Genomic DNA, 144179 nt, shown 5'->3' with positions numbered 1-144179 from the left:
CTGCTTTCGGCAGGGGGTTGGACCAGATGGCCCAGGAGGTCCCTTCCATCTCTACCATTCCATTATTCTATGAGAATACCTTCAGGATTTGCTTAAAATACATTTTTTAAGAGTTTTTTGGAACCTCATCCTCTAAACTAGGCATTATCCAATTAAAAGGCTACAAAAAAAGTATAAGGAAACCTTTTAAATTCGTTTAATAAGGAAAGCCTTTAAAGAGTTGCCAGAACTCCACATTCACCCAACAGGTTATTACTGGAGGAGCCGGTGTTTTCTTCAGAATCATTTGAGTTTATTCTACGGTTTGGTTTGGGGTCTGAATTAATGTAGGGTTCAGGTTTGTTGCCTGGCTTTTTTAGGTCTGGTCTGGGGTTTAAATTATTTTGTTGCTCCAGAGCAGGGGTCCCCAACCTGTAGCTCAAGAGTCACATGTGGCTCACTGGCCCGTGATGTGGGGCTGGCAGCTTTCTGCCAGCTTGATGCATTAGCACCAGGGGTAGCAAACAGCTATTGAGAGTAGATCACTAGATGGTGACTTGTGTGTAGTCCCCTGCACAGAAGAGCAGATCTGAATGGGAGTAAGATAGGAAACTCTGGAGCTTGACATACTGCCTCAGTGTGATTTCAGTGTTAAAGCTTTGGCTGTCATTATACCTGTAGTAGGGTGTTGTGAACTCATTTTCAGATTTTCCTCTGGCTTCTGGTGAGGGTATGGAGCTGGCTGTGCTGACAGAGTAGTCGTGAGTTCTCTATCTGGACTCCCTCTGTTGGTGACAAGAGGTAATGAAACTGATATAAATGGCAATGAACTGCCACCTGCGGAGGAGGACCGATTGGACATCAGGAGTCTCTGACTGGATTTAAGGCAGCCGACTCCCTATTTTCTTGCTGGTGATTTTCTCCTGCCTTGGGCTTCTGGTTTCCAGTTTGATTCCTGCCTTTCTGAAGCTAAGATTTGCTCTGCTATTGTTCATATAAGTTTTGGTCTGTTTACTTAGTTTTTTGTGTTCAGCCAGCCCCGGCTGGGGCTGTGCTGGATTCAATTTCTGTCTCTGATTATTTCAGTTCGTTTTTATCCCTGACAAGCTGATCTTTTTTTGCTCTGTCTTCAGAATATACTTGAGTGCTGATATAGGGTTTTGAAGTCTAGCGACTTCAGGGTTTTTTCTATCGGTCGTGTTGGACATATTTTTGGTAGGGCTTTTGCGTGATTGCAGACAGCATCTTTCCTTTCCTGTCCTTTCTGGTTGGTGTGGGCCCCATCATTTGCTCAGCCTATCTTTCTATCTGTGTTTGTGTTTTCATCTTGTTTTACCGACAGTACATGTTGGGGGCTGTCTATTGCTTTGGGGTCTGCTCTGGGGCAGTTTAGATTTCCCCTTTTCTTTCTTTAGGCTTATTTAGTTCTCCGGCTGTGACGTGGCATCTAGGATCATCGTAGGTATGCTCCACGGCTACTGTTGTTGTGGATAGGATCAGTGGTCTGCAATCCGCTAGTTACCAACCTCTCCGGTTTTCTGGGCTTAGCTTGCTTTTTGTTTTTCCTCCTCGGTGACTCAATCATAACAGTAGGGGCTCTGGGCAGGGCCGCACCTATAATGAGGCGATTTGCACCAGCTGCTGAAGCGGCAGTCAGCAGGGAGCGGCATTATGCGCTCCTCTACCCGCAGCACCTACAATTTAGCCTCTGCACGCTTATGCTGCGGTCATGCAAGAGGCTGTAATTGATGCGGTCACAGGAGGGAAGGTGTCAGGGCCCCCTGATCATGTGATCCATGACTCCTCCCCTCCTGTGACCTCATCACAGGTCCTGTGCGCATCATTCCTTGGTTTATGCAGGACTGCTGTGTATCATCGTGAGTGAGCTGCTTGTGTGTGTGTGAGCTGTGATACATGCGTGTGTGTGTTGTGTGATACATGCGTGTATGAGCTGTGTGTGAGTTGTGTGATACATGCGTGTGTGAGCTGTGTGTGAGTTGTGTGATACATGTGCGTGTGTGAGCTGTGTGTGAGTTGTGTGATACGTGTGTGTGTGAGCTGTGTGTGAGTTGTGTGATACATGTGTGTGTGATACGTGTGAGCTGTGTGTGAGCGTGAGCTGTGTGATACGTGTGTGTAAGTTACTTGTGTGAGCTGTGAGCTGCTTGTGTGTGAGCTGTGATACAGAGTGTGTGATACGTGTGAGCTGTGTGTGTGTGATACATGTGAGCTGTGTGTGTGTGTTACATGTGAGCTGTGTGTGATACGTGTGAGCTGTGTGTGATACGTGTGAGCTGTGTGTGATACGTGTGAGCTGTGTGTGATACGTATGAGCTGTGTGAGATACGTGTGAGCTGTGTGTGTGTGATACGTATGAGCTGTGGGTGTGTGATACGTGTGAGCTGTGGGTGTGTGATACGTGTGAGCTGTGGGTGTGTGATACGTGTGAGCTGTGGGTGTGTGATACGTGTGAGCTGGGTGTGTGATACGTGTGAGCTGTGTGTGTGTGATACAGTGAGCTGTGTGTGTGATACGTGTGAGCTGTGTGTGATACGTGTGAGCTGTGTGTGTGATACATGTGAGCTGTGTGTGTGTGATACGTGTGAGCTGTGTGTGTGATACGTGTGAGCTGTGTGTGTGATACGTGTGAGCTGGGTGTGATTCGTGAGAGCTGTGTGTGTGAGACACGTGTGAGCTGGGTGTGATTCGTGAGAGCTGTGTGTGTGTGATACGTGTGAGCTGGGTGTGTGATACGTGTGAGCTGTGTGTGTGTGATACGTATGAGATGTGTGTGCGATACGTGTGAGCTGTGTGTGTGATACAAGGGAGCTGTGTGTGTGTGATACGTGTGAGCTGTGTGTGTGTGATACGTGTGAGCTGTGTGTGTGTGATACGTGTGAGCTGTGTGTGTGTGATACGTGTGAGCTGGGTGTGATTCGTGAGAGCTGTGTGTGTGAGATACGTGTGAGCTGGGTGTGTGATACGTGTGAGCTGTGTGTGTGTGATACGTGTGAGCTGTGTGTGTGATACGTGTGAGCTGTGTGTGTGATACGTGTGAGCTGTGTGTGTGTGTGATACGTGTGAGCTGGGTGTGATACGTGTGAGCTGTGTATGTGTGTGATACGTGAAAGCTGGGTGTGTGATATGTGTGAGCTGGGTGTGTGATACGTGTGAGCTGGGTGTGTGAAATGTGTGAGCTGTGTGTGTGTGATACGTGTCAGCTGGGTGTGTGTGATACGTGTCAGCTGGGTGTGTGTGATACGTGTCAGCTGGATGTGTGTGATACGTGTGAGCTGTGTGTGTGCGATACGTGTGAGCTGTGTGTGTGATACGAGTGAGCTGTGTGTGTTGTGAGTTCATTTTCCCCTTCGTCACTGGGGTCTGGTGAACTCCCTATTCTGGTAAAGGAAGGTAATGAGCCTGATTATCAGGCACCTGAGTCTAATGAGGATGACTGGTTGAGTGGAGTCACGGACTGGATATAAGGCTGCCGACGCCCTTCTGCCCTGCGGGTGATTTCTCTGTGGACTTCTAGGACACCAGTCTGATTCCTGCTCCTCTAAAGCTAAGTTTTCTGTTTTGCCTGTTAGCTTTTTTGTTTTCCTTGCTTTTCAGTATTCTGCCTTTCCCTGCTGGGGTGAGCTGAATCTCCTTTTGCCTGTAGCTCTGTCTTCAGTATATTCCTGAGTACTGACATAGCTTTTTTGAAGCCTAGCGTCTTCAGGGCCTTTTTCACTGTCAGTCTGTTGGCTCTTATTTTCATAGGGTTTTTCACGGATTGCAGACAGCAACCTTCGTGTCCTTTTCTATCTAGTTAGCTTGGGCTCCTCTTTGCTCAGTCTATCTTTCTGTCTGTGTTAGTATTTTCATCTTGCTTCACCGTCATTATATGTTGGGGGCTGCCTATTGCTTTGGGGTCTGCTCTGGGGCAGTTTAGATTTCCCCTTTCTTTCTTTAGGCCTATTTAATTCTCCGGCTGTGATCGAGGGGTCTAGGGCATCGTAGGAACCCCCCACGGCTACTGCTAGTTGTGTTGATAGGTTCAGGGGTCTGCAATCCGATAGCTGCCAACTTCTCTGGTTTTCTGGACTTAGCTAGCATTTCTGTTTTTGCCTCCTACGGTGACTCAATCATAACAGAATCACCCGCCATACCGCAGATCCTAGGGTACTCAATAGCAGGAAAGAATTGTGTTTTAAAAAAAAAAAAAGGTGTGTGTGTGTGTATTTCCTCTATATCTCTGAGGCCGTAGGGGGAATTTTTTTTTTTTCTCTCTCAATGGAGATAAAGCAATTGTCTGATCGTGTGGAGCAGCTCGCTGCGGAAGTGCGGGGAATTTCCGCCTACCTTGCTTGTTCGCATGCTGTTGAACCAAAGATCCCTACACCTGATGTATTTTTTGGGGATCGATCTAAATTTTTGAGTTTCAAAAATAATTGTAAATTATATTTTGCCTTGAAGCCTAACTCGTCAGGGAGCTCCGCGCAGCAGGTTAAAATTGTCATCTCTTTGCTGCGTGGCGATCCCCAGGATTGGGCGTTTTCTTTGAAACCAGATGATCCTATTCTGACTAATGTGAACGCATTCTTTCAAGCTTTGGGGTTGTTGTATGACGAACCTAATGCTATTGATCAGGCTGAAAAGACCCTGTTGGCATTGAACCAGGGTCGAGATTCTGCAGAGTTGTACTGTCAAAAGTTCCGAAAGTGGGCGGTCCTTACTACCTGGAATGATAATGCCTTGGCTGCTCTCTTTCGGAGGGGTTTGTCAGAAGCCGTAAAAGATACTATGGTGGGATTTCCTGTTCCCTCTGGTCTGGACGATTCTATGTCATTAGCCATTCAGGTTGATCGGCGTTTACGTGAACGCAGGATTGCACGAGAGGTGTTGCCACCAGTTGAACAGACGTCTGAACCTATGCAATGTGATAGAGTTTTGTCTAAGGCGCAACGTCAGGAGTTCAGAAGGCGTAATAAGCTGTGTTTTTTCTGTGGAGATGCCTCGCATATTATTTCTGTCTGTCCTAAACGAGAGAAACGCTTTGCACACACGTTTTCTGTTGGTGGTGTTCAACCTAAGTTTCTTCTGGCAATTACTCTGATCTGCTCCCTGTCCACATTTTCCGCCAAGGCTTTTGTGGATTCGGGAGCAGCGCTAAACCTAATGGACTTGGATTTTGCTAAACGTTGTGGATTTCCGATGACACCTCTGCAGACACCTATCCCTTTGAGGGGGATTGATGCTACTCCTTTGGCTAAAAATAAACCTTTTGGACCCAGGTGGTCATGCGGGTCGCCCCAGACCATCAAGAAAATTGCAGATTTTTGGTATTGCATGGTCTGCATGATGCCGTTGTTGTGGGGTTTCCCTGGTTGCAAATTCATAATCCAGTTTTGGATTGGAAATCTGTGTCTGTGGTGAGTTGGGGTTGTCGGTGTGCCTTTAGTGAGGCTCCGTTTTTTTCCACCTCTCCTCAGTCGCATGATGTTCCTGACTATTTGGCGGACCTTTATGATGTATTTAGTGAGAATGAGTCTGCGTCCTTGCCTCCTCATAGGAGTTATGACTGTGCAATTGAACTAAGCCCGGGGTGTAAATTTCCCAAGGGTCGGCTCTTCAATTTATCTGTACCCGAGCACGAGGCTATGAGGTCCTATATTAAGGAGGCGTTGGAGAAGGGTCATATTAGACCATCCTCTTCACCCTTAGGTGCCGGTTTTTTTTTTGTGGCCAAAAAGGATGGTTCTTTAAGGCCTTGTATTGATTATCGTGCCCTCAATAAAATTACTATTAAATATCAGTATCCGTTACCCCTGATTTCGGATCTATTCTCTAGAGTTAGAGGTGCTTGCTGGTTTACCAAGCTTGACCTCAGGGGGGCGTATAATCTTATCCGCATTAAGCAGGGGGATGAATGGAAGACGGCGTTTAATACTCCGGAGGGACATTTTGAGTACCTGGTGATGCCTTTTGGGCTCACTAATGCCCCTTCTGTCTTCCAGTGCTTCATGAACGATATTTTCCGAGACTTTGTCGATAAATTTTTGATTATCTATCTGGATGATATTTTGATCTTCTCCAAGGATTGGGATTCTCATGTGGAACATATTCGGACTGTGTTCCGGATCTTGAGGGAGAATTCCCTGTATGTCAGGGGATCGAAATGCCTTTTTGGAGTACAGAGGATTTCATTTTTGGGATTTATTTTGTCTCCGTCAACTATTGAAATGGACCCGGCCAAGGTACAGGCCATTTATGATTGGGTTCAGCCCACTTCTTTGAAGGCCCTCCAGAAGTTTTTGGGTTTTGCTAATTTTTATCGGAAATTTATAGCAAAATTTTCTAGTATTGCCAAGCCATTGACTGATCTGACTAAGAAGGGTGCTGATGTGTTGAATTGGTCTCCGGAGGCTGTTGCTTCCTTTCAGGAGCTGAAGCGAAGATTTACCTCCGCCCCGGTTTTCCGGCAACCAGATGTCTCATTCCCGTTCCAGGTAGAGGTGGATGCTTCTGAGATTGGTGCAGGAGCTGTTTTGTCCCAAAAGGATCCTGTAACATCTAAAATGAATCCCTGTGCTTTCTTTTCCCGAAAGTTCTCTCCATCCGAACGTAACTATGATGTGGGGAATCGGGAACTGTTGGCCATGAAATGGGCATTTGAGGAGTGGAGACATTGGTTGGAGGGAGCTAAACATCAAGTTGTGGTCCTCACTGACCACAAGAATTTGATTTACCTGGAGTCGGCTAAACGCTTGAACCCTAGACAGGCTAGGTGGGCCTTGTTTTTTACACGTTTTGATTTTGTGGTCTCTTTTCTTCCTGGAACTAAGAATGTCAAGGCAGACGCCCTCTCTAGGAGTTTCTTTGCTGATTCTCCTGTGGTGACCAAGCCTGCTACCATCTTAGGCAAAGGGGTAGTTCTTTCTGCCATCTCGCCCGATTTGAGACTTGCTCTGCAAGAGTTCCAGGAGGACAAACCTGAGCGTTGTCCCAGTGGAAAGTTGTATGTTCCTGACCAGTGGAAGAAGAGAGTGATGTCTGAAGTTCATTGCTCTGCATTGGCTGGTCATCCAGGTAGTTTTGGTACTAGAGATCTGGTGAGTCGCTTTTTTTGGTGGCCCACCTTGTCTCATGATGTCAGGAATTTTGTGCAGTCCTGTGGGACTTGCTCCCGGTCTAAATCTTGTTCTCGCTCTAGTGGGTTGTTGATGCCTTTGCCGGTCCCCAGGAGGCCATGGACCCATATTTCAATGGATTTCATCTCTGATATGCCGGTCTCTCAAAGAATGACTGTTATTTGGGTGATTTGTGATAGGTTCTCTAAGATGGTTCATCTTGTACCACTCCCTAAGTTGCCATCTTCCTCTGAGTTGGTGCCCCTGTTTTTGCAACAGGTGGTTCGCTTACACGGGATTCCTGAGAACATTGTATCTGACAGAGGAGTTCAGTTGGTGTCTAGATTTTGGAGGACTTTCTGTTCCAAGCTGGGAATTCAGTTGTCCTTCTCCTCTGCTTTTCACCCTCAGACCAATGGGCAGACAGAGAGAACAAACCAGACCTTGGAGTCGTATTTGAGATGTTTTATTTCCGCTGATCAGGATGATTGGGTTTCATTTTTGCCCTTGGCCGAATTTGCTTTAAATAATAGAGCTAGTTCTGCCACTTTGATGTCACCTTTTTTTTGTAACTTTGGGTTTCATCCTCGATTTTCTTCAGGGCAGGTGGAGCCTTCTGCCTGCCCAGGTGTTGACACTGTGGTGGAGAGAATGCACCAGATCTGGGACCAAGTGGTGGATAAGTTATCTCTCTCCCAGGAAAAGGCCCAGCGGTTTTCCAATCGACATAGGACCATTGGTCCCCAGTTTAAGATTGGTGATATGGTGTGGTTATCATCAAAAAATATTGCTACGAAGGTGGCTTCTCCTAAGTTTAAGCCTAGATTTATTGGACCTTACAAGATTTTGGAGATTATTAATCCGGTCTCTTTTCGTTTGGCTCTTCCTGTCACATTTAAAATCCATAATGTGTTCCATAAGTCCTTGTTGAAGAGGTTTGTAGAACCAGTTGTTCCTGGGGTGGCACCTCCAGACCCTGTGTTGGTTGAAGGTAACATGGAATATGAGGTAGAGAAAATACTGGATTCCCGTCTGGCTAGACGGAGACTCCAGTATTTGGTTAAGGTGAAGAGTTATGGTCAGGAGGATAATTCCTGGGTTTCTGCCTCTGATATTCATGCCAAAAGATTGGTGCGTGCATTTCATCGGGCTCACCCTGATCACCCTGGTGGCATGGTTGAGGGTTCGGTGACCCCTCAAGGGGGAGGTACTGTTGTGAGTTCATTTTCCCCTTCGTCACTGGGGTCTGGTAAAGGAAGGTAATGAGCCTGATTATCAGGCACCTGAGTCTAATGAGGATGACTGGCTGAGTGGAGTCACGGACTGGATATAAGGCTGCCGACGCCCTTCTGCCCTGCGGGTGATTTCTCTGTGGACTTCTAGGACACCAGTCTGATTCCTGCTCCTCTAAAGCTAAGTTTTCTGTTTTGCTTGTTAGCTTTTTTGTTTTCCTTGCTTTTCAGTATTCTGCCTTTCCCTGCTGGGGTGAGCTGAATCTCCTTTTGCCTGTAGCTCTGTCTTCAGTATATTCCTGAGTACTGACATAGCTTTTTTGAAGCCTAGCGTCTTCAGGGCCTTTTTCACTGTCAGTCTGTTGGCTCTTATTTTCATAGGGTTTTTCACGGATTGCAGACAGCAGCCTTCCTGTCCTTTTCTATCTAGTTAGCTTGGGCTCCTCTTTGCTCAGTCTATCTTTCTGTCTGTGTTAGTATTTTCATCTTGCTTCACCGTCATTATATGTTGGGGGCTGCCTATTGCTTTGGGGTCTGCTCTGGGGCAGTTTAGATTTCCCCTTTCTTTCTTTAGGCCTATTTAATTCTCCGGCTGTGATCGAGGGGTCTAGGGCATCGTAGGAACCCCCCACGGCTACTGCTAGTTGTGTTGATAGGTTCAGGGGTCTGCAATCCGATAGCTGCCAACTTCTCTGGTTTTCTGGACTTAGCTAGCATTTCTGTTTTTGCCTCCTACGGTGACTCAGTCATAACATGAGTGTGTGTATGATACGTGTGATGTGAGCTCATTTTCTTGTTCACCTTTGATGTCCGATGAACTCCCTCTACTGGTAAAAGGAGGTGGTGAAACTGATTTGGATGGGAGAAACCTGTTACCTGAAAAGGTGGATTGCGATTGGACATCCGAAATCTCTGAGTGATATAAGGCAGCCGATGCCCTGTAGGGTTGCTGGTGATTTCTCTGCTCTGAGCTCTGGCCTCCAGTTCAGTTCCTGTCTTCTAAAGCTAAGTTTTGCTCTGTTATTGTTCCATGAGATTTTGTCTGATTTGCTTAGTTTTGTGTTCTGCCAGCCCCGGCTGGGGCTCTGCTGAATTTCCATTTTTGTCCCTGATCGGTTAAATCTCTTTTGCTCTGTCTTCAGAATATATCGGAGTGCTGATATAGGGATTTTGAAGTCTAGTGACTTCAGGGCTGTTTTTCCTATCAGACGTGTTGGGACATTTTTGGTAGGGTTTTTGCAGATTGCAGCCAGCATCTTTTCTGTCCTTTCCTATCTAGTTAGTTGGGCCCCATCGTTTGCTCTGCCTGTCTTTCTGTCTGTGTTTGTGTTTTCATCTGTTTTCACAGACAATACATGTTGGGGGATGTCTATTGCTTTGGGGTCTGCTCTGGGGCAGTTTAGATTTCCCCTTTCTTTCTTTAGGCTTATTTAGTTCTCCGGCTGTGAAGAGGCGTCTAGGACCACTGTAGAAACTCTCCACGGCTACTGTTAGTTGTTGTGAATAGGATCAGGGGTCTGCAATCCGCTAGCTACCAACCTCTCTGGTTTTCTGGACTTAGCTTGCATTTTTGTTTTTTCCTCCTCCGGTGACTCATTCATAACAGAGTGAGCTGTGTGTGTGATACGTGTGAGCTGTGTGTGTGAGCTGTCTGTGATACGTGTGAGCTGGGTTGCGATACGTGTGAGCTGTGTGTGTGCGATACGTGTGAGCTGTGTGTGTGATACGTGTGAGCTGTGTGTGTGCGATGCGTGTGAGCTGTGTGTGATACGTGAGCTGTGTGTGTGATACGTGTGAGCTGTGTGCGATACGTGTGAGCTGTGTGTATGATACGTGTGAGCTGTGTGTGTATGCGATACGTGTGAGGTGTGAGCTGTTTGTGATACGTGTGAGCTGTGTGTGATACGTGTGAGCGGTGTGTGTGCGATACGTGTGAGCTGTGTGTGATACGTGTGAGCTGTGTGTGAGCTACTTGTGTGAGCTGTGTGGTACGTGTGTGTGTGTGTGTGTGTGTGTGTGTGAGCTAAAGCAAAAGTTGGCACAACCTGCCAATGTTGTACGATTTGGGTGAGGACATTCATTGTATGTGGGCTGGTGAATTTTTTTTGTGTCAGTACTGCTTTTTGGTCTCAGCCCGGCCCTGTGTATGGAGCAGAGTCGCGTGTGTACGAGGTGTACAGAGCAGAGCCATGTGTGTGTGAGGTGTAAGGAGCAGAGCCGCATGTGTACGAGGTGTACGGAGCAGAGCCGTGCGTGTGTACGAGGTGCACGGAGCAGAGCTGTGCGTGTGTACGATGTGCACGGAGCAGAGCCGTGCGTGTGTACGAGGTGCACGGAGCGGAGCCGTGCGTGTGTACGAGGTGCACGGAGCGGAGCCGTGCGTGTGTACGAGGTGCACGGAGCGGAGCCGTGCGTGTGTACGAGGTGCACGGAGCGGAGCCGTGCGTGTGTACGAGGTGCACGGAGCGGAGCCGTGCGTGTGTACGAGGTGCACGGAGCGGAGCCGTGCGTGTGTACGAGGTGCACGGTGCGGAGCCGTACGGGTCAGAGATGTGTACGGAGCTGAGCAGCGAGTGTGCGAGGTGTAAGGAGCAGAGTCGCACATGTGTGAGGTGTACGGAGCTGCGTGTGTGCAAGGTGTATGGAGCAAAGCCGCATGTGAACAAGGTTTACGGAGTGGAGCCATTTGTGTACAAGGTTTACAGAGCGTGGCCACGTGTGTACAAGGTGTACGGAGCAGAGGCATAAAAAGCGGAACCGTGTGTTTATGATGTGTGCAGAGGCATACGTGTACAAGGTGTATGGTGTGGAGCATTCATACTTCCCAGCGGGACAGTCCCGATTTTGAGAGAGATTCTGTCCCACTGCCCCGGCTGGGAGCTTACTTTTCCCGCGGACACAGGAGTACATGGTGGACCCCCGCGGAGTACTTTAAAATTTGCACGTGACGTTCTACCGGAAGTGATGTGCTAGAAGCTGAACGAAAATTAGGTAATTTCGGGAGGAGATTGTGACGGAACCATGGAGGTACTTCAGGGAATGTTTCAGATCCAACACTGTGTCCTCCTCCAACAGCGCGGACAGCAGGATCACCTTGGACTCGGGGTTGCCGGCCATGTAAGCGGATTATGATATGTCCTGCATCGGGAGGCTCAGGTGGGCACTACAGTGGGAGCCAGGCTGCTATAGTATCTTTATAGAATCTTTCTCTCTGTTTCTTTATCTCTCTAATCTTTCTTTTTTTTCTCTCTCTTGGTTCTTTCTTTCTCTCTGTTTCTTTCCTTCTTTCTTCTTTCTTTCCCCTCTTTCTTTCTTTCCCCTATTTCTTTCTCTCTTTGTTCTTTCTTTCTTTCTCACTCTGTTTTTTTCTCTCTGTTCTTTCTTTCTTTTCCTCAGTACCAGTCAGTGTGCCCACAGTGCCAGTAGAATAAGAGGGGTAGGAAACTAGGTGGCACTGGTCATATTGAGCCTCTCATACTTTTTACTGGTGTATAATCATATGCCCTCAGCACCCCCATAAAGTGGGCCAGCGCCAGACAACAGATTACAAACAAATCACTATTACTATCAGTCCAAGTGGACAATTATATACGTAAAGTTAATGATGTCCCTGTGCCAAGCAGTGCGGAGGATCAGAATACACTGAGGAGACCAGAGCAGCGGGTTTGGGGAGAATTATATGGAGCCCATTATACTGTATGAAGTAATATATGGTGCCCATTATGCTTTATGAAGTTATATATGGTGCCCATTATACTGTATGAAGTAATATATGGTGCCCATTATGCTGTATGAAGTTATATATGGGGACCATTATACTGTATGAAGTAATATATGGGGACCATTATACTGTATGAAGTAATATATGGTGCACATTATACTGTATGCAGTAATATATGGTGCCCATTATACTGTATGAAGTAATATATGGGGCCCATTATACTGTATGAAGTAATATATGGTGCCCATTATACTGTATGCAGTAATATATGGGGCCCATTATACTGTATGCAGTAATATATGGGGCCCATTATACTGTATGAAGTAATATATGGGGCCCATTATACAGTATGGAGCATTATATGGGGCCCATTGTACTGTACGAAGTAATATATGGGGAACAATACTGTTTGGAGCATTATGTGGTGATAGGGGATGACTTTCTGTTTGTTCTGGATCTGACCGCTGGGACCCCCATGATCCTGGGAAACATAGCTTTGAAGAGCACCATGTAAATGGAGCTGTGGTCAGTCATACGCACTGTGGTGCCATTCACATGTGGCTCTTCAAATAACTCCTTAAAGAGAGTGATGAGGGGACAACAAAGTATAGCAAAAATTCACTGATTGGGGTGAGGAGTGTTATAGTTTGTGGGCTGGTGGGATTTGTGTGGCAGGGCTGCATTTTTGTCCCAGTCCGGCCCTGTGCCAGGACTACCATTGCCATTAATGACCCTTCTTCTGGATACTTCTGTGTTGTTCTTCTATGTGCGTGTGATGCCGCTGACATCCTTGTGTTTGGACACCTTTTTTTTTCTATTTATCTAAATCAAAATGTCCACTACTATACTCAGTTTTACAGGATAGATATGAGAATTTACTTTGTGTGGGGGGGGGCGTCATTTTGCTGTTCGCCTCAGGCAGCAGAGAGGCTAGGTTCACCCCTGGCTCTGGGTGTCACTACTGTGAGTGGGGCAGGAGCTGGATGTGACTCAGGACCTTCTGTCAGCTGAATGTGGCTCACAAGGTCATAAAGGTTAGGGACCTCTGCTCTAGGTGTTGGGGATGGATGCAGATGCAAGGGGCCAAAGATGTTTTTTCAGCAAATTCTGCAGTCAACAGGAAAAGTTGTCATTGGTGGTCTGGGAAAGATAGAGAAGAAAAAATAGAACATCCTCATTCAGAGAAGACATGACCAAGTCAGACACTGGCATGGTATAGTATGTTATAGTAAATCCTATTAAATCTTTGTATTTCACAAAAAGTCTCTGTGCAGAGCAAGTCTATTTCCCCCCCGATACCATTTGCGATGATTAATTACCGTTTGACAAAGGTAATGGTGGCTGGAAGGTGATGGGGAAGACTAGACCGAGTTTAGGGAACAACTCATGTTCTTACCCATTTAACCCCTTATCACTGCCACCATCCCCTCCGAAATGATTGCAGTGTGCCAATCATTTGCTTTGGCAGTCAGGTACTGTATCTGTTGAAAGCTTCAATACTTACCATAACTATACTTCTGTAAAGAAGACCAGACTGTGGATGGCATACATAGGAGACTATGATTTTTACTATATAGTGTGATCCTGGGGCAGGGCAGTGTAGAGGACAGATGGTCAAACAATCGCAGGTTCAAGTTCCCTTACAGAACTACACTTCTCTCATACCCCAAGATTAGACAATAGAGCAGGTGGAGGCGTTGGTCTGCTCCTATAATCAAAATGTACCTTTCAGGTTATCCCTCAAGTACCCTCACTTGTCTTCCCTTCTTTTGAGGTCCATGCCGTCAGACTCTACACCCCCTTCTCCATGCGAGTGGCGGTGGTATATCGTCCTCCTGGCCCCTCCCATCAGTTCCTGGATCATTTTGCCACTTGGCTTCCACATTTTCTCTCCTGTGACATCCCTACCCTCATCATGGGCAATTTCAACATACCCATTGCTCTTCCCCTCTCCCTAACTGCTACTCACCTTTTATTTCTAACCTCCTCATTTGCCTTTTGCAGCTTACTAATTCTCCAACGCATGAAGACGGAAACTCCCTCGACTTGGTCTTCTCTCGGCTTTGTGCAGTGGATGATTTTGCAAACTCCTCTCTCCCGCTCTCTGACCACAACCTTCTTTCATTCTCTATCAAGAACTGCCAGGCTGCTCAGGTCACCCCCACTGTCTATATTTATAGAAACATACAGGCCATTAACACCCATAAACTTATGAAGAACTTGCAGTCTTCATTGGCCCCTATCTCCTCCCTCTCATGTCCTGATTCTGCATTGAAGCATTACAATGAAACACTTCAAAGTGCCCTGGATGAATTTGCTCCTCCTATACATAGAACACCACAACACAGACTGCGACAACTCTGGCACACGGTGCAAACACGTTTCCTGCAGCGGTGCTCCAGCTGCGCCGAACGTCTGTGGAGAAAATCCAACCTACCCGAAGATTTCATCCATTATAAGTTTATGCTTCGAACATACAACACAGCCCTTCACCTCTCAAAACAAACCTATTTCAACACCGTCATCACTTCACTGTCCAATAACCCTAAACGTCTTTTTGACACTTTTCATTCTCTACTCAACCCAAGAGTACAGGCCCTAACCACGGAGCTTCGAGCTGACGATCTGGCCAACTACTTCAAAGAAAAAATTGCCCAGATCCGACAGGAAATTATCTCCCAATCCCCTCATACCATGCACTGTCCTCCCTCCCCCACTGCATTTAGCTCACTCTCTGATTTTTGAACCAGTCACAGAAGAAGTAAGCAGGCTCCTTGCATCTTCTCACCCAACCACTTGCACCAGTGACCCATTTCCGTCAAATTTACTCCAGCCCCTTTCCCCTGCTGTCACCCCTCACCTAACTAAAATATTTAACCTCTCTCTCTTTTCTGGTATCTTTCCCTCCTCATTTAAGCATGCCGTCATGCATCCACTACTTAAAAAACCATCCCTTGACCAAAACTGTGCCGCTAACTATAGACCTGTCTCTAATCTTTCCTTCATCTCTAAACTCCTAGAACGCCTGGTCCACTCCTGTCTTATCCGCTATCTCTTTGATAACTCTCTTCTCGACCCTCTCCAATCCGGTTTCCACTCTTTACACTCTGCTGAAACTGCCCTCACTAAAGTCTCTAATGATCTACTAACAGCTAAATCAATTGGTCATTACTCTATGCTAATTCTCTTGGTTCTCTCTGCGGCATTCGACACTGTGGATAATCAGCTCCTCCTCACTATGCTCCATTCCATTGGCACCGTTCTCTCCTGGTTCTCCTATCTCTCTGACCGCTCCTTTACTGTATCTTTTGCTGGCTCCTCCTCCTCTCACCTTCCCTTTACTGTTGTGGTTCCTCAAGGATCAGTCCTAGGCCCCCTCCTCTTCTCTTTGTATACTGCCCCTATTGGTCAAACAATCAGTAGATTTAGTTTCCAGTACCATCTCTATGCTGACGACACCCAATTATGCGCTTCTTCTCCTGACATCACGCCAGCCTTTCTAGAAAACATCGTCTATTGTCTAAGCGCTGTGTCTAACATCATGTCCTCACTATATCTGAAACTGAACCTGTCAAAGACTGAACTCCTTGTGTTTCCTCCCGCTACTAATGTATTTATACCCGACATTGCCATTTCCGTGTGTGGTTCCACTATTACTCCCCAGCAACATGCCCGCTGTCTTGGGGTCATACTTGACTCTGAGCTTTCCTTTGTCCTCCACATACGATCACTGGCTCGCTCTTGTTATCTGCACCTCAAAAACATTTATAGAATTCGACCTTTTCTTACTTTTGACTCTGCAAAAACTCTGACTGTTTCTCTTATTCATTCTCGTCTCGACTGTTGTAACTCCCTTCTAATCGGTCTCCCTCTTACCAAACTCTCCCCCCTCCAATCTGTCTTGAATGCTGCTGCCAGGATCATATTCCTCGCCATTCGTTACACCGATGCCTCTACCTTGTGCCAGTCATTACACTGGCTACCCATCCACTCCTGAATCCAGTACAAACTTATTACCCTCACCCACAAAGCTCTTCATGGCTCAGCACCACCCTACATCTCCTCCCTTGTTTCAGTATACCATCCTACCCGCGCTCTCCGTTCTGCTGATGACCTGAGGTTAGCATCCTCAATAATCAGAACCTCCCACTCCCGTCTCCAAGACTATACATGTGCTGCGCCAATTCTTTGGAATGCACTTCCCAGGTCAATACGAGTAGTCCCCAATCCCCACAATTTTAAGCGTGCCCTGAAAATGCATTTGTTCAGACTGGCCTATCACCTCAACACATTAACCTAATCTATCCCTAGGTGGCACAGCCAAAAGTTTTACCATAACCAGGTTCCTCACATCATGTTCCCACATGCTTTATGCATCCATTAGCCCTCTGTGTCTGTACTGTTACACACATAACATTATGGCTGGTCCATACAATCAGGGCAACTGTTACCACCCACCTTTCCGTGTCTCCCCTTTTTTCCTCATAGATTGTAAGCTTGCGAGCAAGGTCCTCATTCCTCTTGGTATTTGTTATAATCTATGTGATTATTGTTATGCTGTAATGTCTATTGTCTGTACAAGTCCCCTCTGAAATGTAAAGTGCTGCGGAATATGTCGGCGCTATGCAAATAAAATGTATTATTATTATTATTATTATTATTATTATTATTAACTAAAGACAAAAAAGTAAAAAAAAAAAAACACTTTTAAAAAAACTTCAAATTGACCCAAATAAGTAAAAGAATAAACATATTTAGTATTGTCGAGCCCATAATGGTTTGTTCTAAGAAAATATAAAATAACCCGATCAGTAAATGCAGCCAGAATAAAAATTGAAATGCCAGAATTGCATTATTTCAGTCACTGCAAATCGGCTAAAAAATGCAATAAGATCTACCCAAAAATGGTGTCAATAAAATCGTCATATTGCCACTCAAAATACAAGTCCCTAAATTGCATGTAAAAGAAAAACATTATGCGTCTCTGAAAATGCGAATTTTTTTTACAAATGTCTTTTTTTTTTTTACTTAAATAGAAAAAATACTAGACAAAGTTAGCATCTCTGTAATCATACAGACCAATGAATACCATAACAACAAGATCCAAAAAAAAAAAATTATGAAATTCCAGGTTTTTTTTTCACAATTTCACTGCGCTTGGAAATCTGTTCCCATTTTCCAGCACATTAAATGGTAAAATGAAAGGTGTCATTCAAAATTACAACTCATCAAGCAAAAAAAAACCATGCGAAGTATCAATGGAAAAATAAAAAAGTGATGGCTCTTGAGAGAACGGGAAGAAAAAATGAAAATGTAAAATCGCCACGTCAGTAAGAGATTAATAGATGAATTGCTCTACTGCTTCTGTATTAAGCGTCAAAAAGTGATTGAGACCATCATAGATAAAGGGTAGATGATAGGGTGCTCCGTGCAGTACACATTTTGTACGATAATCCAGTGTAAACTTGCGATATTGATAGAAAACACACATGTTCTTCTTTGAAGCACCACACCAGCCCTTTTTTTTATTGCAGCGCTAGAGTGGTTCTTCTAATCTAAGGTCCATGCCCCACCGTCGACTACATCTTCTGTCGCATCCGGTACCGTAGGTCTCCAGCAGTTTGTGATCTGCTTGACTGCTCCAGCGAGTCGGAGGTCAAAACTGAATACAAGTCTACGGGATCCTCGTTCTGACTCTGATAGACTTAAAGCCCCGTCACACACAGCGAGATCGCTAGCGAGATCGCTGATTTTGTGACGCATCAGCGATATCGCTGTGTGTGACATGCATCAGCGACCGGCCCCCCCACCGGGTATCGCTGATCGTGCAGGAGTGTCCTGGGCCATTTTTTGATCGTTGGTCTCCTGCTGGCCAGCACGCATCGTGTGGCAGCGGGAGACCAACGATCAGCAAGCTCCCAGGGCTGTAAGCAGACGCTGGAAGCTGGTATCCAAGATAAATATCGGGTAGCTAAGTGCACGCGTCGCTTAGTTACCCGCTGTGTACCTTGGATACCTGCGTGCTCGCGCTGGGAGCTGGTATCCAAGGCACACAGCGGGTAACTAAGTGACGCGTGCGCTTAGTTACCCGATATTTACCTTGATTACCAGCGTCCTCACTGGTCCTGATTGCTGGTGAGTCTGCCTGTTTGACAGCTCACCAGCGATCATGTAGCGAGGCACCAGCGATCCTGACAAGGTCGTATTGTTGTCGGGAATGCTGGTGCATCGTTTAGTGTGACGGCACCCTTACACAGAGTTTGTGACCGTTACCTCTGACTTCCGGTCAGCCAGAAGTTGCAATCAGAAGATAGCGCCACGAAACCGGAGTTCTAAAGACAAAAGGTGAAGACGGCTGCTTGTTAGTATAAGACCGGGGGGGGAGGGGAGCTAACCTAGATTAGAAGCACCGCTCCCGTGCTGGAAAAAAAATCTGGAGTGGTGCTTTATACGTTTTTGTTCTTCTAGAAGTTGCGGGCTACATCAGTCTTTGTCCCCAAAAAAACGGCATCTTGTAAAATCGTACATTCATTTTAAAGTTTGGTGGAAATGTTCTGATGAGTTCACCACAGAACACTGACATCTAATCATGGTCGTTGGGAAAATTTAGAACAAGGGACGTCAGAACAATTTGTTGTCATAGAAATCAAATTATGTTTTTATCAAATGAGAACTTTGTGACCGGAGAGACATATTATTTAACTTGTGTTTTAATGTTCCTTTTTTGGTTAGACATAAAAATTGCTGTATTATTTACCAGAACAGACATAAATATAAATATAAATATATATATATATATATATATATATATATATATATATATATATATATATACATAATAAGGCAACTCACCTAATTTGCTGGGTCCTTGGAATAGAGGAACTTACGATAGATTGGCAACAATAAAACTTTTCTATAGTACAAAGCATTTCAGGACTTGAATCCCTCCCGACATGTTGGGTGCCGGTATGAAGGGGCGCAGGAGCTCAGCTCCATGTCCATTGCCATGGCAGCCGGGGGGCCTGCTGACGTTCCCCATGTTGTCATGGTGGTAGTCTTGTAAAGCCCATCCCCAGGTTGATGTCGATAGGGGACAATTATTTTACCTGTACACTGCAATACTGTACTATTGCAGTATATAGAACAAATGGTCAAAGAATCACAGGTTCAATTATGTTAAGTGGACTGAAAAAGGACCTGATACTTGCTCCAAAAATGTAGATAACCCCTTAACAACAGCCAATATACATTAAAACAGTGGCCATTGAGAGGCCTTACTCAGGAATAAGTGAATAGTGCCTCCCGTAGGCGCAATTCCCATGCAGCTAACACCCTGTGATATCAGCCCACGTCGGTTTTGGAGTCGATCGGGGTCAAATAATCCCTTAAATATCAGCGGTATCTAAGTTGTTAAAAGGGTTTTAAAGGAAACCTATGGCAGGATTGACCCCATGCAATCATTTTCATGGTACCCTGAGGGCATCTGATGACCCCAGGGTACAGTGACCTGTGAGATGCAGCTATAATCCGGGTGTAACAGGCTCTGTCAGTGACTCAACGATCAGAGTAAAAAATATTGATGTCCCTCAGTAGGATTAAGTGAAAAAGTTAAAAAAAATCATAAAATCGTAAAAAATACAACACAAAAGAGCACAAAAATCACAAAAAAAGTCACTAAAAATGCAGCATTCAAACAAATTTAAACAAAAACATATAATTTTATTGCCGCATCCGGAACTAATAGATCTACTGTATAAAACTGGCATGTTATTTATTCCATTCACCGCTCCAATCATGTCGCTTTTTCATCATGCGGACACGCAAAAAATTAAATAAATAGTGATCAAAAAGTCATATGTAAACAGAAATTGTATAAATAAAAAGGCCAAACTGTCCAGCAAAAGTAAGCCCTATTATGGCCCATTCGAAAACAAAATTAAAACGTTACAGCTCTAAACAATTTTGGTTTTAGTGTGTAAAAGTAGCAAAGCATAAATACAATATAAATCTGATATCGTACTGATCTGACAAACATCAGTCTTATCATTTTTTCCGCGTGATGAACTGTATCTAAAAAATCTGAATAAAAAGTGATCAAAAAAATTATTATCCCAAAAATGGACAAAAACATACTCCAACTCATCACGCAAAAAATGAGCCCTCAGAAAGTTACAGCTCTCAGAATATAATAATTACTGTGTGATAGCAGCAAAATATAACAAACCCGATATAAATCTGGTATCGCTGTAATCGGACTGACTCTAGGTTTTATCACTTACGGTATATCACATGGTGAACCGCACAAAAAAAAATTAAGAACTATTCTTGTTCTGTCTATTTGTTCATTCTGCCTCCCAAAAATCAGAATAAGAGAATAAGGATCGGGTCACATTTATCCCGTGCTCACCACTGAGCGCTTACGTCGGGGTTTCCATGTAGATCCTTAAAACCACGATTCGGACAAAACTCCCAACGGAACCACTTATTATAATTAAGGGCGATGGAGTCGCTTTGGACTTTGTCTGGTCTCTGTTCCAGTGGTGTCCCATCATTTTAGGTGTCCTTTTAGCACATAAATGTGAATGACCACTGTTCTGTGAATGCCTAAAAAGGTGGATACATCCAGAACCGGACTGAAAACAGAGTCCAAAGTGTCTCCATCTCCCTCATTATGGTGAGTGGTTACATTGTGGGTTTTGTCAGGTGTGGGCAGTTTGAAAAGAACACCTGAAGCCCGATTAAAGGGGAGATGTTGACTCAATTTTTGCATTGTGTCTATATGTACCACACTACTAAGCATGGAGAACAAAAAGAGGAGGGGAAAACTGTCTGAGGACTAGAGAACCAAAATTGATGAAAAATATTAACAATCTCAAGGTTACAAGTTCATCTCCAGAGATCTTGATGATCCATTGTCCGCGGTGCGCCACATATTCAAGAAGTTTACAACCCATGGCACTGTAGCTAATCTCCCTGGATGTTGATGGTGGAAAAAAAATTGAAAGGTTGCAACGCAGGATAGTCCAGATGGTGGATAAGCAGCCCCAATTAAGTTCCAAAGAAATTCAACCTGTCCTGCATGCTCAGGGTGCATCAGTGTCAACGCAAACTAACCGTCAATATTTGAATGAAATTAAATGCTATGACAGGAGACCAAGGAGGATCCCACTGCTGACACAATCATAAAATAGCTAGACACTAGTTTGCCAAAATTTACGTGAGTGAACCAAAAGCCTTCTGAGCGTCTTGTGCTCAGATAAGACAAAAATAGAGCTTTTTTGATAAAGCATATAATTGTACATTTTACTGAAAATGGAATGAGGCCTACAAAGAAAAGAACACAGTATCTTCAGTCAAAAATGATGGACGGGTTCTGTTGTTTCTGGCACAGGGTGCCTTGACTGTGTGCACGTCATCATGAAATCTGAAGATTGCCAAAGGATTTTGGGTCACAATGCAGTGCCCAGTGTCAGAAAGCTGGGTTTGTGTCCTAGGTCATGGGTCCTCCAGCAGAACAGTGACCCCAAACATACTTCAAGAAGCACCCAGAAATCGATGGAAACAAAGTGCTGGAGAGTTCTGAAGTGGCCAGGATCTACGTTCCATTGAACACTTGTGGAGAGATCTTAAAATTGGGAGAAGGCGCCTACAAATATGAGAGATCTGGAGCAGTTTACAAAAGAAGAGTGGTCCAAAATTCCAGTTGAGAGGTGTAAGAAGCTTGTTGATGGTTAATGGAAGCCATTGATTGCAGTTATTTATTCCAAAGGGTGTGCAACCAAATATTACGTTGAGGGTTCCAACAATTTTGTCCTGCACGTTTTTGGGGTTTTGTGTGAAATTATGTTCAATTTACCTTTCCTTTCCATTTTTTTTTGTTATTTCAATACACTTAAAGAAACAAATCCAAAGTGGAAAAAAGAGCTGGGCTGAATAAACCGCGCTGACCAGAAAAAAAATGCATCTTCGGCAGTCCATATAATAAAAAACTTCTTTAATAAGCCTACGTGTTTCATTATGCCCTGATGAAGTGGCTGGTTTTGCCACGAAACGCGTAGGCTTATTAAAGAAGTTTTTTATTATATGGACTGCCGAAGGTGCGTTTTTTTCTGGTCAGCGCGGTTTATTCAGCCCGGCTCGTTTTTCCACTTTGGATTTGTTTCATTTACTACCAGCGGGATACCAGCGACGACCGGACCTTTTATGAGTGATTCCCAGTTTGTTGTGACTCACACAACTTCAGCAGGTGAGTCTAACTGATTGGGCTTGCTTGCTATTGTGGTTCTTCTAGACGATACACCCTATGTGCGCTTTCCATCTTTGTTTTTTCAATACACTTAAAGGAAATAAACATTTGTATAACAAAACATGTATAATTTTAATAATTTTCTGGAAGAAATACTTCATTTTCTGGAACAATCTCAAGGGTGCCAACACTTTCAGCCATAACTGTAAATGCTCCACGTAGAATACAAGAATGTGATCCCAGCCTTATTCTGGAAGTGATAAATGTTATGTAACCCAAAATGTTGCCAATAAAAACCCTAATTTATCCCGGACAAAACCAGCCCTCACTCAGGTCCATCATCTGTCAGTGGAAATATACGGGCTCCCACCCCCCAAACAGAATCCAGTGACATCTAGGCTCCAAATTTCAAATGCTCCCTTTCTTCTGAGCCTCTCTGTGCCTAAATTGCAGTAAGTGACCACATGTTTGGCATTATCGTAGCAGGGAGAGTGCACTTAACAATTTATGGGGTGTATGTCTCCAGAAGCACAAACTGGGCACATTGTATGGGATCACTAGAATATATGAGGCTCAACACTGTATGAGGGTGTGGCGCCCCTGAGGCTCAGTCGCCACAGAGGTACTGCACCTCCTCCTGAGGTGTGGTACCCCACCATCCAGGTAAGGTGGAGTCTCCCAACCACACTCCCAACACCTGCACCCCACACCACAAAGTAGTGTAGCAAAGCACCTTTGGCGGCTCCCTGCTTGGAGTATAGCAAAGCACCCATTAGTGGCTCCCTGCTTGGAAAACGAAACGTGCTGGGAGGTGGGTGGAGTTAGTTTATATTACAGAGAGCGGGAAGAGTTGAGGATGGAGAAGTCAGTTGGTTAGAGAGTTGGAGAGAAGAAGATCCCCAGAGAGAGGGATAGATGGATGGAAGTGCTGCAGCAGATCCCAGTGACCTGGGTCTGCTGGCACGGGAAAGGAAGAGAGAGAGCAACATAGACTGAAAGCCTGATTCTTCATGGAAAGAAAGATTAGTACGAAACGTGAGGAGTAAAAGAGAACTGAGGACGTGGGTTAGAGGAGAACCCTTCCTGGAAGTTCTAAGCGCAAGGCCGGGGCCCGGTCCCCGAGGTTGGATGGATACTAATGATCCTGCAGCAGACACCAGAGGAGTAGAAGTTAACAATACTTTATTCCCACATCAGACTTGGGTGCACAACAGCATCAGAGAAGTGAGCCGGGACTAGGAAGCAAGGAGTCCCCGAAGCAGGCTACAGCTGTCTGCCGTACAAGGAAAGTTCATAGGAACATTGAACAGGGGGAACTCCAGTGTAACTCAGTACTAGGAGTACTTCATATATAGGCGCTATAAGAGGAGACGTTCAGAAAGGCATATGTTGGCGGAGTGTTGGAGAGGAGTATTCCATCTGGCCTGGAGGTTGACTGAGTCCCTGACCCGGAGGACACGGCACGGAGGCAGCCACCTGCTGGCACAACAGACTGAGTAAAACTTTGGAACTACATGCTCTGGTGTCCTCCACTTATTCCTGCGCCAACACACCCGGCACTGCTACACCTTGGTGCCTGACATTGCCTCCCCGACGCCTTCCCTTTGCCTCTATATCTACACTGCCCTGGGTCTACAGCTCCACCTGTGGGGAGCTATAACATCTTTGCTGCGCCATACCATCAGTCCCAGAGGATCTGCATGCAGCGTCGGCTTAACACCTTCCTTGCCGAACACCACAGGTGGCGTCACAAACTATTCATTTAATCAACTACATTCCACCATTCAATCCCACTTTTTACATTGGGCGCCCAGGGCCACGGACCGGGTCACCGCTACTGTGACATTCCCATCTGAGAGACCGGCCCGGTACCGAGTACCCCACAGCCCTGGGAGGGCGACCCAGGGGCACAATGTATGGGCACTAAACTGGCATATTTGCAATTCTCCAGAAAAAAGCGGATGTTATGAAATAGTCACTGCAGCTGTAGATAAAATCACTGGGATGTGCAACTTGTACAATAAGGTCACTTTTGGGGGTTCACTGCTTTTCTGGTGGCTTCGAGGCTCCGTAAATGTCGCCCACAATCTATTCTAGCAAAATCTGTGCTCCAAAAGCCAAATAGCACTACTTCCTTCTCAGCCATGTTGTGTGGCCTAATAGTAATTTCTGACAACACATGGGGCAGCACGGCGTTCTGAAGAAATTGCTCAAGAAATTGCGGGGTCTAATTTCAACTATTAACCCTTGTGTACCTGACAAATTTGCAGCCAATATACACTCACTGGCCACTTTATTAGGTACACCTGTCCAACTGTGTGTTAAGACTTAATTTCTAATCAGCCAATCACATGGCAGCAACTCAGTGCATTTAGGCATGTAGACATGGTCAAGACAATCTCCTGCAGTTCAAACCGAGCATCAGTATGGGGAAGAAAGGTGATTTGAGTGCCTTTGAACGTGGCATGATTGTTGGTGCCAGAAGGGCTGGTCTGAGAATTTCAGAAACTGCTGATCTACTGGGATTTTCACGCACAACCATCTCTAGGGTTTACAGAGAATGGTCCGAAAAAGAAAAAAAATCCAGTGAGAGGCAGTTCTGTGGCCGGAAATGCCATGTTGATGCCAGAGGTCAGAGGAGAATGGGCAGACTGGTTCGAGCTGATAGAAAGGCAACAGTGACTCAAATTGCCACCCGTTACAACCAAGGTAGGCAGAAGAGCATCTCTGAACGCACAGTGCGTCGAACTTTGAGGCAGATGGGCTACAGCAGCAGAAGACCACACTGGGTACCACTCCTCTCAGCTAAGAACAGGAAACTGAGGCTACAATTTGCACAAGCTCATCGAAATTGGACAGTAGAAGATTGGAAAAACGTTGCCTGGTCTGATGAGTCTCGATTTCTGCTGCGACATTCGGATGGTAGGGTCAGAATTTGGCGTAAACAACATGAAAGCATGGATCCATCCTGCCTTGTATCAACGGTTCAGGCTGGTGGTGGTGGTGTCATGGTGTGGGGAATTTTTTCTGGGCACTCTTTGGGCCCCTTGGTACCAATTGAGCATCGTTGCAACGCCACAGCCTACCTGAGTATTGTTGCTGACCATGTCCATCCCTTTATGACCACAATGTACCCAACATCTGATGGCTACTTTCAGCAGGATAATGCGCCATGTCATAAAGCTCGAATCATCTCAGATTGGTTTCTTGAACATGACAATGAGTTTACTGTACTCAAATGGCCTCCTCAGTCACCAGATCTCAATCCAATAGAGCATCTTTGGGATGTGGTGGAACGGGAGATTCGCATCAGGGATGTGCAGCCGACAAATCTGCGCCAGCTGTGTGATGCCATCATGTCAATATGGTCCAAAATCTCTGAGGAATGCTTCCAGCACCTTGTTGAATCTCTGCCACGAAGAATTGAGGCAGTTCTGAAGGCAAAAGGGGGTCCAACCCCTTACTAGCATGGTGTACCTAATAAAGTGGCCAGTGAGTGTATACCGTAATTCCATTTTTTACCACTAAAATATATTTACATGTCTCAATGTCATAACATTCTGTGAGGCACCTATGGGTTCAAAATACTCACTAATCCCCTAGATGAATTCCTTGAAGGGTCTAGTTTCCAAAATGAGATCATTTGGGGGAGTTTCCACTGCTTAGACACATTAGGTGCATCATTATCAGAAAGACGCTCCATAGGCTGCAGTATAGAATCGGCGGGAATACCATGGATTACGTTGGAGCTGCGGTGATAATTTTTTAATAGTAAATTGATGAATGAGGAACTGTTTCTTGTTTTTATTCCTTTACCTCTCTTTCAGGTTCCCATCTGTGGACTACTTTAGATTCGATAGACTACGTTCGGGACCCCTGGACAGGATGTTTTTTTTTTTAATAAATTGGTGAAACGGCTAGAGATAGGGAGTTTTTTTTGTGGTTTTTTTATTCAAATATTTGTGTGTATGTTTTTTCTTTTAACTTACTGAGTTAGTAATGGGGTTGTCTGATAGACCAGGGCTTGATGCCAGCTTACATCAACCCCATAAACCATCTAATGTGAAGCACCAATTCTGGTGCGGTTGTGGGCTTGTATTTTTAGTCTGGGAAGGGCTCAATAACTAGGGACCTTCTCAGCCTGATAATATAGGCCTCAACTGTCTGCTTTACTTTGGCTGGTTATCAAAATTAGTGGGGACCTTGCGTCATTTAAAAAAAACTAATATGCTAAATAAGACTAAACACCATTTAGTGCCACATGAAAGGCACTAAAGGGTACTAGTTAATTATATGTAGGGGGCTTGTGAAATGAATTATCTACAGGACAGCTATCTATTCTATATATCTATTCCATTTACCTATTGTATCTATTCCATTGTGACAGTTCGGGCTGTGGATTTACTGTACTTGGCTGATGAGATGTCAGGTTTCCTTTGAGATATGTGAGTAAAAATCGGGCAGCACCCACATGGTCTTTGTGCTGTGCAATTTTTTTCTTGCACCCATTGAACTGATTCTCGCATCCACTTGCAGCTTGCTGTGATTTTTTTTTCCTGAGTCCGATTAGAGCTGAGGAAAACTCGCAGATGAGCACTGACTCATTTACTAACATTGGTCAGAGTGCATTGTGATGTTTTCTCACATTGCACTCGTCCGATAAATACATTTGTGTGAGCAGGCCCTTACATACTAGAAAAGGTACTGACTGCCTTTTCATCATCTAGTATTTTATGTTTTATACTAGATATGTTTGCTCACTGATGTGCTTTCAGAACAATTACAGAACTATATGTGACTGTAAGGAAATAAAGCTGATAATTTCTCCTTGTACACATATTAGTAAATATTATAAAGTTTCATTTATTTGCATGTACTGCTCATTTATGAAAAATTATATGACATATGCATTAAAAAAGCACTCCCAGCAAAACGTTATATTAAAATATTTACCGGTCACTTTCACGATTTCAGCGCCTCCTTTCCCATTTTCACACAAGGATTTATGTGGGAACTGGAAGTTGCTTTTACAATAAGGGTATATGCACACGTCGAGTATTTTGTGTGCATAAATTTCTGCATCTCTTGGCAAGAAAACGCAGCCTCAAAAGTGTCATGCTACAGACTATTTTCTGTACCAAATCTGCAAGTCAAAAATGCTCAAGGTGCGCATAACACTTTAGGTATCTCATTCACTGTGCTGGCATCAGGTTTTGCCACAAATCCGCGCAGAAAAAAAATGCACCAAAAACACACCAAGTCTGAAGAGGACTGGGGAGGTGCTGGAAATTGGAGGGTGAACGGTGAGTATTTTAATATACCTTTACATATTTAGAATAGTTTACAGGAAGAAACAGATATTTTATCACTAGAGATGAGCGAACATTGTCGGCTTCCTCCTTATTCAGCAAGCTACAGCACTTACTGAAGAAGCTGCAGCGGGAACCCGGATACCTAGAGAACTCTGATAATTAGGTGTCCGGCTCTCCATGCATGTGTTGTGACTGTCACACAGCCCCGACACATGCAGCTGCGGCACCAAACAGCTGATCATTGGGAGCTCTCCAGGTATCCGGGTTCCCACTGCGGCTTCTTCAGTAAGCACTATAGCTTGTTCCTTTCCTGTGTTGCCCCCCCCCCCATACAAAATGAAAAAAATTGACCACTGAGTGTTGCTAATTGCAAGTGTTGACAGTGTCAGACCTGAAGTGACGCACTCTTTCCACAAGAGGAATGCTAACGCAAAGGTATTGATTTATTCCAATTTTCCAAGAACAATAACTGAGGAATTCCAGCACAGAGTTCCAAGAAACCATGCATCAGAATTGTCATTTTGTGGGAGACAGAAGTATTTACTAAAACCAACACATCAGGAGAGCTAATATGTCCTCTTTGTCAGTTAGGAATGAGAGATTTCAGTTCTGCCTTCTGCTTAATTAGCAATACAATTTTAGATTGGAAAACACATTGTAAGTAAAGATCAGAGCGAGATAAGTAATGCAAGAGATTTGCCAAGATACTCAACTTGTTACTTAGAATATACCTATATGAACACTGCAGAATGCTTTTATTAGTGTGTACCTATAGCTCCAATTGAAGTATGAGGCTTAGTGATGAGCAATTACCTTTCTGTGCTATTTAATTATAATGAAAATTGAATAGCATCTGTCTGAGTTCTCAGAAAAAATATGTAAGGATCATTCTGTTCTATGTCTGGCAGCAATAATGGAGGTTTAACAAACTGTTCTGTTCCACTTTATGCCTCCGCACCTCACTCAAGGCCAGAAGTCACCTTCATCATTGTAACTTTCCTTGAAAAATACAAAAGAGTTTTTCATTTAGATAGCAGCAAGACAATCAAAAAACCATAAACTAATGTCTTTTGGCAATGTTCCCGGAGCAATCCTTCAGTTTTGTGTCAAAATTCGGAGCAAGAGCTTTGTTACTCAGATGCTGTGTATTTCCCACTAAGTCTGGAGGAAGAAGAAAATGCAAAGAAAGCTGATAGCATCTCTTGATCTGTCCTTAATCTAACTAGACATTTGCAAATGTTCTAAACTGTCTGGATGAAATGCATTGTGTATGGTAACTGAGTTATAGAATATCGCTGCATCAGATACTAATGATGCTAGTGCAATCTATAGGGATTGGCCAGTAAGATACTTTCCATATGATGCCAGGGCCACTTCATCCTTTTCCGCCACAGTCCATAGTCATTGCAACTTATGCCAACATGGTTTCTGACAACTGCTTGGTATCAATATAGGGACAGCAGTATTCTGAGGAAATGTAGTTGGGCATCTTTTTTTGTCTGTCTGCTTTATCCTAAACACTGGAGCCAAAAGAATGAAGAGGAGTGTAGAAGTAAATACTGATTGTTTTATACCTCACTGTATCTCAAAGGGGTTGTCCGATATGTTAACATTCATGGCCTATCCTTAGACTGGGTAATCAATGTCAATGCAGCATCCATCACCACCGCCAATCAGATTTTCAAGTGTCGGCAGTGTCCAGAACTGCTCCATGACAGAGCTGCAAAGTACAGCTCTGTCACCGGATTAATGACTGTGGCCTGGTAGTGTACATCCGGCCTCTACTGATTTGAATAGGGGTGCAGATATACAATATCCAATTTTGACCACTATACAGGTGTCACGATCCCCGCTGGTACTTACCAGTGCGGTCCCGTGCCCGAGCGTGCCCCTGCCCTTCTGCGCGCTTCCCAGCGCTCTCCTGCCCTCCAGCACGTCCCCGCTGCTGGCATCCTGAATTCCCGGCAAGTCTGTACCTCATGCACGCACACTGGTGTTTCCTCCAGCGCACGGGTCCCTGGGAGCTCTGACCCAGTGGCGCCGCTCCCAACATGGCGCCCACCAAGTATTTCTGTGCGGTGTTGGTGCAGGTAAGACGCCTGATCTTCGTATGCGGTGGCGCTGGCATCTGTTGCTAGTAGAGTTGAACGAAACAGGTCAGCCAGATTCATAAGTCGACTTATGGCAAAGTTGGGTTTCGCCGACCAAAACCCGACCACAGCGTGAAGTCGGCCATGCGGTCGGCTAAACGAGTGCCAAAGTCGGATTTCCCAGAATGCTTGCACATGACTTTTTTCAGCCACTGAACAAGGACGTACACTGTGGGCAACGATATGACATGTGAAGCGTCCGGGGAGAGAGAGAGATTTTGCGCACTTTAAAAAGGCGGTCCGGCATGTAGGTGTGTTTACTGTTCTCCACTCCCTGCTGACTTTGCTTCCCCATTGACTTGCATTGGGTTTCATGTTTCAGTCGGACCTTCGACTTTTCCCGATAGTCGGCCGATTCGACCCTAAAAAAGGCAAAGTTGCTCTTCTGTAGTTGCAAGCGTTTCTCCTGCCCTCAGGCCCCAGTGTCTTTATCTTGTAGTTGTCATGATCCCAGTGCAGGTTTTTGAGCTGCACGTCAGGGGTTAATGTCTGGAGCTCAGTGCAGGTTTTAACCTGCACACATGGGGTTAATGATGGTGGCCTCTTTCTGGTTCTGGGAGAGCTTCTTAAACCCCTGGGAAGCTTCAATCCCTGCCAGTTATATTTTTGCCTTGGGCCTAGTGTTCTGACCCCTGTGTGCCTGTTTGATGTTATAGCTTGTTTATATGGTTCTGACCCGGTTCTGTTTCCCGTTGTGAGTTTGCCTGTTGATTCTGTACTGCGTTATTATTCTCTGTGCATGACTCATTGCCTGTGACCTGACTACTCTCTGCTCGCCCCTCTTGTACCTTGCAGCTATCTCTGTGTGTGACTCATTGGCTACGTCCTGACTATTCTCCCTGTCTGTGCCCCTTGGTAACTTTGTCTCGCAGTTACCCTGCTAGGAGTTCTCTTGCAGCTCCTAGCTCTCTGGAGTTTAGGCCCCTAGCAGTCGCGTGCTTCTGGTCCTGCGGCTCTGAAGTACGCATCTACTCGGCTGCTGTCCGCTCCACAGGTATCATTGAGCACAGTTCGTTTTACTCAGGACATGCGCACTGGCTCAGTAAGCAAGTTCAGTGCGGTGTTCCTGACATAACTGGCCTGCAATTTTTTTTTCTCACTTCTGCAGCATGGATCCAATGTGTGCTTTATCTGAGCAGGTGAAATGCTTTACTCAGTCACTGCATAAGCTTAGTTTGGAACACCAAGCTCTGTCCCAGTCTCAATGGTGGGTTGAGGACTCAGTTCAGGGGGTACTTTCCGCAGGCTTCCAGCAGGTGGGGAATAGAGATGTCATTTTGTTCCCACCCGAATCCCCGGTTAAATTGCCAGATACGTTTTCTGGTAACAAAGATGATTTCAGGGCATTTAAGGAGGGCTGTAAGCTCTTTTTCTCTTTGAGACCCAGCTCCTCTGGGGATGAGAAACAGAGGGTGGGGGTAGTTATGTCCCTGCTTAGGGGGTCCCCACAAGCCTGGGCATTTTCGCTTTCCTCTTCTGCCCCTGAGAGAATGTCTGTGGATGCATTTTTTGAAGCCTTAGGGCTTATTTATGATGAGCCTGATAGAGTGCGGTTGGCTGAGGACAAGGTGATGAGTGTCTGTCAGGGGGAGCACTCGGCCGAATGGTTCTGTACTGAATTCAGATGTTGGGCAGCCGAGATTTCCTGGAGTGATGCCGCCCTTCGGGGGCTGTTCCACAGAGGCCTGTGTGAACGTCTGAAGGATGCTTCGGCACTCCATCCTCCGCCTGACTCCCTGGAGGATGCCATGACCCAAGTGGTTTGCATGGATCGCAGACTGCGGGCTAGAGGCGTTATGCAACGGGAAACACCATTATTCTTCAGTGGAGATGAGACCTGGACTCTTCCTGTGGCTATGGAGGTGAGCGCTGCCACCTGTGAGGAAAAAGAAAGATGCCGCCGGGAGAAGCAGTTGTGCTTCTATTGTGGGGAATCCGGACACTGGAAGAAGGACTGCCCCTCCTGTCCGTCATCCTCCAAGATGGCGGGAAACGACTAGGTCTGGGTAGTAGTCGAGGAGGCTACCCAGACCTTCAGGTACAATTTTCCTCACGTGCAAAAATGGTGCTGCAGGTGGAACTGGAACTTGGTTATGGTCCTGTTCAGACTACTGCTTTTGTTGACTGTGGTTCTGCTGTGAATCTGATTGATACCAAAGTTATGACTCTCAATAAGATAGGGACAGTCAGGCTTCAGGATCCTGTTAAACTTGAGGCAATTGACTCGTCTCCTCTTACCCAGGGCGGTATCTGTTGCAGGTCTGAACTTTTTTCTCTAAAAGTGGGTTCCACTCATGTGGAAAAACTAAGTTGTCTTGTGCTAGATAACTTGCCTGCAGGACTGGTACTGGGGATGCCTTGGCTTCAACCCATAATCCTACCATTGATTGGGTTACAGGGGAAATCACTCAATGGGGATGCAATGATAAATGTGGTAACCTGGGACATCTTGATAACACTGTTAAATCCATGTCTGTGTCGTCTGTCGGTCTGAAAGGTATTCCGGAGTACCTGAAGGATTTCGAAGACGTTTTTTCCGAAAGTGAGGCTGAGGCGCTGCCAACACATAGACCCTATGATTGTGCCATTGATTTAGTACCCGGAGCCAAGTTACCTAAGGCTCGATTGTTCAATTTGTCTGGGCCTGAGCGCCAAGCCATGAAGGAGTACATAGCTGAGAGTCTCTGCAAAGGGCATATCAGGCCTTCTGTGGCAGCAGGATTCTTCTTTGTGAAGAAGAAAGATGGTGGTTTGCGGCCGTGCCTCGACTTTCGAGAACTTAACAAGATAACGGTTAGGAACACTTACCCGCTTCCCCTCATCCCAGACTTATGTAACCAGTTAGCGGGGGCCCAATGGTTCTCCAAGTTAGATCTGGGGGGGGTCTACAATCTGATAAGGGTTCGGGAAGGGGACAAGTGGAAAACTGCATTCCTCACATTAGAAGGACTCTTTGAGAACCTGGTTATGCCTTTTGGGTTAACTAATGCACCCGCTATTTTCCAGAATTTCATCAATGTTGTGTTTTCTGACCTGATAGGCCGTTTTGTTATTATTTATTTGGATGACATTTTGGTGTATTCCCCGGACAGTCAATCTCACTTGCAACATCTAAGGACAGTTCTCCAGAGACTCAGGGAGAACCAATTGTTCGCTAAATTGGAAAAATGTTCGTTTTTTGTACAGGAACTGTCTTTTTTAGGGTTGATTGTGTCCTGTGAGGGGTTTCGTATGGATCCTAAGAAGGTACTGGTGATCGCTGACTGGGTTCAGCCTCGAAATCTCAAGGGGCTCCAGTGCTTAGGATTTGCGAACTATTATCGAAGATTCATTATAGGTTTCTCACAAGTGGTTAAACCACTCACGGATCTTACCCAGAAGGGCACTGATGTAAAAAATTGGTCTGTACTCGCTAAGAAGTCCTCAGCTATTAAGAAATGTTTCATGTCTGCCCCGGTGTTGGTACAACCAGACCCGTCCAAACCATTCATTATGGAGGTGGATGCTTCTGAAGAGGGGGTGGGGACTGTGCTGTCCCAGGGTCCGGCCACCCTTACCAATCTCAAACCCTGCGCCTTCTCCAAGAAGTTCTCTTCAGCTGAGAAAAACTATGATGTAGGCAATAAAGGACTTCTTGCGGTCAAGCTGGCGTTTGAGGAATGGAGGCACTTTTTGGGAGGGGCGGCTCACCCTATCACGGTTGTCACGGATCACAAAAATTTGGCATACCTTGAATCTGCTAAGAGGCTTACTCCTAGACAAGCCCGTTGGTCACTTTTTTTTTTTCACAATTTCAGTTCTCCATTACTTTTCGACCGGGGTCCAAAAATGATAAAGCGGATGCCTTGTCCAGAAGTTTCGATCCAGTGTCTCCCCTGAGCCGCCGTCCTCCATTCTTCCCCCAGGGGTGGTAGTAGCGGGGGTCTCAACTGAGTTGGAGCAAGAAATTCTAAGGACTCAGGCCCTAGCTCCGGCAACCAGGCCAGGGGATAAACTGTTTGTTCCAGATTCTTTGCGGCCTAGACTTCTGCAGGAGTTTCATGAGTCTAGGCTGAGTGCTCATCCAGGTATCACGGCCACTAGAGAGGCAGTAGCCAGAGGTTTTTGGTGGCCTTCACTAAGGTCCAATGTCAAGGATTTTGTTTCTGCTTGTGGCATGTGTGCCCGTTCCAAAAGCTCGCATAACCGACCGGCTGGGGAACTCATACCTTTACCGGTTCCTGATAGGCCATGGACTCACCTTTCCATGGATTTTATTACTGGCCTTCCACCTTTCAGGGGTAATACCGTGATCTGGGTGGTGCTAGATAGGTTTTCTTAACAGGCCCATTTCATTCCCTTGGCAGCATTACCCTCAGCAGAAACATTGTCAAGGTTGTTTGTGCAGCATGGGGTACCCTTGAATGTTGTGTCTGACAGAGGTGTGCAGTTTGTGGCCAAATTTTGGAGGGCATTCTGTATGAAATTGGGCATCTAACTCTCCTTCTCGTCGGCATATTACCCAGAGAATAATGGTCAGACAGAACGCACCAATCAATCTCTGGAACAAATTCTCAGGTGTCTGACCTCCGCCAGACAGGAGGATTGGTGTGATGCGTTACTGTTGGCGGAATTCGCTTTTAACAATCGTGTGAGTCAGTCCACCAACATGTCCCCATTCCTGATTAACTATGGGTTTAGTCCGCATTTTGGGGAGTTTTCACTGGTGGATTCCGGTTGTCCAGGGGCAGAGGGGTCCGTTCAATGGTTAAATAACCTCTGGGCTGAAGTCCGGTGTAATATCTCTCGGGCCCAGGGTGTTATGTGTTACAGAACCACTCAACACCCAGAATATGTTGTGCAGTTATTTGTATGTATAATAGGTTCCATGTGAGATGCATGTCCCTAATGCATCAGTTCACAGGCTGCGCCCCTGGGCAGAGGGGACACGATATTCTCCTTTTGTCCGCCCTCCCCCCACCTTTGTAATTCCCACAGTAACCATCGGCAGGCTCCGGCCACCTGCGGCTTTTCTATTGGCCGGCCCTCTGTATCTGTGTGATATATTCTGTGTCCTGTGAGTAAAGTGTTATCAGACTGGAAATACATGGAGAAGCAGTGATCTTTTATATGCACCCATGTAACCAAGGAATTCCAGCCAGCGTCATTCATTCAGACTCCAGCCAACGCAGAGCGGACCTCCGAAAACACAGGGTGGTACTGAAAGAGGTACCCCAGCTTGGTAGACCCTGTTACACTGGTGGCAGCGGAGGGATATGATACCCCTTCTACAGGAGGAAAGGAATGAATGGAAAACAACTACCAGAAGTTAAAGAGGACTACATTAAAAGATCTGGTGGAAGCCTGAGGGTTGATCGCCAACAACAAAACAAAAGCGGATTTGATAGCAGCCATCATGGAACTCAGTGCAGCGCCCCCCAATGTGAACGTGGAGGAGACGAATTCCAGAGGGAGGTAAAGAACAGATTGGCGTTCTATGGCCCAAACCCTGCGATAGAGATCATACGAGAGGTGATGGCTGATGTGCGTACTGATCTGAAGGAAAAGATGGCCGAGCGGACCAGGATAGAGCTAGCCAAGATGGAGATGGCAGAGCAGACCAAAGTGGAGCTGGCCAAGATGGAGATCGCAGAGCGGAGAGAGGAGAGTCAGCGAGCAGGGGGACCTCTGGCCTTCGACCAGGTACCTTCAACAGTAAGTCACAAAAAGATCCAGTATAATGCCTTCCGACAGATGGGGGAGGCAGAGGAAGACATTGATGGCTTTCTGCAGGACTTTGAGCGGCAGTGTGCCCTTCATCAAGTGAAGCCAGAGGAACGGGTTCAGATTCTAGCCAGCAAGCTGACAGGCCGGGCAGCGGACGCATATCGCACGGTACCTGATGAGGACTGTATGGACTATGAGCGGATCAAAGAAGTGATCTTGGCCCGGTATGCGCTGACACCAGAGGCATACTGCCAAAAGTTCTATGGACTTATAAAATGCGTAACCGATACCCACGCTGAATGGGCCTGTAACTTACAGCGGTCACTACAGTGGGTACAAGGGAGCCAAGCAACCACTAAGGAGGACGTCCTCCAGCTCTTCTTGTTAGAACGATTCTTTAATGGACTAACCCCTGAGACACAGGAATAGCTTCGGGACAGGCGGCCAACGACTTGAGGAAGCCGCTCGTCTGGCCGATGAACATCATGATGCCAGGAGGCCGAAGATGGTCACTAGGGGGCCACCCATGGACATGGAGGGCCCCAAACCACCGAAGATTGTAGGGGGACCAGCTAGAAACCCGGCCTACCACAGTCCCCCTGGAGCGCAATGCCACACCTGCCGTCAGCTGGGCCACCTGCAAAGACAATGTCCCAACCGGACTCAGCATACCCAGTGGCCAAAGGCGGGAACAGCTACCTTCAGCCGGGCTGCTGTACACTGCTACCAAGGCGAAGCTGACCCGGCATTGGGGGCTATGACTAACCATGGGGTGGAAGAGATGGAGGAAGTGCTGCATGAAGTAGACCCCTTGCAGATAACAACAGCAACGACAGGTCGTGTGCGTTCATGGGAAACGTATGCAGGGACTAAGAGATTCCGGAGCAACTTTGACCCTTGTGAAGCCTCATCTCGTCCGGGACCAAGAGAAGATGGACCGGACAGTGGCAGTCCGTGTAGCAGGGGGAGCCATACATCGACAGCCCACTGCCAGGATTCACCTGAACTGGGGAGTCGGGGATGGCCTTGCTGAGGTCGGCTTGAAGGAGGATTTGCCTGCAGACGTCCAGCCGCGCTCACCTGGGGGCGGGACCTCGGTCCCGACGTCATCTCTTCCGGAGCCGCGGTCACTCCGGGGGTCCCGCTGGGTGTGCACGCGCACCTCTCGTACCTAGGTCCCTGTCTCCTCCATGTTATGTCTGCGCTTGCGCGCTTTTCTCAGTTCGATCTCCAAATCAGTCCTCTCTATGGTACTGGAGGACTTGACCCAGGAAGCTCTCGTGATCATGTGCTATATCAGGCTACCTCTTCCTAGGGGAGGTGCCTGATTATTGTGCTTCCTGCCTTGGTCTGCCGTGTCCCTGCCTGGCTGTGCGCTGTATTCAGGTCCCGTGCCTTGCTCTGAACCTGCACTCTGCCTTGTACTTGGTTGTGCCTCCTGGCACACGCTCTGACCCTGTACTCTGTCTCATACTCAGTTGTGCCTCCTGGCACATGCTCTGATCCTGTACTCTGTCTCATACTCAGTTGTGCCTCCTGGCACACACTCTGATTCCGTGCTCTGTCTTATACTCAGTTGTGCCTCCTGGCACATGCTCTGATCCTGCGCTCTGACTTATGCTCAGTTGTGCCCTCTGGCACACACCCTGCTCCTGTACTCTGTTACACCTCCTGGCACACCTGCTGCCTGACTCAGTGCTCTGACGTGCTCCTTGCACGCATCCTGCTTCACTCACACCCGGACGCACGAAGTCTCTGTATACCACGTGTTCCCGTGTCCACGCTTTACACGTTCCTGCACCCACTCGTGTCTCCTGTGAGCCGGCCGCCTGGTGCCAGCAGTTGTGGTGCCTCACCCCCTGGGGCTTGCCCCTGACACTCCCTGTATAGGGGGTGGTCTTCACTAGGTCAATTTGCCCTGGGAGGGTTGGTGTCATGACCCAGAGGGTCCACTCCAGGAGTCGTCACAGACGTCTTGCTGGGAAATGACTTGGGGCCCATGTTGTCTGCATTCTCTGTGGCCCCTCTGGCTGAGACATATCCTGTGACCACCCAGAGACAAGCTCGAGCTGCAGAGGCGGAATCACACTCAGAGGAGGCCCAGGTAAGACATCCCAGCCCTACACGTATTCCCATAGCCAGACACATTTCTTGGGCCACCCCAGATGAATTTAAGAGGGAGTTACTTGAGGATCCTTCATTAGAGGGATATCGTGGGAAGGCACAGGAGGGGAGAGGGGTACTGGAAGGGGAACAGTTTGTATGGAAGCAGGGACTCCTCTACCGGATCAGAGAGCAGCACCACACAGGGACGAGCCCCACTATAAAATGACAGCTGGTAGTTCCCAAGAAGTATAGGCAGGAGCTACTGCAAATCTCTCGTGACATACCCTTAGCCGGGCACTTCGGCGTCAGTCACACCAGGCATCGTCTGACACAAAACTTCTTTTGGCCGGGGATAACCTATGATGTTCGTCAGTACTGCCAGACCTGTGACAGTTGCCAGCGCATTGGCAAGAGGGGGGATCAATGCAAGGCCAAATTACACCCCCTCCCCATTGTGGAGGAACCATTTAGCCGAGTAGCGGTCGATCTGATAGGGCCGTTAGCTAAACCCAGTCCGTCAGGGAAAAAGTATAGACAGTGGTAGATTATGCCACACGGTATCCAGAGGCGGTTGTGTTACCTAACATACTGGCAGAGATGGTGGCGGCCGCCCTGCGCCAGGTGTTCTCGCGGTTTGGATTTCCCCGGGAGATTATCTCGGACCAGGGTACCCAGTTTACAGCAGAGGTGACCAACCAACTGTGGAAGCTGTGCAGCGTAAAGTCCATTAGAAGTGCCCCGTACCACCCACAAACCAATGGGTTGTGTGAACGCTTTAACGGGACATTAAAACAGCTCATTGGGACTTTTACCAGGACATACAGGGACTGGGAGAAATTCTTGCCACACCTCCTGTTTGCCTATCAGGAGGTGCCCCAAGAATCCATGGGGTTCTCCCCGTTCGAGCTGGTATACGGGAGACAGGTAAGAGGACCCTTAGACTTAGTGCTGGAACACTGGGAAGGGGAGGGCCTCATAGAAGGGGTACCTATTGTACCCTATGTGCTGGAATTTTGGGACCTCCTACAGGAGCTGACTCAGGCTGTACATGAGAACACACGCGACCCAGCGGCGCCAGCGCATATGGTACTATCGGAGGGCCAGAGAGTGCACTTTGGAAATAGGACAGAAGGTCCTGGTGTTAGAGCCCACTAAGCAGAATAAGTTTCAAGCTGCATGGCAGGGGCCCTACCAGGTAGTGGGGAAAATAGCCAACACAACCTATAATGTCACCGATTTTGACGACCCCAGGGTTATCCACATGATCCACGTGAATATGCTGAAGCCCTACCGGGAGCGCCCTGAAGAGGTAGTGGCCATCTGTGCACCTGAAGCAGAGGATTTAGCCGGACTTCCCTTGCCGGATGTCTTAGGGGAAAGGACTCAGTCTAAAACATGGGACCAGGTGCACTTGGGTGAAGACCTAGGCCCACGGGAGAGACAGCAGGTGGAGGAGTTGTTGAGGCAGCGACAGAGGATGTTTTCGGGGAGACCAGGGTACACTCACCTGGCACAACACAAGGTTGAGACCCAGGATCAGACCCCCCTGCGACAAAACCTCTTACGCATCCCTGAGTCTGTACGAGAGGGGATGCGACAAGAGATACAAGAGATGCTGCGTTTAGGGGTCTTTGAAGAGTCAGATAGTCCCTGGGCATCCCTCATAGTGTTAGTGCCCAAGAAGGATGGGACTACACGATTTTGTGTAGACTATCGTAGGCTCAATGAGAAAACAATGACAGATGCATACCCCATGCCGCGTGTGGATGAGTTGTTAGACCGGCTGGCGGGGGCAAAGTATTTGACCACCATCGATCTATGCAAAGGCTACTGGCAGATTCCCCTTATTCCTGACGCTATTCCCAAGTCGGCATTTGTCACCCCGTTCGGCTTATTCCAGTTTCGAGTTATGCCATTCGGGATGAAGAATGCCCCGGCGACCTTCCAAAGGCTGGCTGACCGGCTTCTGGATGGTCTCCAGGACTATGCTTGTGCCTACCTGGACAGGATCCACCAGGCCAGAATCACCCTGAACCCAAACAAGTGTCACGTGGGCAAAGCAGAGGTTCAATATTTAGGGCATTGGGTGGGAAGTTGGAAACAGCGACCAGAACCAGCCAAGATTGAGGCCATAGCTAAGTGGCCCATCCTACGCTCTAAAACCCAGGTCATGGCGTTTCTAGGGACAGCGGGGTATTACAGGAAATTCGTTCCCAATTACAGCAGCGTAGCCAAGCCCCTCACTGATCTGACCTGTAAGAACCAACCCCGCCAGGTAACCTGGACCTCAGAGTGTGAGGAAGCCTTCCGCCAACTAAAGGACGCCCTCACCAATACCCCTGTATTGGCCGCACCCGATCCAACTGTTTCCTTGTTCACACTGACGCTTCTATGTTTGGATTGGGGGCAGTACTGAGCCAAGTCGGGCCGGATGGCCAAGAACACCCGGTAGCTTACCTGAGTCAGAAACTACTGCCCCGTGAAGTAAGCTATGCGACCATCGAGAAGGAGTGCCTGGCGGTAGTATGGGCACTCAAGAAGTTGCAACCATATTTGTATGGATGACAGTTTTCCCTCCTAACGGACCATAATCCCCTAGTCTGGCTTAATCGGGTCTCCGGAGACAACGCAAGATTGCTGCGGTGGAGTTTAGCCCTACAACCTCTGGACTTCACCATCCACCACAGACCCGGCAAACAAAACGGTAACGCCGATGGACTTAGTCGACAAACGGAACTTGTACCAACCCCATAAACTTCGGTCATCCCCAAACCGATTCGTTGAGGATCAGACTGTGTATGCCGATCGCATCGCTGAAAAGGGGAGCCGTGTTACGTGTTACAGAACCACTCAGCACCCAGAATATGTTGTGCAGTTATATGTATGTATAATAGGTTCCATGTGAGATGCATGTCCCTAATGCATCAGTTCACAGGCTGCGCCCCTGGGCAGAGGGGACACGATATTCTCCTTTTGTCCGCCCTCCCCCCATCTTTGTAATTCCCACAGTAAATATCGGCAGGCTCCGGCCACCTGCGGCTTTTGTAATGTATGTCTGGCCTGCCGCTTTTCTATTGGCCGGCCCTCTGTATCTGTGTGATATATTCTGTGTCCTGTGAGTAAAGTGTTGTCAGACTGGAAATACATGGAGAAGCAGTGATCTTTTATATGCGCCCATGTAACCAAGGAATACCAGCCAGCGTCATTCATTCAGACTCCAGCCAACGCAGAGCGGACCTCCGAAAACACGGGGTGGTACTGAAAGAGGTACCCCAGCTTGGTAGACCCGTTAAACAGGGGAGATACAAATATTTTGCGGACAAAAAGAGAACTTCGGGAGACATGTTTCAGGTGGGAGAGAAGGTCTGGCTCTCCACACGTAACATCAACTTAAAGGTACCATCAGCTAAGTTGGGACCAAAGTTCATTGGTCCATACGAGATTGTGGAGATCGTCAACCCAGTGGCATGTACGTTGCATCTCCCCGCCTCTTTAAAAATATCCAATGTGTTCCATAAATCTCTGCTGAAACCCGCAGGATCTGTCAAAGAGGACTCTGAGTCTGATGTTCCTCCAGTGCTGGTGGAGGGTCAATTGGAGTATGAGGTCGGACATATTGTGGACTCTCGGTGGGTGTGCCGATCTTTGCAGTACCTGGTCCACTGGAAGGGATATGGACCAGAGGAACGCTCATGGGTCCCTTCTCACTCTGTACATGCAGATCGCCTCGTTCGGGCTTTCCATGCCAAGTACCCGGGGAAGCCTGGGGGTCCAGAGGCCCCCCCGTTGAGAGGGGGGTACTGTCATGATCCCAGTGCAGGTTTTTGAGCTGCACGTCAGGGGTTAATGTCTGGAGCTCAGTGCAGGTTTTGACCTGCACACATGGGGTTAATGATGGTGGCCTCTTTCTGGTTCTGGGAGAGCTTTCTAAACACCTGGGAAGCTTCAATCCCTGCCAGTTATACTTTTGCCTTGGGCCTAGTGTTCTGACCCCTGTGTGCCTGTGCCTGTTTGTTGTTATAGCTTGTTTATATGGTTCTGACCCGGTTCTGTTTCCCGTTGTGAGTTTGCCTGTTGATTATGTACTGCGTTATTATTCTCTGTGTATGACTCATTGCCTGTGACCTGACTACTCTCTGCTCGCCCCTCTTGTACCTTGCAGCTATCTCTGTGTGTGACTCATTGGCTACGTCCTGACTATTCTCCCTGTCTATGCCCCTTGGTAACTTTGTCTCGCAGTTACCCTGCTAGGAGTTCTCTTGCTGCTCCTAGCTCCCTGGAGTTTAGGCCACGCCCCTAGCGGTCACGTGCTTCAGGTCCTGCGGCTCTGAAGTACGTATGTACTCGACTGCTGTTCGCTCCACAGGTATCATTGAGCACAGTTCGTTTTACTCAGGACACGCGCACTGGCTCAGTGAGCAAATTCAGTGCGGTGTTCCTGACAGTAGTTTTGCCTGCGCGATACTTGTTCCCGTTTTGTGTCTCTGCCCTGCCTGCTTTGCCCTGTGCCTCTGCCATACCTTTTTCCCTGCATCTCTCTCGTATCCTCTTGTCCTACACCTCTGTCTTGTCTGTCAGGTTATGTCCCTGTCGCCCCTTGTCTGTGTTGGTACCTGTCCTGCCATTCTTGTGTCCTCAGTGTCCTCTGCATCATTGTTACCCTCTGGTTCTCTCTTGCAGCCTCCAGCCTCTGCCAGTCCCAGGTGCTCCTGGTCCCGCTTGCCTCCTTGCTCCTCGGTCCCCGAAGTCTTCTGCTCTAAAGCGGCATGCATTCCTCTCCTCTGTCTCTCTCGCAGTGTTGCCCTAAGTTAACCCTTTGGCTCCAGCCATTGCAGTTCTATCCCCCTTGGGCCTGTCCCTAACACTCCCTGTATAGGAGGTGGTTTCACCTGGTCCGCTTGCCCTCGAGGGCTCTGGAGCCGTGACCCAGAGGGTCCACTTCCGGGTTTCCCCCCAAGCATCATACACCATAACTGTAAAATCAGGCCATGGATCCCGCTGGAGTCTTGGCTGCTCAGAAGGAGCTTATTTTTTTACGGGAGAATCAGACGCACGTAATGTCCTTTATGAAATCTATGGACTCGCATCTCTTCGCTCTCCAATCCTCCGATCCGGGGAACGCCTCCCAGCTGGCTGACCTACAACAGGAGCTGGCCCAGCAGCGAGACACCTAGACCCATATTCTTAGCTATATGGCCCTGGTGGACGGCCGGTTGCTCTCCTTGCAGTCGGCCACCTCTGCTCCCTCCCCAGCTTCTCTCAGCCTCCTGCTTGGTTGACAATCCACCTCGGTATAACGGTGACCCCAAACTGTGCCGGGGTTTCCTGAACCAATGCCACCTACACTACACTACACTCTTGCCCCAGCAATACCCTACTGAATGGGCCAAGGTGGCCTTCATAGTCTCCCATCAGGAGGGGGACGCTTTGGCTTGGGTTAATCCCCTTTGGGAGCGCGATGATCCCATGGTCTCCCAGCTATCTATCTTTCTGGAGACTTTTCGTCGGGTGTTCGATGAACCGGGTCATCTAGGCTCTACCACGGAGTCTCTGTTCAACCTTCACCGAGGGTCCCAAACCGTAGGCCAGTACGTTATCCAGTTTCGGACTTTGTGTTCCGATTTGGGTTGGAACAACGAGGCGTTGGTGGGAGCCTTTTGGCAGGGTATTTCACAGCGAATAAAAGACGAGCTTGCAGGTTGTGACACCCCCACTGCCCTGGAGGATCTGATTTCTCTGGCACCCGTATTGACCTCCATTTCCAAGAACGGGCCCATGAGAGAAGGCTTTTCCGTCCACTTCCATCCGCTCGTAGACCACCCAGTCCTCCACCCAGGACAGCCACTTCTGCCTCTGCTCCCGAGCCGATGCAAGTAGATCGGCTTAAAATCTCCGAACAACGTCATATGGAAAGATGTACCCAGGGCCTCTGTTTCTACTGCAGGAGTGCCTCCCATTTGCTCTGAGCCTGTCCGGAATGTCCGGAAAACTTCGCCTAGGTCAGGTAAGAGAGGCCTCCCTAAGTGTATGTGATACCTCTCAACCCCTCACTTTGTCTGTCCTCTTGCATGTCGGTGGTAAGAGTGTTTCTATGGCGGCCTATGTAGACTCGGGCACAGCGGGGAATTTTATTAGGCTCGAGGAGGTTATTAAATTTTCTGTGTATAGTCAAAGAAGAAAAAATGCAGCACTCATCAGTTGAACTGAAAAACTGTGAGTCTTTTATTTCACATAAATTCCATCGACAGGTTTATGGACATGCAGGATGTTAGAGGAATGCTGGGGGAGGGAGGTGCCAGACAACGGCCGTTTTGCGATTACTCGCTTCTACGCGTTTCTGCTGGGACTAATTACATTTTCTGTCCCCGTGAGGACCTTGGAAAATCCTCGGATCCTCGCATCCGTGGATGGCGGAACCTTGCAGGAGACAATTACGCAGGTTACACAAGAGGTGGAGATGCAGGTAGGGGTCCTGCACAAAGAGAGAATTGCATTCTATGTTTTAGCAGGTATCTCTCACCCTGTCCTTCTCGGCCTTCTTTGGTTGCGGACCCACGAACCCACCTTGGATTGGCATAATGGTAATGTTTTCGCTGGGGGAGTCCTGCCGGGCTCTGTGTCTGCTGTTGGTCCATTCTGTAGGTGTCCTTGTTCTCCCTCTGTTCCCTCTCGATTGCCTTCTGCTTACAGTTCCTTCTCAGATGTCTTTGACAAGAAGGAGGCTGAGACCCTTCCTCCACACCGACCCTACGACTGCCCCATCGACCTCGTCTCTGGTGCCACTCCTCCTTGAGGAAGGATCTATCCTCTATCACCAGCGGAAACTCAAACCATGTCGGAATACATCAAAGAGAATCTGGCCAGAGGCTTCATTCGGAAATCCTCTTCCCCTGTAAGCGCAGGCTTCTATTTTGTAAAGAAGAAGGATGGATCCCTTCGTCCGTGTATTAATTACCGTAGTCTAAACAACATCACATTGAAAAACAAATACCCACTGCCACTTATCCCTGAGCTCTTTGACCGCCTGAGGGGAGCACGAGTATTTACCAAGTTTGATCTTCGGGGAGCCTATAACCTAGTCCGAATTCATTCTGGGGATGAGTGGAAGACCGCATTCAACACACGTGACGGTCACTATGAGTATTTAGTTATGCTGTTTGGTCTCTGCAACGCTCCTGCAGTATTCCAGGAACTCGTACATGACATCTTCCGAGATCTCCTCTACTCCTGTGTCGTAGTCTACCTCGACGACATCCTAGTTTTCTCCCTAGACTTGTCCACACATCGTCGAGACGTTTGCCAAGTCCTCCAATGCCTCAGGGAGAATCATCTTTTTGCCAAGTTGGAGAAGTGCATCTTCGAGCAGTCTTCATTGCTTTTCCTCGGTTATATCGTCTCGAAGTCTGGATTGGAGATAGATCCTGAGAAAGTATCCGCCGTCCTCAACTGGCCACGTCCCCTTGGTGTAAAAGCGATCCAGCATTTTCTGGGCTTTGCCAATTATTACAGGCAATTTATCCCTCATTTTTCCTCCTTGACCAAACCTATTTCTACTCTCGTTCGCAAGGGGGCCAACCATAATCATTGGTCCTCTGACGCTGAGGCCGCCTTCAAGACTCTGAAACAAGAATTTGCGAGGTCTCCTGTGCTCCACCGCCCGGATGCCAATAGGCCATTTATCCTCAAAGTTGACGCATCATCAGTTGGAGCAGGAGCAGTCCTTCTGAAGAAATCCTCCTCTGGTTGCTTGGTCACCTGCGGATTCTTTTCTAAACCTTTCTCATCTCCCGAACGCAATTATTCCATTGATGATAGAGAATTACTGGCTATAAAGTTGACTTTAGAGGAGTGGCGTTATCTTCTCGAAGGGGCCGTCCATCCGTTCATCATACTTACGGACCAAAAAAATTTGGCCTACATTCAGTCAGCCCAAAGGCTCAGTCCACGGCAAGCCAGGTGGTCTTTGTTCTTCGGACGTTTTGATTTCAAACTCCACTTTCGACTGGGTAATAAGAACATCAAGGCTGATGCCCTATCTAGGTTGTTTTTGCCAGTAGACAGTGAGGAGGGACCAGCACATATCATCGACCCAGTCAGAGTCATTACCGTGGCTCCACTAAACGTGATTACTCCACCAACTGGTAAAACCTTTGTTGTGGACAGTGATAGAGTGAAAGTCTTACGTTGGGGTCATTCTTCCAAGTTTGCTCAACATGCTGGAGTCAAGAAAACCCTCTCTCTTGTCTCCCGCCATTATTGGTGTCCATCACTTCGCCAAGATGTTTTGGAACTCATTGCCTCCTGCTCATCCTGTGCCAGAAACAAAGCCCCCAGACAACTTCCTTTGGGACTCTTACACCTGCTGCCTGTGCCTTCAGTTCCTTGGAGCCATATTGCTATGGACTTTGCCACCGATTTACCGCCTTCCTCAAACGGCACCGTTATCTTGGTGATCGTGGATTGGTTTTCCAAAATGGCCCACTTCGCTCCTTTGGCTAGCCTACCTTCTGCCCCCGAGTTGGCAAAGATTTTCTCACTCCACGTCTTCCGACTTCATGGTTTCCCATAGCATATTGTCTCAGATCGGGGGGTCCAATTCACCTCCCGTTTTTGGAGAGCCCTCTGCGGATTGATGAAGGTAACTCTGGATTTCTCCTCAGCTTATCATCCACAGTCTAACGGTCAAGTGGAGCGAGTCAATGAGGCTCTAACATCCCACCTCCGGCATTTTTCCAATGCTCACCAGAATGACTGGGTCTCTCTTCTTCAGTGGGCTGAATTCGCCTACAATAATCATCCCAGTGAATCTTCTTCCAAGTCTCCCTTTTTTGTAGTGTTTGTGCAGCATCCCGGCATTCCCCTTCCCATTTCCTCCACCTCGGGTGTATCGGCAGAAGACTCTCTGTCCTTGGACTTCTCTAAAATTTGGAGGTTGACTAAAGAGGCTCTTGAGAGAGCCAGTATCAGTAGCAGAATGAAGAGGTATGCCAACAAAAAACGCTTGGATGCTCCTCCATTCCTCTCAGGAGACAAGGTCTGGCTATCCTCACGATATACAATATCAGGCTGAAAATTCCCTCCTATAAGCTAGGCCCACACTACATTGGTCCCTTTGAAATCTTGAGTCGTATCAATGACGTGGCCTACAAATTGAAATTGCCTGCCTCGTTGCGAATCCCCAATGTCTTTCACATGTCACTCCCCAAACCAGCAGTGTTCAATCGCTTCCACTCGTCTTCTTCTCGTCCTCCCCAACCAAGCAGTTCCGATACTACCTTTGAAGTGGAGGATATACTAGCCATGAGAACAGTTAGAGGGAGGACCTTTTTTTGGTCGATTGGAAGGGCTTCGGTCCTGAGGAGAGATCTGGGAACCCCGGGAAAATATTAATGCTACTCTTATTATGAGGAGGGGGTACTGTCACAGTCCCGCTGGTACTTACCAGCATGGTCCCGTGTCTGAGCGTGCCCCTGCTCTTCTGTGAGCTTCCCAGCTCACTCCTGCTCTCCAGTGCGTCCCCGCTGCTGGCATCCTGAGTTCCTGGCGAGTCTGTACCTCGCGCATGTGCACTGACGTTTCCTTCAGTGCACTGGTCCCTGGGAGCTCTGACCTAGTGGCGATGCCCCCAACATGGCGGCGCCCACCAAGTATTTCTGCATGGCGTCAGGCCAGGAAGACGCCTGATTTTCGTATGCGGTGGCGCTGGCATCTGTTGCTACCTGTCCTGCCATTCTTGTGTCCTCAGTGTCCTCTGCATCATTGTTACCCTCTGGTTCTCTCTTTCAGCCTCCAGCCTATCCCAGGTGCTCCTGGTCCCGCTTGCCTAGTTGCTCCCTGAAGTCTTCTGCTCTAAAGCGGCATGCATTCCTCTCCTCTGTCTCTCATAGTGTTGCCCTAAGTCGCCCCTTTGGCTCCAGCCATTGCGGCTCTATCCCCCTTGGGCCTGCCCCAAATGCTCCCTGTATAGGGGGTGGTTTCACCTGGTCTGCTCGCCCTCCGGGGCTCTGGAGCCGTGACCCAGAGGGTCCATTTCCGGGTTTCCTCCCAAGCATCCTACACCATAACAGTAGTTAACGGAGCTGTGCAACTGACCAATTCAGGCCGCCGCCAACATCGGGAACATCTGATTGGTAGGGGTGCGGGTGTTGCACATCCACGATTAGACATTGATGACCTATCCTAAGGATAGGACATAAGTAGGTCAGACCTATTGAGTGAAGGTGTTGAGGGAGGGCTAAATTAACCCTTCACGGTTGACCAAGTGATTTCCAAATTAATTCACAGGATGTTGCTAGCAACGGGGAATGACCACACGGAGATGTGTCTCTGTATGGGAGGATCAAGGCAGATCACTAAGCCTGTTTATTTTGTCACCTCTTTTTATAGTTTTTTTGCTTAATTATGCAAAGTACTCAGCTACCAATAACATCGTCGTGACACATTCACTTTATAAACCAATCGCAAGAAAATCGGAATATGTCCCTAGTTGCGTGACATAGAAAATAGAACAATAGCACATTCTTCAGGGTCTCATATTTTGTACAAGCTGGAACAGTCTGGTTTCATAACAACCATGAACTTTCATCTAGTTAAGTTACAAAATTTAACTCGTAAACAACAAAATGGCATCGCAAGCACAAAAATGGAGTCTGGAGAACAAGATGCCCTGTACATATGAATACTGTACTTCACAATCCCCCCTAGATAAATTTTGTTAACTAATATGCAGTATCAGAGGTGCTATCCTAAGCCATAAGCTCGATGGGTACTAGTCTTCAGATGGCTGATGCCGTGTTATCAGTCATGTCTGTTGCGGCGCACCCATCCCCCCTGTGTGCTGCAATTTACGAATAACAATTTTTGATGACAGTGGTGGAGTTCTTTTGAAGGTAGCCATGCGCTTGGCTTCAACATCATCATCAAGTAACCATTTGAGATCGGTGCAGAGAAGAGCAGGGGCGACGACGTCTTTGGTATCATCATTAGCTGTTCTAGTGCAGAATTTCCTAATACATACAGAAATACACCAAAGAACAAGTTTTAGCATCACATATGCAACAAGGATACAGGCAGCAATGTATAACAAGCTTTGTAAGATCACAGCTATCCAGCCCCCAATTCCCTTAAACCAATTGGCTGGATTGAGAAAGAAGAAGGTGTCTGACCACCAACTGTCCTTATTATGATCATTGACTTTATCATATTGATCTCTGAGTCTTTGAATATCTTCTAACTTTAACTTCTACCAATAATAAAATGGAAAATGCGAAAGACCAAAACATTATGCCCCCTTATTTGCTATTGGCTTGCTGGGTGATGAGGAGGACTTGATAGGGACCGTCATACAAGGGTTCTAGTCCGTGCTCCCTGACATGCCTTTTCACAACTACAAAATCACCAGGTTTCAGGTTATGACAGGTGTCGGTTTCTGCTGAATCTGGAAGAGAAGAGGAAACTAGAGCATGGGTGTTAGCAAAATTTTTACTAAGCTGAATAACATATTGACCAGCACGGTCAGTGTCTTCTAATAACTGCTGAGGCTGGAGATTTGCAACTGGGGGCCTAGCACCAAACAATATCTCATATGGGGACAGGCCATGTTTTGCAATAGGGGTAGTACGGATGTGGTATAGTCCAATGGGTAGGAGCTCTCGCCATGGAGCCATAGTCTCCTGCATCATTTTGGTCAATTGTCCCTTCAGTGTGCCGTTCAGCCTCTCAACTTTCCCTCTGGATTGTGAATGGTATGGAGTATGGAGGGCTACAGTGGATCCAAGCATTGTCAGAACTTCTTGGTACACATAAGAAGAAAAGGCCGGACCTTGATCCCTTTCAACAATTTCTGGAACCCCGTACCTGCATATGACTTCCATCACCAGTTTCTTCACTGTGGTTTTTGCAGTCATGTTGGTAACAGGGAATGCTTCCGGCCAACTGGAGAACATGTCAACAACAACTAAACAGTATTCATACCTTCCAGACTTAGGTAATGTGATATGGTCCATCTGGAGCCTTTGGAAAGGATAGTCGGGCTTAGCAAGGTGCTTCGGGGGTACATGTTGCAGTTGACTGGGATTGCAAGTCTGATAGATATTACAGGCACGGTTGAGCGCTGTCAAAACTGTGGAAATTCCTGGGGCCCAGTAGAATTTTTGCACCAGTTTGAGGGCTTGATTTTTTCCCTTGATGTGTAGGCCCATGTGCCCATATGGCAATAGCAGGGTACATCCTCTTAGGGAGACACACGAGTTGGTCCTTTTTCCAGAGACCATTATCCATACGTGCCCCATCAGTCTGCCATTGCTTCACCTCTTCCTTTGGAGACATTCTCTGCATCGTCATTAAGCGGTCTCGCGGGGTCCCACAGTCTGTTGTAGCTCATCAGGTTCTTGAAAGGTCAATGCTTCTTGTAACTGTTTACACTGAGAGCGTGTGGTCACCATAGTTGGAATGGTTGGTTCAATGGGTAAAAGTGGCGTCTTTCGCTTGCATATCCGCAAATGCGTTGCCAACAGTCTGTGGACTGTTCCTAGGACCGTGCGCCTTAACTTTGATAATAGCCACCTGAGTAGGTAATTTGATCGAGTCCATGAGGGTTTTAACAACTTCAGCATTTTTCACTGGAGTTCCGACAGTAGTAATAAACCCTCGATTGGCCCAAAGAACCCCAAAATCATGACCAATACCAAATGCATACTATGAGTCCGTGTATATATTAGTCCATCTGTTCTTGGCCAAAGTACATGCAGTAGACAGAGCCTGGAGTTCTGCTTCTTGTGCTGACTGTGAGGGCGGGAGTGCAGCTGCATGCACTACAGTGTCCTCTGTGGTAACAGCATATCCCAGGTGGAATCTACCAAATTAATCAGCATATCTAGAACCATCTGTGTATAACACCAGATCGGGATTTGTGAGTGCATTTTTACTGACATTTGATAGAGTAGCAGTTTCTTCTGTCAGAAATTGGGAACAATCATATTGGAGATAATCCTCATCACTGCCATCTTTCCTTATAATTCATTATACCATCTTTTATGGCATTGTAAATGGGTTGCATTATGCGGGATGTATGCAGTATCCACTGACAACAATAAATACATAGTCCAAGAAAACGCTGGAGTTCAGCTTCATCTTTTGGGAACGGAAGGGAGCTGATAGCTATTTTTCTTCTGTGAGGTGTCTGACACCCTGAAGGAGACAGTGACCCAAGAATATCACTTGACCAAGGCAGAACTGAAGTTTCGAGGCCGAAACCTGACAGTTCAGTGCTGCCAGATGCTTGAGGAGGCTAACAGTGGCAGCTATGGCTTCCTGCTCTGTCCGTGCACACAACAAAAAATCATCCACATACTGAAACAGTGTGACCTGGGGGTGATTTAACTGCCAGGGCTAGAGACACTTGCTCATATTTTTTGCTAACTGGTTATTCTGGAGCGGAACTGTGATAATAAATCTGCCCCTAGTAAATTTACTGGACATGTGGGAGAGATTACAAACTGAGCAGTAACCTCGGGGAAGGGTCCCACAGAGATGGGTTTTGTAAGAGTATGTTTATTGGGTCTGCCATCCACTCCAATTAAAACAGCGGGGGTATGACAATCTGTCTGAAAGTGACCAAGTCGGCCACAGCACCAGCATTGCAGATGAGAATTGGCACAGCAGATCTGGGGAGTAAGATTCCCAGTCATAGGATTGGAAGAGATATTGGAGTAGGGAGCTGAATTTGTGTATGGTTGGAGCGCGGGAGCTGAGTTTGCTGTGTGCCACTGATAAGGAAGAGCTATGTGCTCGCAGTTACGGAGGGGGTGGTGGGGGCTGAGATTGGAGGGAGAACTGGGGCAGCTGCAGCTGCTAGCTTGCTATTTTTTTTTTATTTTTCCCTGCTGAACAGACGGGTTAAATTCTTCTGAAAACTTTTTTTTTCTCTCTGGATCTGGTGACTAAAGTAGGAGGGGGTCGATACTCATAACCACTAGCAATACTAGGCATAGCAGGGACTGAGGCTGGCGGTGGTGGCTGATAATAAATACCATCAGCGTTTAACAAAGGAAAAGTGGGGGCTGCGACTCCGGGCCTCCTTGTTCCACAAGTGTAACAGACCTCTCTTAACCCTGCTGTACTGTTCGGGTCAATATGACCCGAAATGATTTTTGAGACCCTGCAGATTTTTTTTAATGAGGATTTGAAACTAGTGGTTCCTTGACTTCTCCTCATTTGTGGAGCTCTACATTTTTTTTTTGTTTGTTTGTTTTTTTGTTTACTTTTTGCTACACGCTGATTGTTACACTTGTACTGTTCGGGTCAATATGACCCGATAGCATTTTATACTGTTCTACAGGTCTCTGATTATTTCTGACTGCAAAAGTTATGTTTTTTTATGTGTACTTCATCTCAAAATGGTGGTGGTTTCACTGTTCTTATCAGTAAGAAAGACATTATCAAGTCTGTTTGTGAGAGGAGAAAGGTTTCATGAAATTTCTAGAGTACTGCGGTTTGATTCTAAAACAGATAGAATGGAAAGAAGAGCTAAAGATAAACTAGCCCCTATTAGAAATGTTTGGAATCAATGGGTAGAGATTCTACCAAAATTGTATAATAGTGGTGAAACTGTAACTGTTGATGAGCAACTGGTGGCATTCCGAGGTAGGTGCCCATTCAGACAATATAAAGTAAGCCAGCAAAATATGGCATCAAGATATGGACACCTTGCGACAGCAAAAGTTCATATGCTCTAAATGTTCAAGTGTATACAGGAAAAACCCCTGATGAAAGACCTGAAAAAAATCAGGGTATGCGTGTTGTTCTCGATTTGACTCATGGACTAAAAGGACAAAATGTCACATGTGACAACTTTTTTACATCCTATCAACTAGGCCAGATGTTGAAGAAAAAACAACTTACCATGCTGGGTACTATGAGAAAAAACAAACCTGAACTACCGCAAGGTATCCTTAGCAAGAGAGAGGTGTACAGTTCTACTTTTTATTTTTCTGGAAATACAACTGTTGTTTCTTATGTTCCAAAAAAAAACAAACAGGTAATTCTAATGAGCACAATGCACCATGACAATGCCGTAAGTGATAGAGAAGACAGAAAGCCTGACATTATTTTGGATTATAATGCCACAAAGGGAGCAGTTGATACTTTAGACCAAGCAATATCAACATATACATGCAAACGCAAAACCAATCGGTGGCCAATGATTTTATTTTATAACATACTGGACGTTTCTGCATACAATGCATTTGTCTTATGGAGAGAAATCGACCCCGATTGGAACCGGAATAAGCTGCATAAAAGAAGATTATTTCTTGAGGAATTGGGAAAATCCCTGGTGAGGCCATATATTGAGAGCAGAAAAGTGACCCCCAGAAGTGATGGAGCAACGGCCATTGTAAAAAGTGTCCAGCATGCTCAAGAAAGAGACTCCACATCCACGGCCTCCACCAGCACAGCTACCAGCAGCACAGCTACCAGCAAAAAAAGGAAGAGATGTAGCTTCTGTCCATCTTCCTGTGACAATAAGACTAATCTGACATGTGCTGGATGTTCAAAATATCTGTGTAAAGGACATGTGTCTTATTATTGTGTTCAGTGTAAAAACGCATGAACATGTTCAGTTTTTTCTTTTTTCTTTCTAAAAAGGTTGAAGTTTTTATGATTTTTCATTTGTTGATTTATAAAATTTGTTTTCAAAAAGTTAAATTTCATGTTTAAGTAATAGTAATGTAAAGCTTCTTTGTTATTTGGGTGCAGAATGTCAACAATCGAAGATAATTGCAAAAAGCCTGTGTAACCTTTTTATGAAAAAAAATAAATAATTAAGTTTGAATTTAAATTTTTAATTTGTTTATGATCAACCATGTTCACATACAGTATTTTAATGAAAAAAGTATTCAAATAAAACAATTAGAGTAGCTAAAAATCAAGAATAAATAGGTCGGGTCATATTGACCCGGGAACAGTACAAGTGTATAGCAAATGTGAACAGAACAGCAGGGTTAACTGAGGATTAGTAACTCCGCATATGGCATAAATCCACAAATCCACCCGGCAGGATCATAGGGTGGGGGCGTACTGAGTTTTGGTAGTCCAGGATATATTGGTGGCCTGGGGTTAAGGGGCACAGTGCTTACAGTCGGGAGGAGAGGCTTGATTTCCTGGGAAGGGACCTTATCATCTAGCAGGGAGACCTCTTGTTTCAGATCATCATTTTTAACTGTTTGTCTGCCTGACATATTAGTCTCAATCTCAGTTCTTTCTTCTTCAATCACTTTCTCACACCACAGTCACTTCCTTGAACCACAAAACATCCAGTCCTTGTCATAATAATAGACAATTTTCCTTCTTCAACATAGCAGTAACAGAAACAATCAGAATTCACTTCCTCTGTTCTTCTTACACCTTCATCACATAATTCATGTGCCAAGCCACAAAATTCTTTTTTTCCACGGAAACATATTTCTCTCCTTTAGAGCTAAATATCCTTACTTCAGTTGCGCACAGCACTGGACCAGCCGTTCAGTCTGTTCCACAGGGTCAATCACCCTCTGGGATACCCAAAATTCAACGCGGTACTCAGTGAAAGGAGGAGGACGTCTCAGACTATCCCTCCGGACACCTCTGGTTATATATATATATATATATATATCTATATATACCTGAGTTATGTAGCCTACCCAATCTTCGATCACATCACCATGCCTGACTCTAACAGTGATCAGGATTTCTGGATATTTTAACTATAAAAAGAGTCACAACCACTGGTCAATCCGGGGTGTCCATCCCTTATGAGGGATGGTTCGAGCACTGGGCCCCCAATGGGACTGCACCTCTATATGATTCCACCCAAGAATCACCCCACCATCAAGGACAAACCTCAGAGCCTCTTTGCAGCAACAAGCAAGGGAAAAACCACACCAAACGGTCAGTCTGCACAGTATAACTGCCAACTTACCGTGGTTGTCGTGGGGGATGATCAGTCCCAATTTTCCAGCGCCTGTGTCTGGTCCGAGGGTCCTTTGTCTTGTTGTCCTCTGGGGGCAGGGGCGTCCCTATTTGGGTTTCCACGTTGGACAGCCAAACTGTTGAGGGAGGGCTAAATTAACCCTTCACGGTTGACAAAGTGATTTCCAAATTAATTCACAGGATGTTGCTAGCAACGGGGGAATGACTACACGGAGATGTGTCTATGTTTGGGAGGATCAAGGCAGATCACTAAGTCCGTTTATTTTGTCAGCTCTTTTTATAGTATTTTGCTTAATTATGCAAAGTACTCAGCTACCAATAACATCGTCGTGACACATTCACTTTATAAACCAATACTATTGCAAGAAAATCGGAATATGTCCCTAGTTGCGTGACGTAGAAAATAGAACAATAGCACATTCTTCAGGGTCTCACCTCATATCTTGTACAAGCTGGAACAGTCTGTTTTCATAGCAACCATGAACTTTCATCTAGTTAAGTTACAAAATTTAACTCGTAAACAACAAAGCAAGCATAAAAATGGAGTCTGGAGAACAAGATGTCCCGTACATCTGAATACTGTACTTCACAAAGGCAGTGTGGGACCTGAAGATACTAACAGAAGCAGTAACGCTAAGCCACTGGTAGGGGGTACATGTCCTGGAAAGGACACCTGGTGTCGCAACCCCACCGATTAGACATTGCTGACCTTTCCTTAAGGACAGAACATAAGTTGGCCAGACTTATTTCGCAAAGGCAGTGTGGGACATTAAGACCCTAGAAAGGGAACCTGGTGTGCCAGAATCTGGAGACAGCCCGCTATTAGTGTTCTGTCTTCTTACACATTCTCATAGTGTGCAATCTGACATACAGCATAAACCTTCTCTGTCTTCCAAAATAAGCAAACCATTCAATGTAGTCATATTTGTTTATTGGACAACAGGGTGATGCATATGAATCGAAATGTATGTGTTTGGTAAAACTAGAAGAATACAAATAACATGTATAAGAATTGAGCTTAGAATATCATATAACTGTGACATTTACAATTAACAGTGAAAACACATAGCAAGATAGAGCTTGTATATGTGAACATATGACTTTGTAACAATCACCGTCTGATTTAACAACAGTTCTGAATACACAATTCCACAGAACAAAAATTATTACCTTACCAGATATACTTTATCCAGAAGAATAGAGTTTTAGTAAGATCGTGCAGGAGAAAGCTTTACACAACTCTTCTGCTACACTGTTTCTTACAAAATGACTGCTACACCAGGACCTTCTTACCCAAAGCGCATTGGTTTCTCCCACAATGCAATGGACAGCTTAACAGAAAAACAACTTGTAATGCAATTAAATGCAGCCTCTGACATTGTCTATGCATGTTTTATCTCGCTTTTAAAATGAAATATCCAATAAAAATATAATTTTTATGGCACATATACTTTCTGCCTTATGTTCTTAGTTCAAAATATAGTCCTTTAGAGTTGTGCATACTTGCTATTTTTCATTCTTTTTGGGTGCTTGCTATTACTTTCATGTGTTTTAAAGTGTCCGTGATTTATTTTTAAGCTGAAGAAACTTATATACAATTGTATAAAAAAGTATTTGCCCCCTTTCTGATTTTTTATTCTTTTGCATGTTTGTGACACTTAAATGTTTCAGATCACCAAACAAATTTAAATATTAGATAAATATAACACAAGTAAACATAAAATGCAGTTTTAAATGAACATATTTATTATTAAGGGAAAAAGAAATCCAAACCTACAGGACCCTGTGTGAAAATGTGATTGCCCCTAAACCTACTAACTGGCAATGAGTCTTTTTTAATGCCCTGGAGAAATTTTGGCCAACTCATCTTTGCTGATTGTTGTAATTCAGCTACATTGGAGGGCTTCCGATTATGAACCGCCTTTTTAAGGTCATTCCACAGCATCTCAATCTGATTAAGGTCAGGACTTTGACTAGGTCACTCCAAACTCTTAATTTTGTTTTTATTAAGTGATTCATAGGTGGACTTACTGGTGTTTTTTTGGCTCATTGTCCTCCTGCATATCCAAAATGCACTTCATCTTGAGGTCACGAATAGATGGCCAGACATTCTCCTTCAGTATTTTTTGGTAGGCAGCAGAATTCATGGTTCCATTTACCACAGCAAGTCTTCCAGGTCCTGAAGCAGCAAAACAGCGCCAGAATCACACTACCACCACCATATTTTACTGTTGGTGTGATGTTCCTTTTCTGAAATGCTGTGTTACCTGTGCGCCAGATGTAATGGGATATACACCTTTCAAAAAGCTCAACTTTTGTCTCGTCAGTCCACAAAGTAGTCTCCCACAAGTCTTGGAGATCATCAAGATGTTTTATGGCAAAACTGAGACAAGCCTTTATGTTATTATTGCTCAGCTGTAGTTTTTGTTTCGTAACTCTACTATTGCAGGCCATTTTTGCCCAATCTCTTTCCTATGGTTGTGTCATGAACACTGACATTAACTGGGGCAAGTGAGGCCTGCAGTTCTTTCGATGTTGTTGTGGGGTCTTTTGTGACCTCTTGCATGAGTCATCGCAGTTCTCTTGGGGTAATTTTGGTCGGCCGGCCACTCCAGGGAAAGTTGACCAGTGTTCCATGTTTTCACCACTTATGGATAATGGCTTTCACTGTGATTTGCTGGAGTCCCAAAGCTTTAAATATTGATTTATAACCTTTTCCAGACTGATCTCAATTACTTTGTTTCTCATTTGTTCCAGAACTTATTTGGATTGCGGCATGATGTCTAGCTTTTGAGGAACTTTTTATCTACTTCACTTTGTGAGGTAGGTCCTATTTAAGTGATTCCTTGATTGAGAACAGGTGTGGCAGTAATTAGGTGTGGATGTGACTAAGGAATTTGAACTCAGCTTCCCAAAGATGTGATAAACCATAGTTAAATAATGTTTTAAGGAGTGGGGAGGGGGGACAATCACTTTTTCACATAGGGTCCTTGGATTTCTTTTTCATTTAATAATGAAGACCTTCCTTTAAAAACTGTATTTTGTGTTTACTTGTGTTATCTTTGTCTAATATTTAAATTTGTTTGGTGATCTGAAACATTTACGTGTGGCAAACAAGCAAGAGAATAAGAAATCAGGAAGGGGGCAAACACTTTTTTCACACAACCGTAGATAATAATGACTGTAATAATCATCATTTTATAAATTACAGTGAATGCAGATAATGTCTTCAGAATTATGGGCTGCAGACATGTACCACTTATAATCATAATGTCTAGTAGGGATTTTTGATAAGATGTCCAGAAAAAATAAAAAGTCAAGTTGGCAACCCTGATACTGGCACTGTACTTGGCTATCTATGGCAGTCTTGCTTATGGACCACATCTTCATTCAGGCAGGTCTCTGCGGAACACTGTTCTCATGATTGGTGGGGTTCCCAGAGGTTGGACCTTTTAGGATATGTGCACACGCTGCGGATTCTGCTGCGGATTCTGCTGCGGATTCGCAGCGGTTTTGGCCATGCGGATCTGCAGCAGGTGTACAGTACCATTAAAATAAAAAACCAATGAAAAACAAAAAAACGCTGTGCACATGCTGCGGATTTTTCCTTTCAGATTTGCTTGCGGTTTCTAATCCACCGCATGTCAATTCTTTGTGCGGATTCCGCAGCGGTTTTACATCTGCTCCATTGTACAGGTATCAAACCGCATTCTAATCCACAGATTTACCTGCGGATTTTGCAAAATCCGCACCGAAAAATCCGCAGCACAATCCGCAACGTGTGCACTTAAGGTACTGTCACACTTAGCGATATTGCTAGCAATATCGCTATAACTTGTAACGTTATAGCGATATTGCTAGCGATATCGCTATGTCTGATACTTACCTACAACCCGCTCCCCCGCTGGTTATCGCTGATCGCGCGAGAACGTCCAGGACTGTTTCTCGTCGTCAGCTTCCTGCGGCGCTTCCTGTGGAGAGACGAGCGACGAGCGTGGAGCCGGGCGGGAGGACATCAGGATCGCCTCGTCTGACAGGTAAGTAGCGACCCCCGACCCCTTCGATGTCGCTGGTGAGATTTGCCTGTGTGGCAGCTCACTAGCGACCACTTAGCGATATACCAGCGATCCTGACCGCGTCATATCGCTGGTCGGGATCGCTGGTGCATCGCTAAGTGTGACAGTACCTTTACTCTTAAGCTTCCGCTAGCTGCTGAGCTGCTGCGTAGCTGGTAAACTTACTTCTCTGGTCGTATAACCTTGGCTCTGGGTGTCAATAACTGATGTGTACAGGTGAGCCTGATACAAATATATATAACTAATATACTTGTATAAGCAAAGTGCCTCTTCTGACTTGCCTTTGATCCGGGAGAGTTGTTCCTGTGTTAGGGCCCCGTCACACATAGCGACGCACCAGCGATCCCGACAACGATATGACCTTGTCAGGATCGCTGGTGTGTCGCTACATGTTCGCTGGTGAGCTGCCAAACAGGCAGCTTCACCAGCGATCAGCACCAGCGACACGCGGGTAACAAGCGACGCACGTCGCTTAGTTACCCGCTGTGTATGTTAGAAACCAGCGCACTGGTGCAGGGAGCTGGTAAACAAGGTAAACATCGGGTTACTAAGCTCGCTGATCACTGGTCTCCCACCTGCCACACGCAGCGATGCGTGCTGGTCAGCGGAAGACCAACGATCAAAAAAATGTCCAGGCCATTCGAGCATGATCAGTGATACCCGGCAGGGGGGCCGGTCGCTGATAAGTGTCACACACAGCGATCTCGCTGGTGAGATCGCTGTTGCGCCACAAAACTTGTGACTCCGCAGCGATCTCACTAGCGAGATCGCTGTGTGTGACGGGGGCTTTAGTCTGTGATCAGTGCAGCGTGTGCAGGGAGTTAGCTGGGAGCCTGTCGGCCAGCCCCCTTCACACACAGCTGACATGCTGAAACAGAAAACGCCCTCCTGTGAAGAGCACAATCTGGAGGTTGAACTTTGCTAATACAATTATATTAAAAAAATGATAGATATTACCAACAGGCATACTAATGAATAATGCCACTCATCTAGATAAGTTCATTGGGGGGTCTAGTTTCCAAAATAGTGTCATTTGTGGGGGGGTTTCCACTGTTTTGGTACATCAGGGGCTTTCCAAACGCGACATGGTGTCCGATTTCAATTCCAGCCAAAAAAGTCAAATGGCGCTGCTTCCCTTCCGAGCTCTGCCATGCGCCCAAATAGTGGTTTACCCCCACATATGGGGTATCATCGTACTCAGGACAAATTGCACATTAACTTTTAGGGTCCTGTTACCCTTGGGAAAATAAAAATTGGGGGTGAAAAGATCATTTTTGTGGAAAAAATATGATTTTTTAATTGTACGGCTGTACGTTATAAACTTCTGTGAAGCCCTTGTAGGTTCAAAGTTCTCACCACATATCTAGATAAGTTCCTTGGGGGGGTCTAGTTTCCAAAATGGGGTCACTTATGGGGGGTTTCCACTGTTTAGGTACATCAGGGGCTCTCGAAACGTGACATGGCGTCCAATCTGAATTCCTGCCAATTTTGCATTTAAAAAGTCAAATGGCGCTCCTCCCTTCTGAGCTCTGCCATGCGCCGAAACAGTGGTTCCCCCCCACATATCAGGTATCAGCGTACTCAGGACAAATTGCACAATAACTTTTGCAGTCCAATTTCTCCTGTTACCCTTGGTAAAATAAAAAAAATTGGACCTGAAGTATTTTTTTTGTGAAAAAAAGGTAAATGTTCATTTTAAATATTCTAAAAATTCCTGTGAAGCACCTGAAGGGTTAATAAACTTTTTGAATGTGGTTTTGAGCACCTTAAGGGGTGCAGTTTTTAGAATGGTGTCACTTTTGGGTATTTTCTATCATATAGACCCCTCAAAGTGGCTTCAAATGTGATGTGGTCCGTAAAAATAAAATGGTGTTGCAAAAATGAGAAGTCGCTGATCAACTTTTAACCCTTATAACTTCATAACAAAAAAAAATTTTGGTTCCAAAATTGTGCTGATGTAAAGTAAACATATGTGAAATGTTACTTATTAAGTTTTTTGTGTGCCGTATCTCTGTGATTTAAAGGCATAAAAATTTAAAGTTGGAAAATTGCGAAATTTTCAAGATTTTCGCCAAATTTCTGTTTTTTTTCACAAATAAACGCAAGTTATTTGAATGAAATTTTACCACTAACATGAAGTACAATATGTCATGAGAAAACACTGTCAGAATCACCGGGATCCATGGAAGCATTCCAGTGTTATTACCTCATAAAGGGACAGTGGTCAGAATTTTAAAAATTGGCCCGGTCATGAACGTGTAAATCACCCTTGGGGGTTAAGGGGTTAAAGGTGAGTTAGTTGGACCTTTTTGGGTTGAAGATGGACCTAAAATCAACTCTCAAACCTACTTCCAGTTTCAAAGCGAAACTGTCACCAGGTTTGACCGATATGAGGTAAGGCCACCACTGTTCACCACCAAGGTATATGACCTCAGCTCGACTGGACCAAGACCAGCGACACCCCTAGACCGCCCCACATATGAGTTTAATAAAAGGTCTTTTTTTTGTCTTGCAGGTCGGGTTGGGGCTTATATACAACTGTATAGAATTCTGTATATCACGCCTAAAAGGTGTCGGTCAAACACCTGGTGACAGGTTCTCTTTAAGAAAATGCTTTCTTCAAGTAGTGGTACAAGAAAATTTATATCTTTCAAGTAAACCATGATTTTATGCAGGACAATGCTCCATCACAGCATTGATTTCTCCACTGCTTGACTGCCATTAGATGAAAGAATAATGACACGGCCCCTTTTCTGAAGAAAAACAGTCATCTCTCTGATCAGTGGTTGGTGCTGCCCAAAAAGTTGATTGTCAACAGATGAAGAAACTGACAGGCCCCATGGATGGAGATGGTGACTCTTACTGAAAAGAAGGATGGCTATATTGGTCTCTGATATATTTTTTTTAAATGTCAGAAATGTATTTTTGTACATTCTGAGCTGTTTGGTTATTATTCTCACAATAACAGGTGAAAATAAACAATTAAGATAAGAAAATTAATTTTTCATTTAGTTACATAATAATTCTGTACTCATAGATAATAGATATTCTCCTAAGAAAGACAAAACCTCACTTTTACTTTATTAAATACTCAGGCTTCTGGATCATTAACCTTTTGGACTGACTGACGGCCCTCGAGTTGTTCAGTGATCTTATTCTATATACTGCAAACCTTGTTATACGTTTACTCGGCAGAGGGAAAGAACAAGAGTCTCCTTCTTCTAATTTCCAGCAAAGTAATATTGACCATGGACGGGCTGATGCGCATTATTTGTAGCGGTGTCATCCGGTCAATACATTTTTGTGCATTTGATCAGTGCTCTTTAATCAGACATTTCTTAAAAATCTATTTGCAGCGCTTAGTCAAGAACTTGGACTTCTCTTCTTCTCCCGGAAGACGGCCTCCTTGTGAGGTCCATGGAAGGCAGAACACATGATGGGCACATATCAAATTAATGAAATCATTAACCTAAAATTGCAACCTTTCCGTACTGCTTCATAAGTCAGAAATGTTTCTGACTCTGAACTAATTATGTCGATGACTTTACAAGCCATTAAGCACACTTTGCCATTTACTGCCTCTCCATGTAATTCGCTAACAGAATTTAATAAGGGAAATACTGAAGTACTTTTTGATTCAATTTGGGTGTTAATTATATATTTTATGAAAAAAAAGTATTTTAGTTTGGGGAAAATAGCGTCTATGTCATAAAATTAAAATATAAAAACATATTACTAGAAATGCCACATAACTGCTAAAATAAATCGGATTATTAACCACGAATTGCCAAGAAGTAATCCAGTACAAAAACTTATCTTCAACAGATCTAGTAACCAGGGCTGATCTTTAGGGATCGTGCACACAACCGTTTAAATCGGGTGAGTGCTATCTGTGGTTTTTATGGATGGCACTTGTGCCAATGTTATTCTATGGGGCTGGGCACATGTCCAATTTTTTTTCCTCAGCCTGAGTGAAAAACTCGGAGCATACATGGTTTGCCTGTGACAATTAGATGGCACTCGTCCATTCTACTCTATGGGTCCATGAAAAAAAATTAGACAGCACTCGGATGACATCCAAGTGCAATCTGATTTTCACAGACTGACATAATGGAAAGGATGGAGAATTTATTTTTCTCTCTCCACTTCTGAGAAAAGCAGTTCCCGCTCTGATCAAACTCAAATCGGAGCCAGATTATCATAATCGGACCATTTTTCTCAGAGAAAAAGCAGTCATGTGACCCTTGCCTAAAGGTGTGAAATCTGAGTGGTTGGCATTTCAGTAACCTGGCTGCGTGGATGCCAACAAGAATCTCATTATTTTGTAGGCTAGTGTCATTAGTAGTGTGGAAATAGAATTACAGGAACCTGGTATAGCAGCTACATCAGTAATCTGAAGGTGCCGGACAAGGGCCCAGCAAACTGCCTCCTACTTGCAAGCATCTGTGGGTCCAAGGTCGTCTACCCCCATTTGAAGTCGGCCCTGGTGCTGAGCCTGCATCTTTACCGTCACATGACAGATGATTTGATCAGCTGAAATGTGCCTCTAACATGCCTCTAACATGTTAAATGTCAATCACTGACCACAGCACTTAACTCAAGCACCTCGGAAGTGCAAAATAAGACCAACCTATCGGTGCCCGTCACATGATTGTGGGGTGCAGATTGTTTGGCATGACAGCCGCAGGTCTGCAGAAGACCCTCGTGCTTGTCATTGCAGCTCTCCTATGAACCGTGGATGGCGTTCATAGGAGATTATGATTTCTGCTACACATAGCAGGGCTGAAGCCCTGCTATGTGTATGACAAACAATCGGATAATCACAGTTTCAATTGTCCAAGAAGACTATTAAAGCAAGTAAAATGTGAAAAAAAATGTTTCTAAAAAAAAGAAAAGTTCAAATCTCCCCCTTTTGTCCCATTCAAAATAAAACAATACTAAAAAATACACCACTGATATCGTGGCGTTCAGAAATGTCCGCTCTACAAAAATATAAAGTAAATTAATCCAATCGGTAAACGGCGTAATGAGAACAAAATCGAAACTCCAGAATTACATTTTTTTGGACGCAGCAACATTTCAATAACAGGCGATGAAAACATTTTATCTGCTCCAAAATGGTATCAATAAAAAACGTCAGATTGGCATGCAAAAAATAAGCTCTCACTGAGTCCCAGATCTTGAAAAATGGAGATTCTATGGGTCTCGGAAAATGGCACTTTTATCTCCTTACAAACTGTCACGGTTCCACCCCTCAGTGTGTCTGGGATGCAGTTAGTGACAGCTCGGCCGTCCAATCTGGTATAGGGGTGTGCTGAAGCTGTCAGTACTTTGACTGACAGCTTGGCCATCCAATCTGGTACAGGGGCGTGCTAAGCTGCTGAGCTGACAGTGTGTTGATTGACAGCTCGACTGTCCAATCTGACACTGTGAGGCGTCGGCTGTCTTCAAGTGTTCATTATTCCCGGTAATTGCCATGCTACTTAACTGAGCTGTGTCTCCCAGAACACTGCCAGACGTACATTTAGCTTGTGATGTTTATGCTTTGTGCTTCCTGTGCCTTGAGTTCTGTATGCTTGATCTGTTGCCTGACCTTGGACTTCATTCTGACTATCCGCCTGTTTAATCCATTCAGCTCTGATCCGTTATCCTCCCGCTACTCTGACCTCGGAATGTTACCTGACTACGCTTTTATCTCTTCCTTCTGTTTATGACGTACCCTCCTTGACCATTCTAACTCACGGCTTGGTCGTGAGAAGTGACTAGCATCACACAAACCTTGAATTTTTTTTCACCACTTAAGTAAAAAAGAACCTATACAAGTTTGGTATCTGTGAACTCGTAATGACCTGGTGCATCCTAATAGCAGGACAGTTTTAAAATTTAGTAAATATGGTAGAAAAAAAAACATTTGTGGAATTGCACTTTTTTGCAATTTCATCTGACTTGGAATTTTTTTCCCTTTTTCCAGTACCCTATATGGTAAAATCAATGGTGTCGTTCAAAAGTACAACTTGTCCAGCAAAATACACTCATGGCCAAAAGTTTTGAGAATGACACAAATATTAATTTTTACAAAGTCTACTGCTTCATTTTTTCTAATGGCAATTTGCATATACTCCAGAATGTTATAAAGAGTGATCAGCTTAACAGCAATTACTTGCAAAGTCAATATTTGCCTAGAAAATGAACTTTATCCCCCAAAACACATTTCAACATCATTGCAGCCCTGCCTTAAAAGGACCAGCTAACATTGTTTCAGTGATTGCTCCATTAACACAGGTGTGGGTGTTGATGAGGACAGGGCTGGAGATCAATCTGTCATGATTAAGTAAGAATGACACCACTGGACACTTTAAAAGGAGGCTGGTGCTTGGCATCATTGTTTCTCTTCTGTTAACCATGGTTATCTCTAAAGAAACACGTGCAGTCATCATTGCACTGCACAAAAATGGCCTAACAGGGAAGAGTATCGCAGCTAGAAAGATTGCACCTCAGTCAACAATCTATCGCATCATCAAGAACTTCAAGGAGAGAGGTTCCCTTGTTGCCAAAAAGGCTCCAGGGAGCCCAAGAAAGACCAGCAAGCGCCAGGACCGTCTCTTAAAAGTTTCAGCTGCGGGATCGGGCTACCAGCAGTGCAGAGCTTGCTCAGGAATGGCAGCAGGCAGGTGTGAGTGCATCTGCACGCACTGTGAGGCGGAGACTCTTGGAGCAAGGCCTGGTCTCAAGGAGGGCAGCAAAGAAGCCACTTCTCTCCAGGAAAAACATCATGGACAGACTGATATTCTGCAAGAGGTACAGGGTGTGGACTGCTGAGGACTGGGGTAAAGTCATTTTCTCTGATGAATCCCCTTTTCGATTGTTTGGGACATCTGGAAAACGGCTTATTCGGAGAAGACCAGGTGAGCGCTACCACCAGTCTTGTCTCATGCCAACTGTCAAGTATCCTGAAACCATTCATGTGTGGGGTGGCTTCTCAGCCAAGGGAATGGGCTCTCTCTCAGTCTTGCCTAAAAACAGAGCCATGAATAAAGAATGGTACCAGAACGTCCTCCAAGAGCAACTTCTCCCAACCGTCCAAGAGCAGTTTGGCGATCAACAATGCCTTTTTCAACATGATGGAGCACCTTGCCATAAAGCAAAGGTGATAACTAAATGGCTCAGGGAACAAAACATAGAGATTTTGGGACCATGGTCTGGAAACTCCCCAGATCTTAATCCCATTGAGAACTTGTGGTCAATCATCAAGAGACGGGTGGACAAACAAAAACCTTCAAATTCAGACAAAATAAAAGCATTGATTTTGCAAGAATGGACTGCTATCAGTCAGGATTTGATCCAGAAGTTGATTGAGAGCATGCCAGGGAGAATTGCTGAGGTCCTGAAGAAGAAGGGTCAACACTGCAAGTATTGACTTGCTGCATTAACTCATTCTAACTGTCAATATAACCTTTTCCTACTCATAATATGATTGCAATTATATTTCTGTATGTGATAAAAACATCTGACAAACGCACATAAAAACCAGAGGCCAGCAGATCATGTGAAAATATAATATTTGTGTCATTCTCAAAACTTTTGGCCATGACTGTACAAGCCCTTACACAGCCATATTGATGGAAAAATAAAAGAGGGGTTAAAAATCATCATTTTTCCTACTGCAAAACTGTATTTAAACAGAATTCGCATTGCTGAAAACTATGGCAGCCTATGTCCACCGAGTGATCTAGTACAGATTGCTCAGTGCATATCGTTTGCTTTGGTTTGCCTGTGTAAACAGGCATTGCAGCTACTGCCATTCGTTAAAAGTTTACTGATCGCGGTCGTATCATGCCGCAGGTCAGTCCATGTAAATGGACCTTTATATTATAGAGTGGTAGCAGTACAGTTTGGCTGGTGCATGGAGTAATAAAATAATGGTTTGATAACGTTTTTCAGCAGCATCTATTCTTCTTTTCCCTCAGAAAAAGACTCTCTGACCTTAAAATCAAAATTACATGACCTAGGTGCTGATTTAACAAAGTATTTATGCCAATTTTCTGGCATAAAACGCTTTGACGAGTGGCAAAATATTTGCAAATGTAGCGATTTTTTATATTTTCACACTAGTTCTGGCCCGCTCTACCAAAGTGGGTGGAACTTGAACGGGGTGAGGTGGTCCCCAACCCCAGAATTCATCAAAAGTTTTGCTGTAACTTACGCCAATAGCATTTCTGGATAAGGGCACCAATATGTGCTAACTTCATTAAGTGACGTACATTTCTTAATGAAAAAAGCACATCATACTCCACCACATACCTTCATTTATGCTAGTGTGCAAAATGCCAGTCTTAAAGAATCGGCCCTGTAGTTTATACTGCGGAGTATGATTTTGTTGTAAGTTTTAACAGAGAACACACAAAAACAGCAAAATGGTCTGCCCTGCAAAGGAGTACTTCTTTTAAAAATGTGGTTCCTGCTTTTTAGGGGATTACTCATGTGGCCAGATTGGGGGGTGGTCCACTGCTTAAAGCCCACAGGCGACACAGAGACGAGACGGAGGCAGATTTTTGGGTACAACAGGTCCGAGTTTATTGGCCATCCTCCAGACGACCGTAGCCATACACCGCAGCACCTTCACAGCTCTCCGTATTCAGGCCCGGGTACCTGCACCTTTCTTCTGTCATAGTGACATTTCTCATGGCTCTTTCGCTGGGGCTGCCCTAGGCCTCTCTACTGCCAGCACTTCACCAGTCCGAGGTCGTCGTCAGTTTGGTACCCCCGGGGCCTTGTCTGTTCTGCGGTTCTTCGTGTCGGGGCCACCCCCCTGACTGTCTCTTCTTCTCAGTTCCTTGGTCAAGCTCTCCATCGCTGTCCATTCTCCTGACTGTCTCTTCTCCTCCTGAGCTCCTCCCGGGACTGAAACCATCTGGAACCCTCTCCTGTCCTATTTATCTCCCTCCTCGGGAAATCCCCTCCTGGGTTCCTGTCTTCCCGCCCCCCATGACTAAGCGTTTTCGTAGCCCTAAGCTGCTGTAAAGTCCTGTTCTCACGCTCCCCCCTGCCATCTTGTGGTCAAACTAAGGTACTGCACTCCTTTTCCATATTCCCCAGCTGTTTCCCTTCTGTCATTACAACCATCCGTCTACAGTGCATAAACCGTCCCTTCTCCCTACAGACAAGTCCGTCCGTCCGTCAGGTCACCTTCCCTACACTCAGGTGTGGTGATATGGCAATAGAATTTTATTTTTCCGCACTGGGGTGCTGGATTCGAAGCTGGACATGGGCAACATTTGCATGGAGTCTGTATGATTTCCCAAGTTTGTGTAGGTTTGCCTTACACACTGCTGGCCATTAGCTTCCTCCGATATTATTCTGACCACAGATGAGCATATGATAAATTGGATGAAGATTAGATGAAAATCGTCTGAGCTTTCTGGATGAAATTCAAACAATTTTCATCTAATCTTCATCCATGTGACCGTTTTTTACGCTCCATTTGTTTTCATACAACTACATTAAAAAATGTACATGATGAAATACAGTTCCCTAGGTTAATAATAGAAATGTTTCTGTAAAAATCAGATGCCACTCGGATGTTCTGTGTTGCATCCGATTTTTATTTTTTTAACGCACTATTATGGCTCGTACGGATGATTGTAATCATCGGATGAGTGCTAGCCATCATTTTGACCAACATTACTTGTCCCCATGTTAATCAAGGAGGCAGTGCACATGACATATTTTTTTCCTTGGACAGACACAAGCCACTGCACACCTGAGTTTGATTGGATTATTAGATCGCACTCAGCCATGCAAGTCAACGAGTCTGTGGAATCCATCGAATGCACTCGGATGATGTCGAATGGCGATTTCCACGCACTGACACAATGGAGAAGATAGAGAAAAAAAAATTTCTCCATCTTCTCACCCGAGAGAGTCAGATCACACTGTAATCACACTCTGATCAGAGTGTGATTAGCATATTTGATCGGATTTTCTCGGATGAGAAAAAAATACGCTCGACTGCACCTGCCCATAGGACAGTAGGACTGAGTGAAAAATTGAATAGTGTGCGGTCCGTGTGCTGTCCAATCAAAATTCAGAGAGCATGCGTCCTCTGTATACACACCCATCTGCATGAGCCCTTAGAGTGTTTTGTGTGACTGATATAGGGAATATTAATTGTGAGCCCTGCTGGTGAGAATCTCTCTACCGCATGGCAGAGTATGTCGGTGCTATTGAAGCAATTAAAAATATATAATAATAATTGACTTTAGATGACATTAAATGAACAGAAGGAATTAGCCCGGCACTTTTCTCTTCATCCACCCCTATAATGTCAGTAACAGGGACGGGGCTTGGACAGACAAACTCCCATTGTTTCTAGTGAATGAGGAGGTTGTCACCGTGATAAACAGAGGTTGTCCTATACAATGTGGGGATCTCTTGAATGTAAAATGTAAATTAGCCTTACAAGAAAAGCAGGGATAAATTAAGTAATTGGGGAGATTATGCAGTTTGGGCGGGGTTACCAAGTTTGTAATGATTGCATTTACATTGAATAAGGCCGTCACTTGGCGTACGTGGTCATCTTTGCCTTTAGACACCATCTTGCCATGTATAAATAGCATTCGTAAATAGCCATAAAAAGTCATTACACATTGAAAACAATGGGTCCTCCACAGTATCTGCCGGATAGAAAACATCTGCCTCCTGTCTATCTATTTCCTAAATGTCCCTCGACATTAGCTTTTATTGAGGAGGTTATAAATGCCCCATTCTGTCGTGGCCCAAAAGTTAACAAACGCTCTTGTGACCGGTAGCAGACGTTGCATTCAGCAGAGAGGTGCACACTCGTGTAAGCACAGCTTTTTCTGACACCAGCTCGCTATATCTGCACAGCCAAAACTAATCACATTACTGAGAGAGTGAGGAGACAGCCACAAGGCAGGGGGATAAAGGGAAAAAGGCAGAGCAAGACTAATCGTATTAGAAGGAACCAAAAGACCAACGCCACATATGCATAATCGTTACAAAACTCCCCACTTTCCCAGGGCTGCAGTCACCTGTAGCCCTGGATCTATGAAAAATAATATTACACATTAAGCATTAACAGACGTGTTCTGTGCTTGAAACATCTTAGTTTATTAAGTATTAACGAGCAAATGAATATTAATATGGAATTAATGCCACGCTGCCCCACAGCTTCCACCGCAACTATGGGCTGGAGATGGCTTCAAGAGGCCAATATGTGAACTGAAATTTCATGTCCAGTTCATACAAATTTATCCATCATTCAAAGGGTTTCTTAAGTGTAAACTCGATGGATATTCTTATAAGGGTCAAATAAATGGATGGTCTCGTCACGACAGCCCTTTTGACTGTATTTCATATCAGGTGATAGAGAGTGGTCACTCGATCATCAAACATGGATCATAAGGTATCAGTCTAACTTTTTACCTGTCAGCTGATCATTTGGCAAACAGCTATTGCTGCTAACCCCCATACAGATGTACTTTTAGTTCTGACACAAGTGCACGTGTCCTCGAGCAGGAAAGGAGATTAAAGGGGCATTTATATTGTGTGGTAGATCGACTCATTCGGCTGCACACAGAGGTAGTCACGGGAACCCTGAGACTTTAAGGATGCACTTGGTTTATTAGATACAGCATAAACCAAATTTTAAGCACAAAATAAATGGCCCTCTGGGCAAAACAGCAAAACAAAAAAAACGGTAGCACCACGTGCAGTTCTTGCATTAGTGGGGCTCAGTCCACTCAGGGTTAGCAATGTCCTTTAACAGACACAACGTGCACAAACACTTTCCTGGAGTCTTCCTCTCCAGACACTTCGCACTCAAACTGCCTCTGGATCCCAGAGAGTTAAGCCCAGACCATGTGATTCCTCATCCATGCGATTGATCTCATGACTGTAACATCACACAGGTCCTGGTCAGCACACGGCGGTGCCGGCTCTGCAGGTGGCGATAAGCTGGACATTCTCCCACCTGCTGTATGAACGTTCACATAAAACCAGCCCATTTATGCAACTTTAGCTTAAGCCTCGCGACACTTTAGTTTGCTGGAGAAAAACACTCTGGCTTTATATCACTGACGCCATTAAGCGTAGTGACACATATCTCCCCTCCAGTATTATTTTACCAGTGACTTTGTCACATATCCCCCCACACCCAAAGCTGGGGATTTTGGCACCTTCATTGGCTAAGCAGGGGACTCTGGACAGGTCATCTGCGTTCCCATGCAACTCCCCTGGCCTGTGCTCGACATGAATATTGAAATCCTGGAGTACTAAAACCATCTAGTCACCTGGGCATTCTTCCCTTTCCTTTCCCTCATGCATCTCAGGGTGCATGATCTGATACAAGCCTGAACTTACAGCCTAGCAGGTTGAACCTCAGGGTGTTAATCGCTCATTTGATGGCAAAGCACTCTTTTTCAACGATGGCATAGTTTTTCTCACAGGAGGAGAGCTTTGTACTTAGGTATAGGACTGGATGTTTGTCCTCATCTATCTCCTGGGACAACACGGCTCCCACCCCGATGTCAGAGGCATCTGTCTGAAGCACATATTCCTTAGTAAAATCCGGTGCGACCTAGACCAGATGTCTGCACAGGGCGAGCTTCAACTCCTGGAATGCCATCTTTGCTTCAGAGGACCACTTGACCATCAATGTCCTTGTGTCCTTGAACAGATCCATCAGGGGTGCGGCTATCATGGTGAAATTCGGGATAAATCGCCAATAATATCCCACAATTCCCAGAAATGCCCTAACCTGCTTTTGGAGGCCAGCTGCGGCTACTTCTGGATTGCCTCCACTTTGTCTATCTGTGGCTTTATCTCACCCCTTCCAAGGATGTAGCAAACACTGTGCTTCTTCTTTCCTGAGGGCATACATCTTTGGATTTATAGTATAACCTGATTTCCTCAGTGCATCCAGTACCGCCTGGACCTTCTGCAGGTGACTTCCCCAATCCGCACTAAAGATCACAATGTCACCCAAGTAAGTAGCGGTGTACTTCTTGTGAGGGACTAGTATCCAGTCCATAGGTCTTTGGAAGGTACCTGGGTCTCCGTGTAATCCGAACGGCATCTGGGTATACTGAGAGCATCCATCAGGTATAGAGAAGGCTGTCATCGCCTGGGCTTCTTGTGCTTGAAGGATGCTCTATTTCACAATCGGCATCACCCTTGTGATCTGGTCCTGCATTCGGATGACATGCTCGATGATGCTCCAGTCGAGGGTAACTTCTGCTATCCAGGTCTCTTTTGCCATATCTAGAAGTCCCCGAGGGTGTAGTCCGTATAACAGGTCTAACGGTGAGAACACCGTAGAGGCCTGCAGATCTTCCCTGATAGAGAACAACAGGGACGGCAGTAGGCAATCTTCTTAAGCAAGAACTTCAATGTCTTGTTGAATTTCTCCACCAGGCCGTCTGTCTGCGGATGGTACACCGACGTGCGGAGTTGTGTAACGTGGAGAGCCTTACACAACTCCCTCATCACTTTGGACATAAATGATGTGCCTTGGTCCCTCAGGATCTCCTTTAGCAGGCACATCCGAGAAAAAATATTAACTACCGTAACTCTCGGGTTATGCTCCTGGTGGAGGAGTTTCTAAGGGGTACCGAATCCGAATCCACAAGATACAGGAACATTTGTATTAACCGTTACAATTAAAAAATGAAGTTTTATGACCTATTAGAAAAATGTAAAAATGCAACCCCTTGAAGGAAATGTGTCATCAGATCAGTCAATCAATCAATCAATCAGATTTTTGAGTAAAATATTATAGAATCATAGAATTTTAAAGTTGGAAGGGACCTCCAGGGTCATCATGTCCAATCCACTGCTCAATGAAGGATTCACTAAACCATCTCAGTCAGATGTCTGTCCAGCCTCTGTTTGAAGACTTCCATTGAAGGAGAACTCACCACCTCTCGTGGCAGCCTGTTCCACTCATTGATCACCCTCATCGTCAAAAAGTTTTTTCTAATATTCTAATATCTAATCATCTAATCAGTATCTTCTCCCTTTCAGTTTCATTCCATTGTTTCTCTTGTTTCCATGTGCAAATGAGAATAAGGATGATCCCTCTACACTGTGACATCCCTTCAGATATTTGTAGACAGTTATTAAGTCTCCTCTAAGCCTTCTTTTTTGCAAGCTAAACATTCCCAGATCCTTTAACCGTTACTCGTAGGACATACTTTGCAGACTGCTCACCATCCTGGTAGCTCTTCTCTGAACTTGCTCCACTTTTTCAATGTCTTTTTTTAAAATGTGGTGCCCAGAACTGGACACAGTATTCCAGATGAATCCAGACCAAGGAGGAGTAGAGGGTGGTAATTACTTCATGTGATCTAGACTCTATACTCCTCTTAATACGTCCTAGAACTGTGTTTACCTTTTTGCTGCTGCATCACACTGTTAACTCATGTGCAGTCTGTGATCTATTAGTATATCCAAGTCTTACTCCATCCAATCAGTAGATGTAATTTTTGTTTTTCTTGCCCAGATGTAGAATCTTGCATTTCTCCCTGTTAAATACCATTCTATTAGTCGCTGCCCATTGATCACGCCTATCTAGATCCTTCTGAATGCTTTCTCTGTCTTCTCTAGTGTTAGCTATCCCTCCTAGCTTTGCATCGTCCGCAAATTTGATCAGTTTACCTTCAGTTCCTTTATATAGATCATTTATAGAAATGTTCAACAATACTGCACCAGGACAGAGCCTTGTGGTGCCCCACTTGAAACACTCCTCCAGTTGGATGTGCAACCATTTATTACCGCTCTTTGAGTACGATCACTGAGCCAGTTATAAATCCATGTAACCATAGTTGCTAGATTATTGATAACCCACAATGCCATATGTTATGAGAAAGGCATCCAGCCCTCTTTTAAAAGCTATTTTAGAATCTGCCATTACTACCTCTTGTGGTCTGGCATTCTATAGTCTCACTGCTCTAACTGTAAAGAATCCTTTCCTATTTAGCTGCCGGAATCTAGTTTTTTATTTAAAAAAGATTATGAAATGAAAAAAAAAAATAAAATTGCCATTTTTTTTTCTTTTAAATATGTGTAACCCAAAAACCTGATTTAAACAACTGGTCATTTTCCCTTTAAATAGAGGTAACGTTGAAGCAAAACTCAATGCTCAAAGTCATTGAGCCAAATAAAAGCAAATTGTTGCCTATCTGCATATTAATTGTGTGTTGTTATATTAATTACAGGCACAATCTAAGCCGGCGCCAGTAATTTCTCTAACTGGAGAATGTCAGCAGTTGGCATACATAAACCTGCCAAGCACCTACTTAGAGATGCTGATTTGCCGTAATGCGTTCTAATTATCACCACTGTGTTACAATTGACTTGAAACGACTGTCACCGGATATAATAAAAGTAATAAAATCTTGTAAATATATTTCAGTACATAATCTAAATGGAATAATTATGTCATTATATGCAATGGGACACGATGATCTTTGTCTCTTCAGCCGAATATAATCCATAACGGTATTAGCATTTTCTAATAGGTCATTTGCAGAGAGAGCGGCGGAGCTTTGACTGCGATGTGATTATTCAGCCTCTTTATAAATGGAGTCTATATCAGGAAATGAAAGATCAGTCATTAGTCCCAATTACTTAGCGCCTTGTCACATTAGCGGACATGAAATATAAGCTCTCGGGGTGATATATGAGCTGGGCTTATTTTATGTGTAAAGTCTCTGCAGTGCTGGGGCGTCAATTATCTAGTGCAAATATTATCTTATAGATACAATGCCATCTATGCAATCCATTGATTATTCGTCCGGCATGAAGCTGAGCAATGCTTTAGATTAATGGGACATTCCTGAAAAGTATTTGTAATGACATTGGAACTGACCGGATCTACATTATAAATGAATTTTTGTTAGTCTAATGCAATGCAAGCTTTGTTATAGTTTCTCAATAAAACCTTAAAGAGGACCTGTCACTTGCCATAAATATGTCACTTTGATAAGGTGTAAAATTCTTAATGCAAAATATATATTTTTTCATTCCTGGGCCTTTCCGTTCATGAGATATGCACACTTTTTCCTTGTTTGTAAATCTTGCTTTTTTTTTTTTTTAGCCAAATGGGTATCGTCATCAATTCTTCTCTGTGGGCTTCTACATGAGGACACACCCCGTTGGCTAGCAAGACCAGATATACATGTATGGAAAAAGAGGTCATATCTCAGGAGTCTAGAGGCGAAGGAACCACAAGATAAAAAAACATCAGATTGAGAAGAATAGCAACATTTGCATATCTATGGTAGGTCAGCGGTTCTCTGGAAAGGACTTGAATCCTCATCTATTAGCCGAAGCTTAGAAAGCAGCTCCTCATTTCGGAGTAGCCAATTTGTTTGTTGCTCAATTCATCTGGTCCGGCACCGGATTCAGCTTCACTGGTCTGCCGCCATCTCAATCTGATACACTTCAGCGGTGTCACTATCTCTGTCCACACATGAGTATTCGGGTAGTTGGCATTTATGCCGCTAACATGCACTGCTTCAGTTCTAGAACCTCCTAACAAACCTAGCTCTACTATTCAGCGCTAAATTGCTGGATAACTCTGTTATATCACTGGTACAGTTTTGTGACATTGAGGTCTGTAGCAAACTTAGCTAATCTTAACCGCAGAGTCTACCCTGCTATAGTATTGTGCCAGCTTTGCGTTTGTCTCCCTGACAAACACAGCTCTGCCACCTCATTCATCTCTGCTATACCACTTTGCCAGCTATTCATTGAATTCTGCTGCACACTCGGCACTACTAAGTCACTGGGTTTAACCTTAAAGAATTGTTTATCTCAACTTCAGCAGAGCATTTAATAAAGTATCTCATACTATCCTTATTGAAAATATGACCAAGTATGGGATTGACAAGGCTATAGTTAGGTGGATTCATAACTGGCTCAGTGATCATACTCGAGTGGAAATAAATGGTTGCACATCCAATTAGGAAGAGTGTTTCAAGTGGGGTACCACAAGGCTCTGTCCTGGCCCCAGTGTTGTTCAATATATTTATAATTGATCTAGATAAGGGAACAGAAGGTAAACTAATCAAATTTGCAGTCAATGCGAAGCTAGGAGGGATAGCTAACACTAGAGAAGACAGAGAAAGGATTCAGAAGGATCTCGATAACCTTGAGCAATGGGCAGTGACTAATAGAATGGTATTTAACAGGGAGAAATGCAACATTCTACATGTGGACAAGAAAAACTGAAATTATATCTACAGAATGGGAGGAATAGAAATAAGCAGCATCATGTGTGAAAAAGACTTGGGTATACTAATAGATCACAGACTGCACATGAGTTAACAGTGTGATGCAGCAGCAAAAAAGGCAAACACAATTCTAGGAAGTATTAAGAGAAGCATAGTGTCTAGATCACATGAAGTAATTATCCGCCTCTACTCCTCCTTAGTCAGGCTTCATCTGCAATTCTGTGTCCTTTTCTGGTTGCCACATTTTAAAAAAGATATTGATAAACTGGAGCAAGTAAAGAGAAGAGCTGCCAGGATGGTGAGCAGTCTGCAAAATATGTCCTACTGTATGAGGAACGGTTAAACACGAGAAGCAATGGAATGAAACTGAAAGGGAGAAGATGTAGATTAGATTTTAGAAAAAACTTTTTGACATTGAGGGTGATTAATGAGTGGAACAGGCTGCCACATGAGGTGGTGAGTTCTCTTCAATGGAAGTCTTCAAACAGAGGCTGGACAGACATCTGTCTGGAATGGTTTAGTGAATCCTGCATTGAGCAGGGGGTTGGACACAATGACCCTGGAGGTCCCTTCCAACTCTAGCATTCTATGATTCTATGAGGTTGCTAGGAGGCTGATATAGCGCTGATAAAACATTAGAGGTGGATTTCCTTTAGACAGTTTTCCTCCTTTAACACGTTATTTTGTTGATGACGTTGGGTTCTTGTGTCATTTATCTTGTAAGGAGTTAGAGAGAGAGCATAGACATTGTCTTTGCAGAGCACAGGGCACATCACAAATTCATGTGAGCAAAAGGAGGACTGAGGAAATGTGGAAGAGCCGCAAAATGCAACTCATAAGATTATTCATACCCCCAAAGAGGAAACAAAACCCAGAAATAAAGGGATCACATGGGGACAAAGGAAGATTGAAAATGAAGACACATTCTTATAAATCACTGTTCACATGAAATACTGCATATTGTACAAGTGGCCACAATAAGAATGAATGTGTGGCCATGTGACTGATGGCTATAGTTATTGCCTTATATGGCAACGTATGGATGCCATTTTATGGTGATGTTATCTTATTATATTTATAGCCTATTGTTCTAATAATGACCATTAATGACTACTGTCTGCATTTTTTGCATGGCTGTAGGATATTATGTCGATGTTCCTAAATGGCTATGATTGACATGCGTTAACATAATATTATTGTTCTGTATGCATGCGTGCTGCACCTTTTCAGTGCCCGCCGAACATTAGCATCTGAGGTATTGGCTGACGTCAGGTCACGTGATCGGTGTACCGACGCCGCCCCCCTTTGACGTCAGTTCACATGATTGGTGTGCCGACTTCGCCTCCCCTGACGTGGATGCCGGCTGAAACTGTTGTGGTACGTGATAGCGCAGATGCCAACTATGGCATTCCTCCTTATGGTTCTCTATGTTCGGGGATGTCTTCTCCCGCCTCCTCAGTTGTGTGCGCTGTGTCGAGATCTCCCGGCGCACCGTGAGTAGAGGCGGTCGAGAGCGTCCGCTATTGTGGTTGCCGTAGCAACTGACGCCACTTCCGGTTCATGCCGATTGGTTCTGGTTCTCTTTTTATACCTGTCACTTACATTCTGCGTCATGCCCCCTGACGAAGGCTCGCCGAAACGCGCGTTGGGGCGACGCGGTTGTGCTGCCATCTGCACTTTCCCTCTGATAGTATCTCCCTCGTGGTTCAGCAGTCCTAAGTGGGTATGTATCGGGTATTATATGCTTATATCCCTATAACTCTGTATATGTTAGGCTGAGCTGACCGGGGAGTTATTTCAATCACGTTTTTGGAATTGTACGATAGTATATTTACTACATTATGCTGTTTAGGGGGATATATACCCCCTCTTTTGGTGATATATGTGGCATAATATCGAGGGAATATATATTTAAATGATAAATTTGTCATCTGTATACAGAAATTGATAATTCTATGATATGTATGGCAGTACATCTGTGTCCCGTCTGTTTTGGTTTTAATTTTAAACTGTACATAGCACTTTGGTGTATATCACCTTGTACCTGCTGTATTTTTGGTAATTAATAAAATATTTATATATTTGTATTACTATGGACTCGATGATCGTTTCTTCTTTTTTGGTTGTGGTTGTATTGCATAGCGATCAGTCCTCTATTACCTGTCCATTATATGGGGTATTATATCTTTATATATGTCATATTATTTGATGAGTTATGCTATCCCCCTGTTTGCTGAGTTATTTGTTCACAATAAGAATGAAGTCTGAAGTCTGTTGGATCATTCCTTGAAGAGGTTGTCCCCTTTATCTTTATTTGAACATTGGAAAGTATTATTTGATGGCACTTATTAGTATAGAAGTATTACAGATTATCCTCCTGTACTTGTTAAGAAAGTGACAGAACTGGGAGCGCAGGTGGTCTTCTCTTCCATCCTCCCAGTGGATGGCCATGGAACAAGGAGGTGGAATAAGATTCTGCAGGTGAACAACTGGCTACGTCGATGGTGCCGTCAGCAAGGATTTGGATTTCTGGATCACGGAGTGAATTACCTTTACGATGGACTACTTGCTAGAGATGGGGTGCACCTTACGAAGACTGGAAAACATGTATTTGGAAGTCGCCTTGCTACACTTGTAAGGAGAGCCTTAAACTAGAACAACATGGGAAGGAAAGCAAAAGGCCAGAAAAAGCCGTACACCTGACAAATGCTATTGAGAATTCTGCTATTAGGAGTGGAAAGGAAGAACAAAGACAAAAGAATCTAAATAATAAAAATATTGGAGAAAGAGAAACCAATCACAAACTAAAATGTTTCTATACTAATGCACAAAGCATGGGCAACAAACAAGGAGAATTGGAACTACTAACGCAGGAAAAGAAATATGATGTCATTGGAATCACTGAAACTTGGTGGGACAATACACATGATTGGAATACAAGGCTAGAAGGATACAACTTATTTGCTAGAAACAGACTTGATAAACGAGGAGGAGGTGTCGCATTGTATGTTATAAACGCGTATATCTGCACAGAGATTGAAGCTTCAGAGACTGGGAGTTCTGTGGAAACTGGGTAAGAATACAAGGACAGAACAATGGAAAGGACACCATTGTAGGCATTTACTACAGGCCGCCTGTGCAAGCTGAAGATATGGATGAACTCTTTATGCATCAAATGGCCAAGTTCTCCAAAAAATATGACATAGTTGTCATGGGAGATTTCAACTATCCTGACATTTGTTGGGAATCTCTCTCAGGCAAAACTAACAGGTCAAGGAAATTCTTATCATCTCTTGCTGACAACTTTATCTTCCAAAAGGTAGAGGAGAAAACAAGGGGATCTGCTACCTTGGATCTAATCCTTATAAACAGGGAGGAAATGGTTGAGGAGGTAAAAGTGGCTGGGACCCTAGGAGGTGGCGACCATGCTATTTTATAATTTTGGATAACTAGAGGAGGAAGACCTGTGAAGACTCAGACATCAAGGTTAGATTTCAGAAAGGCAGATTTTAAGGGATTCAGAAAGAGAATTGGAGGGATCCAATGGCTGGATATCCTTAAAGACAAAAATGTCCAGGAAGGATGGGAAATCTTGAAAAATGAAATTCTCAAAGCACAATTGTTAACAATTCTGAAAAGAGGGAAGAATAGGAAGCATTTAAGGAAACTAGGATGGATGAACACAGAAATCAAGCACATGCTAAAAAGGAAAAAAGAAATGTTTATAAAATGAAAAGAGGGAGGCATATCTAAAGAAGAATATAATGCTGTCTGCAGAACTTGCAGGGCACAAATCAGATTAACTAAAGCTGACAATGAATTGAGGCTTGCAAGAGACGTCAAAAGCAATAATAAAGGATTTTGGGGATATGTCAAAAGTAAAAGAAAAGTCAAAGATGCTATAGGATTTTTACAGGATGAAAATGATGAAATGGTAAGACAGGATGTTGAGAAGTCCGAACTTTTAAATTTATATTTGGCATCTGTTTTCTCTCAAAAAGGAAATGTAACATCAACTGTTCTTCACTGTCCTATTAAGGGAATAGAAGAATCCAGGATATCTATAAACAGAAAGATAGTGAGGAAACACTTAGCTAACTTAAATGAATTCAAGTCTCCAGGTCCAGATGAATTACACCCCAGAGTACTGAAGGAGATAGCAGAAGAAATTTTTGAACCCCTCTCCATAATCTTTGAAAATTCTTAGAGAACAGGCAAAGTCCCAGAAGACTGGAGAAGAGCAAATGTTGTTCCTATCTTCAAAAAGGGCAAGAAGGTGGACCTGCCTGGGTCCACCTTCTTGCCCTTTTAGCCACTAAATATAGGCCAGTGAGTCTGACTTCTATACCAGGAAAGATCTTTGAACAAAGTATTAAACAACATGTATGTAAGTACCTGGATACGAATGAAGTGATTAAACAGAGTCAGCATGGGTTTGTAACTAATAAGTCATGTCAGACTAACTTAATTTCCTTCTATGACCGAATCACTGATTGGGTGGATCAGGGAAATGCTGTAGATATAGTATATCTTGACTTCAGCAAAGCATTTGACAAAGTATCACACACAATCCTTATTGAAAAAATGGCTAAGTATGGAATGGACAAGGCAACTGTTAGGTAGATTCATAACTGGCTTAGTGATCGGACCCAAAGAATGGTCGTAAATAGCTGCACATCCAGTTGGAAGAATGTCTCAAGTGGGGTACCACGGGGCTCTGTCCTGGGCCCTGTATTGTTCAACATCTTTATCAACGATTTAGATGAAGGAATTGAGGGTAAACTGATTAAATTTGCTGATGACACAAAGCTTGGAGGGATAGCTAATACTAGAGAAGAGAGAGAGAGGATTCAAAAAGATATAAATAAACTGGAGCAGTGGGCAGCAACTAACAGAATGTTTTTTAACAGGTAAAAATGCAAAGTACTACATCTGGGCAATAAAAATGAAAAAAGCATATACAGAATGGAAGGAATAGGGCTAAGTGACAGCACATGTCAAAAAGACTTGGGTATACTAATAGATCACAGACTGAATATGAGTCAACAGTGTGATGCAGCAGCAAAAAAGGCAAATGCAATTCTGGGATGTATTAACAGAAGCATACAGTCTAGATCAAGTGAAGTCATTATTGCCCTCCACTCCTCTTTGATCAGACCTCATCTGGAATGCTGTGTCCAGTTTTGGGCACCACATTTTAAAAAAGACATCAACAAACTGGAGCAAGTTCAGAAAAGAGCGACCAGAGTGGTGACCGGTCTGCAAACCCTGTCTTATGAGGAAAGGTTGCAGGATTTGGGAATGTTTAGCTTGCAGAAGAGAAAACTGAGAGGAGACTTAATAGCTGTCTACAAATATCTCAAGGGCTGTCACATTGTAGAAGGATCATCGTTATTCTCATTTGCACAAGGAAAGACTAGAAGCAATGGGATGAAACTGAATGGGAGGAGACATTAATTAGATATTTGAAAAAACTTTTTGACAGTTAGAGTGATCAATGAGTGGAACAGGCTGCCACGAGAAGTGGTGAGTTCTCCTTCACTAGAAGTCTTCAAACAGAGGCTGGACAGATATCTGTCTGGGATGATTTAGCGAATCTTGCTTTGAGCAGGGGGTTGGACCACATGACCCAGGAGGTCCCTTCCAACTCTGTGATTCTATGATTCTCTCTCACAGGCTGCACAGCTCTCCTGTCCACAAAATATGATATGATGGGGGAGAATCTGACCAGATCTGTAAACCAGACTCCTCCAGTTGAAAAACACCACACACGAGAAGGCTGATTTTTAATTGGAGGAGGTCTGGTCACATGCTCTTCCATTGGTGGCCATCTTGAGAACAGGAGCGCTGTGGTCTGTGAAGAAGGCTACATTGACGGACACAGGAGGAGAACCTGTAATACTTATACTGTGCATTAGTAAGTGCCAAAGATAAAGTGGACAACACCTTTAAAATTGAAGATTCCTGGATCCTCAAGCTGGACACCAGATTCCCCATAGTGTTATGCTGGAGGGATGGTGAGTGAAAACCAGACATTTTTATTACTGGATTGTATTAACTGCATAGAATAATCTGCAATCTATTTTGCTAACGTACTCACCATGAAATGGTATTAATAAGGGTTTTCTAGTTCTATTTATTTTTTTTAGTTATTTCATTGTCTTCTTGTACATAAAAGTAAGAAATGTAGCCGTACTTCGCCAATGCTCCTCCAGTGCCGGCTCCGCAACACTACCTCCTGGATTGTTTGTTTTGGCTGCAGTGATGACGTCGCCTTGACATCCCATGACTGTTCAAGTTAATCACTCGATTTAGCAGTGATGCTAATGCAGATGTCAATAGAGCGCTGAATCCAATGATCGGCTGCAGTGGTCATATGATGTTAATGCGATTTCACTGCTGCAGTCAGAGAGGCCCAAAAGGTCCATATAAGAAGACCAAAACTATCTAAGATTCGTGATAGTCGGGGGCCCTTTAGGAGATTTTGCTTTAGGGCCCATAAGATTCATTACACCAATGATAAGGACAAAATAGGTCTGAAACATACACGCTGTTGCTATACACGGGCTTCTTATGACTTGACGATTAATAATTTAAGTAAATTTAAACTGGCAAAAAAGTACTAAACGTTCTTCTTTTTGTGCCTCTGAAACTCTAAAAGACCAGCAGGCTATCCGGTTCATTTAATCTAAAGTGGCCCTATCACTAGATTTCACATTGTAAACTGCATAGTTTATGAAAATCATCTCTTGGATCATGTGAGGTTGGTGTACTTACTATGAAAATCCAAATGTCTCTGTAACCCATTTTAAAGGTTAGGATAGGATATGGGTTGAACTAGATGGACTTAAAGTCTTCCTTCAACTTTAATAACCATGTTACTGTGTATTTTCTGAGTCCATCTCTAAGGGAACGTAAGCACAAAGAGTTTCTATAGAAAATCAATCCCTTAGTTGCAGGATCATATCCAGATTGTAATTTTGAGCGGTTTATATTATGTATAGATATGAAAAATAATTGGCACAATCACCGCTCCTATGTGTGTAACTTCTTGTAATTGATGCCACAATTCTATATGAAGAACAAAGCTCTCGACAACTGAAGAACCTAAACCAGTCCAACGCCGGCGAGCCTGCATATATAAGCGGTCTCAGAGCGCCACCTATCAGTTTTCTGGCGTTCTGCATCGATCTGCAGGTTCTGTCGCGGTACTCTTCCTCTGTTTGGTGTCTGCTTGTGTGAGTTATGGACCCTTTCACAATCTTAACCATTACCTACATTTAGGCAGCAGTTGTGTAATTTTTGTGTGCAGTTTTATAGTTTTTTTTGCATTGGCTTTGTCTATTGTCATATGCATATTCAATTACATAAAACTATGCTTAATTATATAGTATTGCATGTTTGCAAATATAGTAGAATTTCTCCAAAATATCTTCTCTTTAAGTAGAGTATCTATTATCCAGGTCAAATTTCGTACAGTAGATTTTCCATTTCACCATATATTTTCTTTGAGTGAGACAATTTCGTAAAAGACCACTTTTCAATGCAAATTTGGGTAAATGTCTCAGACAAATTGTGCTATGTATATGGATATGAAAAGTCTACATGCCGCTACCAAGAAGAACCATAATCTGTACAGTTCAATTGAAGAACAAATCTTTTCAGATGGAAAAATAAAAATAAATGCTGTGCTGACTCCATAATTGCAGAGTACGAGTCTGTTGAACTTGTCTGACAGCACTGTGTCAGCGATAAACTTTTGTGGTGGAGGAGGGATAATGCTGTGAGGTGTTGTTCAGGGGTCAGCCTAGGCTCCTTAGTTCTAGTTAAGGGAAATCTTAATGCTTCATCTTTAGGGATGAGCGAACCCAAATTGGACCCCGAACACGGGGACTTTTTATTGTATGTCCGGTTTCTTGTTCGGATTTGCCAGTCTAATAAAGTTTGTTGAATGGCCAATCAACAAGCTTTTAGACTGTGGACACTTCAGAAGCCATCACAGCCATGCCTGTGATTGGCCGGCGCAGCACGTGACCCGGCCTGTGTAAAGCTAGAGTGAGAGACAGATTCTGACCGCACACTCTGCAAAAAAAAAAAACACTTTGTGTACTCTGCAACCCATATGGCCTCCATCAGAGAATAAGGGGCATCATAAAGGATCAGAGTGTCCTTAACAGTTTCAGAAAGGTCTTCGTGAAACTGGCACCAGAGAACTGCATCATTCCACAGAACTTCAGTGGACCACTGCTGGAACTTAGCACAGTAGTCCTCAGCTGTGCAATCCACCTGTACCAGGTTTATGGTCTTAGCCTCAGCAACCTGGATCCTGTCGTGTCCGTCATAGATTAGACCTAAACTGTCAAAAAAAAGGCATCAACAGAAGACCATTCTGGGGCTTGCAGGGACATGGAAAATATCCAAGTATAAGGACCCCCTCGCAGTAGGGACATGATTATTCTCACCCGCTGAAACTAATCCCCTGACGACTGGAGACACATGGTAAAAGATAACCTACAGCTCTCCATGAACACCTCAAACTGGTCTTTCTCTTCCAAAAATGTGTCAGGGATGGCCATTACAAGTTCGGGAGAGACCAGCTGTACATCAGAGGATACTGATGTCACAGCCACTAATGGCAGTGGAGGTGTTGTGAGTTAATTTTCCCCTTCTTTACTGAGGCCCGAGAAACTCCCTCTTCTGGTAAAGAAAGGTAGTGAGCCTGATTGTCAAACACCTGAGGCTGATGATTGTGACTGGCTGAGTGGAGTTACGGACTGGATATAATGCTGCCAACGCCCTTCTGCCCTGCGGGTAATTTCTCTGTGGGATCCTTGGAGACCAGTCTGAATTCCTGCTCCTCCAAAGCTAAGTTTGCTGCTTGGCCTTTTGCTTTTCTGCTTTGACTTTGTTTTTGCTTTGTTTTTCTGGATTTCTGCCATTCCCTGCTGGGGTGTGCTGAATTCATTTAGCTCTGTCTTCTGAAAATACCTGAGTGCTGATTCAGTTTTTGAAGCCTAGCTGCTTCAGGGCCTTTTTCATATCAGTTGGTTGGCTTATGTTTTTGATAGGGTTTTGGCAGATTGCAGACAGCAGCCTTCCTTTCCTTTCCTATCTAGGTAGTTTTGGGGCCCCGTCTTTGCTCAGTCTATCTTTCTGTCTGTGTTAGTATTTTCATCTTGCTTCACCGTCATTATATGTGGGGGGCTGCCTATTGCTTTGGGGTCTGCTCTGGGGCAGTTAGATTTCCCCTTTCCTTCTTTAGGCCTATGTATTTCTCCGGCTGTGATCGAGGGGTCTAGGGCATCGTAGGAACCCCCCACGGCTACTGCTAGTTGTGTTGATAGGTTCAGGGGTCTGCAATCTGATAGTTGCCAACTTCTCTGGTTTTCTGGACTTAGCTTGTATTTCTGCTTTTGCCTCCTACGGTGACTCATTCATAACAGGAGGTCTATAAAAAGTATTCATAAAATTATATTTCTGACACTGCGACTGATATTGTGATGACTCCACTCACTGGCATTCCTTAGCCAGACCCTAATGTGATGCTGAGTCACTTTTCATGGACAAGCTGTGAATTGGGATTGTCAAGGAGTCCAAGATCAAAAGTCGCGAAGGTATGTCATAAGCAAAGGAAAGAGACAAAAGCATAGTCAGGTAATGGTCTGAGGTCAAAATACTATGAAGATAGCAGATGAGAAGAAAGGGGTTTAACAGACGGAGGGTCAGAACGAGGTCCAAGGTCCAGCAACAAAAGATCAACAAGAAGAACATAAGGTACAGAGAGACAAACCACACTTTAACTGAATGTACGTCTGGCAAGAGGTCTCTGAGTAACAGTCCAGCTAAGTAGTAGAGCAATCACCTGGGACAATGAATACCTGGAGACAGCTAGCGCCTTCCCATCTCATATTGGATGACCGAGCTATCAATCAAAATACTGACACCCTTGCACCAGACTGGACACTGACAGCTTTAGCACGCCCCTGTACCAAATTGAATGGCTGAGCTATCAGTAACTGCATCCCAGACACACTGAGAGGTGGAATAATTCCTGTTAACTGCCTTTTCTTAATTACCTTTCAAACTGAGGAAAGGGCAACTCAAAAATGCTTTGTTTTCTTGTTATAGATTTCACCTGCTTTGTTGGCCTCCACAATTTTCATTTTTAGAGTGCCATGCAGCTGCTTAGAAGAGTACATGGCTGCTGTGTTTGGCACAAGGTTAGAGGAGGTTGGGTTTTTATAAAGCTGGGAAAGTTGCATCGGCCTTTCCTAACGATGATAGTGAACAAGCCGTAACCCTAACAGGCTAATTAAGGTCTGAAACCTTTGTCAAAGTTACAGTCATATGTTAAAGTTTGGGCACCCCTATTAATGTTAACCTTTTTTCTTTATAACAATTTTGGTTTTTGCAACAGCTATTTCAGTTTCATATATCTAATAACTGATGGACTCAGTTATATTTCTGGATTCAAATAAGGTTTATTGTACTAACAGAAAATGTGCAATCTGCATTTTAACAAAATTTGACTGGTGCAAAAGTATGGGCACCTCAACATAAAAGTGACATTAATATTTCGTAGATCCTCCTTTTGCAAAAATAACAGCCTCTAGTCGCTTCCTGTAGCTATTAATGAGTTCCTGGATCCTGAATGAAGGTATTTGTGACCATTCCTGTTTACAAAACAATTCCAGTTCAGTTAAGTTTGATGGTCGCCGAGCATGGACAGCCCACTTCAAATCATCCCACAGATGTTCAATGATATTCAGGTCTGGGGACTGGGATGACCATTCCAGAACATTGTAATTGTTCCTCTGCATGAATGCCTGAGTAGATTTGGAGCGGTGTTTTGGATCATTGTCTTGCTGAAATATCCATCCCCTGCGTAACTTCAACTTCGTCACTGATTCTTGCACATTATTGTCAAGAATCTGCTGATACTGAGTTGAATCCATGCGACCCTCAACTTTAACAAGATTCCTGGTGCCGGCATTGGCCACACAGCTCAAAGCATGATGGAACCTCCACCAAATTTTACTGTGGGTATCAAGTGTTTTTCTTGGAATGCTGTGTTTTTTAGCCTCCATCCATAACGCCTTTTTGTATGACCAAACAACTCAATCTTTGTTTCGTCAGTCCGCAGGACCTTCTTCCAAAATGTAACTGGCTTGTCCAAATGTGCTTTTGCATACCTCAGGCGACTCTGTTTGTGGCGTGCTTGCAGAAACGGCTTCTTTCGCATCACTCTCCCATAACAGCTTCTCCTTGTGCAAAGTGCACTGTATTGTTGACCGATGCACAGTGACACCATCTGCAGCAAGATGATGCTGCAGGTCTTTGGAGGTGGTCTGTGGATTGTCCTTGACTGCTCTCACCATTCTTCTTCTCTGCCTTTCTGATATTTTTCTTGGCCTGCCACTTCTGGGCTTAACAAGAACTGTACCTGTGTTCTTCCTTTTCCTTACTATGTTCCTCACAGTGGAAACTGACAGGTTAAATCTCTGAGACAACTTTTTGAATCCTTCCCCTGAAAAGCTATGTTGAATAATCTTTGTTTTCAGATCATTTGAGAGTTGTTTTGAGGATCCCATGATGCCACTCTTCATAGGAGAATCAAATAGGAGAACTACTTGCAAGTGGCCACTTTAAATACCTTTTCTCATGCTTTGATACACCTTTCTATGAAGTTCAAAGCTCAATGAGGTTACAAAACCAATTTAGTCCTTCAGGAAGTCAGTAAAAAGTAGTTAGGAGTGTTCAAATCAAGAAAATGATAAGGGTGCCCATACTTTTGCACCGGTCAAATTTTGTTTAAATGCAGATTGCACATTTTCTGTTAGTACAATAAAGCTCATTTGAATCCAGAAATATAACTGAGTCCATTAGTTATTAGATATATGAAACTGAAATAGCTGTTGCAAAAACCAAAATTGTTATAAAGAAAAAAGGTTAACATTAATAGGGGTGCCCAAACTTTAGCATATGACTGTATCTGAGCACACAAATTTCCAAGCATGCCCAAACTTTTGCATCAATCCATGTTCCTTTCTGTAATTTTTTAAATTAAAACAATTACAATGCACAAAGGAAATGGTCATCTTTAACTTTAAGCCCTTCAGAGATCATTTCATCTTGAAAGTGCTTAACTTCACAATAAAAGTAATTTTCACAGGGTACCCAAGCTTTTACATGCCTCACAAATCACAATACATAAACAGCTCTGGCAAAAATTAAGAGAATACTGCAAAATTTTCAGTTTGTCTGATTTTTCTCTTTATAGGTATATTTTTGAGTAAAATGTAAATTGCTCTTTTATTCTATAAACTACTGACAATATGTCTTCGAATTTCCAAGCACTAAATTTTGTATTTATTTTAAAAAAAAATGAGAAATGGTCAAAAGAACAATAAATGCAATGCTTGCAGACCTCAACTAATGCTAAGAAAACAAGTTCATAATCATTGAGAAACAACAATACTAATGTTTTAACTCAGGAAAAGTTCAGAAATCAATATTATGTGGAATAACCATGATTGTTAATCACAGCTTTCATACATCTTGGCATGCTTTCCACCAGTCTTTCACACTGCCTTTGGGTGACCTTATGCCACTCCTGGTACAAAAATGTAAGCAGTTCTTCTTTGTTTGATGGCTTGTGACTATCCATCTTCCTCTTGACTACATTCCAGAGGTTTTCAATGGGGTTCAGGTCTGGAGATTGGGCTGGCCATGACAGGGATTTTATGTGGTGGTCCTTCATCATTTTTGTGTATTGCTTCCTCATAATCTGGAATCTGGAATTTCACTGATTTTTTAGGGTTTGAATCAGTTCATATAAAGAAAATGCCTACAACTGCGAACATTTGGTTTTCTTTTTATTGTGAAGCAAACAACAAATAGGACAAAATAACTGAAAACTTCAGTGTGCATAACTATTCACCCCTCTAAAGTCAGTACTTTGAAAAGCCTCCTTTTGCTGCAATTACAGCTACAAGTCGCTTTGGATAAATCTCTATGAGCTTTCCACATCTTGCTTTTGGTATTTTTGTCCATTCCTCAAGGCAAAACTGCTTCAGCTTCTTCAAGTTAGATCGCTTCCTCTGGTGAACAGCTATCGTCAACTGTGATCAAGAGGATTAAGGTTTGAGTTTTGACTAGCTCTACTTGAGACGTAGTCTTCCATTGCTCCGCCTCTTCTGGGGTAGGGTTTCTTCAGGCTCAGCTGCTCGTTTTTTGCAAGTCCCACCCGTTCTCCAGTCACTCCAGTCACTTGCAGCAACGGGCAGGGTCTCTCCTTCGTCCACCATTCCCATCTGAGGTGGGCTTCACTCACGATGGGACATCTTCTCCAGGCACTCCACCTCTTGGGTTGGACAGGCTTTTGCTCCATTTTGCTCCACAGAGACCCACGACATGTCCCCTCTAGTTTTCCTGCCTTCGTCCGCCATCTTTGGTTACTTAACAGTCACCATCTTAGCTGTTTCAGGGCTTCCTTCGCTTTCTGTTCTCTAGATCCTGCTGACTACATCAAGTTGTAAGGAGCCCAGAGAAGTAGTCATGGGAGAGGGGCTTCAGTGTTCCCATGTAGGTACAAGTGCCGACTGGGGGGTGACCCCTTTCTTCGCCGCGAACAGACTTGAGACAGAGTCCAAGGTGCGTCCAACAGGTCCTCTTTATTGGTCGCACTCTCATGACCAGCAGCACCACACAGCAGCTGCACGACAAACTCTGCAGCACCACACAGCAGCTGCTCAACTTCGCACACAGGCCCGGGTACCTTCATTTGCCTCCTCTCCTCTATGACATCCCTTGCGGCTCTTTCACTGTGGCTGCCCTATGCCTACCATCACAGCACTTCGCCTGCTGTCCGTCTTGTGGTACCCCCAGGCTCTCTGTCTGTGGCTTCTCCTGTCAGGGTCACCCCCCCGATTGTCTTCCTCAGCAGTCCTTCCTGGAGCTTCTCCTGTCTCTTCCTTTAGTTTTCTCTTCTGAGCTCCCCTCTATGGACTGACCGTTCTGGAACTCTCTCTCCCCCTTATATCCCCTCTCTCACTGGGAATTCTCCTCTAGAGTTCATGTAGCCCCGCCCCCCATGACTGTGCATTTTCGTAGCCATAAGCTGATGTTAAGCCCTGCTCTAACTGCTCCCTGCTCCCATCTTGTGGCCAAACTTCAGTATTACACCTATCTTTCCTTTCTCCAGCTGTCTCCCATCTATCACTATACCTTCACCTTCCCACTGCAGACAGGTCTGTACATCAGTCCACTTCCCCTACACTCCCCCTTCCTTTGTCCATTGTCATCCTCAACAATCTCATTCCCCTTCTTTGTCGTTCTGAAGCTTCCCCACCTTCTTTTTGTCAGACCGGTTGTTGAGCCAGGCCCGCGATACATGGGGAGCTGAACCAAACTGGGAGCACCATGCTCTGAGTAGCTTATGACTACCCGCCAGCGCGTACGCCAGTATGACAAATCCTTCTGGTTGGGCTAGGTCCACCTGGACTACTCTATGGGTGCGTACCTCCCACTTTTCTCCCCTTCCATTAACATTTTACAATTTGGAGCACAATGACCGGGGCCCTAACCTACCAGGTCATCGTCAGCGTTCCTCCTTTTCTTTTGGGGGTGTTTGTGGTACTTGGGGTCTGACCTAGGGACCGTTGTCTGTTTCACTATCATCCGTCTCTTTTGTCATGTCAAATTAAATAGTCATGGTCGGCGTTTTTCTCTTCACTCTGCGTACCCGGGACCTGTTGAACAATTTTTTCCAAATAACATTCCAAACTTACTATACATACTATACATAGTTTCAATAGACACTACTCATAACACTATTATTTTAAAACCATTCTCTACTTTCAGCATTCGTTTCTTTTCTTTAAGTAAACATAACATTTTTAAACTTTAAATAATCAAGGACACTTGGCTCCCCCTTCCTTCAAGGAGAGCACTCCCTCCATGCCTCCATGGAACTTGTTACCAACTGAGGACTTAGAACTGTCCCCCAGGCCATGCAACGGCACACAGCAGTCCCGGCAGTCCATTTTCAAGGATACTCCGGGCCACCTCCTGGCGGCCGATATTTCGCCAATCAGCAGGGAACTCCACAGCCGTGGAGTCCCCGGGATGTCTTGACAGCTCCTGGGCCCTGAGTGTTCTTATTGCCCAGGACCTAGGAGTTCATCTCCCTCCTGGGAGATGCATCAAAAGGGAAAGAAGGGGCCGAAGATAGTTCCACGGCGCACATCCTGCGCCGCATCTTCACTCCGCTGTTGCAGCATCTCCAAATGGCGGCAAAGTCTTGGGGGCAGAAGAGGCCTCAGCCGCCCCTGCGTAAGGATTGGCACCTTCTCCGCCGAGCCCAGTGACCCGGCCGCAGTCGCGATCTGGAGCGGAGCCGGAGCGGCCGCAGGCCTTGATGGACAGGCCGCAGCCACGGTATGGAGTGCGGCAGAGGCGGCCGCAGGTACTGGGGAGTAGGCCACGGAGCCTGACAAGTCGGCTGCGGCCGGCGCCGGGAGTGGAGTGGAAGTGGCTGCGGAGTAGGCCGTAGCCAAGGCTGAGGACGGAGCAGCGGCGGCCGCGGATGCCGGTGAGTAGGCCGCGATGATTGGCGCCCTTAACACCATGGTGATCTGGAGCAGGGCCGAAGTGGCGGCAGGCCTCGATGGATAGGCCGCCGCCGGAAGGTGGAGCGCGGCGGCCGCAGATCGGAGCTTCTCCTGTCTCTTCCTTTAGTCTTCTCTTCTCAGCTCCCCTCTTTGGACTGACCGCTCTGGAACGCTCTCTCCCCCTTATATCCCCTCTCTCACTGGGAATTCCACTCTAGAGTTCCTGTAACCCCGCCCCCCATGACTGTGCGTTTTCGTAGCCATAAGCTGATGTTAAGCACTGCTCTCACTGCTCCCTGCTCCCATCTTGTGGCCAAACTTCAGTATTACACCCATCTTTCCTTTCTTCAGCTGTCTCCCATCTATAAATGCAACAGTCCACCTAAAGCACACTATACCTTCACCTTCCCACTGCAGACAGGTCCGTACGTCAGTCCACTTCCCCTACACCCACACCCTAGCAGTCCCGATTCTCCTCTGCTATGCGTGTGGTGCATAACACTCACGTTTTGGTTGCTGGTCCCCGTCTCCAACTTCAGGAACCACCACACATTCATTACAGGTCATCAAATTAGTTTTATAATAAAGATGTTTATTTAACTGTTCATTATATTGAAACATGCCGTATTGGGCACAAACATTTCTGTTTTCAAAGTCCATAGCACAGCATGTTCTGATGTTCACTCACCCTGAGATATCCCTTTCCTCTCTGGCACCTCTGACCACTGGGATACTCCGTCCGGCTTTGCAGCTTCCATGAGTCCTAACCCAACTCCATTATGTGAATCCCCATCTGACTTTCTCTCCTAGGAAGATATTGAGACACACTTCTCAGTGCCTTAGTTGGTCCATAGGCCCCCTGGACATTCCAGGAATGCCCACTATGAGTTTGTGGCTGACGTTCTCTTGCTGATGAACAGCCCGTGCTCCTTGTGCCCTCAGATCTCCAACTACTGCTCATCTCTTACTATGGCTGCACTAACCGGGAAGTGTTCCTCTTGTTAAGTGGCCCTGCCCCACCTACACTGGGACTGTTCCTGAACACATTAACTGTTTCTATCCTAAACCTCTCTACTTCCTTAACTTATTGTACCCACCACTGCACTATACCCAATCCTATCTTATAGTTGAATTTTAACCTATGTCCTTTGTACATTAACCGTGCACCTTTGTGCCTATTTGGTTCTATGCAATATATAACACTTTCTCGTATACACAGGTTATAACCATTTTTTTTCCTATCAAGGAAGAAGCACATAACTGACCAGGTCACTCTCCTACACACTTTTTCCATTTGTTGTCATCTGTTTAAATATAATGGCAAGCACTAGCAAGCAAATGGCACAAAAAACCAATGATACCAAGCACTTTAGATATATGATGTGATCTGTTTACATATTGCAACATACACTTCATACATAGGAACCAGACTAGAGAGTTAAACTGATACAGTCATTATAGGATGAGTGCACTGTGTAAGTTTTTCACATTTGGGATTACAGTCACAACATTCTGACAAAACTTTAAAAAAAAAAAAATAAAAATATATATATATATATATATATATATATATATATAGTTTTCATATGATTTTCCTCAATTCATAGTGAATTTTGAATAATGCCATAATACTGTTATGTTATCTGAACCCCTAACAGTTTACCTTTTCTGCAAACATGTCACTTGAGATTGTGTCCTTCAAATTTTCAGCATCTTTTTCTTGATTTTATTGTTTCTATAAAAAATATTATTCAATGAAAATTATGTTTTATACGGTATTTAATTCCCACTTCTTATTTACTAGATTATACCCTATACCTGTTTGTTTTTTTACATATCTCATGTGATTAAAAGTGTTAGCTGACGTACGGATGTACAGTTGTGGCCAAAAGTATTAACACCCCTGCAATTCTGTCAGATAATACTCAGTTTCTTCCTGAAAATGATTGCAAACACAAATTCTTTGGTATTATTATCTTCATTTAATTTGTCTTAAATGAAAAAACACAAAATGAATTGCCCTAAAGCCAAACTGGATATAATTCCACACCAAACATAAAAAAGAGGGTGGACAAAAGTATTGGCACTGTTCGAAAAATCATGTGATGCTTCTCTAATTTGTGTAATTAACAGCACCTGTAACTTACCTGTGGCACCTAACAGGTGTTGGCAATAACTAAATCACACTTGCAGCCAGTTGACATGGATTAAAGTTGACTCAACCTCTGTCCTGTGTCCTTGTGTGTACCACATTGAGCATGGAGAAAAGAAAGAAGACCAAAGAACTGTCTGAGGACTTGAGAAACCAAATTGTGAGGAAGCATGAGCAATCTCAAGGCTACAAGTCCATCTCCAAAGACCAGAATGTTCCTGTGTCTACCGTGTGCAGTGTCATCAAGAAGTTTAAAGCCCATGGCACTGTGGCTAACCTCGCTAGATGTGGACGGAAAAGAAAAATTGACAAGAGATTTCAACGCAAGATTGTGTGGATGTTGGATAAAGAACCTCGACTAACATCCAAACAAGTTCAAGCTGTCCTGCAGTCCGAGGGTACAACAGTGTCAACCCGTACTATCCGTCGGCGTCTGAATGAAAAGGGACTGTATGGTAGGAGATCCAGGAAGACCCCACTTCTTACCCCGAGACATAAAAAAGCCAGGCTGGAGTTTGCCAAAATTTACCTGAAAAAGCCTAAAATGTTTTGGAAGAATGTTCTCTGGTCAGATGAGACAACAGTAGAGCTTTTTGCGCAATGGCATCAACATATAGTTTACAGGAGAAAAAAAGAGGCATTCAAAGAAAAGAACACGGTCCCTACAGTCAAACATGGCGGAGGTTCCCTGATGTTTTGGGGTTGCTTTGCTGCCTCTGGCACTGGACTGCTTGACTGTGTGCTTGGTATTATGAAGTCTGAAGACCACCAACAAATTTTGCAGCATAATATAGGGCCCAGTGTGAGAAAGGTGGGTCTCCCTCAGAGGTCATGGGTCTTCCAGCAGGACAATGACCCAAAACACATTTCAAAAAGCACTAGAAAATGGTTTGAGAGAAAGCACTGGAGACTTCTCAGGTGGCCAGCAATGAGTCCAGCCCTGAATCCCATAGAACACCTGTGGAGAGATCTAAAAATGGCAGTTTTGAGAAGGCACCCTTCAAATATCAGGGACCTGAAGCAGTTTGCCAAAGAAGAATGGTCTAAAATTCCAGCAGAGCATTGTAAGAAACTCATTGATGGTTACCGGATGCGGTTGGTCGCAGTTATCTTGGCTAAAGGTTGTGCAACCAAGTATTAGGCTGAGGGTGCCAATACTTTTGTCTGGCCCATTTTTGGAGTTTTGTGTGAAATGATCAATGTTTTGCTTTTTGCTTCATTCTCTTTTGTGTTTTTTCATTTAAGACAAATTAAATGAAGATAATAATACCAAAGAATTTGTGTTTGCAATCATTTTCAGGAAGAAACTGAGTATTATCTGACAGAATTGCAGAGGTGTCAATACTTTTGGCCACAACTGTATATAATTCATGTAAAGACTTTGCTGATAAACATATATATATAATCAATTTGACATAATCCAACATATCAATGAACATAGTACTTTTTCTATCTAGAAAAAAGAACGTTCAAAATGGCTAAATAAGGAGGCAACTCCCTTAGAAATATATGAACCTATATAGAAATGGAGAATAACGCCAAAGATTCAATAAGAAAAATATATTATAATATCAAAATTATTTGCTCTTTATTAATACAGGTGCAAAACAAGTACATTAAAAAGTACAATCAAATGATCAGAGAACAGAGATGACACAGAGGAATGGAATCACCACACATGTATGCTGGGCTTCATCGCGAAACGTGCGTAGGGGCTCTGGGGACTGGACACTCCGCACACGTATTTTTTACATGGGTAAGCATGGTGATTGTTTATTTCTCTTTCCATACTTTTCTGCACATAGCACTTTAATGGAAGTTTCTGTGTGAATTCCCTATGCCCTTTGGCATTAACTTTGCTTCTGTACAAAAAATAGATGGCCATGTCTGAGACTTTGCAGCATGGGCATGGGTCTTCATGCAGATTTGGGATTATTTATTATTCCTGTACCATTGCATTTACCATACATGTGCGGTGATTCCATTCCTCTGTGTCATCTCTGTTCTCTGATCATTTGATTGTACTTTTTAATGTACTTGTTTTGCACCTGTATTAATAAAGAGCAAATAATTTTGATATTATAATATATTTTTCTTATTGAATCTTTGGCGTTATACTCCATTTCTATATAGGTTCATATATATATATAATCGTCTAATTCTCTCTGTCTGTAAAAGAAAGACTCTCCTCCAGGCCCTGGGTACCATAAACCTGTAAAAAATAGAATTAAAATAAAAAATAGTGATATACTCACCTTCCGATGGCCCTCGGACTCTTTCGCTCCTCTCACCACGCGCTCAGCATCTTCCTGTCCCAGTAATGCTTTGCGCGAAAGACCGCTGATGACGTCGCACTCTCGCGAGAGTGACGTCATCTCCGGTCCTTCGCGCTAAGCATTACTGGGACCGGAAGATGCCGGGAGCGTGGAGAGGAGATCAGGGGCCATCGAAAGGAGAGAATAATCCCCGCTGGCCATATTCTAGAATACCTGATGCGTTAGAATTGGGCCACCATCTAGTATATATAGATAGATAGAGAGAGAGAGGTCGAAATCACACTACTGTGTGTGATGCAAGAAACTCGCACGAGTCTCTCGCATCAACACTCGGCGCTACCGCCGGCACTCAGGACCGGAGCTGTGCTGCATGTATTTCTATGTTTTTCTATGCTTTCGCAGCTCCGGTCCTAAGTGCCGGCGGTAGCGCCGGGTGCTGATGCGAGAGACCTGTGCGAGTGTGATTCCGGCCAGAGAGAGAGGCTTGACAAAGCCGATATACAATGTCACTGCACACAAGGTCTAATTAAAGTCATTTGCCCTTTTTTCCTTTTTTTATGCTTTTTTTTGCTTTTAATTCATTTTCATTCATCACGCTTTAAGTGACAATATGAATTTTTGTAATCTATACAGCAATCCCTGAACATAATACCGTATTCCTTTGGATCCTTTTTTCTATGTTTTGAAGGGGATAGTATCTTTTTTAAATCTCCCTCATATATATACATTGCTCAAAAAAATAAAGGGAACACTTAAACAACACGATGTACTAGGATGTGTTCCTATTATTTTTTTGAGCAGTATATATATATATATATATATATATATATATAAAGTATATATATATTTCTATATGATGAATGTTATACAGCTCAGTAATTCCTTGTTTGCGGTGTGTCAGTCCGGACAGATTATCGCTCTGTCATCTATCGGTAAGAGCCGTGATGTGCAGATTTATAGCCGGGGGAGGACTGATATTATCCTTCGCTGTATCCTTTTGTTGCAGCGTGAATGCTTTCACTCAAAGTGAAATTAATAATCTTTCTGCCTTTTTGTTTGCAAATCGCAATGTGCGCGTCTGACATAATTGATTGAGTGAGCAGGTAGACTGGCGCCACGTTGAGCTCATGGTGTGAAACTTAAAATAAAAAAACCCCACAGAAGGCGTCTGCTGCGCTGTCAGTTCTCCTATCAGTTGTGTAAAGTGCAGGTGAGTGGCCGGCCAGGGTGGTATGTTTGTCTACAAATGTCTATGCAAACACCATACTTTCCTCCGTCCCTACACAAGCAGATGTTCGGTCCCTGGCAAGGAAAGATCAGTTTACACAGTAAACTAGGTGTAATTTGGGCAAATATTGGAACGATTACTGTACATGGAAAGAGATAATAGCCGGTCAGGCACCAGATTAATGCAGTGCATACACAGAGAGCAGATGAAACTGGCGATGACGGCCAGAGGTCAGGCTTGGCTGCCTGTAAGTAATGCAGGACATTATATCACTAGTATCGGTCCTAGGCTTTCTATTCATGTTATTAAAGTGATATTGTCATGTATTGTGATGTCATCGTGATGTCACTGGGTGGTAATGATGTCACTTGTGATCTCAAAGTCTTAAGCCCCTCCTTTAGGCTGGACATTAGGCTCATCAAAGTGATACTTAACCACTTGTAATTTGCTTTATGGTTTAATGGGATCTTCTGACCATTTATATTTATGACCAGGCTTGGACTGGCCCACGGGAGAACAGGAGAATCCTCCGGTGGGCCATCACCCTCTTAGATGAGCTGTACTTGGCACAATATACTTGAAATACTATGTACAGACAAAGGCGGCATCTTATTCATTTATCAATCTACCTAGCTCATTTGCATGTAGCTGTATAGTGGGGCCTTGTCATTGTTTACTGGTGGGACCTTGGCACCCCAGTCTGATACTGTTCATGACATATCAGTTGGATACATCCCAAATATCTGCCAGTTAGGCAGGTCAGAAGAAGAAGATCTCTAGACTATGACTGTGTCCAGCAAAATCTTGTGTCCAGGCACAATTTATAGAAATTACATAAAAATACCAGTCTCACAACAGTTTCATTTTAATGGCCTTTTATCATAATACAAAAAGAGTCACAGACCCCAGTTTTTCATTAGGGGGGTATAGTTTCCAGAGTTGGGTTTCCCCTCTTTTCAGTTTTACTAAATCACTTATCTGCTGCAGATCTTCCAGTTCTCTGAAAGCTGAGCTCTGTATAACCCCGCCCACACCACCGATTGGCAGATTTCTGTGTGCACTGTGCATAGGCAGAAAACTGCCAATCTCCTGCTAATAAAACAGTGATTTTATGAAAACTACAGCAAGCAGCTCAGTAAGTGACACATCGCTGCTGCTCTCAGATTTGATGGCAAAATCCTGGTGAATGATTCCCTTTAACTCTACGATAAACAGCCTCTTAAAGTTTTTTTCTAACGGGCAACCCTATTAGCCATATCTGTACTGTAAGCTGGCTATATGTGTTCAGTAACAGTCATTCTACCACAGCTATTCTTCTCGACCCCACATAAACATGCAGTTTGTTCAAACTTGCATGTGTATTGCAATGGGGAGAGTGGAGTGGTGCCTTATCTCTCACAGAGGTGCAATGGGCAGTTAGTCCTGCAGATTGGCACGTTTGGCTGACATTAATATAATGAGTATGGCCAGAGCTGTAGATATGGTTAATAGCCTATAGTTTATAAGTAAATAACCTTAGAAGAACAATTACTATTAGAATGGCACTATTTTAAGAATTTGTTACAAGATTCCCAAGAACAATAAGTTGATCACAGGTTGCTCTGCTGCTGAGACTCCAGAAATCAGCTGTGATCTGTGAAAGAACATGGTAGTAAGTGTTCAGTTTCTATGTAGTGCCATCACAGGAGCAAATAAGCATTACATGTTGTCCACAGAAATCAATGGGCTATCTGTGTAATCTGTAACCCTATTAGGCCGCCATAGTGAAATTTTCTCTTTCTAGTCACATGTCACTCCAGATACTTAGTGGAAGTCCCTAAAATAAGAAACTGCTCACAAGTAACTGATATTCTAAAACGGTGTGAAAAGGTATTTTCTAAACCTGCTGAAAAAAAACAGTTGAAAAATCGTTTTTTATATTATAGGGGTCTGTATGGTTCTACCAATCAGAGGGGGGCCAGGAACTCAGATCTACATCTGTAACATGCCGCTGCAGTGCAATACAGCGCAACCTCCACCAGGGGGTGCTGGTGAGGGAAGAGAGGTTGCGCACACACACGCTTTGTAACACAAAGCAGCAGCACAGGTGTCACAGGTAACGAAAGAGTGGTCAGACTAGCCGAAGTCAGCAACTGTCAGGAGCAGAACTTCCAAAGGAAGACAGCAAGTGAGTAGTCAGGGACGAGCAAGAAGTCAGGACCTACTGGGAACGTGGTATTAGAAATGTAAGACGTAGTCAGGGTACAAGCCAGAGGGTCAAAAAGCCAGTCGGGAAGCCTGGTTGCAGAAACGGAAAAACCAGAAGCAGAGTCGAGATTTGAAACCGAGTCATACACAAGTCCAGGTAATCAGGGGCAGAAGGAACACTAACGGAATACAGGTCAGAGGCACTAGCTTGGAAGCTTGCAGTATAGCTGACACTGGACTGCAGGCTGCAGAGGACTGAAATAGCCCAGCCAGCTCCAGAACAAGGCAGAGGGGATTAACTCCCGCATGACCAGTCCAAAGAAAAGACAGCAGAAAACAAACTCTGGACTGGATCATGACACCATCAATCCAAAATGACATGTGCTGGCAACGTTATGGGCTCATCACCGGAGCCCTCAGCAAACAGCGGGAGCCCACCTTAGATGAAACTATATGTCTAAGGTGGGAAAGGGGTGAAGGAACTCCAGAGGACCATAAGGAAAAACCTCACTAGTCTGATGCAGCCTCCAGCCATCTTCTCCTTGCCTCCCTTCAGATGATTGACAGGTCTCTCCCATGTTTGAGCAAGATGAGAGGCCTGTCAATCATCTGGAGCAGAGCGGGGAGAAGATGGCTGAGGATGGCGCCAGACTAGTGTAGTGTCCGGCTATGTTTCACAACAGGATCTTCAAACTATGTTTGTGAAGCTCGGCTCTGATTCATTCTGCCTGCGGTTTGGGCATCATGAATCGAATATCAAGCTCACTTTAATGGAACAAAAAATGATTAAAAACCATTATTCCAATATGAAACCTACTTATATTGCCAAGTCCTTCTAAATCACATGTCTCTACATCCCATTGAAGTAACCATAATGAAGCCGTTCTTTTATAATTGAAGCTCAATATATTTTCCACTCTGTCATGATGGCGTGAAGGGGATTAATTCACCTAAAATTTATGATGGAGTGTAAGATAAGAAGTAGCTTCCCAATACAGGACAAGAGATAGCGCTGCACACAGTAGCACCATGTAATGGCGCCAAACCGCTTTAACAACCTGCCGTTCTCCTTTTATTGCACCAGGTATAACTCATTTTTCACATGGCGCCCTATAAACCAGTAAAGAGGGCTGTATAAGGATTAACATTCACTCATGTGAACTACCGTCATTCTCAGCTTCAGCAATCACACTAAAAAAAGTGGTCTGGAATAGCTGTTGTATCTGTAGGTAAAATGCGGATCTCGGTGGAGACAGAAAAGGTTATTCATTAAATCGATAAAGGAACTATAACACGGAAATAAATACGCAAGTCATGAGAACCAATAAATGGTGTCAGCGGAGTCTCTTCCACCCACTCTCTTCAGTCTGTTTATATTTTTACCACATCATTCCACGTTCACCAGCAAAAGTCTTCTTCTTCTACGACCTAGTCTCAGAGGAGATAAATGCAAGAATGACAAAAAGTGCAAATCAATCATTGCACCCCTACTATCAAACACTACAGTTCAAATATGAGAAGTAATTCCACCATATACTGCAATAATATTTTGCATTGTATTTTACATGTGATCCAGCTAGAACAGTTTGCCCTAGGGGTAAAAATTTGTTATAAACAGTAAAAAAAAATCCACAAGATTTGAGTCTTCATGGTCACCTTGTTGCCGCAATAAAGTTAAATAAAAAGTAGCCAAAATAGTCGCAAGTAATCCAAAATAGGAGCAGTAAAGACTACAGCTCACTCCACAAAAAACAAGACACAAAGTAAAAAAAGTTTGAGGTTTGAACTTTTTGCTAAGAAAGTGCTAAGTAAGTTTTAAAGATATTTTCAATGCAGTAAAATATACTATATATATAAAAAAAAACTGAAAAATTTGCTGTATTCGGAAGGGTATGTTCACTCAACTGTGTTTTCAGTCCTAGTTCAGTCTGTGAAAATATCTGACATCACATGGGCAGCACAGGGACTAGTTATTTAGGTGGGCTGTTTTTTCACACGGACTGAATCTCTACGTGGACAAAATTGCAGTATGTACTATAGTTGTGACTAGAGTTGAGCGACTTTTGGTTTTTTAGGGTCGCGTTTCGTTTCGTGAAACCCGACTTTTCCAAAAGTCGGGTCGAGCAAGATCGTCCGATTATAGGGAAAAGTCGGGGTCGTCCCGAAACACGAAACCCAATGTAAGTCAATGGGGAATAAAAGTCGGCAGTGAGAGGAGGACAGGAAACACACCTACAGTGCCCATTTGAATGCCAAAAGCATCAATTCTTCTTACTTAAGCTTGTCAACCTTAATTAACTTCATAATACAAGTTACGCACTGAAAAATGGGGGTTATTTGGCTAAAGTTGTGGGGGGGGAGGGCTGGCTGCAGGTTTTCATGTGCCCTGGGCGAAAGAGCGCCCCTTTAACACATACCACAACTCATCAATGATCATGCTCCGATACGGCAGAGAAATAGCGGTATAGTACAATGAAAAATACTTCACTTTTTACATCTCATGACGAGGCCCATCTATTTCTCCATACAGAATCATTGGTCCCATATAATGTTTGAAACAGTATATGATGAGCTCCACATAATGCTACAGTATATGTTGGTCCCCATGGATGAAGCTCCACTGTCTTATGGGCCCAAATAATGCTCCAAACATAATGGGCCCCATTTCTAATGCTCTAGTGTATAATGGGCCCTGTAAATGCTGCTCCAGTGTCTGATGTCCACCTTTGGAATGTTCCAGTGTATGGTGGGCCCCATCTATCATTCTCCAGAGTAACGTGCTCCCCAAAAATTGCTGTCCCAACATTGAAAACAATCAAATAAGTCTCCTCGCTAGGGAATCCCTGTACTAGTCTGGACTCCTCGTCGTCCCCATCTTCCATCTCACTGCACAGTATTTCAACCTTGCAAGTGCTGTGATCCTGAGCAAGCAGGGGGGGCCCACTCGTTGGCGACGGCACTGGCACAGGGCCCCTGATACTACGGTGGTGTGTCTGATGGCGGATGGGCCGAACCTGCACTTTCATCTGCAGCTTCCTCTTTGTCACCGTGTAAGATGGAACTGTATATGGGAAGGGTAACCTGAGTTTCATCAGGGTCAGATTCAGGCCGTGTAGCGTGCGAGGGGAATGTAGTGGTCTGGGTCAATGTACCAGCAGATTCATCGAGCAGTGGCTGGGCATCAGTGCACTTGTGTCGCCCCCAGGAGTACGGTCGCCACAGTGGCATTACCTTCCTCCTAGGGAGTGTGATGTCATGCTTGGGAGCAACGAAGGATCTCTCTAGCAGGTTAACTGATTGGGCGGCATTATTCCCACGAGTCATGACCCTCCAAACAGCGTTCATGAAGGCAAAGTGTTTGTTTTACGTGGGCAGTATGGTTGCAAAGCTGAACCTTAAAGGAATGTCCAGAAGGGCACCACCAGGAGTGGAGCCTACGGTTAAATTCGACTCCACCTGGGAAACCTCAACCATGCCAGCTACAGAACAGATGCACACATTGCAAGCTTAATTCCGTTAACGAACGAGACTCCGTCATGCCCCGCGGTCCGAGTCCGGCTTACTAGAGGGACAGGTGAGGCTCTGGAACATGAGATTGGCCAATAACTGGTGTGTCATGCCCTTACATGTCCGTGGCTGCATGTGCGCTACACTGAAAAGGCCAGCGTTTGTCGCTTACAGGTGCAGATAACCCGCTGAACAACGTTAGTGATGGGGATCACTGATTACAATTATTACCCGCGAACAATGATTTCCCAGTAAGTGCAGGTCAACTGCAGTTCCGGAATTAGGCCTAACCGTCATTCCTGAAAAAATGAAAAACTTACGTGTGCAAACCACAGGTGCTGTAGCTTGCTTAACAGCTCGCCAGCCGTTCTCACGCCCAGTATGGATTACACGTGATTGCACAAAGGTGAGAAAGGGTACCGTATCCCCAGATAACATGTATGGATAGCGTACACATTCAAAATATATGTCTCAGGAGGCAGGCTCAGACGGTGTTAGGCCCAGTATGGATTGCACGTGATTGCACAAAGGTTAGAAAGGGTACCGTATCCCCGGATAACATGTATGGATAGCGTACACATTCAAAATATATGTCTCAGGAGGCAGGCTCAGACGGTGTTAGGCCCAGTATGGATTGCACGTGATTGCACAAAGGTTAGAAAGGGTACCGTATCCCCGGATAACATGTATGGATAGCGTACACATTCAAAATATATGTCTCAGGAGGCAGGCTCAGACGGTGTTAGGCCCAGTATGGATTGCACGTGATTGCACAAAGGTTAGAAAGGGTACCGTATCCCCGGATAACATGTATGGATAGCGTACACATTCAAAATATATGTCTCAGGAGGCAGGCTCAGACGGTGTCAGGCACAGTATGGATTTGACGGCCCAGATTACACAGCGGAGGAGCAGGGAGAGGTAAAGATTGCAAATGCTGGGGCCCTGCCCAAGCAAGGGGGGCCCGCTCGTGGGCGTCGGTACTGGCACTGGGCCCCTCATAGTACAGCGGTGTGTCTGACGGCGGGTGTGCACCACCACCGTCAGAGACACTTGATTGCACTAAGAGGGACCCTGTGCCAGTGCCCGCGCCCAAGAGTCGGCCTACCCACCTGTCCAGGGCAACGGCACTCGCACGGTGTCGTGCGCTAGGTGGTGACCCCGGCCATGGGGGGGGAGGCAGCACAGTTAGGGAATTTTAGAGAGTGGCATATGTTGATGTTGGACATTCAGCTGATGCAAAAGGCGAAATAGGTCAAGTCCCAGGAAGAGGTGGACCAAAGCAAGCCATTTTTCTGTCACCCTATGTGTCATCAGGGGAAGGTGGGACAAAATCCTTGGAAACCCATGCATGGTTCATTTTAATGAAGGTTAGATCATCCACATTTTGGGTTGACAGACGGGTCCTTTTTTCTGTCAGGATTGATCCAGCTGCACTGAAGACTCTTTCCGATAGCACACATGCAGCTGGGCAAGCGAGCTCCTGTAAGGCATATTGTGCCAATTCAGGCCAGGTGTCCAGTTTAGCGGCCCAATAGTCAAAGGGGAATGACCTGTGTGGGAGAACATCGATATGGGAGGAAAAGTAGTTTGTAACCATGGTTGACAACTGCTGTCTCCTGTCACTTTCCATCGATGCAGTATTACCAGTTGTGTGAGCGGTATTTGAAAAATCAGTCCACAACATTGTCATGAAACCCCTGTCTCCAACGCCACTTCTGCTGTGTGCACCACGAACACCTCTGCCAAGCTGCCCCCGGCCCGTACGGCTCGTGTGAGAACCATCACCGCTGCTGTGTGCTGGGAATGCCTCAAGCAACCGATTTACCAGAGTTGCTTGTTTATTAGCCAATATTAGGTCAAGGTTCTCCTGTGGCATGATGTTTTGTAATTTGCCTTTATAGCGTGGTTCCAGGATGCTGGCCAACCAGTAGTCGTCATCGTTCATCATTTTGGCAATGCGGGGGTCCCTTTTTAGGATCCGCAAGGCATAATCTGACATGTGGGCCAATGTTCCCGGTGTCAATGATGCACTGCGAGTGCTGGTTGGAGGAGCACTTTCTGGCAAATCCACATCCCTCCAGTCACGCACAAACCCTGTACCAGACCTTGCCACGCCAACATTTTCACTTGCCCCACGAGATGCATCCTCCTCCCCTAAGTAATCATCCCCATCATCATCCTCCTCCTACTCTTCTTCCTCCACCTCGTCCAGGAGAGGTCCCTGAGCAGACAATGGCTGAATGTCATCAAGGATTCCCTCCTCCTCTTCCTCCTCATCAACATTGGCTGCAGACGCCTGCTCCTTAAGGTGCGTCAAAGTTTGCATGAGCAGACGCATAAGTGGGATGCTCATGCTTAGGATGGCGTCGTCTGCGCTTACCAGCCGTGTGCATTCCTCAAAACACTGAAGGACTTTACAGAGGTCTTTCAGCTTCGACCACTGCACACCTGTCAACTCCATGTCTGCTCTCAAAGTGCCTGGCCGTGTATCCTCCCACAAATGCATTATGGCCTGCCTCTGCTCGCACAGCCGCTCCACCATGTGCAGGGTGGAGTTCCACCTTGTTGCAATGTCGATAATGAGGTGGTGGTTGGGAAGGTGGAGCAATCGCTGCAGCTTCTGCATACGAACGGGGTGTACAGGCGACCGGCGGATGTGCGCGCACAGTCTTCGCACCTTCTGGAGCAGGGCTGTTAACTCCGGATAATTTTTGAGGAAGCACTGCACCACCAGGTTCAAGGTGTGAGCCAAGCAAGGTATGTGGCTGAGTTTTGAAAGGGCTATGGCTGCCACAAAATTACGGCCGTTATCACTAACTACCTTGCCTGCCTCAAGATGTACACTACCCAGCCATGACTCAGTTTGTCGCTTCAAGTACTCGGCCAGCACCTCGGCGGTATGTCTGTCGCCCAAACACATCATCTGCAACACAGCCTGCTGACGCTTTCCACTAGCTGCTCGATAGGGGGACACATCGTGTGCAACAGTGGCAGCTGCAGATGGAGTGCTCGTACGACTGCGCTCTGTGGACGAGCTTTCGCTTCTGGAGGAGGAGGAGGAGGAGGAGGAGGGTGGAACACCTACAGCCAACTGTTTCCTATACCGTGGGCTAGGCAGCACTGTCCCACCACCGCTGTCCCCTGTGGACCCTGCATCCACCACATTAACCCAGTGCGCAGTGATGGACACGTAATGGCCCTGGCCATGCCGACTGGACCATGCATCAGTTGTGAGGTGCACCTTTCCGCTCACTGACTGCTTGAGTGCATGGACAATGCGGTCTTTCACATGATGGTGGAGGGCTGGGATGGCTTTGCGAGAGAAGAAGTGGCGACTGGGTAGGTCATAGCGTGGTACTGCATAGGCCATGAGTTCGCGGAAAGCTGTGCTTTCCACCAACCGAAAGGGCATCATCTCAAACGAGATTAGTTTGGCAATGTGGGCGTTCAAACCCAGTGTACGCGGATGAGAGACTGAGTACTTTCTTGACCTACTCATAGTGTCTGGGAGGGTGAGCTGGACTTGAGAGCTGCATATGGTGGAAGTAGCGGTGGACAGGGCGGACTGAGAGAGGGTTGATGATGGTGATGGAGTTGGTGTTCTTTCTGATGGCCTAGAATCAGTCTTTCGTTGATATAACAGTGGGATTCCCTGACTGCTGTGGCCTTGCAACGACACCTCAACATTTGCTGCTGTGCTAACAGTGGGGGAAACAATGTAGCATTGATGACTACCTTCGTTGTGATCAGTTGCACATGTGGCACTTGAGGTTTGGTGTTGTGTCCACGCTTGCAAGTGCATGCTGGTTAAATGTCTAAGCATGCAACTGGTATTCAAATTTTTCAGATTTTTCCCTCGGCTAAAGGTCTTTGCGCACTTCTTACAGATAACCTTGGCCTGATCATGAGGATTTTGTTCAAAAAAGTGCCACACTGCACTCTTCCTACTTTGGCAGACATTTTGCGGCCTAGCACGCTGTGATCTTTTGACCCTCTGGACAAGCTGTCCAGCAACTCTTTTGATGTTTGGAACCTGTCTTTGGAGTGCTCCGGGCCTGCCAGATAACAGCTGTTGCGATGTCGATGTCTGCTGTGGATGCTCCTCATCTGAGCTATTGGAAGCAGCACCCTCTTCCCCCAATGGATGCCAATCTGGGTCAACAACTGGGTCATCCATCACCTCCTCTTCTATGTCATGTGCACCTTCCTCTGTGTCACCGTGTATGGTGGTATAGTGTGCGGGAAGGGGCACCTGAGTCTCATCAGGGTCAGAATCTGGCTCTGTACACTGTGAGGACAATGTAGTGCTCTGAGTGAATGTACCAGCAGAATCATCCATCAGCGGCTGTGCATCAGTGCACTCCATGTCAGATTCATCTTGGCCTGGGTAATTCACCATTTGACTTGATAATCCAGGCATGGAATGTGAAAACAGCTCCATGGAGTAATCAGTAGTATGGCCTGCGTCATCCTTCAATCTTGGTTGGGGTGAAGGACACAAGGAAAGGTGTGGTTCATGAACATGAGCCTCCAATGACGACTCAGTGCTTTTACTTTTTACAACTGAAGAAGAGGAGGCGATAGAGCTGGAGGCTGAGTCAGCAATGTAAGACAAAACTTTTTCCTGATGCTCTGGCTTTAAAAGCGGTTTGCCAACTCCTAGAAAACTAAGCGTTCGAGGCCTTATGTAGCCAGACGATGACGCAGGCTCAACACCTCCTGCATTCGGTCCTATTTTGCTCTTGCCACTACCATCAGATCCACCACCAACACCATCATTACCAGCTGCCAACCCCCGCCCAATTCCACGGCCTCTTCCACCAGCCTTCCTCATTTTTGGTAGAAATGTAGACAAAATCCAACAAACTATATAGTATGTAAAACAAGGTACAAGGTGTCTATAGGACAGGGGAGATTTTGAATTTCTGCACACACTTTTGGACACTGGACACTTTTGGATTGTGTGAGGCCCAATGAATATCTGAGCGCTATGTGACAGGCTCGATGGCACAGCTGTGACCTAAGTGACTAGAGGATAAGTGAGATTTTGAATCTCTGCACACACTTTTGGACACTGGACACTTTTGGATTGTGTGAGGCCCAATGAATATCTGAGCGCTATGTGACAGGCTCGATGGCACAGCTGTGATCTAAGTGACTAGAGGATAAGTGAGATTTTGAATCTCTGCACACACTTTTGGACACTGGACACTTTTGGATTGTGTGAGGCCCACTGATATCTGAGCGCTATGTGACAGGCTCGATGGCACAGCTGTGACCTAAGTGACTAGAGGATAAGTGAGATTTTGAATCTCTGCACACACTTTTGGACACTGGACACTTTTGGATTGTGTGAGGCCCACTGATATCTCAGCGCTATGTGACAGGCTCGATGGCACAGCTGTGACCTAAGTGACTAGAGGATAAGTGAGATTTTGAATCTCTGCACACACTTTTGGACACTGGACACTTTTGGATTGTGTGAGGACCACTGATATCTGAGCGCTATGTGACAGGCTCGATGGCACAGCTGTGACCTAAGTGACTAGAGGATAAGTGAGATTTTGAATCTCTGCACACACTTTTGGACACTGGACACTTTTGGATTGTGTGAGGCCCAATGAATATCTGAGCGCTATGTGACAGGCTCGATGGCACAGCTGTGACCTAAGTGACTAGAGGATAAGTGAGATTTTGAATCTCTGCACACACTTTTGGACACTGGACACTTTTGGATTGTGTGAGGCCCAATGAATATCTGAGCGCTATGTGACAGGCTCGATGGCACAGCTGTGACCTAAGTGACTAGAGGATAAGTGAGATTTTGAATCTCTGCACACACTTTTGGACACTGGACACTTTTGGATTGTGTGAGGCCCAATGAATATCTGAGCGCTATGTGACAGGCTCGATGGCACAGCTGTGACCTAAGTGACTAGAGGATAAGTGAGATTTTGAATCTCTGCACACACTTTTGGACACTGGACACTTTTGGATTGTGTGAGGCCCACTGATATCTGAGCGCTATGTGACAGGCTCGATGGCACAGCTGTGACCTAAGTGACTAGAGGATAAGTGAGATTTTGAATCTCTGCACACACTTTTGGACACTGGACACTTTTGGATTGTGTGAGGCCCAATGAATATCTGAGCGCTATGTGACAGGCTCGATGGCACAGCTGTGACCTAAGTGACTAGAGGATAAGTGAGATTTTGAATCTCTGCACACACTTTTGGACACTGGACACTTTTGGATTGTGTGAGGCCCACTGATATCTGAGCGCTATGTGACAGGCTCGATGGCACAGCTGTGACCTAAGTGACTAGAGGATAAGGGAGATTGGATTGCTTTTAAAAAAGCAGTTTGCGGAGCAGTGGGTAAACAGCAATGCCAGCCTGTCAGGAAGCCTTAAAAGGCAGCCCAACAACCAACACCACTGATACACCACAATATAGCCTCCCCTTGCACTGCACACACAGTGACTGGTGTGTTGTGCAGGCCAAATTGCTATCAGCAGCAGAAGCAGTTTTTTTTTCTTCTCAGCAGGACAAAAAAAAAAAATTGGGATTGCTTTTAAAAAAGCAGTTTGAGGCCCAATGAATATCTGAGCGCTATGTGACAGGCTCGATGGCACAGCTGTGACCAAAGTGACTAGAGGATAAGGGAGATTGGATTGCTTTTAAAAAAGCAGTTTGCGGAGCAGTGGGTAAACAGCAATGCCAGCCTGTCAGGAAGCCTTAGAAGGCAGCCCAACAACCAACACCACTGATACACCACTATATAGCCTCCCCTTGCACTGCACACACAGTGACTGGTGTGTTGTGCAGGTCAAATCGCTAGCAGCAGAAGCAGTTTTTTGGTCTTCTTCCCTGCCTAACGCTCTCCCTACAGAATCAGCAGCAACCTCTCCCTATACTGAGATCGGCAGAAGTAAGATGGCGGTCGGCATGCACGCCCTTTTATACCCCCTGTGACGCCCACCAAAGCAAGCCAATCACTTGCATGCCCTTCTGAAAGATGGTGGTGACCCGTGCCTATGTCATCACGTTGCCCACAGTGTCCGTGGATCCTGATTGGCTGAAAAAGAGCGCAAAACAAACTTTTGAAACGCGACTTTGGCGCGTAAGTCGCCGACCTCGTGGCCGACCTCATCCTAGGGTCGGGTTTCGTTTCATGAAACCCGACTTTGCCAAAAGTCGGCGACTTTTGAATTTTTTCGACCCGTTTCGCTCAGCTCTAGTTGTGACCAAAAGTGTTGACACTGACACAAATTTTGGTTTACACAAAGTTTCCTGCTTCATTGTTTTTAGATCTCTTAGTCGGATGTTTCAATGAAGTACAGTTATCAGCATTTCATAAATGTTTCCACTTTTAATAAAGAATACATCAAGTTTATATAGAGACTCAATATTTATATTGTGGACTAGAGAGGAGCGAGCACTAACTAATTCCTAATGCTCAGATGATCTTTTCAAGTAAAGAGTATAATGGGAGTCAATGGGAACTCCGAGCATATTTCCGGCATACCCTACAAGAAGGTCTGGGGGGGGCAGTGAAAGTGTTGAAATAGATAAAAAAAAAAGTGCTGAATGAAAGGAGAGCACCATGGGGAAAACCCCTGGAAGCATCTCTGACTCCCAGATCGCTGGTGAGAACAATGATGCCACACTTTTACTCCACTTTATGGACTGACAATAAAACATTCAAAATAGATGAGAAATTAAAGGTTGCCTGTCAGGCCCCCCATGTCCTCCAACCCAGCAACATTCACTTGTTTATAAGTAAATTCCCAGCCTATAATGATTTTCTGTACAAATGAGGCTTAAAAAAAGCATTTATGTTGTCACCGTTTGCTATGCCCCAGAGCTGCCCCAGACTAGACACCCCTCTTTCCATGCAAATCTGGCGCATGCACACCACTCATTCCGGCAGTGTCACTGCATCTCTGTAAGCAGTTGTACGCTTCCCGGCTTCAAAGGCACGCCCTGTGCATGTTAAATTCTAAATTTACGGACATGCGCAGTAGCCTCTAAAGCCGGAAAGAGTGCACCGAGTAGGAAGTATGCTGCTATTGTCGGCCAGGTATTGCTTGACCATCTTTAAAATCTTTTCCCTCCTTGTCAAAAATCACAGGTCATCAGGGCCTGGTCTCCGGGGGGGGGGGGGTGAATGAAATTTGCCAAGGCCTTTGACAATATACCCCTTTATCTGGTGTATGTCTCCCTCACCTCTCTTCCTTGGTTGGGCAAGGAAACTTGACCCCTGCAGCTAGTGTTGTCTGATGGGAATTTTTTCAACACATTTTCCACAATGACCTTCTACTACAGCATCATTTGAGTAGACCTCTCAGCTACAGGAAGGAGAGATGCAAAATTTCTCCCTGTAGAGTTGGTCTAGCAGGTTGAACAACCACTCTTTTTATGGCCAAGATAAATGTAACACGAGCGTCACAGTTAAGGCAGCAGTCCAAAAAGTCTGCCATATGTGCCAAGGTCCTTACAGCCAACAATTCCTTGTTTCCACCATGAAGACTACTCTCTATCTCCTCCTCATTCCTCTCCTCAGCCCATACTTGTAGGAGAAACTTGATCAACCACCTTCAGCTCCTCTTCCTCAGCCTTCACCTCATCAATGTTATCCAATCTGAGCTGAGCAGTTGAGATGAGGCTGGGCTGGGTAGTATCTGCCTGTCTCATGTCTTCCTCCATCTCCACCTGGTCTGCATGCAAACCTTCATGGTTAATTATCAGCAGAGACTATTTAAGTAGGCACAGGTGCTTGAGCTGTAAGTGACCTGGCTTCAGGTAGTGCTCAGGCCCTCGACATGTAGAAATGAGCCACAGCCCCCTGTGTCACCTGCACCGTCTCCTGCTGGGGAACTTCAAGGACAGTCCGATCTCTCGGGGGTGGTAGCCCAGTCTAGAGCCGCACTGCGGAGCCTCTCCAAGGCCCATTCAGTTCTCAAGAATGGTACATCCTGCTCCCTTCCTTTTCAGAACGCACCCACCGCATAACAGCGATGTTGCCCCTGCATTTTGGGTAACGTGACCCTGGTTCCAGCCATCAGCTCTTGCAGTATTCAGGGCAAGTGTTCACGTCTCTACTGCCAGCTGGTTGAATGAGATGTGAAGACAGCTCCCAAACTCTTCTATGGACCTCCATCTCCGCTGCCGGTCGTATGTAACAACCTTCCCCTGGGATGTCAACTGTCAGTACTTTGCGGCTAACGGGCACGCTAGCATTTCTCCAGCCCTAGTCCTGGCTCGCCTCCATGTCCAGCCTAAGCCTCTCAGTCCGCTCACCAGTTCCTGGATCCTGGCTCTCCCATCCCCAGTCCACAAGAATGCCAGCGGTGAAGACAGCAGCCTAGGTTCGGGCATTGGTGATTCTGGGAATGCAGTCAGTTCCGGACTACAGGCTCATGCTACCAACGCTGTCATGTAAGCATGGACTGGCTCTGATATTCCTCTAGTCACTCCCTCTAGAGTCTTGCGTGGTATCTTTGTTGTCCACTAAGATGGATGACTAATTGAATCCAGAAAAAGTTTTCAGAGCTTTTTTGGAGTGTTATATACGACTGAAATGTAACAAAAACCATGTAATACTTTATGGATGAGTAATTGAATCCGTAAAATGTTTTCAAAGTTTTTTGGAGTGTTGTATAACACCACAATGTACCGCAAAGCACAAGCACATAAGACTCCATGGGTGAGTAATTGAATTCAGAACAATTTTTCAATTTTTCTTTTTTGAAGTGTAATATAAGAACGAAATGTATTACAAAAGCACATAATGCTCTATAAGTTAGTAACTGAATCCATAAAGAAAAAGGATATGCTTCTTTGGAGTGTTATATACACTGAAATGTAATAGAAAGCATATCTGTGGATGACATGGATGACTAATTGAATCCAGAAATTTTTTTCACTGCATTTTTGTAGTGTTATATACCACCAAATGTAACAGAAAGCACCTAATACTCTATAAATTACAAATTGAATCCTGAAATAATTTTCAATTCTTTATTGTAATGTTATATACCATCAAAATTTAACAGAAAGCACGGAATACTCAAAAGATGAGTAATTGAATCCAAAAAAAATTTCAACTTTTTTTGGAGTTTTATATAGCATCACACTGTAAGGCCAGAGTCACACTAGCGAGAAATATGGATGAGTGCTATGCGAGGAAAAATCGCATAGCACTCATCCCAATGTTAATCTATGGGGCAGCTCCCATCATCCGATTTTTTTCTCGCCCGTATTATACGTGCTGAGGAAAGGGCAGCATGCTGCGATTTGCACCGTATTATGCCCGAGACTCGCCAATGCAAGACTATGGGTGCGAGAAAAAAACAGATTACACACGGACCATACGTGTGACTTGCGAGAAATACGCACCGGTGTCCTTTATAAAAGCCGGCAATTCAGTGGCGATCCAGTAAAATCACACTGACATGTTTAATAAAGAATAGAAAGAATAGATATATACACATAGAATATATATATATATATATATACTGCTCAAAAAATAAAGGGAACACTATTCCATTTGCAACAAGCTGTTTGTGTTCCCTTTATTTTTTTGAGCCTTATATATGTCACGACTGCGGCCGCAGCCAAGCAGGCGCCTCCACACCAACGGCGAAGGGCGGGCGTCCCCCAGGGACGCAATATAGACTCTCTATACCACAGAGGGGGACCCGAGCCTACCCAAACTAGGGAAGGGCAGCTACCAGGATACTGTGGCAGCTGAGCATGTGGACCAAGAAGAAACGTAGGACTCGATAACACCGTACAACTTAAGGTATAAAGAACATAAAGTTTACTTAACGTAAAGTCACACAGTACATAAACAAAACAGGGCTATGCCAGGCTCCCGATTCCACACCTCCCAGAAGGGTACCACCCCGTGTACCCCAAGGCACCAACTGATCACCGAGGCACACATAGGCGGGACATCGGGACACAGGCAGGACATAAGGATACATGTGGACATCAGGACACAGGCTGAACATCAGGACATCAGTACACAGGCTGGACATCAGGACATCAGTAAACAGGTTGGACATCAGTTGGACATCAGTACACAGGCTGGACATCAGGACACAGGCTGGACATCAGGACATCAGGACACAGGCTGGACATCAGGACACAGGCTGGACATCAGGGTCATCAAGACACAGGCAAGACGTCAGGGTCACCCTGAGGACATCAGAGTCACTGGCAGACATCAGACAGGAGTCGTTCGGTTCCGGACATCCGACACGACCTACAGGCACCAATGCAGTCATCAAGCTCCAGGCTCCAGGCAGCGGTCATCAGGTTCCAGACTGCGGTCGTCAGGCTCCGGGCATCGGACCTAGGAAGAAACTCAAGCGTGATGGTGCTAGAACCACAGGATTGGTGGGCCTGCATGGAGCTAGCACCGCATGGTAGTTAGAGCACAGGGTAGTAGATGCTCAGCAGGAACACCAGTTACAAAAGACTTAATTACTGGGTGCGAGGCTCCAAACACAGAGGGATTCCAGAAACATAACAGCAGACACAGTTCAGACAGGGTCAGGTACAGGACAGGTACAGGATCAAGGATTCAGGCCTGGATATACCGCCTCCAGGGCAGGGCGAGGGAACAGGACAAAGCAGGAATCAAGGCAGGGACTTTGGTACCAAAACATAGACAGGAGAGGCCCAGGGAAGCAAAACACACAATGCAACGTTCAAGAGCTTTGTGAGTTGAGAGTAGCTCTGGCTACGCCCAGCAGCAGGGAAGTTTATATAGGAGCTGCCCCTCAGCAATAGGCTGGGGACAGCATTTCAAGTACATATACTATCCCTGACAAAAGCAGGGGAGGTGTGGCCGCGCATGCTCTAAGCACACACAGAAACCATTACAGCGCAATCAGTGCAGGAACTGAGGCTTGGAGCACCTGGCAGCGTCTGCAAGCCTACACACACGTGAAAAGTCATGCACCAGCTGCAAATGACCTCGCAACCCGCAGACAGCTTCCACAGCGGCAACCAGGGACCGCACATGCGGATGGTCATGCAGCAGAGCAAAGACCTAGCAACACGTGCATGGCTATGCAGCAGAGCAGGGAATTGAGCAGGCTCCATACAGGTAACAGCCAGCAGTATCCCAGCTCAAATAGAAGGAAAGGAGCAAAGGGTTATAGGCAAAGACATGCATTGTCACGCCGACAACAAAGTACAGACAGACCGGTGTGACAATATATACATGTCACTGAGACACATATATATATATATATACACACTGCTCAAAAAAATAAAAGGAACAGTTAAACAACAGAATATAACTCCAAGAAAATCAAACTTATGTGAAATCAAACTGTCCACTTAGGAAGCAACACTGTTTGACAATCAATTTCACATGCTGTTGTGCAAATGGAATAGTCAACAGATGAAAAATAATTGGCAATTATCAAGACACCCTCAATAAAGGAGTGGTTCTGCAGGTGGGGACCACAGACCACATCTCAGTACCAATGCTTTCTGGCTGATATTTTGGTCACTTTTGAATGTTGGTTGTGCTTTCACACTCGTGGTAGCATGAGACAGATTCTACAACCCACCCAAGTGGCTCAGGTAGTGCAGCTCATCCAGGATGGCATATCAATGAGAGCTGTGGCAAGAAGGTTTGCTGTGTCTGTCAGCGTAGTGACCAGAGGCTGGAGGCGCTACCAGGAGGCAGGCCAGTACACCACCAGGAGACATGGAGGGGGCCATAGGAGGGCAACAACCCAGCAGCAGGACCGCTACCTCAACTTTTGTGCAAGGAGGAACAGGAGAAGCACTGCCAAAGCCCTGAAAAATGACCTCCAGCAAGCCACAAATGTGCATGTGTCTGCACAAATGGTTAGAAACCAACTCCATGAGGATGGTCTGAGTGCCCGACATCCTCAGATGGGAGTTATGCTCACAGCCCAACACCATACAGGATGCTTGGCATTTGCCACAAAACACTAAGATTGGCAAATTCGCCACTGGCACCCTGTGCTCTTCACAGATGAAAGCAGGTTCACACTGAGCACATGTGACAGACGTGATAGAGTCTGGAGACGCTGTGGAGAGCTATCTGCTGCCTGCAACATCCTTCAGCATGACCGGTTTGGCAGTGGGTCAGTAATGGTGTGGGGTGGCATTTCTTTGGCGGGCTGCACAGCCCTCCGTGTGCTCGCCAGAGGTAGCCTGACTGCCATTAGGTACCGAGATGAGATCCTCAGACCCCTTGTGAGACCATATGCTGGTGTGGTTGACTCTGGATTCCTCCTAATGCAGGACAATGCCAGACCTCATGTGGCTGGAGTGTGTCAGCAGTTCCTGCAAGATGAAGGCATTGAAGAGATGGACTGGCCCACCCGTTCCCCAGACCTGAATCCGATTGAGCACATCTCGGACATCATGTCTCGCTCCATCCACCAACGTCACGTTGCACCACAGATTGTCCAGGAGTTGGCAGATGCTTTAGTCCAGGTCTGGGAGGAGATCCCTCAGGAGACCATCCGCCGCCTCATCAGGAGTCTGCCCAGGCATTGTAGGGAGGTTATACAGGCACATGGAGGTCACACACAATACTGAGCATCATTTTGACTTGTTTTAAGGACATTACATTCCAGAAGGGGTCCACACACTCTCAACATTCCACTTTAATTTTGTGTGGGACTCCAAATCCAGGCCTACATTAGTTAGTAAATTTGATTTCCATTGATGATTTTGTTGTCAGCATATTCAGCTTTGTACAGAACAAAGTATTCAATGAGAATATTTCATTCATTCAGATCTAGGATGTGTTATTTGAGTGTTCCCTTTATTTTTATAAGCAGTGTACTTTATATATATATATATATATATATATACACAGTATATATATATATATATATATATCATTATAGTTCATAGAGTTCTACATAGCTTAGCATAATAGCGGTCAAATCAATTGCCGGCTTCTGCAAAATCATTACAGAACCCGACATGAAAAGATGCATGGTTTACATACAGTAAACCATTTCATTTCATTTAGTTTTATATATGTCTGACTAATAATTAGATTAGTGTATGTGTGCAAAAAGTTTCCTGACCATGGACCCAAAATGTCAACATTTTGCTCACTGAATTACTTAGTTATTATTTTGACTTGTCACATGATCTCCATCATGCTGGAAAAACGAATTGTACATCACCAAATTGATCCCAGGTTGTTCATAGAAGTAACTCTTGGAGAATGTTTAGATTCATGGTAGTCTTCTTAGGCAATAAATTTGTAGGAAGTACAGGGATTGGACTGCAGAGGACTGAGGTAAAGACATTTTCTCTGATGAAGAACCTCTTTGGAACATCTAGAAGAATGATCGTCTAGAGAAGAAATTTGTGAGGGCTACCATGAGTCCTGTGTTATGCCAACAGTAAAGCCTCCTGAGACTATTCACATGTGGGAGCTTTTCATCCATGGAGAGGGCTCGATTACAATCTTGTTTATAGTCAATTTTTGCTCATCTTTAATTGGGCTTCAAGTTATAAAACGTTGTGGGGTGCAAGTTATAGACCTGACCATGCTGAGAAGGGCTGGCGGCACAAATTTGTGTACACGTTAAATGACTCATAACCTTTACTTCTAATATTCTTATAATTCCAGCCTCTAGTGTGGATGGCTCCGTAGTTAATCAGCAAGGGATTAGGTTAAGAAAGGAATTTTGCAATGTCCAAAAAACACTGATGTCATACTTTTGTATTTAACTTATATTAATAATATTTTAAATGCACAATTATCACATTATACCAATATTATATCTGGTTAAAGTTCAACATGAAGAAAGAGAATAATATCTAAATATCCGTAACTGATAACTTTTGTTATAATTCACTTATTTTTCACATTTTTATATGTCGGTTCTTATTCACCCCGTGCCTTAAGAAGTTTAAAATTGTAATGTTTTATCTTAATGTTTTGGTAGAAACTGTTTATTGAAAGGCTGGGCAAATACTATTAGTCAGCTAACTAGCCATTAATTATTAAGCGTTCTTCTGCTGACGGCTTTCTAGATTGATTTTTTTTTTTTTTTTAAATAGTTGGCTTTCTGAAAGATTATTGAGTGGGAGATTTGATTTGCTCAAGATAGAAAAGTCGGCAGCGTGTCTCGACGAATGCTTTAAAGTTTTCATAACGAAAATGTCATCATGTAAATAGTGTAGATTATGTATGGCGTCATTGATTGTGGAGTGTTTGTAAAGTTCACAGAAGCAGAGGCGGCTCAAAGAGAGTTACGTGTGTCGTGTCCAACTTTTTGTGGAGAATTGAAATTATCGATTTTTGTTTTTTTTCTTTTTAATTACATTTACATTTTCAAGCATATTCAGATTTTTATTTTCAGATACCCACCACATAGCTTAAAGGACTTTTCAAGGACTGTAAAGTTGATAATTAGTGATGAGCGAACGCGCTCAGATAACGTGTTATCCAAGCATGATCAGGTGTTATCCGAGTGTCCTTAGTGTCTTCGAATAATATGCGCAAGTCCGTGCTTCTACACGTTTTGTGGCTGTTAGACAGCTGCAACACATGCAGGGATTGCCTAACAAATACGCAATCCCCACATGTGTTGTGGCTGTCTAACAGCCATGAGACATGAAGCTGCAAGGACTTGAAAACATTATCCGAGCATGCCGAAGTCACTCGGATAACACCCGAGCATGCTCGGATAACACGTTATTGGAGTACGTTCTCTCATCATTATTGTTAACCTATCCTTAGGATAGCCTTATTCCAGACACCCCCAATGATCAGCTAGTTAACAGGGCCATGGAGCACCAAATGTGGCACAACTCCATGCATTGTGGTGTGGCTGTGAATGATGTTGCAAGGCCTCTCCCATTCACATCTTCTCCTGTGCATCAGCTCTTTCAATCAGCTGATTGGTGGAAGCACCAGGAGTCAAACCCCTCCTGAGCTGATATTAATGACTTTTCTAAGGATACTCAGAATACCCCTTTAATAACAAACTGTTAGTATCATGTTATATGGAAAAATAACTATTGAGCCAGCTCATGTATGATATTACTGTAGTCTGAGTACTGAAAATAATTCAGTCTCTATAAAGGCACACACTGATGTCACTGCACAGGAATACGTCTCATGGTCCATCACAGACATAACACATACAGTGTCACAGTACAGAGATAATAAGCACAGTGATGTCACAGTACAGGGATAATAAACACAGTTATGTCACAGTACAGGGATAATAAACAGTGATGTCACACTACAGGGATAATAAACACAGTGATGTCACAGTACAGAGATAATAAACACAGTGATGTCACACTACAGGGATAATAAACACTGTGATGTCACAGTACAGAGATAATAAACAGTGATGTCACACTACAGGGATAATAAACACAGTGATGTCACACTACAGGGATAATAAATACAATGATGTCACAGTACAGGGATAATAAACACAGTGATGTCACAGTACAGGGATAATAAACACAGTGTTGTCACAGTACAGGGATAAACACAGTGATGTCACAGTACAGGGATAACACACAGTGATGTCATAGTGCAGGTATATTAAACACAGTAATGTCACAGTACAGGGATAATAAACAAAGTGATGTCACAGTACAGGGATAATAAACACAGTGATGTCATAGTGTAGGGATAATACACACAGTGATGTCACAGTACAGGGATAATAAACACAATGTTGTCACAGAGCAGGGATAATAAACACAGTGTTGTCACAGTGCAGTGTTAATAAACACAGTGATGTCACAGCACAGGGATAATAAACACAGTGATGTCACAGTACAGGGATAATAAACACAATGTTGTCACAGAGCAGGGATAATAAACACAGTGTTGTCACAGTGCAGTGTTAATAAACACAGTGATGTCACAGCACAGGGATAGTAAACACAGTGATGTCACAGTGCAGAGATAATAAACACAGTAACAGGGTAACATACTTATTAAGGTTGAAGGGAGACTTTAAGTCCATCTAGGTCAACCCATATCCTATCCTAACCTGCCCTAACATGTTGATCCAGAGGAAGGCAAAAAAAAACCCATGTGGCAAACAGTAAGCTTCACATTGGGGAAAAAAATTCCTTCCCGACTCCACATAGGGCAATCAGACTAGCTCCCTGGATCAACGCAATATTAAGGAAACTAGTGTATATACCCTGTAATATTACAAAGGCATCCAGGCCCTTCTTAAATTTTAGTAGGGAATCACTCATTACAACATCATATGGCAGAGAGTTCCATAGTCTCACTGCTCTTACAGTAAAGAATCCGCGTCTGTGAGTATACTTAAACCTTCTTTCCTCCAGACGTAGAGGATGCCCCCTTGTCCCCGTCACAGGTCTAAGAGTAAAAAGATCATTAGAAAGGTCTTCGTATTGTCCCTGCATATATTTATACATTGTAATAAGATCAACCCTAAGCCTTCGATATTCCAAACTAAATAACCCCAGGTGTAATAACCTGTCTTGGTATTGCAGACCCCCTAGTTCCCTAATAACCTTGGTTGCTCTTCTCTGCACCCGCTCCAGATCAGCTATGTCTTTCTTATGCACCGGAGACCAGAACTGTACGCAGTATTCTAAGTGTGGTCGCACTAGTGACTTATATAGAGGTAAAATTATGTTCTCCTCATGAACATCTATGCCTCTTTTAATGCATCCCATTATTTTATTTGCCTTTGCTGCAGCTGCCTGACACTGGCCACTAAATGTGAGTTTGTCGTCCACCCATACACCCAGGTCTTTTTCAGTGACAGTTTTGCCCAGTGTTTTACAATTAAGCACATAATTATACATCTTGTTCTTCTACCCAAGTGCAAGATGTCACAATGATGCTTAGGAACCGAGCCATTCATGTACAGTTTGACTTGTTCTCTGTTGAGCTAGAACATGAGCCTTGTTCTAAGACTTCTGGAATACTAAATTACAGTCTTACATGGTGGACATTTAAAGGCACTGGGTAGTTTTCTTCTTTCTGGAGATGTTTGTATGAATTATCATAATTATATCTCCTCGGGCCTTAGCACATATTTTTTCCAATCTGCACTAAAGTCAACAATACAAACTCACTAGAGTTGAGCAAAAAAGTTTGTTCTCTCCTGGTCTGACATCCAGACAAGTTCTCTGTAACAGCCGGACCACGGTAGATTGCATTTTTTTTGCACAATTCTAAAACCTGCCTGTGTTTTGTGTAAAAATGCGTGTTTCTATATGAAAATTTAAATGCAATCTTGTCTGCCGATCTTTGCAACGCGTTTGATCCGCTAAAGAGGCCACAGTCAAATTCTTACATGGCGTACTTACACAGGCGCTGTATATTATTCAAAGCTTGTTTTGCACCGCCATCTAGTGGTCACTGTAGTTTTACTTGCCTTTTGACTGACAAATACTAGTTATAGCATCCCTGGCAATATTCATTAGCGGGTTATATGTTAATTCTCGATATCTCTGGTTGTCTCTATAGGGTGTGCCATTATTACTTCTTCCTGGTAGAATTTTTTTTTCAGTAGGACCCCCTAAAAAGATTTGCAATATATAATTTTTCTTTTATAGTGAAATTTAATCACAATATTATTGTTATGTGTGTCTAAAATATGTTATAGTTCACATTACTAGGGCTCATTCTAGATTTTCTGCTACTTGAAGCAAAATATTTAAAAAAAAAAAAACCCTCTCCGCAATGCAAGTTAAACCTGCAGTGCATAAATGCATTTCCATCATTGTTTTTGTGGGATTTACTTTTATGACATTAATTTATTATTATTTAAACCCCTTAGGGGACTTGAAACTGTGATAGTCTGATCACTTTTTCTTTTTCTTATATAGAACTAATCAATGTCTCCTATGAATGAATACAGCACCAGAACTACCATCAGCACATGAATGCAGCACTAGAACCACCATTAGTACAGGAATACATCGGCAAATTTAGCACAGCGATCAGTTGCAATGTCAGGTCAGCCCCCACAACATTCATTGGTATCACATGAATCTACAACTACCAGTATGCCCTTAAAAATGGAAATGAGATATTGGGAAGTGTTTTACTGCCATCATCATACTGTGGACCATGCAGGCATACTGAGACAAAATCAGTATTACAAATAAACATTTAATGCCGAGTACCATATAAATCACGTCTTCTCTAATTGGAGTTGTTCTCATCACTTTTGTCTCCATCTGGTCCAGACCCCATGATGACTTTTCACACCCACAACTCGTCTCTGAAGACTTTCATCTTCTTCAGTTTTCTGCAGCACATCCCCACACAGAGTATCATTATAATGCCTCTGCACAAAATATTTAACCATGCAGTGCCCCTGTATAATAATTGCCCCTTCCTGCACAAAATATGACTCCTACACTTTCCCTCTTATGGTACATGTCCTCCATATGGCCCTTTCCTATTAAATTTTGTCTTCACACTGTCCTCCCTTATGAACTATAATTACCACACTTTTCCTACTTCATGCTGTCCCCACTTCTTTGTTTCATCTCTATCTTCACAGTGCCCATCATGCTGCCACCTCCAATCTGCCCCCATCTTCAACATCTCCACCTCTCTATACTATCCTTTCTTTATAGTATTCCCTGTCTATACTGTGTCCATTACCTCCTCTCTCTTCAGCACCCCTCTCTATACTATTCCTCATCTCAATAGCCACCAATACACTGTATGATGGCCCCCACAGCCTCACGTACGCAGAATGATTGCCCCACAGCCCCCTTTCTCATACAGTATGATGGTGAATGATGACCATAACCCCCTAATACACAGTATGTTGGCCTCATAGCCTCCGTATACAATGTAATAGCTCATAGTCTCCTATACACTATGTGTTGTGCCATAGCCTACTACACACAGTATAAAGCCTCATAGCCCCCATACACAGTATGATGGCCTCCCTATATACAGTATTATATCCCACACATAGTATGACGGTCCCCACAGCACCCCACCATATACACAGTATGTTGGTCTCCATACATAGTATAATGGCCCATAGCATCACATACACAGTAGGATGACCCATTGCCTCCCTTTATACAGTATGACAGCCCCACAGATTTGAATATACAGTATAATGGCCTCAAAACCCCCTCAATGCCCCCCAAATTTTAAAAATCTAAATATTTTAACCACATAATCCAGGCTCCCCATCCATCCACTGCAAAGGCCTCCAACAGGCTGTAGCCTGGAAGGTGCCTGAGACCTGCAGGAGTAAATGACAACGTAGAGAGCTGAAAAGCTAAGCTCCAACTGTAGCGGTATCTCAGGATCGGTATCTCCGGAAGCCAATACAGTTTTGCAGACTAATGTGGCCTGCAGCCCGACTGGTCTTGCTCTCGGAGAACGGCAAAATGCTTCCCCTTGACAGCTGTCTCAGACCACCTCCTGAGTCAAGATGCTTGTCTTACATCATGGCAGATGCGGCCCTGACGTTACTCATGGAAATTGCGCTGCACAATAATATATATAGCAGCTAGTATCTGATGGCTAAACACTGCCCTCTACAGGCTATACATATTCATGCATATACAGTATGCATTACAAGATCTTTAAAAAAAACACAACCTTGATCACATTGATGAGATAAACTCTGCTATCAATATTCCTCCAATGTTGCTAAACATTTTATATTGCATCATACTGGAAATATAAAACACTTCCAGGTCTTTGGAATTAAACCAAAATTAAGTGGAGAATAGAGATGGGCAACCCGAACAGTAAAGTTTGACGTCTGTACCGAACCCCTACTGTTTGGGCACGGACACTGAACACCAGGAAGTCCGTGTTACTGTTCGGGTTCAGCTGCCCGAACACCAAGTGTTTGACACGCTGTCATGTGCTTGGCAGGACATCAAACACCGCTTCTGATCGGCAGAGAAATCATCCCCGCCGGTAAGAAAGCCGCGGTTCCCATGCTGTCAAAAGACAGTGTGAGCACTTAGCTGTGATCGGATGTATAAAGCTTACCTTCGGTCACTGGTGTCAGCTGATGGGACTACTGATCCCATCATCTGACACCTGCTGCCACTAATTACAGTGAGAGTAGGGGCGGCGGATGGGAGTATTCATTAGCCGCTCCTGCGCTGTAAATAAATAATTAAAAAGCCCAGCTTGGGTTCCCCTGTATTTTTCTTAACCAGCCAGGCAAAACTCACAGCTGGGGGCTGCAACCATCAGCTGTCAGCTTCAGCAAAGCTGGTTATCAAGAATAGAGGGGTCCCCACGCTGTTTTTATTTAATTAAATAATTATAGAATCGGCATGGGTCCCTCCTATTTTTTACAATGATCCTTGATAAAGCAGACAGCTGGGGGCTGGTATTCTCAGGCTGGTAAAGGGCAATGGATATTGCCCCCCCCAGCCTAAAAATATCAGCCCGGCGCTTTGCCCGGCTCTTCCCACTTGCCCTGTAGTGGTGGCAAGTGGGGTTGATGTCACCTTTGTATTGTCAGGTGACATCAAGCCTGCAGCTTAGTAATGGAGAGGCGTCTATAAGACACCTATCCATTACTAATCCTAGTTGTATGGTAAATAAAGACACAGCCAGAACAAAGTATTTTATTAGAAATAAAACAAAACACACTTTTACTTTTTTATTTAAAAATAACAAACACAGTTATACTCACCAAGCGCCTATTTCACCATTCTACTGTATTAAAACTAAAATAAAAGAGCAAAAATATACCATACCTGTCTGTCATTCTATCCCACGCCATAATTCATGTCTGGGGGATAAACGGTTTTCAACCTGGACAGTTGAAACCGAGGTGAATTTCAACTGTGGTGAACTCGCCTCTGCACCCTGCGACTTTCTTTTGGTACTACTGGGGAGGTCACCGCTGTTGAGCACGGCTGGGAACGGAGCCTCAGTGACGTCACCACTAGTCACTGAGGCTCCGCTTGCAGTAGTTCATTCCCTAGTGGTTCTCAGCCTGGCCGGTCGCATCTTAGCACCGTCCAGGTTGAAAACTTAATATCCTTCAGACATTGATTACGGCGTGGGACAGAACGACGGACAGGTATGGTATATTGTTGTTTTTTATTTTAGTTTTATTACAGGAGAACGAGAGCTTCGGTGGAATTAGGCGAGGTTGTAAGTATGGCTTAATTAAGATTATTAAAGGAGTCTGTGTCATTTTTTCAATTAAAGGACTTTATTCTTGGTGTGTGTGTTTTTATACAATGTGACTATGGGGTTAGTAATGGGGGCGTCTTATTGATGCCACTCCAATACTAACCTCGGGGCTTAATGTCACCTGATAATACAAAGGTGACATCAACCCCCCAACAATCACCCCACTTGCCATCGCTACAGAGCAAGTGGGAAGAGCGAGGCTAAGTGCCAGAATTGGTCCATCTTAGAGATGCGCCTTTTCTGGGGCGGCTGAGAGCTGGTGTTTTTAGCCTGGTGGGCCAGTATCCGTGTGTGTATTGTTACAATGTTGCGGAGCATTGCGTCAAGTGTGCAGGGACAGCAGAGTGGTACACAGGTCTCATCTATTGGAAATACCAGGTAAAAAGTGACCTGTTTTTGCTCTTATTTTATTCCCGCTGCTCAAGAAATCTGGGCTTTTTTATTTAGTGCTATTTCTGTGGTCTTTACTAAGGGTTCTCAGCTCACAGCATTATTATTTAATGGAGCCTAAAGACCTGCCTGGAGCTCTATGGTGGACTAGAAAAAAAATCTTTAAACAAGTCCAAAATCTAGGCACTTTTCACTTGGTGACTGGTCCTTTTTTAGACTCGAGTTATACTGTGACTTTGGCCACAAAACAGGTCACAAGCACTTGTCCACTGCAAGAAAATGGGAAGAAATCCAACTGGTTCCGACTGTGACTTATTTATGTTCGGGTGGTAATGCAATCCCATTCACTTACTGTATACTGTGCATCACACAGCGATCTTTGATCGTTCGATCTGATCTGTGTCATTGCCAAAGTGGCGGTGTAGCCCCAGTCTAACCCTTATAGATATGTTATGCATTATATATTCCCTGATTGTCCCTATATCACATTCTCTTTCAGGAGCTTGGGTAAGAGACTCATTTATCTTCCACAATTCCATTCTGTCATAATAACCAAAGTGCCGAGTAGCTGGAGTGTATTATATAAAACTTTATGATTTTATTAGCCCTAATCTGTCTTTAGTATTTAGCAATTCCTACAGTACAATTATTTACACTCGGGAAATTCTCACCCTATCAGTGTGAGTAAATCACTTACTGGGTATTTTACAAGCGAAAGACAAAAGGAAAGAGAGAGTACAGTGACCCGTACATGCTCATCACATAGCCGGAGGTGTAACTACCAGGACAGCAGCGGATAAGGCCTCATTCATAAGTCGGTACAAGAAAATCAACAATTTATTTTTATCAGATTTTGGTCCGAGTGTCATCCGTTTTTGTCGTACATGGAGAAAAAAAAAGGTTTCTACACCTTCTCCTATGTGATAGTCCATGAAAATCAGACATCCGAGTGCAGTCTGATTTCTTCATGGACCGATTGACTTGCAGTTGCCGATTTTGATTCCACCCTCTGATCTCAACATCGGATTTTCCATGGACTACTCAGTCTGCGAAAAATCATGAGCAAGTGAATGGCACCATAGACTATCACAGGTATGAAAATCTCGTATGAGAAAAACTGATATCAGAAGGGCTCGATCACACTTGTGTATAAATCAGACGAGTGCTATCCTATTAAAAAATCGGATCGCACTCGGGCGGATGTTATTCAATAAGGCAGTGCGGAGCTGCAGATTATTTCTCAGCTCTATTCGGTATGAGAAAAATATGGCAGCATGTTGTGATTTCACTAGGAAATCTGATAGGTGTTAAAAAAAAATTGCATGGTATACGGAGTACGGTATCCGAATTTTATGGATACATTACAATTCTGTACATATGGAACTGTAAAAGATTAATTAACTGATAAGTTAAAAAATGGATTGTAAACAGATGACAAGTGAGAAAAATATCGGATGAGAATGAGATCTATTTTTTTGTACGCTAGTAAGGGTGGTTTCACATTAGCGTTTCAGGGCGCAGCAACGGCCTGCGCACGGCCGCCGCTAAGCCCCACCCCCTGCCGCGCCTCCTCCGGTAGCTCCCCCTACAGGCGCATAACGCTGCATGCGTCCTGCGTCCCATATCTTTATCACTGGGGACGCAGCCCGTGCGCAGCATGCGTTTGGTGGCGCATGCGTCCTTTTGACGGTGCGCCGACCAGTGCCAAACGCAACCTGTTGCAATTTGGTTGCGCTCGGCGCACCGTCAAAAGGATGCATGCACCGCCAAACGCATAATTCGCATGGCCTGCGTCCCCAGTGATAAAGACAGGGGACGCAGGACGCATGCAGCGTCATGCGCCCGTAGGCGGAGCTACCGAAGGAGGCACGGCAGGGGGCGGGGCTTAGCGTCGGCCGTGCACAGGCCGTCGCTGCGCCCTGAAACGCTAATGTGAAACCACCTTAAGAGCGAATCCTTGTGGTGAGCCATAGTCAGGGGCCTTGTCTGTCACAGGACATCCACCTACCATGTGCCGTTTATTAAACTATTGGGTCCATATAAAGTTTTCTTGATTGTAGTAGTGGGGTTCAGCTGCATTATTAGTTTTGCTCGGATACCTCATAGTTTAATGCTGCACCATATCATACGCACCAAAGGGAGCAATTTTAGTAGGGCATCAGGGCCCTGTTTGGTCAAGCGATAGGCCTATTTAACCATTTCTATCCCTATACAATGGCATAAATTGCACAGTATCAGATTGCATAGGGACGACTGAAAATGGCCAGTGGTCAATCAATTCAAACATTTCCAGTAGAAATAACACAGGAACAACAAAACGCAAACTTTTTTTTAAAAGAAATACTATAGACTTGTTATTTGTATGGCGAAAACAAATATTTACTATAGCAGACATGTCAGGTGAAATGACAGATCATCTATAAGACTATTTAGAGACCAATTTTCACAATATTGGATTTGTGGTGGGCTCTGAGCCGAGAGCCCCAACTATTGATAGAAAAATTAGGCCGGTAATTTTTGCTTTTCAGTATTTATACTAGAGATTTCTATATTTCTGAACTACGTTCTACGTTTCGTCAATGAAACTAGCAGTAGCGGGTGAGTGTTGCAAGAGCACGACGGGAAATGCGATCTAGTGGGAATTTACTAACCAAGGTCAGGAGTGGTAGCATGCTGCCGCTTACATGTACGGTCACTGTGCAAAGGCTGACAGGGATGAGCGAATAGCTTCGGATAAGAGCTAATCCGCAAAGCTATTGGACTTACCAAATAGCTGCATCGGGAACCCGGATAACTGGAGCGCTCTCGATGATCAGCTGTTCGGCTCCGCAGCTGCATGTGTGGCTGCTGTTTCACTGTCACAACACATGTATGAGAGCCCAACAAACAGGCTCTCCATGCATGTGCTGTGACTGTCACACAGCCGCCACACATGCAGCTGCGGAGCCGAACAGCTGATCATCGAGAGCGCTCCAGTTATTCGGTAAGCGCTATAGCTATTCGGATAAGCTCTAATCCGAAGCTATTCGCTCATCCCTACTGACAGCTCCTTATCTATGGAGTCTAGGCTGTGAGCCATAAGTGCATTGATTTTCCCATGTGCATTTCATGACCCCGGACACGGTAAACAACATCTCATTTATTATACATTAAACCTGATTACTTGCATAGATAACATCAAAGAGAACCTATTGTTTGCCGGCTAATATTCCCTTTCATCTTTGTCACCTGTCACCTCTACTTCTTGTCCCCGATGTTCTGCCGTTAACCACTCATTACAAGGAAACCCCATCTCTGTTCCTGTTCATGCTACAAAATGTGCACAATTAGCATCTCATAGTGAAGATCCTCACATGGCCGCCTCCATATTTATGTGGACTTTCTTCTTTTCCCATTTTTACTTTTCGCTTTTTTATTTTTCGGGCTATAGACTTGCACTATGGCTTGTTTTCTTGCGGGACGACCTGTTGTTTTATCTTGGGCATTTTGGGGTCCATACAGCGGGTACTGAAGATATTCAGACCCCTTTACATTTTTCATCTTTTGTTTTATTTCAGTCATATGGTAAATTCAAAACAGTTCATTTTTTTCTCATTAATGTACACTCTGCACCCCATCTTGACTGAAAAAAAACAAAAATATAGAAATTTTTGGAAATGTATTTAAAAAGAAAAATTGAAATATCCCATGGTAATCAGTATTCAGATCCTTTGCTCAGTATTGAGTAGAAGCACCCTTTTGAGCTAGTACAGCCATTAGTCTTCTTGGGAATGATGCAACAAGTTTTTCACACCTGGATTTGGGGATCCTCTGCCATTCTTCCTTGCAGATCCTCTCCAGTTCCATTAGGTTGGATGGTGAACGTTGATGGACAGTCATTTTCAGGTGTCTCCAGAGATGCTCAATTGGGCTTAGGTCAGGGCTCTGGCTGGGCCAGAGTCAAGAATGGTCACAGAGTTGTTCTGAAGCCACTCCTTTGTTATTTTAACTGTGTGCTTAGGGTCATTGTCTTGTTGAAAGGTGAACCTTCTGCCAAGTCTGAGGTCCAGAGCACTCTGGAAGAGTTTTTCATCCAGGATATCTCTGTACTTGGCCGCATTCATGTTTCCTTCATTTGCAACCAGTCGTCCTGTCCATGCAGCTGAAAAACACCCCCATAGCATGAACCTGCCAACACGATGTTTCACTGTTGGGATTGTGTTATTATTTATTTATAAAGCACCATTGGTTCCATGGTGCTGTACATGAGAAGGGGTTACATACAAGTTACAGATATCACTTACAGTAAACAAACTAACAATCACAGTCTGATATAGAGGGGAGAGAGGACCCTCCCCTTGCGGGCTTACATTCTACAGGATGGTGGGGAAGGAGACAGTAGGTTGGGGGGGTTGCAGCAGCTCCAGTGATGGTGAGGAGGCAGCGGGGATCATTGCAGGCTGTAAGCTTTACTGAAGAGATGGGTTTTCAGGTTCCGTCTGAAGGATCCAAGTGTGGTTGATAGTCGGACGTGTTGGGGCAAAGAATTCCAGAGGATGGGGGTTATTCGGGAGAAGTCTTGGAGGCAGTTGGGTGAGGAGCGAATAAGTCTGGAGGAGATAAGGATGTCTTGGGACTGAGGACCAGAGATTACGTGAGGGAAGATATCGGGAGATTAGTTCAGAGATATATGGAGGAGACAGGTTATAGATGGCCTTGTTGGTCGGTATTAGTAATTTGAATTGGATACGCTGAGGGAATGGGAGCCAGTGAAGAGATTTGCAGAGGGGAGAAGCGGAGGAGTAGCGAGCAGAGAGATGAATTAGTCGTGTGGCAGAGTTAAGATGGACTGGAGAGGTGCAAGGGTGTTAGCAGGGAGGCCAGAGAAAAAGATGTTGCTGTAGTCGAGGCGGGAGATGATGAGGGCATGCACAAGCATTTTAGTAGATTGAGGGTTGAGGAAGGGACGGATTATGGAAATATTTTTGAGCTGGAGGCGACAGGAGGTGGAGAGAGCTGTGATGTGCGTTTTGAAGGAATGGGCAGAGTCAAGGGTTATTCCAAAGCAGCGGACCTATGGTACGGGGGAAAGCGTGATGTCGTCAATTGTTATAGATAGGTCAGGTAAGGAACATCTGTGAGATGGGGGAAAGATGATGAGTTCAGATTTGCCCACATTGAGTTTGAGGAAGCGGAAGGAGAAGGAGGAGGATATGGCAGATAGACACTCTGGCATCCTGGACAGCAGAGAGGTGACATCTGGGCCAGAGAGGTAGAACTGAGTATCATCGGCATAAAGGTGGTACTGGAATCCATGGGACTTTGTGAGTTGCCCCAGGCCAAGTGTACAGATTGAGAAGCGTAGGGGTCCTAGAACAGAGCCTTGGGGAACTCCAACAGAGAGAGGGTGGGATGAGGAGGTAGTGTGGGAGTGGGAGACGCTGAATGTGCGGTTTGAGAGGTATGAGGAGATCCTGGATAGGACAAGGTCTTTGGTGCCAAAGGAGGAGAGGATCTGTAGTAGGAGTCAGTAGTCAACTGTGTCGAAAGCAGAGGACAGGTCTAGAAGGAGGAGAATAGAGTATTATTCGTTAGCTTTGGCTGTAAGTAGGTCGTTAGTAATTTTGGTCAGGGCTGTCTCAGTGGAATCATGTGGATGGAAACCAGATTGTAGATTGTCAAAGAGAAAGTAAGATGAGAGGTGGGAGGAAAGTTCAGCGTGGACGTGCTGTTCCAGGAGTTTGGAAGCGAATGTGAGCAGCGATATTGGGCGATAACTGGACATGGCTGTTGGATCGAGGGTTGGCTTTTTAAGGATAGGCGTGATTGTGGCATGTTTGAAAGCAGAAGGGAAGGTACCAGAAGTTAGTGATAAGTTGAAGAGGTGGGTTAGGGATGGTATAAGGCAGGCGATGAGCAGTCCTGGTTTTCTCCACATATACAGCTTAGAATTATCACCAAAAAGTCCTATCTTCGTCTCATCAGACCAGTGAATCTTATTTCTCATAGTCTGGGAGTCCTTCATTTGTTTTTTAGCAAACTCTATGCGGGCTTTCATATATCTGGCAATGAGGAGAGGCTTCAGTCGGGACACTCTGCCATAAAGGCCGACTGGTGGAGGACTGCAAATATCAAAAACTGACCGTCACATCCAGCATAGTGTGAACAGGTGCTTAACCTAGAGTCACCAACTCATATGCATATTCATGTGAGGAATGCCTGTGCACTCGTATATTGGCTATAATGGGTGCAGGTGCTCTCCGTGTGGGGTCCATAGCACACACGGACAGCACATGTTATACAATACCTGAGCCATAATTCACCTCTTGCAGCTCTTTTAAAAGCCATAAAATTTTTGCGCAATTGTACTGCAGTACCCTAGTGGAGTACAAAAAACTCTACATTTTTGTATTTTTTTTGTGCAGTTGAAGACTAAAGTATGACAATTTCAATGCTTATTTTATAGTCTAAAACTGCGCCAACCTGACACTGTCTGTGGATTGTTCTGCACAATCTTGCTGACAGGTTCCTTGTTCAATTGAACGCAATAATAAAAAGGTATTTCCCCCAGAAGTATTGCTTCTAGTGAAAGATATGTAGTAGCACACATAGAGTGTCTTTGGCTCATAATCCATAGTGGTGCTCAGGCACAGGTTTGTCATGTGCATCATGCCTAAAATTTAATTTCATAGTTTTATAGCCCAAAGAAGTCCATTGAGTTCATCCTATAACCTAACATGTTAATCCAAACTAAGGAAAAACTCAATGAGACAGATGCTAAGAGTTCCATAATAGGCGAAAAATCCTTCTAAATTCCAGTCTAGTTTCCTGGATCAACCTCCCTTCACAGAATTTAGTACTCATAATCTGTAATATTATATTTTTCCAGAAAAGCATCCAGGCCCTTCTTTAGCTTATTTAGTGAATCAACCATTACATCATGTGGCAGAGAGATCCGTAGTCCCACCGCTCTTAGAGTAAAGAATCCATAATCTTACTGCTTGTACTGTAAAGAATCACCATCTGTGATTATGGTTTAACCTTCTTTCCTCTCGATGTAATGGATGCCCCCTTGTCACTGTCACAGGCCTAGGTGTAAAAAGATAATTACAGATCTCTGTACTGTCCCCTCATATATTTGTAATAAGTTCGCACCTAAGCTTTTGTTTTTCCAAACTCAATAACCCCAAGTTTGATAACTTGTCTTGCAGTTCACCTATATCCTTAATAATGTTGGTCGCTCTTCTCCGCACCCGCATTAATACAGCTATGTCGTTCTTATACACTGGAGACCAAAAATGTACACAGTATTATAAGTGTGGCCGCACTAGTGACTTGAATAAAGGCAAAACTGTTGTTAGCACAGGTGGTCAGGAGCGGGAACTCCGAGAGTGGACCCTCTGGACCGTGGCACCGAGGGACCCCGGGCGAGCTGCCAGGTGGAACCGTCCCCTATACAGGGACCGTTAGGAGCAGGCCCAGGGGTTCGAGTACCACGGTAGCCGGTACCGAGAGGGGCGGCTCAGGGTGGACCGGAGTAAGACTGAGACTAGAGTAGGACGGCAGGAGCACTGAAGACAGGACTGGAGTAGGACGACAGGAACACTGAAGGCAGGACTGGAGTAGGACGGCAGGAACACTGAAGGCAGGACTGGAGTAGGACGGCAGGAACACAAGGCAGGACTGGAGTAGGACGGCAGGAACACAAGGCAGGACTGGAGTAGGACGACAGGAACACTGAAGGCAGGACTGGAGTAGGTAACCAGGAACACGGGTAGCAGGACTGAGAAGCTGCTGTGAGGAGCAGCCGAGACAGGAACTGCAGGAGCAGAGTGTGCACGATGGAGCGAGGCCAGAGTGTCAGGAAACACAACGATCAGGCGCCTCCCTCAGGGGGAAGCGGCCTGATATGGCCCCGTCTGGTCAGCCATTGGTCCAAAGGTGCTTCCGGGTCAGGGCACAGCCGGAGCATAAGAAGCAGGAAGGAGGCGCGGCCGCGGTCTATGGCGCATGCGCATAGCATGCAGGGAAGGCATCGGTCGCGGACCTGTCTCAGGTGACCGCCGCGGCCGTCGGGTGGAGAGAGGCTGCGGCGTGGGAGCGGAGGGCGACTGCGGCGTGGGAGCGGAGGCCGGGTGAGTATGGCGGAGCGGTGTAACAGTACCCCCTCCCCTAAGCCGCCCCCCTGGAGGTTAACAAGAAACCTCTTGAGGATACGGGGAGCATTAATATTCTCCCGAGGCTCCCAGGATCTCTCCTCAGGACCAAAGCCCTTCCAATCAACGAGAAAGAAAGTCCTACCTCTAACCCTTTTCACAGCGAGTATGTCCTGCACTTCAAAAATGTTGTCGGCACCCACCGGCTGAGGACCAAGATCAAGCGAGGAATGGAAACGATTCAGCACCACAGGCTTCAGGAGAGAGACGTGAAAGGTGTTCTGGATCCGGAGCGAAGCAGGCAACCTCAATTTGTAGGCAACTTCGTTAATACGTCCCAGAATTTCAAACGGACCAATGTAGCGTGGACCCAACTTGTAGGAGGGCAGTTTTAGTCGGACGAATTTGGAGGAGAGCCAGACCTTGTCGCCAACACGATGCGGAGGAGAATCCAACCTCTTTTTGTCTGCATAGTTCTTCATCTGATCAGCGGATCTCTTGAGTGATGTGTTGGTCTCAGCCCAAATCTTAGAAAATTCCGAGGACAAGGCATTGGCCGCGGGTACCTCAGAGGCAGGGGTTATCGGAAGAGGAACACCAGGATGTCTGCCAAAAACAATGAAAAACGGAGACTTGGCCGAAGACTCACCAGCATGGTTGTTATAAGCGAACTCTGCCCAGGGGAGTAAGTTGACCCAATTGTTCTTGTGGGCGTTAGAGAAGTGGCGTAAGTATCCCGTAAGCATCTGGTTGGTACGCTCTACTTGTCCGTTGGACTGTGGATGGTAGGCCGAGGAGAAGTCGAGGGAAACGTTCATGAGCTTACAAAGCGAACGCCAGAACTTGGAGGTAAACTGAACCCCTCGGTCAGACACAATGCGTCGAGGTAGTCCATGAAGCCTGAAGACTTGATGAATGAAGATTTCGGCCAGCTCTGGCGCTGAGGGAAGACCGGGCAGAGGGATGAAGTGAGCCATCTTGGAAAAACGATCCACCACCACCAGGATGACTGTGCAGCCCGCAGAGCAGGGTAGGTCGGTGATGAAATCCATGGCAATGTTCTCCAAAGGAACCGTAGGGACAGGCAACGGAAGCAACAAGCCGGACGGAGATCTCCGTGGCACCTTGTATTTTGCACAGGATGGACAAGAAGCCACAAAGTCGAGTACATCTTGGCGAAGTGAGGGCCACCAGTAGTGACGTTTGATAAGGTCAAGGGTCTTCTTAGTTCCGGCATGGCCGGCCAGTTTGGAGGAGTGCCCCCATAGAAGAACCTTTTGCTTGAGATTCTCTGGCACAAGCGTCTTGCCAGGCGGAGGAGTAAGCCAGTTCACTGGAGCCACGGTGATGATCCTAGTGGGATCAATGATATGTGACGGTTCCTCCGTGGATTCGTGTGGTTGGAAGACCCTGGACAGGGCGTCGGCTTTGGAATTCTTGTTGCCGGGATGGAATCGGAGCTCGAAATCAAATCGGGCAAAAAATAAAGACCATCTGGCCTGGCGAGGGTTTAGTCTCTGGGCAGACTGGAGATAGGCCAGATTCTTGTGGTCCGAGAAGATGACAAAAGGATGGACAGCTCCTTCCAGGAGGTGGCGCCATTCCTCCAAGGCCAACTTGATGGCCAAAAGTTCCCGGTCACCGATTGAGTAGTTACACTCGGATAGAGAAAAGGCCTTCGAGAAGAAGCCACAAGGGTGCAGGCGACCGGAGGCGGTTCTCTGGGACAGCACCGCCCCGGCACCAGTCGAGGAAGCGTCCACCTCGAGTACAAAAGGTCGATCGCTCTCAGGGCGATGCAGGACCGGAGCCGTGGAGAAAGCCCGTTTTAGGGTCAGAAAGGCCTCCTCTGCCTCAGGAGACCAATCCTTGGAAGTAGACCCTTTACGGGTGAGCACAGAAATGGGTCTAGTGATCGCGGAGAAGTGGGAGACAAATTGCCGGTAATAGTTGGCGAACCCGAGGAATCGTTGTATCGCCTTTAATCCGACGGGGCGAGGCCATTTGAGGATGGCAGACAACTTCTCGGGATCCATCCTTAGACCAGCGTCGGAGATAATGTATCCCAGAAATGGCAGAGAGGTCTGTTCGAAGAGACATTTCTCGATCTTTGCATACAGACGGTTCTCCCGAAGACGCTGAAGCACCAGGCGGACACTCTTTCTGTGGGACGAGAGGTCCGGCGAGAAGACGAGGATGTCGTCTAAGTACACGACCACACAGGAGTACAAGAGATCCCGGAAGATCTCATTGACGAACTCTTGAAAGACTGCAGGAGCATTGCAAAGACCGAAGGGCATGACCAGGTACTCGTAATGGCCATCTCGAGTGTTGAAAGCGGTCTTCCACTCGTCACCTGCGTGGATACGGACCAGATTGTAGGCTCCTCTGAGGTCCAGCTTGGTAAAGACCTGAGCCCCTCTGAGACGGTTAAACAGTTCCGGAATGAGTGGAAGAGGGTACCTGTTCTTGATGGTAATCTCATTCAAGCCCCTATAGTCAATGCATGGCCGTAGAGTCCCGTCCTTCTTTTTGACGAAGAAGAACCCGGCTCCCGCGGGCGAAGAGGATTTCCGTATAAAGCCTTTGGCGAGGTTCTCTCGGACGTACTCGGACATGGCGGTGGGCTCCGCGGGAGACAGAGGGTAGATTCTGCCCCTTGGGGGATTGAACCAGAAACAAGTTCAATTGGGCAGTCAAACGGCCGGTGTGGAGGGAGGACCTCCGCTTCCTTCTTATCAAAAACATCGGCGTAGGAGCTGTAAGCTGGAGGAAGACCCGGGAGGTCTGGAGGTGACCGTGGAGCGGCCGCCAGGCGGACAGGAGTCAGACAGCGAGCTTGGCACGGATGCCCCCAGCGGAGTATCTCCCCAGAAGACCAGTCGAGAACAGGCTGATGAGTCCTTAACCATGGAAGACCGAGTAGAATGGCGTGAGAGAGCTTAGGTAAAACGTAAAAGGCTATCATCTCTCGATGTAAGGCTCCGATTTGCAATTCCACCTCTTCAGTGACCAAGGTGACGGTCACCTGTAGCGGTTTACCATCCACGGTGGCAATCTGAATTGGGTTAGATAGAGTGACTACAGGAATTTGGTATTTGTCTACCTCTTCCGGCCGAATGAAGTTACCCGCTGAGCCCGAATCCACGTAGGCCACCTCGGAACCACGCCTCCCTCCTGAAACCAAAAGCACAGAAATCGTAAGGGGTTGAGAGGAATCATCATCATCACCTAGGAAGGCCTCTCTTACCTGACCTAGGTGGAGTCGTTTCCCTGTCTCTTAGGACAGGTGCGGATATAGTGTGACGAATGACCGCAATAGAGGCACAGACCTTGTGCCCGTCTCTCTCTCTGATGTAACTCGGCCAACCTGAGATGATCTATCTGCATGGGCTCACCCGAAGAGAGGGAAGAAGATCCGACTGAATGTGAGCTGGCCGACTGAGTGAAAGGAGAAACTGACCTGGAGGAGCGCCTGTCCCTCACTGACTCCCGAGCGTGCTCCAGGAAGCACAGGTCAATGCGGGTAGCCAGCGAGATAAGGTCCTCTAAGGTGGACGGGGTATCTCGACCTGCGAGTTCATCCTTTATTTTACTAGAAAGACCGCGCCAGAATGCCCCCACCAAAGCTGCGTTATTCCAGCCGAGCTCGGAGGAAATAGTGCGAAAGCGAATAGCGTACTGTCCGACCGTGAGAGAGCCCTGGTGTAAGTTAAAGCGTGACTCAGTGAGAGAGGCTAACCGGCCCGGCTCATCGAAAACCTTACGAAACGTATCCAAGAAAACCGGGAGACTCGAAACGACCGGGTCGTCACGTTCCCAGGGCGGGTTTACCCAAGAAAGGGCCTCTCCCTCCAGATGGGACATGATGAAGGCCACTTTGGCCCGGTCCAAGGGATATTGCTGCGGCAGCCATTCAAAGTGGAGACTACACTGGTTTAAGAACCCCCTACAGAGCTTGGGATCCCCGGTGAAACGAGGCGGCTTGGCGAGGCGGGGCGTCGGAGGAGCAGTAGACGCAGGGGGAGGAGTCGGCACTGCAGCGGCAGCCTGGAGGGCCGACAAGCGACTATCAAAGGAGGCCATGTAGGACAAAATGTGGGTTTGAGTATCTTGCTGCTGACCCAGCTCCTGTTGGAGACTGGCCAGCTGAGTGGCATTTCCAGGATCGGCCACCTGTAAGGCCGACAAACGGGTGTCCATCGACTTCTTGATTGACATAATGCGCCCCTGATTCTCCCGTAGGAATAGCAACTCTTTCTGGGTAGCAGCCGTAGTACCAGCGGAGTCCATGGCCTGATCGTACTGTTAGCACGGGTGGTCAGGAGCGGGAACTCCGAGAGTGGACCCTCTGGACCGTGGCACAGAGGGACCCCGGGCGAGCTGCCAGGTGGAACCGACCCCTATACAGGGACCGTTAGGAGCAGGCCCAGGGGTTCGAGTACCACGGTAGCCGGTACCGAGAGGGGCGGCTCAGGGTGGACCGGAGTAAGACTGAGACTAGAGTAGGACGGCAGGAGCACTGAAGACAGGACTGGAGTAGGACGACAGGAACACTGAAGGCAGGACTGGAGTAGGACGGCAGGAACACTGAAGGCAGGACTGGAGTAGGACGGCAGGAACACAAGGCAGGACTGGAGTAGGACGGCAGGAACACAAGGCAGGACTGGAGTAGGACGACAGGAACACTGAAGGCAGGACTGGAGTAGGTAACCAGGAACACGGGTAGCAGGACTGAGAAGCTGCTGTGAGGAGCAGCCGAGACAGGAACTGCAGGAGCAGAGTGTGCACGATGGAGCGAGGCCAGAGTGTCAGGAAACACAACGATCAGGCGCCTCCCTCAGGGGGAAGCGGCCTGATATGGCCCCGTCTGGTCAGCCATTGGTCCAAAGGTGCTTCCGGGTCAGGGCACAGCCGGAGCATAAGAAGCAGGAAGGAGGCGCGGGCGCGGCCTATGGCGCATGTGCATAGCATGCAGGGAAGGCATCGGTCGCGGACCTGTCTCAGGTGACCGCCGCGGCCGTCGGGTGGAGAGAGGCTGCGGCGTGGGAGCGGAGGGCGACTGCGGCGTGGGAGCGGAGGTCGGGTGAGTATGGCGGAGCGGTGTAACAACTGTGTTATTGTCAAGTCACATATGCCTCTTTTAATGCATCCCCTTATTCTTTTGCCTTAGCAGAGGCTGCCTTGTACTGGTCACTAAAGTTGACTTTGTCGTCAATCCGTACACCCAAGTATTTTTCATTGACAGTTTACACAATGTTTTAAAATTTACTACATAGTTCTACATTTTATTTCCTCTGCCCAAGTAAATGATCTACCAATTATTAAATCATTACCAACGGTCAGAGAGCTGCAGTTCCCACGCTGTCACATGACAGCATGAGCCTGCAGCTGTGACTAAAGGTAAAAAGTTTACCGCCAGTCACTGGCATCGGCTGATGGGACTACTCCTCCCATCAGCCTACTCCACATGACAGTGTGGCAAACACCCGATGTTTGGGGTGACGAACTCAAACAATAGCATGGACTTCCTGGTGAAGTTCATGTTCGGGGTCCGTGCCCGAACAGTAGGTGTTCAGCGCAGCCCCCAAACTTTACTGTTCGGGTTCACCCATCTCTAATAATCACCTACTGAGTCAGTTGTTAACCCAGTTACACATATTTTCTCCTAGCCCCATTGCTCTCATTTTATGTACCATTTTATGTGGCACTGTATCAACTGCCTTTGAAAAGTCCAGCTAGAGGACAGACACAGCCTTACACTGGTCTATTCTGGAATTTATCTCCTCATGGAAGCTGATCAGATTAGTTTGATAGAAAAAATCTCTCATAAAATCATGTTGATGCTAGGTCATGACTCATGAGCAGTCTCAGACTGAAGAACATTGGTCCCACCAGAGGACTTGATTCTGAGGGCCCACCATTCATGTTTACAAAACCCATGCATTATCATGAAAGTGGTTTTTCAGGCCTAGACTAATTTTTATCAAGTAGTCTAGCCATAAGATACACAATGTTAGGATTTGACTGTGGTTCCTCATTCAATTGGTAACCACGTGATTGTTCAGACACTGTCGAAATCCAGATGGTGGAGCCAGGTTCTCCCCACTCCAGAGCCCCATAGCAGCTGCAAGGTTTGTATTATAAAACTCCTGAAGAAGGCAGGGCCCACCAGAGCATTCTCCAGTTCTCTGGTGGGCCAGTCCAACTCTGGTCATGAGATTATTCTTATTGAGACACTCCAAGATGGCATCTCTTAGGAAACCGTTAAAGATTTTGCCACAGAAAAGGTTAAACTTACTGGCCTATAATTTCAAAGCTCAGATTTTGTCCCATTTCAATATTGGCACCATAGTTCCTATGCGCCAGTCCTGTGGTTTAGACCCAGTTACTATGGAGAGCAAGAGAATAAAAGAGTACTAGGTGATATAAATTTTAAAATAGTATAGAAAATTTTATTCAATAGAACAAATACACAAGTAAAAAATCACACAGTAACATAGTAACTATAGTGTGCCAAGGCAAAACAGGCAGGAAGGGAAACACCGCTACATGAATGCCAATATCAAGTATAGGGAGCTCTAGCCAAGTGGCCAGTAAACATGCATAATAGTAATAACTGCGTTGAAAACATCCCACAGTAACTACGCAAAATAGGGCTTACCAGAGTTAAAAGGGCATCAGAGAGGTGATCCCAGGGCCAGATGACCACCCCGATGCGCGTTTCGCTGGCACAACGCCGCTTTCTCAAGGGTTACTATGGAACCCATGAATATTAGAAATAACTCTCTGTCTATCACTGTACGTAATTCCTGCAGTGCTCGAGGTGTATGCCATCCGGGTCAGGGATTTGCCTACTTTTGTCTCATCTGTCATGGCATTTTCTTGTGTAAATACAGTGTAGAAAAAGGCGTTTAGCAGATTAGTCCTTCCCTCATTTTCTTCCACCTTTTCTCCTAGATTATTTTTAAGGGGGCAACACTATAATTTTAAGTCTCTTACTATTTCTGTTATTTTTATTATTTTACTCTACTTAACCACGACCCTATTTTCTTAAAACAACAGGATAACCTGGGAAATGACATTCCTTTCTGCTTCCATGCCAGTCCTGTAGGGCTGTTTATCATGTAGTCTCATCCCCATGGTAGAGCTTGCTGGCAATAAAACATAATTGTAAGTTGTCAGCAGTCCTGCATTTAATTATTAGATCATTGCGGCTTCAAGAGATGGAAATTCTGAAACTAATGATATGCTTGTATATTAGTGAATCGTAATTTAATGAATTCTCTAATATAGTTTACTTTTATGCTTAACCAGGTTATGCTGCATGACACAAGATTGATGATTCATGGCATTTTGGTTTAACTATAATGAAAATTTAAATGTAATTCCAAATTTTATGACAAAATCCATGATGGCAATGATTATATCACCAAATAAATATTTAGGGCCATTAGTTTTTTTTTATTATAGTGTATTTCACATGTTGTCCAGTAGGTGTCACCCTTTATTCTCTTTTGCGGATTGTCATCCCCTTCACTATTGCATTATGCTGGAATAATAGCAGATACAGATACTGGCAGAAGTTGTTGCTCTCACAGCAGAGATCGAAAATTAGCATATAGCGATGCTACCTCTCCTACCTATGAGATAGTTTATTTTATTCTGCGGATGTGCTACTTTGCATATTTTTCTCCCATAGACAATTGCCTGTAAGACTCCATACTCTTTATGGAGAACCAGTGAACTAGTATTTTGCCCATACACACACCTTTGACTAAGCACAAGAATAAAATAAAATATTATTGATGGTCCGAATAGCTGCAAAACAACCATGAGCTAACTACTTAAGGACCAGGGGTATTTCCGTGTTTGTGTTTCCATCTTTTGCTCCCCTTCTTTCCAGAGCCATAACTTTTTTGTATTTTTCCATCAATATGGCCATATGATGGCTTGTTTTTTGTGAGACTTTTGAATATTACCATTGGTTTTACCATATTATTCACTGGAAAACAGGAAAAAAAATGCGGTGAAATTGCAAAAAAAAGTGCTATTCCACAATTGTTTTTGGGATTCTTTTTTTACCATGTTCACTAAATGCTGAAACTGACCTGCCGCTATGATTTCCGAAGTCATTACGAGTTCACAGACACCAAACATGTCTAGGTTATTTTTTTATTTAAGTGGTGAAAAAAAAATTCCAAACTTTGTAAAAAAAAAAAAAAAAAGTTGCCATTTTTCAAGACCTATAGCGTCTCCATTTTTCGGGATCTGGGGTTGAGTGAGGGCTTATTTTTTGCGCGCCGAGCTGACGTTTTTAATTATACCACTTTGGTGTGTATACAATCTTTTGATCACAAGTTATTGCATTTTATTGCAGTGTTGCAGCGACCAAAAAAAGTAATTCTGGCATTTCGATTTTTTTTCTTGGTACAGCGTTTACCGATTGGGTTAATTATTTTTATATTTTAATAGATCGGGCAATTCTGAATGCGGTGATACCAAATATGTGTATATTTGATTTTTTTATTGTTTAATTTTAAATGGGGCCAAAGGGGGTGATTTGAACTAATATATTTTTTCATTTTTGTAATGTTTTTAAAAGCATTTTGTTTTACTTTTTACTTGCTTCAATAGTCTCCATGGTAGACTAGAAGCTGTGATCATCCTATCACTTGTGCTACATAAAGCAGGGCTGCAGGGCCGCAAAATCGCGGCTTTTTTTGCTATCGCTATTATACAGTTAATAAAGGCGATTGCAAAAGCGAGGTCGGTAAAAACCGACCCAAATCATATTCTCTGGGGTTCTCGGCTACCCTCAAAATCCGATTCTGGGGTGCGCTATCAGAGGAGAGAGGACATCACATCAGAGGAGAGAGAAATAGGGTACCCGATCCCCCCCGGTACCTCCTGGTGGTCCTCGTGGTCCTCGGGCCCTCCTGCCTCCTCCGGTGGGTGCCGCCATCTTGGTCGGGAAAGAAAATGGTGGGCGAATGTGCAGTACACCCGTGAAATCTGCGGGCCGGCAGATTCCTTTCATTCATTAAATGTACATTTTGATCACTGTGATAAACTATCAGAGTGATTAAAATAAAAAAATAGTAAATAACTTCCCCCCTTTATCACCCCATTAGTTAGGGAAATATAATGAAATAAAGAAAGTATATTTATTTTCATTTTTCCATTAGGGTTAGGGTTAGGGTTAGGGTTACAATTAGGGTTAGGGTTAAGGGCCTATCACACTAAGCGATATCGCTAGCAATATTGCTGTAACGTCACTGGTTTTTGTGACGTAGCAGCGATATTGCTAGCGATATCGCTATGTCTGATACTTACCTACGACCGGCTCCCCCGCTGATTATCGCTGATCGCGTGAGAACGTCCTGGACCGTTTCTCGTCGTCAGCTTCCTGCTGGGCTTCCTGTTGCGCCGATGAGCGACGCATGGACACGGGCGGGAGGACGTCAGGATCGCCTCGTCTGACAGGTAAGTAGCGACCCCCGACCCCTGCTATGTCGCTGGTGAGATCTGCCTGTGTGGCAGCTCACTAGCGACCACTTAACGATGCACCAGCGATCCTGACCGTGTCATATCGCTGGTCGGGATCGCTGGTGCATCGCTAAGTGTGACAGTACCTTTAGAATTAGGGTTAGGGTTGGAATTAGGGCTAGCGTTGGAATTAGGGTTAGGGTTAGAATTAGGGTTAGAGTTGGGATTAGGGCTAGGATTAGGGAAAGGGAATAGGATTAAGGTTAGGTTGGGATTAGGATTAGGGTTAGGGATTAGAATTAGGGTTGGGGTTGGGATTAGGGTTAGGATTAGGGTTAGGGATTAGTATTAGGGTTAGGGTTGGGATTAGGGTTAGGGGTGTGTTGGGGTTAGGGTTGGAGCTAGAAGTGAGGGGTTTCCACTATTTATCAACTATGGGGGTCTAATTTCTCCTGTTACCCTTGGGAAAATAAAATAATTGGGGGCTAAAAAATCACTTTTGTGGAAAAAAAAAGATTTTTTATTTTTACGGCTCTGCATTATAAACTTCTGTGAAGCACTTGGGGGTTCAAAGTGACAACCATACATCTAGATAAGCTCCTTGGGGGGGTCTAGTTTACAAAATGGGGTCACTTGTTGGGGGTTTCTACTGTTTAGGCACATCAGGGGCTCTGCAAATGCAACATGATGCCCGCAGAACATTCCATCAAAGTCTGCATTCCAAAATGGCATTCCTTCCCTTTAGAACTTTCCCATGTGCCCAAATAGTGGTTCCCCCCACATATGGGGTATCGGTGTACTCAGGATAAATTGCACATCAACTTTTTGTGGTCCAATTTCTCCTGTTAGCCTTGTGAAAGTAAAAAATAGCAGGCTAAAAAATCAGTTTTGAAGGAAAAAATGATTTTTTATTTTCATTGCTCTGCGTTATAAACTTCTGTGAAGCACTTTGGAGTTCAAAGTGCTCACTACACATCTAGATAAGGCTGGGGTCACACTGCGTTATGGTAGTCCGTTAAACGGACTGTGTTACACCGCGGCATAATGCGGTATAACACAGTCCGTTAACACTGCCATTAACCCCCATTTTTTTAGGGACCACATCATATTTAAAGTCATTCTGAGGGGTGTACAAGACAGAAA

This window comes from Dendrobates tinctorius, unplaced genomic scaffold (genome assembly GCF_039654945.1).
Source record: "Dendrobates tinctorius isolate UK_male_01 unplaced genomic scaffold, ASM3965494v1 ptg000075l, whole genome shotgun sequence".
NCBI classification, from domain to species: Eukaryota; Metazoa; Chordata; class Amphibia; order Anura; family Dendrobatidae; genus Dendrobates; species Dendrobates tinctorius.
Note: the sequence above shows the minus strand (reverse complement) of the source record.